Source organism: Lutjanus erythropterus, chromosome 6, assembly GCF_056507025.1.
Source record: "Lutjanus erythropterus isolate fLutEry1 chromosome 6, fLutEry1.hap2, whole genome shotgun sequence".
Taxonomy (NCBI): domain Eukaryota; kingdom Metazoa; phylum Chordata; class Actinopteri; order Lutjaniformes; family Lutjanidae; genus Lutjanus; species Lutjanus erythropterus.
Window position 1 is genome coordinate 41403150 of NC_139322.1, and position 132500 is coordinate 41535649.

The 132500-nt window shown below is 39.5% G+C and overlaps 5 protein-coding genes, 1 long non-coding RNA gene and 1 pseudogene across 7 annotated transcripts; all 7 read left to right on the forward strand.

Moving 5' to 3' along the window:
• The first annotated feature begins 4026 nt into the window (after positions 1–4026).
• Positions 4027–9330, forward strand: LOC146325777 (uncharacterized; annotated as a pseudogene).
• Positions 9331–16209: 6879 nt separating this feature from the next.
• On the forward strand, positions 16210–40332 carry LOC146325778 (voltage-gated potassium channel subunit beta-2-like). Its single transcript, XM_084721960.1, has 15 exons — positions 16210–16323; positions 19076–19407; positions 21878–21921; positions 22147–22184; positions 25498–25577; positions 25811–25855; positions 26731–26775; positions 27026–27069; positions 27203–27289; positions 29871–29956; positions 30246–30366; positions 33532–33626; positions 35710–35830; positions 36615–36703; positions 37881–40332. The coding sequence occupies exons 1-15, from the start codon at positions 16273–16275 to the stop codon at positions 37968–37970; spliced, it is 1368 nt and encodes a 455-aa protein (XP_084578086.1). The 5' UTR covers positions 16210–16272; the 3' UTR covers positions 37971–40332.
• Positions 40333–52159: 11827 nt separating this feature from the next.
• LOC146325779 (uncharacterized) lies at positions 52160–53942 on the forward strand. Its single transcript, XR_014770655.1, has 2 exons — positions 52160–52369; positions 52568–53942. It is a non-coding gene; the product is annotated as an uncharacterized LOC146325779 (long non-coding RNA).
• A 2628-nt stretch (positions 53943–56570) lies between these two features.
• LOC146325780 (THAP domain-containing protein 3-like) lies at positions 56571–60771 on the forward strand. The gene is given in 6 exon segments (XM_084719889.1): positions 56571–56650; positions 56866–57058; positions 57202–57309; positions 58925–59028; positions 59030–59066; positions 60652–60771. Coding segments are annotated over 6 exon segments (642 nt in total).
• A 1699-nt stretch (positions 60772–62470) lies between these two features.
• Positions 62471–79509, forward strand: LOC146325781 (uncharacterized). Its single transcript, XM_084719890.1, is given in 7 exon segments — positions 62471–62480; positions 62665–62675; positions 62757–62904; positions 62907–63047; positions 69581–69692; positions 77364–77539; positions 79427–79509. Coding segments are annotated over 7 exon segments (681 nt in total).
• Positions 79510–99269: 19760 nt separating this feature from the next.
• On the forward strand, positions 99270–105119 carry LOC146325782 (PWWP domain-containing DNA repair factor 3A-like). 2 transcript variants are annotated; one of them, XM_084720078.1, is made up of 14 exons: positions 99270–99373; positions 99465–99512; positions 99631–99711; positions 99801–99878; positions 100473–100533; positions 100680–100730; positions 100819–100863; positions 100973–101037; positions 101302–101506; positions 101702–101764; positions 104277–104402; positions 104560–104648; positions 104813–104878; positions 105004–105119. In XM_084720078.1, exons 4-14 carry the CDS (start codon positions 99853–99855, stop codon positions 105020–105022), a joined length of 816 nt encoding a protein of 271 aa, XP_084576204.1. In that variant the 5' UTR covers positions 99270–99373; positions 99465–99512; positions 99631–99711; positions 99801–99852; the 3' UTR covers positions 105023–105119. The 2 variants fall into 2 exon arrangements, with proteins under 2 accessions (XP_084576204.1, XP_084576205.1); XM_084720079.1 differs by lacking the exon at positions 99801–99878 and having other exon boundaries at positions 105004–105114.
• Positions 105120–115205: 10086 nt separating this feature from the next.
• On the forward strand, positions 115206–116717 carry LOC146325783 (uncharacterized). Its single transcript, XM_084720080.1, has 4 exons — positions 115206–115717; positions 115818–115883; positions 116201–116263; positions 116347–116717. Exons 1-4 carry the CDS (start codon positions 115378–115380, stop codon positions 116547–116549), a joined length of 672 nt encoding a protein of 223 aa, XP_084576206.1. The 5' UTR covers positions 115206–115377; the 3' UTR covers positions 116550–116717.
• The last annotated feature ends 15783 nt before the right edge of the window (positions 116718–132500 follow it).

The window sequence follows — 132500 nt, forward strand, 5'->3', positions numbered from 1 at the left end:
CTCAAAATATTTCATGTGGCCCAATCCTCTTCCGCATTGGAGTGTATGACAGGGCAGTGCCACACAAACTCTTTATGTACTAGCAAGCATTTCTACAAACATTCTACGTTAAAGAAGTTCAGTGACTTTTTAGAATGTAAGTCTGATGATGGTCAGTTTCATATTTTATGTCATTTTTTTTTAAAAGACAATGAAAGAGCTGAGACCTACTATATGTGGTGTAGATTTTATGCCATGTGAATGAAGCATTTATGATGTGGAAAAAAGGCATTTACATCCATCCTCTTCTTCAGTTCTTTTCTCATCACTGGAAGATGGTTCCTGTAACACTGCTTTATGTTTGACCCACAGATAAAGCCATGGTCTTATACTGTACAAGATCTCCAGGCCAGTAATAATGAAGCCAAATCAATTTCCTATCATATGCCATATTTTAAGCCAAGAGTATCTAAAGGCACTTATATTAATATAATGTTAACATAGTTTATTGGTCACACTACAGCAGCACAAATATATTTTCAATTAGAAAAGCACATGTGTATTTTTGATAGCTACTTGGACACATGTACAACAGAGTTATAACCAGTCATTGGCTTGTATTTAAAAGTAGAAACACAGAGAAGAAGAAAACCACAATGGGTTTGTGATCTACATGCAGTATATACAGACACTTTGGTTTGATTGCTCTGTTTGCCAGAGTTTAGTAGAAAGAGCTTTGATGCTTCTCTTCCATAGAAATCACATAGCTGCACTTTAAATGAAATCAACAACAGCACTGAGAAGCTTGGAAAGTGTGTGTTGACACAATAAGGGCCAGCTTACACCAGCATTTAAAATGGAAAGTTTTACTAACAAAATCAGTAATTTCCCATGAAATCACCACAATCAGGTTGTTCATGTTTTATAGAGGTTCCACATGGATCCCTTTTAGAGGATCCTGCCTAGAACCAAAAATACTAGAACCATCTTTGAAATATTGTGCCCAGAGCCCCCCACATGACCTCTGTTTGGTTCTGTTAAGAACCTATGGTGTAATGTGTAATTTTTTAAGATTATTTTTTGGGCTTTTTTGCCTTTATTGTGACAGTGACAGCTGAAGATATGACAGGAAAGGAGGTAGAGAGAGAGGGGATGACATGCAGCAAATGTTCTGCAGACAGGAATCAAACCGGCAGCCACTGCAGAGGACTGACAGCCTCAACTGAGCTATGGGGACATCCCATTATGGAACCTTTTCTAAAGGATTTAGAGGATTCTTCCTAGAACCCAACATACAGTGTTTTTGGTTTGAGAAGGTCATGACATCACTGACGAGGTTTTATGACAAACTTTCTTGACTTGAAAAAAATTCTTGTAAATTGACAAACGTGTGAATTGTGGGAAACTTTAAATGGGATGAAAAAATTATTTATCTCTCACTGTAGACTACAGTTCATATTTTTTCTGAAGGTAGGTCCCATGGTGGTCCACCGGAAGGGGCGTGACTTCACCTGTCTATAGTGTGACCTCTCCACAAACTCCGTTCTCAATGCTGGTGTAACTGTGCCTTTAAGAGGGATATGCTGGGAAGTACCTTGTAAACTGGAGCTGCCAAGGGCAACGCACAATTGGCATGACATGCAGTAAAACCAATCAGCATTGTTATCTGGACCTAATTATCACAGTACTGTAAGTCCACAAATGTGCCAAAGCAGCTTTGCCTAACAACTCTTGTATTTTATTTATCATCAGTCTTATTTATACAAATAATTTATTTCTAATATTTCAGCACTTATATATGTTTTCTGCATTCACTGTGCAAAGATAAAGGGAATGCTGCCACGGGTCTCCTCCTGTGGTCCTCTGTCCCCAAAGCGTCCTCCTCTTGTCTTTATATTTTATGTGAAAGTGAAACACGAGCTGATGACCTGCTGTATGTTCCCTGTGTTGTTCTCATGTACTTTGCTCATGTAATAAATGACCTGAACCCCCTTCTGATGATGATGGTGGTGATGATGAGGGGTTTGATCTCTATGTGAATGTGTAAATGCAGTCCTCCTCCTAGTTGTGCGTTTCAATCAGTCCCTGAGCTTTGACAAACCACTCTGTAAAATGATTTTTATTCTTTTTTATTTTGGTTTTGGTACTCTATGTTTTTTTAAAGGAAGCAGTGGACTTGAAATCAATGATCTTTTTATGGAATGATTCAAAGATGTCAAGTGTTTTCTAATTAAAAAAGCTTAACAGCCAATTCTTTTTTATGCCTTGAATCTTTTTTGGTTTGGTGGTATGGTAAGACATTACAAGACAAAAACTGCAGAAAACACATAAGACAACAGCTACATAACAAGACAACAAAGACATGGTAAGACAAAAATGGTGTATCAGGACAGAAAAGACATGACAAAAACCATGTAAAAGATGTAACAAGACAATAACCATGTAAAACAAGATAAAAATGATGTATCAAAATGAAAAAGATGTAATAAGAGAATAACTACATAACAAGACAACAAAGACAAGGCAAAAATGATGTAGCAAGACAAAGACGACATAACAAAATGAAACGGTCAAGACAAAAGCAGTGTAAAAGACATGATAAGACAAAAACATAAAAATGTTGAAAGACATAAGATAAAAACTATGTAACACACATAAGACAAAAATGACATAAAACAAAAAAGACAGCAAGACAAAAATGGCATAAGAAAATGAGAGACAAAACAAGACAAAATCATCTAAAACAAAAACCATTACAAGACAATAACTACATAACAAGAAAAATAATGACTTAAAAAAGACAAAAGAAGACAAAGATGACACAACAAAATGAAAGTGACCTAACAAGAAAAAAATGTTGTATGACGTAAATAAGACAAAAACTGCATAAAACACACAACAGGACAAAAACAACATTAAAGATCTAACAAGACGAAAACACTGAAAGATGTAACTCGACAATAAGTACATAACAACAAAAAAAGATGTAAGAAGACAAAAACAACATAAAAAGACAAAAAAGACATAACAAGCCAAAATGAACAAAGACAAAAAAAAAAAACATAGCAAGACAAAATGGCATAACAAAATGAAAAAGATGTAACAAGACCAAAACAACCTAAAAGAGGCAACAAGACATAAACAGTCTGTACTTTTTCACTTTCACTTGAGTAAAAAAGTTGAATCAATACTTCAGTCTTGTTACACAGTATCTGCACTTCTACTTGAGTTTAAAAGTGTGTACTTTTACCACCTCTGCATCTGAGACTAGAAGACCTAAGGCATGCATCGGCACTGATTATATCATTCTAGCTTGTTGGGAAATAATCTTCTAAAGCTACATTTGTCTGATAACACTCCATTTTCAAAGGGCTCACCTCAAGATATCTGAATGTAAATGGTTATATGGGCACCCAAGAGTCTCCCCTTTAAATAAAAAAAACAAACATCTTTTTTAAATGCAGCATAGATGTATTATTTTTGCCTTATTTTTAATTTTTGTTTTATTTCAGTTTATAAATCATCACATTGTATACATCCAAGTATTTTTTTAAGAATACCCCAAAGATTTGACATTATAGTCTCATACCATCATTTTCTTTTTCCAGCTTCTCAAATGTCATGTCATGTCATGTGTCCTTTTTCTTTCGGTTAACTAAGGTCAAGGTAACTAATTGGAGAAGCGCACAATAACGGAGATAGCCGACCAAAAGATATTTGAGGTAAGAATGCCCGTGAAAATGTTAGTGTGCATATAAGTCAATAATGTCCATATTATTTAGTCTGTACTGAATTTGGCGCTTTTAGCCAGGTTGGTCTCTCCTCTCCGGGATTAACAGTTCATCTCATCTCTCTCTCTGTTTGGTCGGATGAAAAAGTGACAGTGAATTCAAACCATGGAGGGGAATCAAATATAAGGGTACTACCTTGTATTTGACATATGGTTTAATCTGACAACAGTTCTTTTAACGGGGAGAAATCACATGGAAATTAAATGCTTTTTCTAGTGCTATAAAAATACAGTTATTGAAACATACAGACTCTACCATGGCCAGTATTCCAGTTTCACCTTTACCTTGCCTGTATGACAACTGTGTCTGTACGTTTAATTCACTGAAGGTATATTTGTCAAGAATACACACCCAGAAAAGAGTGGTAGATTGAAACAGTCATGATTTGACAAGTGATTGAGCCTGTCATTGCCCTGTGTGTGATTTTAAGCAGCGATTTGTTGAGAGGGACATGTTTATTCATCTAAGGGGGCATTTAAAATGGAAAGAAATAGTACCACATCTATTCAGTGCCTGCAAGTTTAAAGCAAATGTTTACTATACATAAAATGCACACAAATGCAGAGAGCATCTATATGCATCAGACTTTGATGTAGCACATGTAGTGTAATATGTCTCCAATATTTCTTAGGATAGCGACACTGAACCTGATCCAATGCAGTTTTCAGATTAAAATGAAACTGCCCCAGTAGCAGATGGTAGCAATATGGGACTAGCCTATCAGTGACACCATAATCTAGCTGCCCTCTTTTCTGTTTGCATAAAGGATGTAGCTGTGAATGCAGGAAAATGCAGCAGGACCAATCCAGAGGGTGCAGCATCCAGGACCATGTCAAAAGACCCCAAAGAGGGGAAGTGAACTTCTTTCCTAGTCATCCCATTGGAGAAACTAAAGTCATAGTAGAGACTGTGAGGCTTGAGATGGTGGAGGAATTCAGGAAGATATCCACAGAAAGAGACATGATTCTCATCCATCAATATATGCAGCACACCTTTGCACTCAGACATGAAGAAATAGTGAATTCAGCCGCACTTTTTTGTGAAGCCAGTGAGTAAAAACTTGAAAATGGAACTTTAAACTGTTGACAAAATACAACAACTGTCAATGTTATGATGACCTAAAAAAAGAGCTTGACTTGTTTAATATGGTATGTCTATTTGTCTGAAAATATCCTGTGCTGTGCTTTTGTTTTCTATTGAGCTCTATTGTGAATTCCACAGGATCCCCAGTCACAATCTGCCGTTTTCCTTCTTTGCTGCACTTGACAAATGTACACTTCAGCTGTTGAAGCTCTATACAAAAAGAGGAAGAGGAGAGGTTTTGGTGAGAAGATGGAAGAACTCCTGATGGCATATGAGGAACAGGTAAAAATATTTTTAATGTATTATAGCAGGGGTATTCAACTAAAATTCAAAGAGGTCCAGTTAGAGAAAATTTCCTAAAGCAAAGGTCCAGAACATCATAATGTCTAACTTGTGTTATGAGAGTGATATATACTGAAGTAGTGTAGTAGTTGTAGCAACATCTACATCAGGGGTGTCAAACTCATTTTGATTCAGGCGCCACATACAGACCAATTTGATCTCAAGTGGGCCTGACCAGTAAAATTAAAGCATAATCTATCGATTATTCTGGTGATTAATCGAGTAATCAGATAGATATTTCTATTACATTACTTTTGCTTTATTTCAAAACAAAAATACTCAGTGAAGTAACTTTACTTTTACTGTAGATTTACTTTTACTGTATTTACTTTACTTTTTACTTTTTTTTCCAAGTACAAAGGTAAAAGTAAAGGTAGTAATGTCTGCAGAAACCACAAACAGAAGAGTGAACTAACTCTTTTAACTGAAACAGTCACCAGAATGTTTTGTTAACATGTTAAAATCACAACATTTTTCTTCTGGAGCAGGACAGACAATCCCAGACCCCCAGAGGACAGAGGACAGGGGACTGGTTTACCAACATGACACCTTTTTCTCCTCTTATGAGTTTGCAGGTCTGGATTTAGTCATCAAAAAATAACGACAAGAATACCATTAAAGTACAACAACAGCAATAAAAATGTTGATTTTTCAAAAAAGGAAACAATAACATACAAGATTTTTAAATTGTAATTAGGTATTTTTACGTTGTGGTATTAGTGTTTTTACTTAAAGGACCAGTGTGTAATAATTACAGGAATGGATGTACATAAATGAGATACATTATATATAAGTATGTTATTTATTATTATCAATCAACGTAAACTCATAATCTATATGTTCCCGTTACTTTAGAAATAGCTATTTATAGTTACATACTGTCGGGTCGACTCACGGAGATCATCATCCTGCGCCGTCTACGGCAGCGCAGAGCGGACAAACTGCACTAACAGTGAGTCTTGGGAAGCCCATGGCGAACTTACGTAGACGCCGCATCGTAAACACGGAAGTAGACGGGGAGGATAGATGCGGGTGATTGCTGGCAGACCATTTAGCGTTGTGAACCTTGACTGGCACAGTTTTGACAAATGGAGGATCATACATACACTGTACCAGAACAAAAAGCAGCGGACAGTGAATCCCTGTCATCCAAGAAGCGGAGACGCGAAGAAAGTAAACGCAAGCATGACAGGAAACGGCAAAAACAGGAATCAACATCGGCATAGCGTTTACACGATGGAAATCGCTGATGGAGGACAAACGTTTTCACAGTGACGCCGAGGTTGCCTGTTTTCTGCTGGACAGGTAATTCATCCTACACACATAATTGTAGTTTGTTGTGAGATAGCTTTCGCTCGCCATTTTGTCCACTGACGGCCACTGTACTCTTGGTGAGAGACGGGCGGTGTCAGGGTTAATCCTCTTAGTTGCAGTCTAAGGTTTGAACACTAGATGCCACTGGAAATCACACACTTCTCCTTTAAATAAAGAATGTGAGTATTTTTTCCATCACAGCAGGTCAGTGATCAGTGTTTCAGTGACTCAGTGAGCTGCGCACCTTTTTCGGTCGTGTCTAGAAGGTAACTCTTTATTTGCACAACTCTCGCGAGATTTGTTTCCGTTATTTCTACTCAAATAATCAAACTTGCGTGATCTTTCGCGGGTCTGAGGTTCCCTTTTAGACACAACCCTCTCTGTCTCTCTGACAGCAGACTGTCTGTAAACAGCACGATGCACCCAGGTTTGGTTTGTCACCAACTTTGGCATTTTTATTTTTTTAATCAGTCCGAGAGGACGACGGTATCAGTGATTGATTAGTGATCAGTCTGTCCTCCTCTCCTCCCTCACCTGTTCACTCTGCTGTGAGAAGGTCTGAAAGTTTCTCACAGAGAAACACAGACTCTCCTGTTTTACGTATAGGCCTCTTTATACAGTTGTTTAATTTTATAAGTGCATCTGGTTGGTGTTGATGTCATTAACCATCACGTTAGTTTCTGTTATAATAAACTCGTCATTAACAACAGTCTCCTCCACACGCAGCTTCTCTGCAGTTGGTCTGTGTGTTTCCTGATCAAATAAACCAGCAGCGGAAAGACTAGAAAAACTGCGCCAGTTAAAATAGAAGCGTCCCGTCAAAATTTAAAATCTATTAATAATTTATTGGTTATAGGTCCGGGTCCATATAGGACAGCATCTGGGTCCGGACTCGGACTGCAGTCTGCCTGTTAGGGTATTATATTAATGTTAAATGTGAACAGCGGACTTTAACCTCCACCTCTGCATACCTTGGATTTGTTTGGACAACAGGAAAAGAATGACATCACTGCTGCTAGAACAACAGCCCTGGTTGGCCTACCACTGTACCAAAAGGAGGATTCATCAGAGGTCTTCAAGATTGCAAGGTATTTTTGTTTTCTCCAGTTCCCATATTCATAGCTCAATATCTTCATCTAACTTTATTTTGGAAAGAGAAAATTACAAATTGCCTTCTGCTGTATGTCTACTTTTTGCTGCCTTGAGAAGTTGTCTATGTTGGAAGCAGCAGGAGTACTGCTGAAGCCTACACAGGTGTCTTTTTTGATATTACTTTTACTTGCATGTAAAAATCCTGAAGCAATGATTTAATAATGATGTTTTAACTATATCATTAGCCATTTATTAGCTTGATGATTTGTACACTTACACTCACACACAATGAACATGTATTTCCTTTTCAGGATGAGTCAGAGGCAATGCAGGAGGGAGCAGTGGCTCTGATGGCAGTAGTGGATGAAGAGGAGGTGTCTTAGGGCTGGGCGATATATCGATATAAAAATTATATCGATATATTTTTAAATGTGATATGGAATTAGACTATATCGTATATATCGATATAGTTCAAATTTGCGCTGTGATCCTTGCTCTGCTGCGCTGATAACCCGGAGCTCTCTGCACTGCTCCGCACGCCCCTCCTCTTTCGTGCACAGAAGGGAGAGGGGCAGGGAGAGACACTCCGGCACTCTTCAACAAGCATGGAGGAAGCAACAACGGCTGCAGAGCGCGCGAAGGAGGAATTGGTTAGTAAACGAATAAGCAGTGGCTCAGTAATTTGGAGATGGTTTGGTTTTAAAGTATCAGATGAGCAACAAAATCACGTTATATGTAGGGAATGCGCTAAACAAGTTACAGCCAGGGGTGGAAGCACTACAAATCTTTTTCACCACCTAAAACAGTGGCAAAACTGCAGTACGAAGAGTGTGTGAAGCTGCGCGCTGCAGAAGCCCCAGCTGCAAGCCATCCACAACCCGAAAAAGCTCCAGCCCCGAAACAAAGCCCACTGCGAGCCTCATTTCCCGCAGTGTGCCTTATGAAAAGAAAAGTGACAAGTGGTGTACTATAACGAAAGCGGTGTCCTATCACATTGCAAAAGATATGGTCCCTGTTGCAACTGTGGAACAAGTCGGATTCAATTTCAATAAGCCATTTATTGTTGTCAAACTAAAAAAAATGTTTATTGTACTTTTCTCATGAATAGATTTATTTCAGAAAAAGATTGGCCTATTTTATTTTATAGGCTATTTTTATTTAAGATATATTTTTATTTAAATGTGCACGGAGCTTTAATTTCAAAAAAGGTACAGTATTTATGTTTAAATTTTATTATTTGAACAACTGAGCATTTTTTTTCATGAACCAGGTGAAGAAACCTGTTTATTATTTATTCATTTGATTTTGCCACTGTTCACTGAAATAGCCAGTTTCAATAAAACTACTTGTGACATGTCATATTTAGCTTTGACCTTGACTGAACATTTGCTCTCACTTTGCGGAAAAAATATCGGGATATATATCGTATATCGATATTCAGCCTAAATATATCGGGATATGACTTTTGGTCCATATCGCCCAGCCCTAAGGTGTCTGCAGGTGTTCCCTTGTCCCTCATCCTCGAGGATCAGATTGTCATGTCTAACAGATCTTGGCCAGATTCTCTGGTGATTTTGTTTGGACTGATCTATGATCTATCCATTTGAGCTACCCTGAGAAGCTAAGTGGCTTCTTTGAGTTCATCCAGGTTGTCCTCTTAAATTTTGATGATAGGAGAAAGCAGCAGGTTAAACAGCACTACAGTCCAGAGGAAAACATGTATTTTTGATTTTGGGGTGAATTTATAAACTGGTACTGTGCGAATCACTTGACAGGCATGCAGACGTCTCACTTGATTACATTGTTTTTTAGTTCTGCAGTTTTTCTGTGGTCTCTTCACACTTTATGCATTACCACATGGACAAGACATGTTTTCAGTTATTTTAGAGTTAATTATTTTCAGTCTTGCTGTCATAACTTTCTTCACACATAAAACATTTTTTATCCACCCGCTTCATTGTATAAAATTATGGACACTGTAAGTCAAAGATGCACAGAGTATCAAAACATTGAGGTTAATACAGTTTTCTAAATCTGGTAATATGAAGTGAAAACTGTTAGCTGAAAAATCTCCTTTCATTTTCTACATCATTATTTTGCAGATCACATATCTGCTTCAAGAAGGCTTCCTGTTGCATTGGCATCATTACTTTATTGTTGATAATGCAGCTTTTTAAATTTAAAATTAGTTTATGTAAGGCCATGTAACATAAAAAGTGTGCACATAAATATAATATTTGATAGATGTTTCTTGGAACTTGAATCAGCAGGTAGTTTAAGGGAAAATTTGGCACTTTTCACATGGATGTCCAGTCAGCGATGGTAATTGTGGTCAATTGGAATAATACATTTGTCCTTTCGTGTGTGCTTTAGAGACCAAGAATTAATTTCAAATGGTTGCATTTACCATCAAGACTGACTGGACAGTGCTGAATTTTCCCTTAAACACTGTCTAGCAGAGGTCACGGCTCATATTCTAAGAGTCCAAAATATTGACAAAGGAAGCTGGTGAGTCTGGGCTTCAGACATATTTGGGTTCCTGTTGAATCAATATCATTTGTTGTAATAGGCTGAAGAATCATGAAAGTAGAGAGGAGTAACTTTAAACATTGAAATGTTATATATTCAGCTGTGAATGTTCTGCATTCAAATAAATAAATTGTTTAAGTTGTTTAAGTTTAAGTCAGATGTGTATTTTGTATTGTGTTAACACAACTTAAACTGTTTAAGGCAATCGGTTTACTCTACTAAACTAAACTAACTAAAGTTTGAAGTTAACACAACTAGAATGTAATAATTTGCTTTAGTGGAAGAAAACTGAGTGAATCCAACTTGAATAGTACATTTGCATACTTTATTCAGATAAATTCCATTAACACATTTTAAATTAGTTTAGAGAAATGCTGCATATGAGTATAAAGCACTTAATACTTTTGAGGTCAATTAACTGAATGGAATTAGTAACAACTTTATTTATCAAGTTACCTGAACAATAAATACTTGAGTTATGTGTACTTAAACAATTTGAGCATGAAAAAATATTTCATTTGAGTTAATAAACTTAAATGGTTTCCTCAGACAATTTGAGTTGAACTAATTTGTCAGGTTTTACAGTGTATCCTGTTTTGAAACTTGACTTCACTGTATAAAATGACCTCTAGGAAAATCACAGCCTCATGAAACTTCACAACCACAAACTAGAGACCTGGAGCATTCTTTCCTGTGTATATTGACTAGAATGGGTGTTGAGCAGTCACCAGAACATAAGAGCTCGCCATCCAGTTGCTGAGAAGCACAAATTCTTATAGAAATCTCCTAATGTCAACATTTTTCATCCCAAGTCACTGCATGATTTGTTCTGTGGTGTTTCTCAAGCTCTTTCTGTCTTATAGTACTAATTTGAAGGGACTTTTAACCATTTGTATCAAATCTCCACTGGTCAAAATATTTTTACATTTTGCACCAAGTCTGTGTAATAAATGGAATCAACCCAAAAACTGTGGCAACCACTTAAAAGACATACTAAAGCATCATGGGCATGACTGGTATATACTTCCATCATAACGTTCTTAGCCCTTTTACACTCTAAACTTTTTAAACTCTGAAAGCAAATACAAAGTTTATTACAAGTTTAGGACTAGGGGGCACTACAAAGCAATTATGGTAGGGGCCAAAAATGGCCAGCAGTGGCCCTGTGTGTCTGTGCCTGTGATCTTCTTGAGAACAGAAAAGGGACAAATATCATGTGACATGATCCAGGAAAAACAACAAACAAAAGAAAATAGAAAAAGCGGCCAAGCATTGTTGAAGCCCAGAAAAACTTTTGGGTTCTTTCCTTCCTCCTTCCTCAAGATACAGCTACAGAACAAATAAACAAGATTGTCACAATTTTGGAAAAAGTTGTCATATCTGAAAAAAATCTGACTTCAAAAGGGTAACATTTGTTTATAAAACCTATTGAAACTAAATGCAGTAAGCTTGTCTATATATTTTACAGTCAGTCATTTTATCATTCCCTCTCCTGCACTGTTCTCTGGATCACTGCTGTCTAAACTGTCCACAGTATTGCCTTGTGCATCAGCAGCCCAACGCACTGTAAACTACACTAAAGCAGACTGGATGCAGAGGCTGGGTTTCCATGACTACTGTCAAATCACAACTCGTTAAGTTCCACCGTTGCTCCCTGGGTCCCTCGCTGACATGTTTTATGAAGCCTCACACACACAGGCCACTGAGCAGCACACACCATTAACTCTCTCTCTCTCTCACACACACACACACACACATACACACACACACACACACACACACTGTTACTGCAGCTCATCACAAATAGAGTCAATATTTGGTTTGAACACAGTGCGAACAGATGAGATGACAGAAGAACTCACTTTTGCAATAATATATAACAAATTGATTATAACAGGACATTTTTACACCTCTGTTATCAGCAGATAGCATTCGTTTTAGATTTTTTAAAAGACTTTATTTTTTTTTAAGTTGTGAATTCTTGTCTAAGTCAAGGTGTTTTCTGGCACAGAGCATGTTTACCGTTAACTGTTAACTGAAAGCAAACCAAATCATTTCATAAATTACATGTATTTAATTTATAGAAATCTTCAAAGAATACATTTTCACAAATAAAAATTGTAATTAGTGTCCTGGTATGTTTTTTATTTTTGAAGTTTACTTTGGTAGGACATGATTTGTCCCAGTTGTCAACAATGAGTGGAAGAATTATCCTCTGATATTTATGTAGTTTTTCATTCATCTCTCTCTCTGTCTCACTGGCAGCTCTCATACTTTAGGTGGCATTAAACCACCACTAAATGTAATGTCTGAGAAAGTGATTCCAGCAGAGGCCCTGAGAGTTCAACACACTGCAGCTAAATAATACATGTAATTAATAATCATAAAAATGACAACACGTGTAGACAGCCTGTAGCCTGCGTAACAATCATATAAGTGAAAATATTAGACTATAAATATCTTCTTTTTCTAGTGCAGCTACTTTTTGTGGGTCGCACACCAAAATGTTATTATTTATTTATTTCATTTATAATCAGTATTTCGGTTTGAACAGTTTTATGTTTCAGTTTTTCTAATAAATCTTATATAAATAGGTTTACATGTGTATATGTTAGCAAATCATTTCTATCTAATTGACTTAGATTGTGGTACTGTTTGTGTGTGTAAACACATGCACAAAAATGCTGTCTATATTAGTCATGATAATCATACATATGACAAACAGAAATCAGAAACTGATGCAGGTGATTATCAAGTACCAGAAGACAGTTTTGCATTATTGCCTGCAGTCTATAGACATTACTGATTTGATTTGTAAAAAGCAGTATAGCACTACAACTGGCAGTCCATCCATGATAGTTTGGGCTAAAAGTATTCCATTAAAATCCCCCGCTCCTCCCCTGCCCACTTTCCTTCTGCTCTCCAAGTGGCCTCACTGTGATGTGCTCTGTTACATAATACCAGGGGCTGAGGGGACGTGAATGAAAAGTGAAATGCAGTTACTCTAGCTGAGTCTAACCACGAGGTTTAAAGTAATTTATTATCATTATACAAAGAAAGCTGCAGTTCTTCATGCCACACACATAATAATAATGATAATATATCATATATATAATGTATTCTTGAGCTTGAGATGTGTGCCCGAACCCAATGGGACCTGACAGGCTTGGGTCGGGTCAGGCTGTATTTCTCAAATATTTCCTGTGTTGGGTTTAAACTCCCTAATTTTGTCTTCCCCAATTCAAATTCCCTTACTGCCAACTCTACTGTTTGGTACATAGAGGGAAGCTTGTTAAGAAAAATGTCAGGCTGTAATCGGTTTAGGCTGAAATATGCTAATGTGGGATGGGGTCGGGTTGGACAGAATTTTGTCGGGCTTGGGCCTTTTCGGGTTCAACTTGTCAGGCTCCATTAAAGTTCTAATACAGTACATTCAAAGCAGGTTAAGATAGGATAGGATAGGATAAAATATAAAACAAAATGAAGAAAAATACAATACAATTATTTACATACACACATAGTAATAATAATAATAATAATAATAACAATAATAAAAACTGCTCAAAGTGCTTTGACAGACAAAGTAAAAGAGCACAAGAGCAGGATACCATGGAAAAATAACAACAGAGGGCCAAACAGGAGTAAACTAAGACTGAAGTAAAACAAGACACAAGCAAAGACACTAAACAGGAACAGCTAGGAGTTCCCTGCCCGAGGATCTAAGGCTGCATACTGGCTCATAGGGAGTTAACATTTCGGCTATGTAGCTATGGGCCAGACCCAGGCGGGCTTTGAAAGTGATCAGTAAAATCTTAAAATCAATTCTAAAACATACAGGAAGCCAATGGAGGGAAGCCAGGATTGGGGTGATGTGATGTCGTCTGTTAAAACCAGTAAGAAGCCTAGCTGCTGCGTTCTGGACCGGTTGGAGGCAGGAGAGAGACTTTTGGTGAATACCACACAGGAGTGAATTACAGTAATCGAGTCTGGAGAATATGAATGAGTGGAGGACTGTTTCCAGGTCAGAGTGTGGGAGCAGTGGTTTGATTCTTGAAATGGTACATGGATGGAGAAAACAGGACTGGACAACTTTATTGATGTGTGTTTGGAAACTGAGATCTGAATCAAAAATTACTTAATTATTTTTATTACGAGATTTCTGGCAGAGAAAGTGAGATTTGTGGATAGGGGACCGAGGCTATTTGTGATGGGAATGATGGATTTGGTGGACTGAACAGTATTACTTCTGATTTGGAGTTGTTAAGATGAAGAAAGTTCTGGGCCATCCAACAGTTTATGTCATTGAGGCAGTCTGTCACAGCAGCTAGGCTTCTTGGGTCATCCAGTCTCAGGGGCAGGTATATCTGTGTGTCATCCCCATAACAATGGAAGTTACATTGTGGCGCTGAATAATCTGGCCGAGCGGGAGCATATAAATAGAAAATAAAATCGGACCTAAAATTGAACCTTGCGGTACACCACAGGCAATTTGGGTTTTGGAAGATGTGTAGTTGCCTATGGTGACTGCAAAGGTTCTATCTAAAAGGAAGGAATAAAACCAGCTAAGTGCAGTGTTCCTGATACCAACCCAGGTTCTAAGACGGTCAATTAGAATGGCGTGATCTATAGTGTCAAAGGCTGCACTTAGGTCTAAAAGAATTAAAACTGCGCTCTCTCCCCTGTCGGCTGCTAAAAGAAGGTCATTGGTTACTTTGAGGAGGGCTGTTTCTGTACTGTGTAAAGCTCTAAAACCTGTATACATGTATACACCCAGGAAATAATTCTGTTGGTAACTTTTGAATTTGTATAATAATGGATATAAACAGCAGCAACAAGATGTTGATAATAACATGATCAGCATCTTCACATTAAAAGGTCTATATTTGGGAAACACTGTCCATCAACTGTGACTGTGTTTAAACAGAGTCCTCCTCCCCTTGTCCTGCTGCAGTCCTGCGTGCTGCATCCTTTCAGCTCAGAACTGGTCCGCTTGTCAGTTGCAACAGCTTGATGTAAGATGTGGCACAGAAGACTCTGGTTTCCCAGTGCTTGTCTAGCCTGAGTCCCATTTGTCTGTTTCATTTGCCTGACTGGACATGAGTCAGGAGCAGTTCAAGTTGACTTAACATAGGTCTAAACATAGTTAACATAGCTTAACATAGCTCTTATCCCGACTCACTTCCTCTCATTCTGGGGAGCTCTGTGGTGCTGCATTCAGCTGGTTTCGGCTGGGTGGTTTAAAGATGCTGTATGCACATTGATGATTGTCTCAGGGTCAACCACTCTTTTATTCAAACTCCAAAATGTATTTCTGTTTCAGCAATACAGCCAAAAAGATAACATATTAAAAGACAAAGTAGCTGTGTTTGAATGTGCTAGGATTAGGGTTAGTAGTAGGAGTAGGACATGTTTCACCATCCTATGAGTGTATTTGCAGCCCATCCTCAGTGAGCACTTCTCCTTTGGCAAGAAAATCCAGCCACTTGATAGGTGTGTCCCATCAAGATACTGGTTAAACATGATGGTTGTTGCATAAGTGTATCTTGGACTGCTCACAATCAAAGGCCTCATGTTCAGTAGCCTAGTTTTTGCAAAAAAGAATACACCTGGCAACTCTGCATAGACTGTACTAGTTAACACTACAAAGAGTTAAAAAGACAACCATTTGGAATTGTTGGGACAATTCAGCCACCCCTTGGCAATGGTAGGGCCATGTCCCTACTACGCACACCCAAATGTACACCCATGGCACTCTCTTCCCCAGTAGTTGTAGTAGTGGTAGTGGGTATCCTTTTAATAAATACCCAGTTTGTCTGAAAAGAAATACATGAGTGTTGAAACAAGCAGAACGACAGGCTTTTAGAATGCTTTCTGCTGTTACAGACAATCACAAGCTTTTAGTGCAGATGCTAGTTTTAGTGCCAACATAAATAATTTACCTGTGAGATTATTTTCTGGCCTCTGCAGTAAAGACTGGGATGCTGATAGGGCTCTTTGTGTGCCGTGTGACCAAGTAGGAGGGAGTAGAAAGCCATATTAACTCCTCCACCAGCTACTTCTGAAGCAGTCCAGCAGCCGCTCTGCTCAGCTTCAGGCAGAGTGCAACACAACCTGCTTCATCTGGCCATCACCAAGCTCCATCATGAGCAGTGTAGTCCAGAATCCCTACATCGGCCGAACGCCAACCACTCGTGTGAGTAATTCACAGCGTTTAAGACAGATTGATTGATAATGGGGTAAAGGGATTGATGTTGCATGGATATGCTGCCCATGTCTGGAGTACTATATGTCTGGAGTACATCGTGCCTGAAGATAGTTGGGATCTCTAATGTCTTTTTGTCTTGTTCTTTTCTTTCTCCGTAGAAGTAGCTAGACGATAATCTTCCATTTCGTCATCAAGGATGTGGAAGGAGGTTCCTAAATTATTGAGTGCTTGGGGATTTTCTGATATATGCGCTGCAGCAGGTTAGGAAAGGGAGAGAGCAGAGATTGTAAGCTTGATTTATTTGTATGTGTTTGGACATCATAAAGTTTGGATTTCATGGAAAATTTGAGTATTTATTGCAGTGTTTCATTGCAATAAATCCCACTCGCTTTTAGGCTTCTGATGTTCTTTGTAAGAAAGACAAAAAATATGATTAAACACAGCAAATTTTTTGATCATTATCATGGAAAATAATATTTAGGTAATATTTCCTGCATCTCTGACCCCAGCACCCAATATGTTACTCTGATTCAGTCAGATAAGTTTTTCTCCGCAAACCTTGGAGTAAAAGTGAAGGCTTATTTGACCTCATCCAGCAGCAACGTTTTCGTAGTCTCACATAATGGGACACTGGAGGGGTGAAGAGAAAGGCTGTACATATTATTACGTAATGCTGCGCAAGTCATGGTTTTTGCATTTATTTGAGCTGACTAAGATCATTTACATCTAATATTTATTAACAGCATTTTACAGCAATTTAGAGTATTTTCATCATCCTTTTTTCCCTCATGTAGTGCTCTATGAATGCATGTTTGTCACATGACCACATAGCTGTTATGGTTACTGTGGAAATGGTCATGTTCAGACTGGTGGCAACTTGTATGCCCAAAGCAGAACAGAATCCTAAGTCTTGTTTCTGCACAGCTGGGATTGCATTTAAACAAACGACACAGGCTACACATCTTTCTGTGGGGAAAATTACAGCAAATTTTGTGTCATGGTGAAGCATTGAAATTCAACACAATGCCACAGACACGCCATTCGATGAAGATGTTGATTTCGCTGACCCAATTTGAAGTCACTCTTACTAATTCTCTGAGAGTTACAGAGTACAATGCCGGAAAATGGCAAAAACTGCGCAAAGATTGCACAGACTTTTTGTTTTAGGAGAAACTATGGTCTAATTCCAATCCAGCGCCTACACACTCCCACTTCATGACAGCTGTCAAGGGTCACTTAAATAAGGGGGAGGACATGAATAGACCGGCAATCTTTGGCCTGCCGTTACTGTTCTGGAAACAGAGGCATTCATCATGATGGATATTGTAATTAAATAAATGATAAATCAATAATCTTATGAACAGCATTGACAAAGATGTAAGTGGCAATGACATGGCAGACTCATTTCATCTATGACAGTTAGCTTGTGAAAAGGAAAAATGATTAAAAAATTTCGAATGTCTTTTTATTTCTGTTCTTACTGATCCTTTGGAAACAATCCCAACTCACACAAAACAAACGTGGCATTTCCTCCATTCTGGACACAAAAGAGGTGTTGCACCTGAGAGGAGTGTGTTGGTTTTTGAGCCTAATGATCCAGAGGGCATTATAACCCACTCACCCTTCAGGCTGACTGGTTTGGAATGACACTCAGTGTCCCTTCACTTCTCTTCTCTGAGTACACAGAGGGAAAGTGTGTAGGAGCCAGATTGGAATTGGGCCCTCCTATCCAGTATGCCTTATGGGAAAACCTGCCCCTACTCTGCTTCTCATTGGCTATACTCTTCAGGTGTCTGCTGAACACTAACATTTTCCTAGACATGATGCTAAGTGAACTAGACAGACCTGGCAAGAAAGCAACTCAGCCAGAGAAGCTCAAGTTTTTGTTCCCAGGTGTTGCAGCTCGTAGAAGTTCATGTGAAACATCGAAGTGAACTTGACCTATAGCTAAATTAATCAGTAATTTGTTGAGATTACACCACCAATGCTTAGTAAAATTAAGTTGTATTTATCCTATGAATGCTAATAAGATTCTTTACCTAACTCCAGCTCACCTAATAATATTTGTACAGTACCTAACCGTAAAATAACAGCCGATGAATTGTTCACTGTATGTGCATCACCTTACTTTTGAGGATGAACTATTTATTTAAACAGATAATTTAGGGACAGTTTAGTGTGTGAGCTGTTTGCTGATTGTATTTTCAATTCAACGCCATCAGCCTATATTCAGTGTGCTATCTTTTTGACTTCTTATATAATACTTATTAACAATTTAGCTGAGAATCTTAAGTTAATTGTGAGACAAAAAAGATCATCTTGTCTTTTAATTCTTCCCCCAGCCAACAGTGCTATGTCTCCACAAAGTGAATTATCCTCATGCATGCCACAATTCCACAGATGTCTACCCAGGCACCTAGTATGTGAGTATAGATCTTGCACTGTTTTAAACAATGTCGTGTGCATTTGTGCACATTCATACTTTCATCCACACAGACAAACAGCAAAGCACATCAGTCCTTCACATGCTTCACTTGTCCATAAATGATTCAGTGTTTGTCTCTGCTGTCTGCATTATTGAAGCACAGAGCAGAGACCGTGAAACACAGCTGTGATTATGTTACAAGGCATGATGCACATTGTCCTGACGATTGACCACCCCACTCAGATCAGCTGAGGAACATGTGGTGTTTATAGCCATGGACACTGTATGATTGTGACACCATATTTTGTTTTCTAGATGCCCAAGCCTGGGGGCGGTGGAGGGGTGCCCCCTGGGAGTCGAGAAAGTGGTGGGATATGTCGAAGCAGTAGCATCAGCAGTGGGTCTGGAGGCAAGATAATGTCCCTATCATCTATGAATGAGAGTGTGCACAGTGGCCTGAGCTGTTTCTTGTCAGAGCAAGCTCTGGAGCAGGAGGAAAGGCAGCAGCGAAGTAGCCAGTTAGCAGAGTTTCAGCGCCTGCGAGAGGTTCGTGCAGCAGCCCAGCTCAAAAACCTGGAGGATTTCCTTAGGATGAACCATGTTTCACTCAGGGACACCATGTCTTATGCCACTGGCATGATGTACAGGTACGATGAGCCCCTAAAACAGTTGCAGCAACCACTGCTGCAAACCATGCCATGAGCCTATGGAAATGAATTCCTTATAAAGAAAATTAATCTTTGTTTATCCTATGAACAGCTAAATAAGTAAAGCAATGGATCATCTACACTGATCAACCACAACATTAAAACCTCTGACTGGTAAAATGAACAACACTGATCATCTTTTTATGATGGCACCTATCAAGGCAGCAAGTGAACAGTCAGCTCTTGAAGTTGATATGTTGGAAGCAGGAAAAATGGATCTGAGTGACGTTGACAAGGGCCTAATAGTGATGGTTCAGAGCATCTCCAAAATGGCAGGTCTTTTGAGTTATTCAGTGGTTAGTACCCGATGTTGATGAGGTACTGACTCAAACTCTAAAGTCCCTAGGTCTCAATCCTATCAAGCATCTGTGGGATATACTGCAGTGATCCATGAAGGCCTTACCTCGCAACTTACAGGACTTAAAGAATCTGCTGCTAACGTCTGGGTGTCAGATACCACAGGAAACCTTGTGGAGTCCATGCCTCAATTGGTGATGGCAGTTTTGGCGGCATAAGAAGGCCCTACACAATATTTTAATGTTGTGGCTGATTGGTGTATTTCAGAGATGGCAACTGATCAATAAAAGCCTACTTAGCTGTTCCATTTTTCAGTAGTGAAACTACAGTGAGCACATTTTTGATCAAGGCATATCAGCTTTGATTTTAGCAGGAATCGTCTGATACAGGAGTTTTGCATTAAACACAAAAACATATTAATTACACTTTTGGTTGTGAATGACAATTTTAATTAAATGTGGACACTATATAGACATCAGCATGATGGTGCCATGGATGGCAGCCTCAATACTGAGTCTTTCATACTTGTTCTGTAATTGTTTATCTGTTACATTTCAGATCTCCTTTTTTGATCACATTCACAAGGGAAGAATTTTTAAACATCAGACAATCATGGAGGAGGAGGAGAGGGGGAGCAGCAGTACATTATCCCTCTTTTCCACTAAAGAAGCTCAGATTCTCGATCCTATGGAACTATTGATCTGGCCCAGGACAGAATCCATAGGAATTCCTACCATATTGGCCAAATTTGCACCTCAGGATTTCCGTCCAATGACAATTGAGCCTTCCTAAGTCCCGTCCCTTTTTGCTCTGTGCTCCAGTAACAGTTGAGCAGGTCTGATGCCCTGCAGAACCTCTGTCAACTTTTTCCTTTCCAATTTCCTGTATTTACATATGCTATGTGCTAGGTTAATCTGTACTGAAAAGAAAACCACATTTGGAAGATGATTTAAAGACGCATGTAATATTGGCTAACTAGTTGGCTAATGATCGATGTAGATTAGATAGCTAGTTAGCTAGCATTTGGCTAACATTATAAATAAAAATTTAGATGTAACTGTATTTATGATGCTTTTACAGGTTCCCAGCAACACATTTTAACCATCTTAGAAAATTTGGTTTTCTTATTAACAAACAGAAGCCTAGCACCTGGCATATCCAAATACATGAAACAAGAAAAGAGAACACTGATCTAAGTCCCAAAATGGGTGGAATTTTGGAACCTGAACACAATGTTTGCTTTTTTTATTAGTCCTGATCACAATTTTACGCCAACCATAATCATGTGTTTTAGCTGACTAACCATAAGCACACCATAGGTCTTTGCCATAACCTTGACTTCTCATGAAAGTAGATGAAAGGCGGAAATTCCTGTAGCTGGAAACTACAGTGACATAAAACTGCTAGCTGTCAGGTTGGTAGTAGTAAACTCCTGGTGTAGCAGCTCAAGCAGTTGTTACAGCATTAACATTCAGAACAGCATGTACATTGTTGAGCAAGTACTGATGTTTTCCTGGTGAGTGTCAGAACAAAAGCTAAAATAGTTGTTGGTGTGATAGCTGTGAAGATGTAAAATCCTGTGTCTGTGTATTATAAACTGCTGCAGTGTTTTGGAATTTGATAAGCATGGACTTTCTAGATAGAATATTATTGTCTCACCGGTGCCTTAAACAAGACGTCTCCACCAATCCAGCCTTCTGTGTTGTTTTAATGGAGGGGTGTTTTCTGAATGAATCACTGAATATAACAGATCCATCAATAATGTTAGTAGTAACACCTGTGCTTTTCCTGCTATGAAAAAGTCAAAATGAAAAACTTCTACTGTAGACAGTGTGGACTCCAGAGGCAAATGCATTTACTTCATCTTGATTGGCTGGCAATGTTATTTCAATGTGATGCTCAGCACAAGAGAGAGGCCTCTCTCTGCACTTAATTTTAGTACTAGGATATATTGATAATATGATATATCAGAAGTTTTCAAAGTGGGAGATGGGGGGCACCATTCTCCAAGCTTTGTCTGAAGGGAGGCCCACGGTGTCAGACTTGAAAATCCCTGTGACTTAAATCGTAAAATCTGATTGGTGAGTAACATGTTTTTCTTGGGGGTCAACAGAAATCTGGGCAAGTCTGGACTGAGGGTGTCCTGTCTTGGATTTGGTGAGTGTGGCATTTCCATGCAAGTCCATCTTTGATGACATTAAGATGTCTACAGAAGGCAAAGGAACTGAATAAGCACCAAACAAATTGAAGTCCTCTTAGTATGAAGGTCAACATTTATGAGTTATCTTGCATGCCAGCTTCATCGAATGCCTCCAGCTGCATCATATATTTTCTCTCAACATCTCAAAAATTTCAGTTTAATTTGTTGTTCTTTTTGTGCAGGCACATGGGTTACCTTTGGAGGGCAGATAACAGATGAGGTAAGAGAGAACACCTGTCCTACTATACAGTCTCATGTAATCCAAAGTCAAGTTGAACAGTGTGTAACAATGAAAGAAAAGTTTCACCAAGTAAAATAGATGGATTCATGTATCTGTACTGACAGGGAAGTGCTTTGATTCTTTGTCTTTACAGGCTTTATGAGCAGAGATGCAAAAAAAAAAAAAAAAGTTTTAGCTCAGCATATGTCCTAGATGTTTAAAGTACTCATCACTTTTAGCCACACTTACAGTGGCCACAACTTGGACCACACCAGAATATATCTACTTATCAATCTATTATTGGACAATTACCCCGTGTCTTGACTGCAAGCCAGTCAGATGCATTTTGATTCTGCTCCAGTTTGAAATCCTACAGACTCTCCCTTTGCTTTACCCAGCAACTTGCAGTATTTATTTGTGGCTAAACTGTACATTTACTGCCTCTTGACAATTTCACTGCTAAACTTTAGTGCCTCTGCTATGATTGGCAGCACCTGTCTGCTGTGAGTGCAAACATTGCATGTACACACATAAACACTACCACAATGACATGCATAGTGCTGATGGTTACATATATCTGGAATATTTAGTGAAGTGGAAACTGCAAACTGCACAGAAGTGTGGCTACTAATTTGCTGCTGGATGCTTTGAAAAGCATAGACATGTTTCAGTGTGGCATGAGCACTGTCATCACATGAGTGTGATGCTGACGTGACATTTGTAGCCAAGACAAGGGTTAGTAATGAAATTGGGTACAGACATTCATGGTCCTCACAGGATGGATTGTAATAACTTGTGATTGGTGATTCTCTGGCATCTTGTGCCATCTTATGATCAAAAGTATAAATTTTGTCCAATACTTTATGCTCCAATATCTGCTCTAACTTCTAATTGCAAGCTATTGTTAGAAAATCAGTAATCTCTCAACATAATGTTCTTTGTGACCGTAATGAGATTGAAAGTTTTCTCCACTGATTAACTTGTGAAACAATCACAACAAAGAAAGAGTTACATTTAAAGTTAAATTTGTCTTTTCTTCATTTTGTCAAGTCTTTAAGTCATCAGATTCATCACTCGAGTCCGACTCAAGTCCAAGTTATGTGACTTGAATCAACACCTTTACTGAGTCTATGAGAACTGCCAAAAATACATAATCAATTCATGCCTAGGTAGATCTCTGAGGTTTGAAGAGAGTTTTAATCTAACAGGATATACTCTGTTTAGGGGGCTTGATAGATAGATAGATAGATAGATAGATAGATAGATAGATAGATAGATAGATAGATAGATAGATAGATAGATAGATAGATAGACTTTATTAATTCCAAGGGAAACTATAGAAGATTTCCTGGATCATCTCCAATAACAAAAACAGGATGCTCAATGACTACAGGCCTGTGGTACTTCAAATATCATGAAGACCTTTGAGAGGTGGTGGAAAGTGCTATCATTGACACCAGGCCCTTTTGCACCTGGAGAAGAAGGGAAGCAATCTCACAGCCTTAAGGGAAGAAGCTGCTGTTCTGTCTGGTGGAATGGCAGTGGATACTTGTGTATCTTCTGCTTGATGGCAGTAGATCGAACGGGCTGTGGTGGATATTGTCTTTCAGTATCCTCTGGGGTCTGCACAGGCAATTTCTCTCCCTTCTGAGCCCCTAAAACTGTTCACCAGCTCCACCTGAGCTCCACTGATGTAGACAGAGGTGTGCATATTAGCCTCCTTTTTGCAGACATTGAGCAGTACGTTGTTTTCTGTGCACCACACGCAAAACTGTTGATTTCTTATTACTGTTTGAAATTCAGACAATTATGGTGATGTCATCTGCAAGCTTCATAAAAGAGTTCTCTCCGTGTTGGGATTCCAATCTTGGGTGTATAGTTTGAACAGGAGGGGGCTGAGCACACAGCCCTAGGAGGCTCCGGTGTTGAGCACTAGACCGCCTCCAACTTCTGGCAATGCAAATGCACCCCAACACTGTATCCTGGATCATGGACTCACTGTTGGTTACAGTATGCAAAGTGGATGGATGGAGTCTTAGAGAGCTATTGGGTTTATAAAGAACATGGGTCAGCTTTGTATGAAAAGTGTCCTGAGATAACTCAGCAGCACTGATGCACCTCAGGGAACTGTTCTGGTGCCATTCTTCTACACACTTTGCACCACAGATTTCCACTTAAACTCTTGTTCCTGCCACCTTCATAAGTTCTCTGACAACTCCTCCATTGTTGGATACATCAACAAAGACAATGAGGAGCAGCACAGAAGACTGATAGAGAATTCTGACGCATGCTGCAGCCACAATCACCTGAAGTGCAAAATCAGTGACATCCAGAAGTTGGTGGTGGGAGAAACTGGAAACCCCTTGTCTTGGTTATCATCCAGGGAGAGGAAATGGAGAAGGTGGACTCATACAAGTACCTTAGTGTTAAAATTAATCAAGTATTGTTCAATGCAGAGCTAAATTTGACCCAACCCAGCTCCACCTCTCTGGACCTAGTGAGGCGCCAATTGTGGAGAGAGTTTAGGTAGGTTTAGAGAAAGAATATTAGGATAAGCCAATCCCTGTTGTCAAACTGGCTTACTGTCTTATTGTTTCTCCTACATAATGATATATAGTGCTGTCAAGCTGTGGTTTACCATCTAGTCAGGGCGCTGTGTAAATCTTTTTCACAAAAATGTCACTGTCACTGAGATGCTGTGTTTTATTGATTGAAACACAAATACCTTGCTTGCATACATTAAGTAAAAAAAATCTGTTTGCAAAAATACTGTGAATCTTGCAAAGAGATAAAAAAAAATAAATACATACATACAAAAAATAAATTAGCTTAATTCATGTCTGTTAGTCATGTGTACCTGTTGCTATTAATTGGTTCAGTAGTTGTAGAACAGGAATTTGGGTGGCAATTCAGAGATCTGGAGGGCGTCTACAATGTCTTTGGAGACCTTAAGAACCTGTTTCATCATTCTTGGCATTTTAGCCAATATCACATTTAAAACCAAATATCTCCTCATCATGGTCCCCTGAGGAAAACTTCTTCATCTTCAGAGTCATCAGGACTCATCATATGGGAACCTTGAATACCTTTACAAAATGGCACAGATATGAAAATCCATCCAATAGATGTTGAGATCTGAAGTGGTGAACTAACCAAGCAACTAACTGACAATGCCATTCCTGCAGCAACGCCACCACTTAGCTTCAGTAGCTTATATAATCAGACATTCACAGAGGGCTTCTTAGAGTTCAGAGGGAGAGAAAATACAACAGTTTAACATTTTGTTCATCTGTATCATCTCTTGCTGTTGAAGGTGGCAGAGGAGCTGATGACTTTGGCATATGAGAATGGAATCAATCTGTTCGACACGGCAGAAGTGTATAATGCTGGGAAGTAAGTGTAGCTCTCTTTAAATTTCAATAAATTAATAGTATTGCCTATTCAGAAAATGAATAGACTTTTACTGTATTTACTGTTTTATCATATTCTATGGTCAACACATAGCTTGTATGTGTTGTGAAATGTACTACATTTTATTTAACAAATCATTTATTTTGATTTATTAAAAAAACATCAAAAGTCTCTCTCTCTCTCTCTCTCTCTCTCTCTCTCTCTCTCTCCGCCAGGGCTGAAGTTGTCTTGGGAAGCATCATAAAGAAGAAAGGATGGAGGTAGAGTTTTCAGATTGTGTGTCTTGTTTTTGTAGAACTGCAATTTTGTAGTAAGTTTTTTTTTTTTGTTGCTTATTACTGGTGTTCCTGGCCAAAGTTGGCCAGTCTCTGTAAGGGTTTTCATCTGAACAAATTGTACATGTTAGAAAATAGTTGCTTAAAACATACAAAAACACAGAGAACTGTGTGATACAGACTTTTTGGATTTAGACCATAAACTGTTGCTCACCATTTCTGTATTCAGGATTTTTTGGGTGGACCTGAAACATGGCTTAGTGACATGTTGGAGCCATGGTCCAACATGGACACTAAATAAGCTCCATGAACTGACACATGAAAGACACTGTCTCTCCCTCCCCTCACTCTCCCTAACAGTCAGTTATGAAGTGACTCTCTCAGTCCAAATCAGCCCAGCAGTTCACTTCAGCTCACTTCAGTTCCAACAACCTGACACAGAAGAAAAAAAATACCATCCTGTCACTGTCCTGCTCTGGTGGCTCAAATGTGTGTGGACATGTCCAGTGAAGCTGCTAGACAGAGCAACCATCTTTTAGATGGTTTTCAGATCATAGCAGTGTTTGATACTGAGACAGCAGAATGGACTACTACATGTCTTCTACGTCTCACTGCACTTGGGTCCTCACTGCATTTTACATGGTATTGACTGTCAACAGACATAACATGAGGCAATACTGAATCAATATCAAATCACTCCCACTCGATTTTATTTTTGATTGAATTAGGCAGTGTCGTTGATAATATGTTACAATGTTTTGTCTTTGTAATACAGTTGTACAGTGTTATCAGGTGACATTTTTAAAAGAAGTAAACTACCACAGTCTGATTTGTATGTTTATATATGCTCTCACATGCAGGCGTTCCAGTTTAGTCATCACCACCAAAATCTTCTGGGGTGGAAAGTATGTTTATTTATCTTTATGTTATCTTTTCTCTCTTCTATCTATATGTTTTTCCCCCTCTCTCTTTCCATGATTGCAATAAATAGGCTCTCTACTAGCCATAAACTGAGGTATGAGAATGAGGCACTTAAGTGGCGGTAACATTACATATAATATTGTGAAATACATTACAGGCCATTTTATTACTCTCAGGAGACTTGAAACTTCTGCACATAATGAATTCTGAAATGATTTTTATTTTGTTTTTCAGAGCAGAAATGGAAAGAGGATTGTCTCGAAAACATATAATTGAAGGTATGATTTTTAAATTTTAGTTACTATAAGGCTCATCATGACAAAAGTGCATTTATTCGTTTGAAAAAGAGCGCAGCCAAGTACAACAAATGTTTTTTCTACTCTATTCTATTCCATTATCTTTATGAAACAGGTCTACAGGCATCTCTAGAGAGACTTCAGCTGGAGTACATAGATGTGGTTTTTGCAAATCGACCAGATCCTAACACACCTATAGAAGGTAGATGTGTTTATCCTCCAACAGAATTGTGTTTCTTTGTTTTCTACAAAGGTAAATGATAAATGATACTGAGGCTTATTATCTTAACTTTGGCCCAGTCAACCAAGACTTGGGAATGCTGGTTGTCCAGACTACATATTAAGTTTTTGTAAGACATGAACACCTTTGATTTACACAAACTATGAAATATAATCAAGTATAGATACAGTATTAGCCAGGGGTGTAATGATTCACTCATGCGTCCGATGCATCAGACACTAAAATGTGATACGAGTGCATCAGTTCAGACGTGCTGTATCGGTAAAAAGCTGAACATGAATCGGAAACAAATTGATGCAGCACTAGTGTATCGATACATCTCATTAGGATGCGCATACATTTAATTTTGGGAACAGGGAGCTGCTACTGTTAACTTTACTCCATCTTCTCTCTCCCGCTGTCTCTGCCTGCACCGCTCTCACTGGATGCCTGCTGCCACAATCACAAAAACAAGCGCTCCCTCCTCCCTCTCCTGTGTCTCCTCTTCATTTGCTCAAAACAGACGGTGCTGAAAACAGTGACAGAAGTGACATTGTACCGCGTCGCACCACCAAACTCTCATAATGTGCAAGTGAAGAATAAGGTTTTATAAGAAAGATGAGAAACACTGCTGCAGATCATTTATGTAAAAAATGTCTTACAGCAGAGAACAGAGACACGAGTCTGACCCACAGAGACGTCATGTCACTGTGAGAGCAGGAAACACTTCACTGTTCCTCCACACTGATCAAAACCACAGCACTCTTCATATGAAACAGAGCAGCACATCATCTTACTGCAGAAATACTGATATTTTAAACTGTTTTAAAGTTTCTCATTTATCTCATCTCATTTACACATGAGACTCATAATAAGATATAAACACCACTGTAATGTCTCCTTCTCTCTGTCTCTATTGTTACTATATTTAGTAAAACTATCAGGATTTTTTTTTTTTTGCAACAAGCAGCACTCTATAAATGTGCATTTAATGAGTCCAAATGTAGACTGACACATTGCATTGTCTTGTATTGCATCATATTGTATTGTATTGTGACAGAGCTGAATTGTATCGACCCGAATTGTTGGCCATTTAAAGATTTAGAAGATATATCAGACTCAGTCAGTGAGATACACACCCCTAGTATTAGCATAGCCTGTAGTGTTGCTCCTCTCTGCTCTATCAGAGAATGTTAGCAGCCATCCCAGCCAAAACCCTCACCCAGCTGAAGCACAGAGGGTGCCATTTTCAAGAATCAAGGTGGGGAACATGATGCACATTTAAGTGTGCTATGCTCAGTGTTTGTGTCAGTGTGCTGACACAATTAGATTTTCAATTTTCTTTCATTGCCAGAGGCACATGGCACATCTGAGACAGAATTATATAGATATATCTAATTGGAGCTGGGATAATAGTGATGGGAATTCCGGCTCTTTTTAGCGAGCTGGTTCTTTTGGCTCGGCTCCCTAAAAAGAGCCGGCTCTTTCGGCTCCCAAGTGGCTCCTCAGATGTTTTGTTGGTCAAATTAATTTATTACCCAAAATAATGTAAAATGAATTACTAATGTAAAAAACATACATTATATCAAATGTTTATTATTTATAAGGCTTTATTTTGATACTCAATATACTCAACATGGAGGAGAGTACTACAATATTAAGCAGAGTGCTTAATTTCGACAACAAACACCACATATTATATTAATTACTAATTCTGTGTAACTGTAATATTTAACACTGGATATATTAGTCTTCTGTTGTGCAATGAAGTTTTAATCTGTCAACAAGCAGATATTTTGTCTGATAATAATAAAGATTATATATATGACTTATATATGACTTGGTTTTACAAGGCAGATAAAAGAACAGATGTTACATGTATCAGAAGGGGGATCTCTTCTATTTTAACTTCAATCAACGATCAAGAACGCACTTTATTTCTTCAGCTATGATCATGGCCTGCAGACTACAGGTAACCTACAGGTGGTCTCTTCCTCTGTTCTCTCTTAACTCTGTTGAAAACTGTCCAACTTGACTGTAGATTTTCGTCTCCACTTCCTGCAGCCGCCACCTGATCTCGTCTACTTTCCAGGCGAGGCGCAGTTTATCTCAAACGAGTGTATTTTCTCACCTTTCAAGCGTGTTGTCTCTGTCTGTAGCGTATGTTCTCTCTCGTCTCCCTCCCACTTGCTAATGTGCTCACTGTGTTGTGTGTCTATAACCCCTCCCCTCCCCTGTCTACTCAGTGTGGACACACACACACGCCACCAATCATGTGCGACTTCAACAGAAAAAAAGAGGAGAAAAAAACAAATCGGCTCCCAATCAAGAGCCGGTTCCCGTCGTTCACTTCAAAGAGCCGGCTCTAAGATCCGGATCGTTCGCGACCGACACATCACTATGGGATAAATCATACACAAACTTCATAAATAACATAGACCAATTTGAGCTGTTCCTTTTTTTCCCTTCCTTTTCTTCCTCTGACATATATTTCATCTGTCTTTTCTTGTCTTTCTGATCGCTGAAATTTTGTAACTTCTGCAAATTTTGGCTGTTTTGGTAGAGACTGTGAGGGCAATGACCCATGTGATCAACCAGGGGATGGCCATGTACTGGGGGACATCACGATGGACCTCCATGGAGATCATGGTGAGTTTACACAGTCTCACAGTCTCAAAGCAGTCTCTGAAAACATATCGATGGATCCGTTTGGTTCCTTGTAACTGAGATTCGACTCAGTGTTTGAGTTGGTCTGTTTGGTCAAAATACATTTTGGTTTTCTGATTTTTGTATTTTTTTATTTATTTTTTTTATTAATTTGTGTATATTGGGTTTGGGTAGGATTTTAATGACTCAATTTTTTTTTGATCGAATCAAAACCTTGACACAAAGACTTGGTGTACAACTGTTCAGTAATTGTCCCCTGTGCTTACTGTAGGAGGCATACTCAGTGGCACGACAGTTCAACCAGATCCCACCAATCTGTGAACAGGCAGAGTACCACATGTTTCAGAGGGAGAAGGTTGAAGTGCAACTCCCTGATCTCTACCACAAGATAGGTAAGCAGCTGCCATAAACTATGAGAAAATTGTCCCCAGCGATGATGTACTTACTCTCTTCACAAATATTTTGTATAACTGTCTTTGCCATTCTTTGGTAGGAAATTATTAAATGTTAAATCATTAATTAGATGGGAGGCCTTCAAGGCTTAAATCAGAGGGCAGATAATTAGCTATACCAGTTCTAAATCCAAATAATTTAAAAACAAAATGTTGGAAATTGAAAAAGAAATTAAGGCATTAGAAAATAAGATCATAATTAATAAGACTCTAGAACTTGAACATAAACTAACTTTACTAAGGGCCCACTATAATGAACAGTCAGCAAACAAGGTCCTAACAAATTTAAACAAACTAAAACAGTCATTTTACGACCAGGGGGAAAAAGCAGGTAAACTGCTTGCTTGGCGAATTAAACTCTACAGAATGAAAAAGTAATTCATGAGATGGAGAATTTGAAGGGTGTTATTACAACTGACCCAAAGAAAATAAATGAAACATTTAAAATATTTTATGAAAAACTTTATAAAGCAGATCTGCTCACGAACAAGAGCAAACAAAACAGTTTTCTTGACAGCCTTAAATTCCCCACTCTTTCTCCTAAAGACCAAGAAATACTAGATGGCCAATAGAACTTTCAGAGCTTTACGAGCCCCTTGCATGTATGAAGGGGGGGAAGGTGGCTGGCCCTGATGGGCTATCTATTGATATCTATAAGACCTTTAAAGATAAGCTGCTGCCCCCTTTCCAGAGCCCCTATTACGAATATCTTGAAGCCTGGTAAACCACCATATAAATGTGAATCATACCGTCCCATATCACTTTTAAATTCAGACACTAAGGTTATAGCTAAAGTCATCACCAGGAGGTTAGAACAATGCTTGCCAGAGCTTATACAAATAGATAAGAACGGATTTATCAGAGGCAGACAGGCATTTCAAAATTTGAGAAAAGTGCTTAATATTATACATGCTAAAAGGGAGAGCCTGGACCCGGCCATTCTATCCCTGGACGCCGAGAAGACCTTTGACAGGGTGGAATGGCCGTACACGTCAGGGGTGCCCGTTGTCACCGCTCTTATTTGTTCTTTCAATTGAACCCCTAGCAATGTCAGTTAGATCCCACCCCCTAATTATAGGAATAAAAATCGGAAACCATGAACATCGTATTGGCCTATACGCGGATGATATTGTACTTTTCTTAAAACATTTGGCTCAGTCCCTTCCCACACTCACAAATCTATTGGAATCTTACGGGAGTTTCTTGGGTTACAAGGTGAATAACACCGAATCAAATATACTTTACCTAAGACAGTCTGACAGAGACAGTCCACCAGTAGGGAACATATTTCATAACTCACCTTGTGGCTTTACATATCTGGGAATAAAAATCACTCCAGACATAAATGATCTTGTTCCAGAGAATTACAATCCAATTATAACATCAGTATCTGAATCCCTTAACAGATGGTCTAATCTCCTTATTTCGTTAATTGGCCGTATCAATATTGTCAAGATGAATGTCTTGCCAAAATTTTTATAGCTATCCCAATCCATACCTCTACAGCACCCATTTAATTTATTACCTAAATTGAAAGAAATGATAACAAATTTTATTTGGAATAATAAATGCTCCAGAGTCAGACTTAGTCTACTTTATCTACCATATGAAAGAGGGGGGCTCCAAGTTCCAAACCTACTCTGGTGTTACTGGGCAGCCCAGATTAGAGCGGCTATGCACTGGTTCTCAGATAATGCTGCAATACCCTGGGTCACAATAGAACGTGCCACTACATCTCCTTTACCCCTAAATCTATTCTTGTACTGACACATTGAAAAACTTGTTAAAAAAGACCCATAATCCATTTGTTAAGAATACAGTTCGAGTCTGGTATAGGGTACAAGCACACCTGAATAATGTGTCAGATTTATCATGTTTTACACCAATATGGGGAAACTGTAAATTTTCTCTAGGCAGATTAGCAAAGTTATGGATATGTATGATGACAATGACGTACTCTATAGTTTTAATGATTTGCAAAGAATCTATAACATCCCTCCAAAACATTTTTTTAAATACTTACAAATAAGAAGTTACATCTTAACAGCACTTAAACAGTCCTCTTGTAGACCTCCTATGTCCAGCCTTGAAAAAGCCATATTAGATCACCTTCAAGGCCGCGGCCAGGTTTCCCTTTTATATAATATGACTGTAGCTCAATCTAAAGAATCCTCAGATAAGAAGAGATTGGCATGGTCTAGTGACTTACAGGCAGAAATCTTTGAAGATGACAGGATGAGAGTCTGTCGAGATGCACAGAAACAAACAATCAACACCAGATTTAAGCTTATACAGTTTAAATGGATTATGCATACATATATTACTCCCTCCATGCTACATTGTTATGATAATAACAATCCAGATTCATGTATTAAATGCGGCCTAGAAGAAGGTACATTATTCCACTGCCTTTGGAGATGCCCCAAAATTCTAAAATTCTGGGAGGAGGTCATACAAAATATTTCGGGTATTATCTCTGTTAGGTTACCCGTCTGCCCTCAACCATGTATTCTTGAGCTACCTCCACCAATGTTAAAACTGTCAGGTGCTAAAAAAAACTCACTTCAGGCTAAACACTGTATTGCAACGGCCTGGAAGAGCACAGAATCACCTACAGCTGGACTCTGGCTTAAAGGGATTTCTAGCTGCTCAGCCACGGAAAAGCTGACTTATGCCACCAAAGGGAAAAGGAAAATACAGAAATTTTTTTTTAAATATGGGGACATTTATTAAATATCTTGAAAATCACCAACCAAGGTGTTCGCTGAGTACTTGATAATAAGGAAACCGCAATGAAATGTTAATTTAGTATATTTTTGATTTGGTGTGTTTGTCTTGTTTTGCTTTGTTGGAGTATGCATTTGTAAATCTCTAAGTTTACTTATTGTTTTTGTCTTAATTTTGGAAAAACTCAATAAATATAACTTTCAAAAAAGAAAAGGTAATCCATTTAAGTCATTAGATTCTTTGTTAAGTTATATTTTTTACTGTGTTAGTTTTTTTATTATGGTGCTAACCCTAACCTAGTAGTCCCCAAGTCATTGGACATTAGAAAGTAGCTGCATGTGATTTGATCCATTACAAGGCCTGTTTTGGTTTATGCAGGTATTGGGTCTATGACATGGTCTCCACTGGCCTGTGGGATCATATCAGGAAAATATAACAGTGGGATCCCACCTTGTTCACGAGCCTCGCTAAAGGTAATACTTTTACTTTTTCAACTTCTCATTATGCCATTCTATTGTGTCACTTCACTATGACCATTTATCCTGTCAGTGTTCATCTGATTAATTCTCATCTTCATCCATATTCTGTATTTTACCTACATCCCTTTTACCAATAATCCTATTAGCAATGGAGTGATGGTGCAGTGAGTCCTAAAACACATAAATGAGTTAGCACATTTGCATCTCCAGCTCCCTTGTCCTGAAGTCAATTTTTTGGATGGGTTGGTTAAATGCCTGAAACAAGATCTGTGGTTGAGATCTTAATGTTTTATTCTACAACATAAAATAAAGAATGGTAAGCCGAGGCCAATATTAGCTTAGTTAGTGAGCTAAGCATTAGCTTGCAGCCAAGTAACTTTTTAAATCAATGAGGCTGGAAATATTTGTTTGGGACTTGAAACCAAAAGGGGACTTGACATGGGACTTTTTTTTTTATTTCTCAGGAACAGTGCATATTAATTAACATTACTGTAAATATGCCAGAAGAGCCAAAAAGCTAGTTTTCATCAATAGTCCCTGGCCAGATGTAAAGATGGCAACCTAAAGTGAGTGAGTTTTTTTTAAAACTTGAGTGTGAAGATTTGAGACCTATTGTGACTGGCAAAAGAATGAATTGGTCTCACCTTTGGTTTGAACCAATTTTCAGTTTCAAACTTTGATACCCCAGTGAAAATAAGAGTTTCCAGAGTCTTCAAATTAGTTGTTGTAGTTATTTCTGGCACAAGAGCTGTTCATTGTAATTTTACAGGCAACAGTGTCCTCTTGTGACAAAAACAGTTGTGGCTAAGAAATAAATATACTGCCTGGCCAAAAAAAGTTACACTCTGTTTCTATGGACTGCCTTTAGCATTAATTACAGCACACATTTGCCATGGCATTGTTTCAATAAACTTATGCAATGCCACAACATTTATTTCTATCCAGAGTAATATTTTTCAAAGGTCTTGTATTGATGATGGGAGAGTCATATTGCTGTGTAAGCTCTTCTCCAGCACATCCCAAAGATTCTCAGTGGGGTTAAGGTCTGGATTCTGTGGTGGCTGATCCATGTGTGAAAATAATGTCTCACGCTCTTTCAACCACTCTCTGACTCCTGCCATTGTCATCTTGGAATATGCCCTTGCCATCAAGGAAGAAAAAAATCCATTGATGTAAAAACCTGATCATTCAGTATATTCAGGTAGTGAGCTGACCTTTTTTAGGAACATAACGTTTCTGAACCTGGACCTGAGCAACTGAAGCAACCCCAGATCATAACACTGCCCCCACAGGCTTGTACAGTAGACACTAGGCATGATGGGAGCATCACTTCATCCACCTGTCTTCTTACCCTGATGCCCCCATCACTCTGGAACAGGGTGAATCTGGACTCATCAGACCATATGACCTTTTTCCATTGATCCACAGTCCAATCTTTACACACTACACAGATGTTTAGTCCCAATCCCCCGAGTTCTCTTCACACTGTGTGGAAATGCTCTTACTTTCACCATTAAACATAACTGTGAGTTCTACTGTTGATTTTTTATGATTTGATTTCATCAAACTTTTAAGTGATCTCTGATCATGATCATTCAAGATTTTTTTTTCGATCACATTTCTTCCTGGAAGATGATGGTTCACCACTATCCTTCCAGGTTTTAATAATGTGTCGGACAGTTCTTAATACAGTTTTAGTAGTTTCATCAATCTCCTTAGTTGTTTTCTTTGCTTGATGCAATTTGCAATTGATGCAATTTGACCCTTCTGAAACAGAGTAACATATTTTCCAAGACCACAGGATGTGTCTTCTGACATGGTTGAAATGAGAAGCTGCTCACTGCATCAGTTAGAGTTCAATAACTTGGTACCAGCTGAAACATATTAATCACTGCAGTAATTATTCAATGGGAGGCTCTTACCTATTTGCTTAGTAAATACATGTGGTCACTTTTTTTGGCCAGGCAGTGTATATCTGTTCTTGCTGGTCAAACTTTGTTGTAGTCAGGATTGGGTGCATACCAGAATCCCTATCTCATCTTTAGCATTGAGCTCTGTATTGTGCTGTCATTTACAGGGTTATCAGTGGATGAAGGACAAGATCCTGAGTGAGGAGGGCCACCGTCAGCAGGTGAAGCTAAAAGAGTTGCAGGCAGTTGCTGAACGGCTAGGCTGCACTCTGCCCCAACTGGCTATTGGTAAAACAAAACAAATACTGTAATTTAAACTAATTGACTAACTAACTGTTTGTTGCACTGTCTTAGGTCCATTATATCCTACTATGTAGTATGTTTTTAGCTGTGACCAGCAGCTCTATAGGTTAGTTGGCTCCATCGGTTGGTTAGTCCACAAAAATCCCACACCCTTTGACGTCTATAGTTTTTGCCCTAGATGACTAAAATTTGGCATGGAGGTCAAATGTGTGTGTGTGTGTGTGTGTGTGTGTGTGTGTGTGTGTGTGTGTGTGTGTGTGTGTGTGTGTGTGTGAAGGTGTGTGTTTGTGTTTATGCCAATTGGTTGAAAGTGGTCATGATAATAGGAGTGGCTTATCACAAAAAATGTGTATGTGTATGTGAAAGGTCCATACGTACGTTTGCGATTGCTGGTCACAGCTAGTGCAAATTCATGGTTGTTTTTTCTACCGGAACACCTGACATTTCTGTCTCTCTAATGATAGCTTTATTAAATTTAGTTGTCACTTGTTTACATACAGGATAAGAGTGTATATCATCATCATATACATGGGTAATTTTATGCTCATTCTCCATAATGCCGTTTTTTATTCCCATGCATTGTGGTAATCTGCACTTGATAAGTTTTATAAATATTAAAAAAGTAAAGTCTCACCATGTTTTTTTTCATAAAACATGAATAAGAAAGAAAGAAAATGTTGTAGTCCAGATGATAGTCCAGATTGCCTCTACACAACAATAGCTGCTGAGAGGTTGTATTCATCTTTTCTTCCTGTACTGCCTCTCACAGCTTGGTGTCTGAGGAATGAAACGGTGAACTCTGTCCTGTTGGGAGCTTCCAGAACTGAGCAGCTGTTGGAGAATATCAGAGCAATACAGGTCAGAAACCATGCAGGTGGAACCACTTTAGTTCCATAACCATATAAGTCAGGTTGTCAACATACTTAGGGCCGTGACTAACCTAAATCCCAGAAGTACGTTCAAGCCCGATCAGTGTTGTCTTGGTCTAATTCTATCCCTTTTGTCACTCCAACACAGAAAAAAATCCTGCTCCTATTCCTTATTAAAAGCCTTGCTTGAAGGGGAGGTATTATAGAGGGTATGCACATAATGTCAAAGATTGTGCAGTCACCACGCTTACACCCTTTGAATGGGAAAAAGATGACCGTTCGTATACGTCTCTAGGATAAACACTTAAATTCTTCACAATAAATGACCCCTGTTATATATATTATGAAGCAGCAGAAACAGGAAATGTTTTCATTCAGAGGTTTCATCAGCAGTAACTTAACATGGCTCTGACACAACTGAAAGCAAATATGAAACGGTAAAATAATGCAGATACCTGAAAGTCCAAACAGTGACACAGGAGAGAAACTACATTTCAAGCCATAAAGATTCTGATAGAAGCTGCAGAAGTACTGAACATAAAGAAACTTTAAGAAACACCTTTCTCTCAGCTCTCCTGCATCCACATGAGCTCAGTATCACAACACTTGCTTCTCTGAGCGGAAGAAAGGAGGCTCATCACAGGTTGGCCATGGCTGGCGAGATATCACCACAGGCTGGTTGAGCTCGCTTTGGCCCCCTTCAGAGTAGGTCCATCTCGAGCGCAGCTCGGCGCAGTATGGTGCACTGAAAGCGATAATGGAAATGCAATTTGGCACTGTACAGCTTGGCTTGGTGTGGCCAAAAGTGCCAGTGGAAAAGGCTCGTATGCAGTAGCATCAGTGTTCAGTTTGTATACCACAAAAAAAAAGAGTTATTGTGTGACTGTACAACAACAAGAAGAGCTGGAGGGCTTTTCATGTGAAACATCTGTGCATGATTGTCTGTCTATACCAGCAGTGTATAGGAGTTTTTTTCATTTGACACACCAGTCACACATTGAGGTGAGCACTTTCAGTTTCTTGGTAACTGATCACTGCATGTGTCTACAGCTTTTAACTGTGGTTTCATACTGAAGCCCGTGGTCTGTAGGTGGTCAAATGACAGCTTTTACAACAGCAAAAATTTGAGAAATTACAGTAACCTTATCTCTCTTCTCATTCAACAGGTTCTTCCAAAGTTATCACTGTCCATTGTATCTGAGATAGAGAACCTCTTGGGAAACAAGCCCTATAGTAAAAAGGACTTCAGATCCTAGAAACACCTGTGATGAACTGTTATTCTTTCCTCTATTTTTTGAGAAAGATGCTTATGAATGAGAGACAGCAACACACATTGGACAACATGAGAGTGAATAATCTGGAAACCATTTCCAAATGACACAACAAGCCAAAACAAATATGCCATTACTCATTTCATCAAGTCAGTGCACTGTCAGTTTACATTTTTGATCACATTTGCACTTACTGCCACTAAATATCAAGTTCTACAATGTGCAATACTTGTTCTAGTAGTTTTAACATTCCATTCAATGAAAAAAAAACAAAACATAACAAAATTAAGCACTAAATCAGCTGATCCACTAAAGCACTAAAGAAATGATTTAATCGTTGAGTAAGGTGCAGCTTGGTGTTCCAAACCAGGCTTCTTCACTGTCTACAGATTGTTTCCTCAGCATGTTGCAGAGTGTGTAACAAAGGTTATGATGTTGTAACCCTTGTTGTATTAGCACAGACCTCTACTGGCCATTTTATGTAATAGCTCTTTCCAATCACATGCACATATTTGTCCACTCAAAATTTCCACATATGTAGCTGACCAATCAGGATGCAACTACTGATATGTGTTTCACACAGTATATAAGGAAGCATCCTCACTGCCCCTACATCCCACAACCTCTTCAGTGGATAGTGCTGAAGCAGCATCTGCCCTGCCTGTTGATGTGGGCCACTGTAGTCTGGTTGTCGGTCCTCACTGACATTTGTCTCCCATGTACCAGGGGCTTCAAATGTCAAAGTATGAGCAACACTGCCTTAAGTTTGGGAAGGCCTCTGGAGGCCACACCCCATCTATTGCCTTCTGTAGGAAGATAGCCTCTGACCCACCAGGAAAGCGTCTGTGAAAACTGCAATGTCTGATGTCACTCTGCCCGGCGGCATTCCCGACGACAGATGGAGTGGGGACTCCAAATAATGCAGATGTCTTGAGGTCGGACCGTCTGGCTGGATTCTGACAATTATGCATTCACCTTGGTCGAAATGAGCAGAACTCCCAGGCACTCTTCTTCCAGTTGTAAATCCCAACTTTGTGAGGTGCAGAATCAAGCAATGGACCAGTGTTTGGACCTGGCCATGACAATGGGGTCATCTAGGTAGAAAAAACCCACATGCCCTGGTTGTACAGGGCATGTGGTCACATTTATACATTTGCTGGGGGGAGCCAGGGAATCACCAAATGGTAGCCTGTTGCACTCATAGGCTATCCCCTTAACATGAAAGTACACATCTTTTAGGTTAATGGTGGTGAAACAATTGCTTGGCTGAACTAGCTCCATTAACCTCCTGATGGCACATATGGAATGTCTTGCTGCCAGTGCACCAGTTCCCGTTTTTGTCTGTCATGAGAGGGACCGAAAGGCACTGCTTGTTTCTGTTAACAGGTCTTGGACCTCTGTGGAGAGAAAAAGCTACCTTCTCCTGTGAGGATAGATTTATATCCTTGACACTCTTGAATAGAGGAAAGACATGGCAGAACTGGAGAGAATAACCCATCCATTCTGTCAATGCACAGCTGGGACTAAACAATGTCAGTTCCATGGGATGCTTTTGACGTGCAGCAATAAAGTTTTGTTAAAATTTTTAAAAATAATATAATGTCCCTATCCTGTGCCAGAAATGTGGGAGAGAGGGGGAGATAAAGGTGGGCTGGGCCAGGCAAGCCTGTCCATAAAAACCTTTACAGAGCTGGTTAACTGGCCAAGGTGGCATAGATAAACCATCCGCTTGCAGTGCCAGAAGTGGTCTGCCCACAGCTGGTGTCTGATTAGTGGGAGTGCTTGACAATCCACACAGGGCAATAGCTGTTCAACACTGTTCTCAAGCATGGTCCGACCAGCAAAGCAGTAGATAGGATGGGGGTGGCTTTGTCGGAATCACAATGGGTATAGATACGCTTCTCCATTCATAGAAAAAAGAAGATTAATGGACAAACCTGCCATTATTGAAAAAGGTTGAAGAGGCAGTGAGGATACTTCAGAAGCTACATCCTGACTGGCTGCGCACATGCAAATACTCAGTGGGTGAATGTGTGTATGATTTGGAGAGAGCTGTTAGCCATAGTGTCTAAAAAATAAAACTTACAAAATTAATTTGTTGCATTTGTGTGCAATCAAACACATGTTGCACAAGACCTGTAAACCAACTGAGCACAAAACTTAATGTGTGATGTATTGGCTGTTTTAGTGTAATAACAACAAGCATGCTTAAACACTATTAATACTAGTGTTGGGATTTGGACTTAGTTTTACCCATAGTCTCTTTTTCAAAGACCTGTAGTAGTTCTAGTCACAGCTTAGGCATTATCATTCTTTTTATAGTCCTGTTTTATTCAATGTATGTTTGATTTCCTGTTTGACTTTTATTAAAATCTTTACTGTGACTTTTTGTCAAATACTCTGTAATGGTGCCTTTTTTGTAAGGAAATTACAACAGTATCTTTAACCTGACAGACTTGTAATAGAATTCAAAAGTTGTTGTTTTTTTTATTTGTATGTTAGCCTGTTTAGCTGTTTTGATTTGGCCAATGTGGAAAAATCCCCATACATACAGCAATGTCATGATGTTAAATGCAATGATTGTCATCTAGATTTCATTACACCAATGATGCTGTCCTTCACAACCAATGGTGGAGAGTACAGAGAGGTTACCCCATGTTCTCTGGACCAGTCTGCACTGGCATTACAGAGCAAGATGGAAAGAAATGGTTCATAAGAAGCTTAAGATGCACGTGCAGCCCTGATGCAACACCTTAAATTTTTGATGACTCACTCATTTCTACATGCTTTACCATGTATGACACCTGCCAACTCTTACTTTTATATATCATGTACATTGCCAGCAACTCAAGTCAGTTTTATTTACATGGCACAGAATGGCAAAAATTACAAGTGGCTTCAAGGGGCTTTAAAATCTGTACAGCACATGACCTCTGACCCCTCTGTCCACAGACCCTTGCCCTTTAATGGGGAGAAAGAGGAAGAAACCTCAGAAAGAGCAACAGAGGAGGGATGCATGTTCCAGGACAGACAGACATGCAAAATATGTCATGTATACAGAATAGATCAACAAACATTTACAAAATTTATGGATGGAAAAATACAGATATAGATTGTAAAGCCATAATTGAAGAGTATGGATCCACAACAATGCAGCTTTGGGTGTCACCACATGATCTCACCTCAACCATGAAGACCTGGGAGGGGGAAAGGCCTCCTGTACCAGCCGGCATATTGTTTTCTGTCCCACTGCTTTTCCATGACATTCGAGATATGAAGATTTACACTGTGTCTGTTTCATGTTACTATAAAGCAGTGATTAAACAGTAAGTTTATGTTTGAAACATCAATATCATATCGAGATTGATTTGATTGGTTCTAATCTTATCTAATCTACAACTGGTAGAACATGAAACCAGTATCATTAGCCTGATGGCATGTATTCTTACTACCAAAAACTTAATTTTGTAAAACATGTCTTCCCTCAAAGCTATTCACACTGTGACAAAATAAGTGAAAAAATGTTTGGTAATGAATGTTTTCAGCTTTCTTAAAAAAAAAAACAAATAAAGGCAATAAAAAAGGCTAAGAGCTATATAAAATACTTAACTGCACCTCAACCAGGTCTAGCATGCATCTTACACATCAGTTCATCAGTAATAATATAGTATGATACCAGTCAGAGGCCATTTTCTGCATCATATTAGGTACATTTAGCTGATAATGCTTTGGTTTTAAACAGCATTGTGGATGCTGGATTATACTTGCAGTGGAGTATTTTTTTTTCATTAGTATTGCTTTTACTTAAGTAAAGGATCATAATACTAGGAAGAGTACTTATATTACTTAAATTCTCTGCTCGTGCCCAACTTTGGTGTTCTATTTAAGCTTAGTGGATATTATGGGTATTATTAAGCACACAAAAACCCAACATATCTATGTTGTATGATCTTTGATAAAGAAATACATGCCTCTAAAAATGGAAGAACACACTTAAAGGACCAGTGTGTAATAATTACAGAAATTTATTGACATAAATGGAATATATTATACATAAGGATGTTATTTATTATTATCAATGAACTTAAACTCATAATCTTTATGTTTGCCATCTTGCGCTGCCATATTTTCTGCGGCTGCACAGAGCAGATACATTACTTAAACTCCATCGTGTAAATATGGACAACGAAGAGGAGGACAGACAGTGGTGTTTACTGGCAAACTGTCTTGCTTTCTGAAGGCTGACAACCACAGTTTTGACCAGTAGATGATCATGTTATTATTTACCACAAGGAAAAGAAGCAGATTGTGAACTCTTGTTCTCAAAGAAGAGAAAACATGAACAAACCAAATGGAAGCGTGAGAGGAGGCGACAGAACAAGGACTAACATCAGTGTGGGGTTTACCACATGGAAATCACTGATGAGGGACTGTTTTCACAGCAACACCAAAGTAGCCTCTTTTCTGCTGGACAGGTAATTCATCCTACACATGTAATTGCACTTTATTATGAGATAGCTTTAGCTAATGATATAACATGGCCACGGGCATAACGCTAATTATTCACACAAGTTATGTGTTTGTCCTGTGTTTCTGTCGATAATATGTGTTTGTTACCATGATCATTATTTGAATGCTGTTTCAAAAATATGATCAGGAGCTGAAATATCTGGTAGTGTTACAGAGATTAGCTCACGGCTGCTCGAAGTTATTGTCTATAAACGTGTAGAGTCAATGTATCTAGTTGACTGCTGGTTTATGAGTTATAGCTATAATTTAGTGTGGTTATGTTTGTCCAGGTGAGCCATTCCTCTCTGCACCGTCGGATGTAACAGGATGTGTTACAGGTGTGTGTGACTGTGTCACGTAGCTCGTATTTTCTTTATGTTTCTGCAGTTATGACAAACGTCCTGTAACATCACCTCCTATGAAGAGAAAACCTTTTCACATCTCAGCTGCAGCTTTATCTACCATCGATGCTGCTTCTACTGGCACAGACAGGTTAGTCATCACAATGTAATAACAGTGTTGTCCTCACAGGTTTGATTATCAACCTAACGGAGCTGATTAATAGATTTTTCATCAATAGTTTATGTTTAATGTTATATCTCCATATGTGTCATGTATAGAAAATGCTGTGGTTAGTTTTTATTACTATATTACTTGTTATTGTTTTCCTATACATTCATTTTAATGATGTAAGATATAGTCATTAAGTGACTGTATCTTACATCAGGGGTATTTAATCATTGTTGGCTAAGAGTATGTAAGTTTTCATCAAAGCAAAATAAGAAAAAAAATGTTTTCACTAATTAGCTCCTCATATCTGGATGATGGCTGTTAATCAACTGAATCATCAGGTGTGGTTTTTTGTTTAGGATGAAAATCTGCATACTCTAACATATTCATGGAATATAGCTGAATACTCCTGTATGACATCACTATGTATATTTTGTTTCTCTCCTAATGGCAGCAAAGGTAGAAGGACAGTCTCTTGTCTTCAACTAGCTGAAAGACACTGTAAGTCATCTGGGATGCCTGGATGCTGGGATGGAGGAACCTTGGACCAGATGACCCCAGAAGGTTCAGTTTGGTGACCCTCATACATGGACCCACCACATCAGAACTGGTGCAGACACAAGTCAGGAGAGGTCTACGCAAGTGACACACATTTATTTGCCTTAATTGTGGAATATTAACCTGTAAATCATACTTTTGGTGAACTATTAGTATTTTGACCACATTGCATAAAAACAAAATAAAAAATATTCTAACTAAATGTATCTTGACACTGTCTTTAAAAGGACCAACACTCAGTACAGCTGCTGATTTTGAATGAATTAGACAGGAGGTCACCGTGTTTCATCCAACAACAAAGAGCTGAATCAGTGTGTTTCTCAGGAAGACAAATATCTCAACAGCTTCTTCTGTCTTTATCCAAGTCAACTCTGATGAGGACTGAATAAGTTGTCAAAATGTTTGTGTTTGTTCACTAAAAACCGTAGGTTATGATTGTACACCAACGTTTACAACACAAAGCAAAGTGTTCTTTTTTATATTCATCTTTTCATTCCAAACTGTGAGGTACAGCTGTCCTCTGTAAGGATAATACACATTGGTGTTACCTGTAGTAGTGAAAATTTACAGACACTGCAAGGAAACATTGTCATAATTATTTTATAATTGTAAGCATGTTTATATGTACATCACTGCAAAAAATAAATCATGTACATCTGATGATCAGCTTTTTTTTTATATAATTATTGTCCACATTTCAGTCATATAAATAATAGCCTAAGAATATCATCATATAAACTACAAATGTCATGTAATAGTAGCTGAATCAGAGTGATTCTCAGTCAGGACCATAGAATGATAACTCACAGCTTTTAGTCTTCAGTGTCTTCTGTCTTCAAAAGACAAATGCCTCATGAGCTTCTTCTGTCTTTATCAAAGCAACTCTGATGAAGACAGAGTAAACTGCAGAAATGTTTGTCTGTTTGAATGCTAAAAGCTCAAGTTTATGATTATCAGACAGCATTTCTCCTTGTATTGTCAAGATTGACAGTGATGACCAAAACAGTTTGTGGTTGCCTGCTGGCGGGTTGTATGTTGTTTGCTGCTCTGCTTGCTGCCCTGCTAGTTTTTGAACTTTTAACAAGCATTCTTAAAAACCCTTGCGACCACCTGAATTCTGTATTATCCAAAGGCAAGGCAATTTTATTTATATAGCACCATTCATACACAAGGCAATTCAAGGTGCTTTACAGAACTTGAAAATGCATTAAAATAGAAACATTAAAAGAACATTAAAATTGTGTTTGAGATAATTAAAAACAAAAGCTAAAAGCAGGACAATAAATAGTTTAAAACATTACAGAAATGCATATAAAGAAAGAAGCAAACATAAAACAAAAACAACAGCAGACAGATATAAAAACAATAGCTACAGATTATCCTAAAAATATGTAACGTATCCTCTTCACTGGTAGGCTGCAGTAAACAGTAATGTTTTAAGACCTGATTTAAATGAGCCGACAGTTTCAGCTGACCTCAGGTGTTCTGGAAGTTTGTTCCACAGGTGGGGAGCAGAGAAACTAAAGGCTGCTTCACCTTGTTTGGTTCTGATCCTGGGAACACTGAGTAAACCTGTTCCAGATGATCTGGACCCTCCTCCTCAGAGTTGGCGTTCGAGGTTCCTGTGGTGAAGCAAGAACAGGAAAATCTTTCAGCTAAGGAGATTGATCCTGGTTATGCTGCATTTGTGTCAGATGGTTATGTTTCACTGGTTTGAAGTGATAGGAAAGTACCCGTTAAGATACTAAGAGACTCAGGGGCACTGGACTCATTTATTGTGGACTTACTTACTTACTTACTTTTCTCTCCAGAGACTGAAAGTGGGTGGGTAATGGGTTTGACTGTCTTTTCAGCTCCTCAGCATAAACTGCCACTGTTTTCTGATCTGGTGCAAGGTAATGTGACCATGGGAGTGCGTCTCTCTTTGCCTATGGGAGGAATACAGGTCATCTTAGGGAATGACCTGGCTGGCGATCGAGTGTGGCCTGTTGCACCGATAGTGGTGGACACCCCAACGTCCCAGGTAGAAGGCTCTGGGTCTCCCAAAAATCCTCCTGTAGTACTACCTACCTGTGCAGTGACGTGTGCCATGAGTCGAGCTGATGGAAATTTATGTCCTGAAAATTCAGCTAAGAAAAGAGAGCCCGTGTTTCCTGTGCCCGTTTTTCCCCTTGCCCATTTTTTTCAGTGACCTTGTGAAAGAGCAAAAAGATGATCTCTCGCTACAGCCACTGTACAGCCGAATTCTACCACTCAATGAGGCAGAGAGTGCAGTTTGTGGTTACTTTCTCCAAGACGGTTTGCTGGTGAGAAAATGGGTTCCCCAGGGGGACTGTTTTTTAGGGAATGAGATTGTGCAAGTTGTTTTGCCTTCATTACGTTTGTCTGTCCTCCAGACGGCTCATGATGGTGTAGGTGGTCATTTAGGTGTGAGAAAAACCTATGATCGAGTTATGCAGCATTTTTACTGGCCACGTTTGAAAAGGGACATTTCAGCCTTTATCAGAACTTGCCACACATGTCAGTTGACTGGAAAACTAAATCGATTAAAGCGATTAAACCTGCCCTTTTGTATCCCATTCCAGTTGCTGAACACTCCTTTGAGCATCTGATTGTTGACTGCCTTGGCCCTGTGCCACATTCCAAAGCTGGTAGTAATTTTTTGCCAACTGTCATGTGTCAGGCTACACACTACCCTGCGGCCTATCCCCTTAAAAACATCACCACCAGGTCAGTTGTGAAAGTTCTGACACAGTTCTTGTCTATTTCTGGGATCCCAAAGGTTGTCCAGTCCGACCAGGGGTCTAATTTCTCATCAAAATTGTTTGCAGAAGTGTTAAAACAGCTAAATATTAAACATTCACAGTCCAGTGCCTACCACGCACAGAGCCAGGGAGCTCTTGAGAGGTTCCGTCAAACCTTGAAGTCTCTTCTCTGAGCATACTGTACTGAGTTAGATAGAGATTGGGAGGATGGTTTACCCTGGCTGATGTTAGCTGCCAGGGAGGTGTCCCAACAGAGTCTAGGTTTCAGCCCCAATGACCTGGTTTTCGGTCATAAGGTTCGAGGCCCTTTAGCATCCCTTCACAGTGACTGGCAAGCGAAAGAGGCGCCACAAAATTTAATAGACTATGTAAATGGTTTCAGACAGCGACTGTATCGAGCAAATAAATTGGCAAGAGAAAATCTGCAAGCAGCTCAAGATAAAATGAAAAGTCTCTGATCAGTGGGCAGAGCGCCATGAATACAGTCCTGGTGATCAAGTCTGGCCCTTTTGCCTCTGGTTGGTTCCCCTTTCCAGTTCTCTGGTCCCTATACTGTGACCCAAAAAGTGTCAGATCTGAATTATTTGATATCAACCCCTGACCGGAAGAAGGCTGTGCAGTTGTGTCATGTTAACTTGTTGAAACCTTATTTTGCTCGCTCTGCTGTACCAGGTCCAGTGCAGTGTTGTGCTAGTTACTGAAAACCAGTAACTAGTTACCGTTACTAGTTACTTTATTTCAAAAGTAACTCAGTTACTTTACTGATTACTTACACCAAAAGGTAACGCAGTACTGTGAAAAGTAACTTTTTAGTTAGTTACAATTTTGCGTATTCGTGCTCCAGGTACTTAGAAAAAGTCTTTCGTCCCATTTGCCATGTGACGCCCGGTATCATGCTAACTAGCTTCTGAAAGCAAGCAACTCCACAGTAGAAACTGGCTGCATGTCTTCTACAACATACCTCGCAATGGCTTTATCAACTTTTTCCTGGTTAGCAGGAGCAGTCAGTCCCTCGGTTCAAATCCAGCCGCTGTTGCTGAGGTGGTGGAGGTGAAGTGGCATCAGAGTCTGTGTCTGTACTCTTAGCTACTAGCTTCGTCGCAGCATGTTGTTTCTGTAGGTGTTTCAACAGGTTTGAATTGCTACTTTGGGCAGTAGATAAGATCTTTGTGAGAATATCTCCATATAAAGAAACTTGACTTGGGCTCTGCCGCCGACACCATGATGATACCAGTCTTGTAAACAGACACGCCCACACGGCGTGTCTTCTCCCATCTCCCTGCTGACACACACACACACACACACACACACACACACAGGAAGATTCAGGACTACACGGGTCTGGCTGCAGCTCAGTCTCTAGCTGAGACTACACAAAAAATAACGCAAAATAACAGAGTAATGCATCATGTAGTAACGTTAACTGAGTTACTGAATTTAAAAAATAATGTGCTAGATTACTAGTTACTGCAAAAAATAATGGCGTCACAGTAACACGTTACTTAGTAACGCGTTAGTCCCAACACTGGTCCAAGGTCATTGATTTCCTCTGTTGCTGCAGCGGCATCTGTCATTCATTCACCCCCACCTTTTGATCAGGCGACAGAAGTTGAGGAAGAGTTGTGTATGTCAGATGATGGAATTTTGAGAGGTCATCTGAAAAACTCAGAATCTCTTGCCAACCTCGAGGTAATGTTGAAGCATTTGCCTGAGCCAAAGCGAACAGAGTTGGTGCATCTGATTGAAGGTTATCCCTGCCTGTTCAGCGATACTCCTTCTCGTACTCATCTTATTGAGCATGACATTGATGTGGGAGAGGCCCAGCCAGTCAGACAGCTTTTTTACCGTATGTCTCCAGACAAGCGTGAGCAGTTAGAGGTAGAGGTCAGCTACATTGTCATGGTAGTAGGATTTTTGGTTTTGTCTGGCATGCTTTGTGTTTTCCCTGTCTCTGCTTCCCTCTCCTTTTTCTCTCCAGGGCAGTGTGTGTGTGCAATGGCGGCAGTGATTGGCTGGCTCTTCCCAATGAGGCACACCTGGTTCTCGTCTAGTCATTCCTCCTGCAATATAAGCCTGGTCATGACACCACTCCTGTGCCGGATTATACCATCTAAGTCAGCAACGTAGAGACAACTCTTCTCTTGTGCACCAGTGGACTTATTGTGTTTTTTGGGACTCTAAATCATCTGTTTTTTGTGCAGCTACCAGTGTGCCTTCCAGCCGTGTATGCTACCTCTCGTGCTCCAGAGCTGCCTCATGCTCTGCTTTTTCCAGCTCCTCCAGCAACGCCAGCCAGCCGTCCGCTGCCAACACCTGCCCTCTCCTTTTGTTATCTTTTTGTCCTGCATGGTGAAATAAACACCTTAAAACTTTCTCTCTCTCTGCATCCGGGGTCCAGGCCTTAGTCTACACGTAACATACATGTTAGAAAACAACATTGCTGAGCCTTGTGTGTCCAGCTGGTCTTCCCCATGCTTGCTAGTTAAAAAGTCAGATGGTACTTTGTCTTTGTCTTTGCCTTGTACTGATCTTAGGAAAGTGAATAAAGTACCAAGCCCGACTCTTTCCCACTCCCACGCATGGAGGATTGTGTGGATCAGGTTGGTTCTGTAAAGTTTGTTAGTAAGTTTGACTTACTTAAAGGTTACTGGGGGGTGCCTTTGACTCCTCGAGCTAGAGAGATTGCGGCATTTGTCACACCCAGTTTTTTGTATTCTTATACTGTGATGCCATTTGGTTTGCATAACGCTCCTGCCACCTCCTGCCTCATGAACAAGGTTGTGTCTGGTTTGGTGGGCTGCACTGTTTACTTGGATGATGTTGTGATTTACAGTAACTCTTGGGAAGATCATCTTCAGCGCATCAGGGCTCTGTTTGACCGTCTGGCCTGGGCATCTCTCACCATCCATCTGGCGAAATGTGAGTTTGCTAAGGCGACAGTCACCTACCTGGGTAAGGTAGTTGGCCAAAGGCAGGTGCGGCCTGTAAGGGCCAAGGTGTTAGCTGTAGATCAGTTTCCTAGTTAGGACCCCCATTTTAAGGGAGGGGTTGTGGCGACCCTGTTCAGTCTGCCTGCCTGTGTCTCACTGTGCTCTCTCTTGCAGTTACTGGGAGTTGGCTGGTAGGTGGGGCTGAGAGGGAGTGCCTGCTGGCACCTGCCCAGTTGGTAACACACAGTCTCTGCTAAAAAGTGTTTAGAGACATACTGAGTAAACAACGTCAGTATGAGGTGTTCTCATGTTATAGTATTGTCATGAATGAATCTGCATTGTTCTGATACAACAGCAATACTATTAACAATGACTTTATAATCATTTCACTTATGTAAATAGCCTGAAACAAGTCACAAGTCACTTTAATGAAAATCAACAGCTGATGAGCTTTCTAACCAGTGACAGCTACAAAACAGCCAAACGTGGCCAACTATACCTTTGTGGTAGATGTCCTGTGGAGATGGTACAGTAGTAGGTGTCGGTGATGTTTCCAAACCACACAGCGGTGGAGATCAGTGTTGACACCCAGGAATTTGTGTGTGTGTGTGTGTGTGTGTGTGTGTGTGTGTGTGTGTGTGTGTGTGTGTGTGTGTGTGTGTGTGTGTGTGTGTGTGTGTATGGACAGAAGGGGAAACTTTCTTTGACTGTGCAAGTGTTGTGTGACTACAAGTTCTGTTTCATGGATGTTGTCAATAATGGATTTGTTTTGATGCTTTAAACTTTGGTGGTTGATGATGGCTTTTTCCAGTCTCCTGTTATTGTGTTCATTTTATACATACACTGAAAAAAGTGACTTTTTGGTGTAGTAAATTCTATAAGAGTAACTGTCATAATTTCTACCAAGTATTTTTAAGATTCAATCAGAACTACAGTTTTTTAGGTAAAATTAAACATTGTATTAACATAATACATGAACTATGGGGGAAGAGTAAGTTTTACTTTTGTTTTCCTCATAATATTTAAATGTTTAATATTTTTATGTACATAAACCTAGAAATACTGCATAAACTTTACTCTTAAAAGTGTAGTTTTTTGAAAAGCATGCACGACGCATGCGCAGTTGTGCAACAGGACTGGCTCTGCCCATGGATGTTACAGGATCACAGAGCAAGGTGTAGCACAAAGGCCTACAACCACAGGTAAGTTATTACCGTTCTGTTTTAAATTTGTGATAATATATAGGTCCGCATGTATTTTGATAGTTTGGCGCAAGATATGTTACTGTTCACAAGTTAATTTAAAGTTAGCATAACACCACATTAGTCCGGGCTGGTCTGTACCTAAGTGGGAGGGCTGCAGTTTTTCCCGATAAAAATAACTAAAGTTTGGATATTAAATAAAGCACTAATGTAACGGTATAACGTTTATCAAGTGACGTCAACATAGTAGAACATGATTCTCTGTTAAACAAGAGTGAAAACTTAATTAACGTTGCCTTAGTGAATTAATGCTGTGCATTGAGAATGAGAGGGAGATACTGATGAATGTTTGAGAGAAACGCCCCAGAATAGGCTTTAAAAACACACGTTTATTGACAGAAGCGCCAGAGGTCTTCGAGAGCTCCAGCTTGCGAATACAAAGAGACTTCACTGGCAGTTTCCTTTCCTTTCTTTTTTTTTTTTTTTGTTTTTTTTGACCAGAAGCTAGCCTAGCATGGCATGCGGTGTGAATCACACAGCAACTTCGTGATGTGCGGACCGATACTTTCTATACCAAATGTGTCTGTTTAGTATCGAAACTCATAATAAATTGTCTAAATTGTCACCAGTCTGCACTGATTAGGGTTAGCAACTTTTTTCGTCACAGTAGACAGTTATTTCACTAGTTATAGGACCTATTTTCCGGTTGTCTGCTTCCAGTAACTGAGGCGACTAAAGTTGTATACATAAATGTGCACGTCCTGTGCATGTGCGCAACTGAATTCAAGTGACTGCCACTACTGCACGCTGCATGGCATCACTCTCTGTTGACCAATATTAATACACAAGTTACTATAGCAAACAGCAAAGCAGAAAATAGTAATAATTAAAATAAGCTCTCCCTTCAAATTAAATATCCCAATATATGAGTGTTATGTACTGGTCTTGCAACAGTGTTTACAGAACAGAATTTATAATCTATTTTTTAATAACTGTCATGCTACTTATGTCAGCTGTACCTTTTTAAAAGGTTATTTCTCAATCACATGTACACAGCATAGCTTACTGCAGGGATATTGTGTGTGTGTGTGGTGGTGGTGGTGGTGGTGGGGTATTATTTTACTCAGCGTTCATGTTTTTGTAGTTCAATGAAATGCTCGCAAGTAAATTTGTTGAAATGTCATGTGTTAATTGTTTTATTTAGCATAGACAAAACAAAAATCATTTATGTTTGTTCATGATGCAGTTTAATTGCCCCCCAATTTCCAGGAAATTCCCCCAAATTCATATACATTCCCATAACCCCTAATTAAAAAAAAAGTTATTAAAATATTTTTCTATCTATTAACAGAAAGCAAAGCAGAACAGAACATTATTCTCATCATTTAGGCAGGTAGGAAAAAAAAATGTATGCATGATATAATGTTTTGTTATTTTCCCTTATTCATCCATCATAACGTAATATTAAAATTGTGGCTGAATGTTTTAGACTATTGTTTTAATAACACAAATTGTGTCTCTTCATTTTCAGGGTGCCTTTTGGAGGAGCCAGTGGACTTTGTGGACAGTTGGAGTTGAGGTCTAGTGAGGAGAAGAAATTCATCAGGGAGAAAGAGTAGGCCCCTTGTGATATGAGATGGTCATGCAAGAAATGCAATTTTAGGTCATCAAAACATTTAGAGCTCATAAAACAACCCTGCACGTTCTGGGTCCATGCACTTAAAACACAATAGCAAACATATATGCACTTGTGTTTTCACTTGGCAGTTCATTGTGTATGTATAATGGTTATGTTCATGTTCTTAATCTGTTCACAGAAACAGACCATTGAGATGAGACGTGAAACCGTTATCCGCAGCCTTATACTGTACCTTGGCGAGAAGGATGAGGAACTTTTTGAAGACTGCTTGGTATAGCATGATTTTAATCATTTAAAAAAATTAATTTAATGAAACGGGCTAATTTAATGTTGAGAGGAAAGCAGACAAAGGAACAGACATATTCTTGTGTTCATTCTTCCCTGATAATGAAGTCACTTTGAATGATTCATGAATTCTAGTATTTGTTTCTCAATAACTTTCTTCTTTTTTGTTGTACGTTGTATGCAGGAGGACAGTCGGAGTGATGTCAGTAACTACATCCTCAAGATACTCGTCGTCCATGGTGCTGATGAGGATCCAGTCGATGTCTCCATCTTTGTCGAAGGCCATGAGATTTTGCCAGGGTGCAACAGTACTGCGAAAGCTTGCTCACTGCTCATGGGACTGATTTATGCCCTTAACTTGGCACACCCTCCCACTTTGCGCTACACTTTTGAGGTCTTCCAAAAACTCTTGCTGGAGCTGGATGGATTTAAACTGTCCCAAAAAGTAAACACCTTGAAGTTGAAGTTGCTTTCCTAAATGCATGTCATGACTTTGTCATCCTAGAGGAGAAAAATGTGGCATCATGCATGGACCCGTGTTGAGGATGTAGCATCATGCATGGACCAAAAATGCCAAGAATCAGCACTGAGTTCCAGTTAACCTTGGTTTACTAGTGGGAAGTTGCCTGTCATAAATGTTTTTTCATTTTTTGTCAAATAAGGTATCTGTTACAGTAAAGATTTTATTCTTCATGTATAATGGTTAGACACCTTAAGCTGGTCATTTTTAATCGATTCTGTTGATTTTATTTCATTAATGTTTTAAAAGTGCACTAGTCTAGAGGACTGGTTGAAATGTTGAAATTGCTGTTTCAGAGTGTAGGTTTGAAAGATTTTAATTGCATATTTGAGAAGTGACTATGTTACCAGATCTATGTTGGATGCGGTGTATAATGTGTAGTACTGTGTATTTGCTGTTTACCAGTCATACCAACCTTTAAGTAGTATGATACAAATTTAGATATTTTTCTTTAAAAAAATATACTTAGTCTTACTTTAAATACAGTACCTTTTGCTGAAGATAGATCTTTAATTTACTGTTACTGTTACAATATAATGCACTTTTACTATTAATGCAGTACTTGTACATTCTTTTTTTTCTCCATTTAAATCGGAGTATACATACAAGCTTAAGAGGCTGTTTCTATCCTGACCCTAGAAGTTGTTTTGAGCATGTTTGTGTGTTAAATGTTCTTGAATATCTGAGAATGTTGAAACTCTGTTTCAGAGGGTTGCAAGTTTTTCACTGCATATTTGAAAAGCACTATTCCAGATCTGTACTGTATGTACAAAAGTACTGGGACACCTGCAAAGTCTAATGCTATTGACAGTGACAGTGTCGACAGTGTTCCTAATATTTTGCCACAATAGTGTATATTGGATGTAGTGTATACTGTGTGATACTGTCTGTTTGTTCAGTTTATGTCAGTCATGCCAATGTTAAATTTATGGCTGCCCCATAAAAGATTGGGCAATTCAATCCACAATAGTAGTGGATTTACTTTGACGGTACTTGTTTGTTGAACTGTTTAACATGAAAAATAAACACTTTAATTGCATTGGAATTTAGTCTTGTGATATGTGATAAATATATATTAAATGCGTAGAGTAAATTTATTTGGTAACATTTATCAAAAGAAAACTGGCAATGATTACGTAATTTTAGTAAGTAATGTAACGTAATGCAAGCAAGTAAATTAAAATGTCAAGCACAAGAAAATAATTAAAATCTACTAAATTACCCCATAACAGCAAATACTACAGATATATAAAATTTACTCAAAATTTTGGGGAAAATTATGTTCCTGTCTATGAAAAACAAGTAGATTTTACTTAGTTTGTTTAAATAAATATAACTTAAAACTTGGATATAATTAAGTAAATGTTACTTAATATCGTCACAACTGTTATGTTTTATGTTAAGTACATTTTACTTGATACTGGCAAGTGAGTGTTACTTGATATTGCAGCATTAAATTTTACTTAAATCATTTGTGTGTAAATACTTACAATATATTTTTTAAGTAAATCTTATGAGTTATTTTTTTCAGTGTATTATTTAGCATTAGCACCAGCTAAACTACTTTCTTTTTGTTAGCATTTAGTGGTGCAACTTGATATAAATGTATTGTAAATTGTAGGGCTGTGCCCAATTAAAATTTTCCTTAGTTGAATCAGATTTGGCCATATTAAGGATTAATTTGTTTAATGTTTGTTTGTTTAATGTTTGAATTAAGCTGACAATGATGCAAATGCAGTCTGGTTAAACAAAATGTGTCTTACTCTTTAAAATAAGGTCTCTCACTGTTGTGGTCCTTTCCATAATGTTGTCAGACAGTAATAGTAACAATCTGAGCATGTCAGTGACAACAACAAGCACAAAGAAAAAGAAAAGAAACAAGCGTTACCTGCTCTGTGTGCTCTGCAGGTTTCTGCTTTTCATTCAGTAGATTGGTCTCCTCGTCTCCTCCACTCACTTCCTCTTCTTTTGTCTTAGGTCCACCCAGTGAGGACATGAAAGAGGGATGGCAAGGAGACGTGAGGACAGAGGAGACAAAACGCTGAAATGAAAAATCCTTGGTTCCTTTAAAAGCCAAAACGCACTGCAGGCTTCATTTGAAGCTTCTATAGTGCACTGCAGGCTTCAGAATAATGCAGCGAAGTGACAAAGGTTTCATGGTGGAGACGAGCGCCTGTCTGTTTAGACAGATATTTTAGTCGGGTACCTGTTCAGTACCATCAGGATTTATCATCAAAAAAGTTTTATATCAGTCGGCACTTCACACACAATCCCCCTCCCTCCCTCCTCTCTGCTGTCTCTCCCTCTCTAGATCTTAGATCTAGATTGTAGTTATGATTAATCAACGGGGAATAATTAAGTATTTAAAAGTACACAAATGGGACTTTGAGCAAAAAAAATAAAAAATACACACCACTGAAGTATACAGTAATATTATGTTTAATGATCATAAAAAGTTTTTATATCAACTCAGCGCATCTGTCCATATTCACACACTCTCACTCCCTCACTCTCTGCTGCAGGTAGATTTTTTTTTTTTAATCTGCTTTCAGGCGGAGCTAAAGCTCAATCAGCCCTCGCTCCTCATGCTCATGCCTTTTTTATTCCATGTAACTCTCCCCAAACACGAACTGCAGCTGCAGATAAAAAAGCCCTGGTCCTCATTTGATGTTCCAAAATCGAAATAAGTTTGAAGTGCGAGTGTCAAGTCAGTTTGACACATATCAAGATGTTTTCAGTGCGTGTTCTGCCATTTAGAACAATGGGTGAACTTCAAAACATGAGTGTCAGACGCCTTTAGTACTTTTTGGCCTTTAGCATCAATCTGAAGTGACATCACTTACTGATAATGAGCTGTAACAGCTGTATCAGCTGTCAAACTGACTGGTACAAACGTCCAAAGAAACACTTAAGAACAATTTCAGCACCTGACAGCATTTGATAAGATCTGTAAACTGTTTAAAATAAATTATTATTAGCAGTATTCTTCCCGATGTTGATTTTAATCATCATTTGATAATTTATAAATCATGTCAGCTATGGAACAGTGTTAGTTGTTTACTTAGACTATTTATCTGCCTGCATTATTGTTATCTGCACAATAATACACAAACCCCAGCCAGCACATGGCCGACCTTCAACGTTGAAATATGGTTGAAATTATGTCAGTTGTTGTTGCTAACACAACATTGAAACAACATTTAATTCTAATGGTTGTAAAACGTTTTAGAAAATTCTCATATTTTAAATTCTCGTCATTTTGAGCAATATTAACTTTTTGCAGATTAAGTATGTTCTACTTAAAATGAAATTATAACTTTACAGTTTCAACATTATTTATACTATTTTGACAGAATAAATTAATAGTGCATGTAATTAAGATACCATTATACTACTAGACAGAATAGGCAAAATAATAATAATAATCAATCATCATCATTATCATTATTATTATTAGTGTTATACATAAATATAACTGCTAATCAATAGTTTTCATGTTATATTGTTGACTATTAATTTAAATACCAACAAAATCGTGGGACCGGAAGTGTTTACATGCTCTTATTTTGAAACCACCATAGACATATATACGTAGACGCCGCATTGAGTGCTGAATCATACGTCGACGTTGCCACCATATTGGATGTGGCAAGAGCGAAAGGAGAAGATGCCTCATTCATGTGCTGCATGGAATTGTACCAACTGGTTTACAGTCCAAACCAGATCTCATGGGATTACCTTTCATAGGTAAGACTAAAAAAATACTTTTGATTGTATTTGGCCATTATAACATAATTTTGCAAACAGAATTTGTTGACTTTGTGGCTAATACTATGAAGTCCTGCACATAATACTGTGGATTCCCGCGGTGAAACCAGCCAAACAATGAAGAAGTATTTCCTATTTAACTAAATTGGCCCGAAGTTGTTAGTTGCTTAGCTAACTTTTCACACACTATGTAGGTTTCCCAAAGATAAAGAGCTGAGAAAGCAGTGAGGAACAGCTGTCAGACGGGAGGGGTTTTCTGCTAGTCTGTCATCCATGCTCTGCAGTGAGCACTTCAGACTGGAGGATTTTGACAGGACAAGTCAGACTGTCAGGATAAGAGATGGAGCTGTTCCTTCAGTATTCAGTTTCCCAGCTCACCTCCACAGGGTAGGTGTATAGGCTGTAAGGATTAGATAATTCAATGCCACATTATGCTGAAAATGTTTTTTCCCTTTCTGAATGTGAAGGAATCAGTGATGTATTTTGTTTTACACTGTGAGATAATTTCTATATTTCATCCTTCACTTTAGCCTGTGGCTACCAGGACGTCTCAGACCTCAAAGAAGGCACAGACGACCCTGTCACTGGACTGTTCCCAGCTTGTCCAAGAGACTGAACCCCTGCCTGTGCCCAGTGTTGTGAGTAATAAGTGCTAGCTATGCCTCAGGCAGCTGTAAGCATTAAAGCCCTGGTTATATTCAAACCTCTTGTCACCCCCCCCATGCCCTTACAACACCTCCCACTCTCAGTCACTCTTTCAGACAGACTCACATACACATATGCACATACATTGAAACATGTCAGTATTGAATCTGCATCCTTCACACACGCGCACACACACACACACACACACACACACACACACACACACAGTGCTGGCAGTACAACTGAGAAGTGATAAGATTAAGAATGTGTAAGAATGTGGCACAGCTGACAGCACATTGTACTAGTAAAGATGTGTCAGACTGTGACTGAGTGATGTAATATAACCGCGTCGTGGGGGCAGCAGTCTAAGCAGGGACGCCCAGACATCCCTCTCCCTGGACACTTCCCCAAGGTCTTCTGGGAGGATCCCAAGGTGTTCCCAGGCCAGCCAGGTGACATTGTCACTCCAGCGTGTCCTGGGTTTTCCCTGGGGCCTCCTCCCAGTGAGGCATGCCCGGAACACCTCCCCAGGGAGGCGCCCAGGAGACATCCGATATAGATGCCCGACCCACCTCAGCTGACTCTTCTTGACTCGGCTCTACTCTGAGCTCCTCCCGGGTGACAGAGCTCCTAACCCTATCTCTAAGGGAGCGCCCCACCACCCTACGGAGGAAACTCATTTCAGCCGCTTGTATCCGAGATCTTGTTCTTTTGGTCATGACCCAAAGTTCATGACCATAGGTGAGGGTAGGAACGCAGAATGACCGGAAAATCGAGAGCTTCTTTCTCATGAGAGACTGGTGCAACGACCGCAATACTGCTGCCACCAGCACTTTCCAGCCCCCTTCCCAAGGTCTCTACACTGCCATTCAGCCAATAGGCCAAAACAACAGTGAGGCACCTATCCCCGACCTGAAGGTGCAGGGCAGCAACCCTCTTGTTCACCGGGGAAAACCACCGCCTCTCACCATGGGCAACTCCAGAGTAGAAAAAAGTCCAGCCTCTCTCAAGGAGTTGGGTTCCAGAGCCCAGACTGTGTGTGGAGGTGAGCCCGACTATCTCTAGCCAGTACCGCTCAACCTTCCACACCAGCTCAGGTGAGGTGACATTCCATGTCCCCACAGTTAGTGTCCATGTCCCGGGATTGGGTTGTCGGGGCCCCCGCCCACAACTGCCACCCAAACCACATTGTATCGGCCCCTTCTGAATCCTTCCACGGGTGATGGGCCTACAGGAAGGCGGACCCATGTTGCTCTTTCGGGCTGAGCCCGGCCGGGACCCGTGGGCAGTGACCCAGCCACCAGGCGCTCGCCTACCAGTGCCAACCCTGGGCCTGGCTCCAGGATGGGGCCCCGGTAATGCCGATCCGGGCGACGTAGTCTTCCTTGGTCTTAAAACATCCATTGGGGGCGTTGGAACCGCTCTTAGTCTGACCCGTCACCTAGGACCTGTTTGCCTTGGGAGACCCTACCAGGGGCAACAAGCCCTGGACAACATAGCTCCTAAGATCATTCAGGTTGTCAAACCCCTCCACCATGATAAGGTGGTGGTTCAAGGAGGGGGTAATATAAACATGACTTATAATATTTTCATCCTTGTTTGTACTAGGACCATTCCTATGCTCTGCCTTCATTACATGAGGATCTGAGGGCCAGACTCAGAGAAGCCTTGGATAGGGTGGAGAGTCTGGAAAGAGAGAGGAGGGCAAAGAACACTGAGTGGTATTCTGGAGGATCTCAGGGTGAAGAAAGTAATAAATGAAGAGTTGAAAGAGCAGCATATAATACTTTCCCTTCTTTGTTAAGACTTCCTAGTGATTTAAATGGTACTTACTAATTTTCCTGTGCTAATTGAATTTCAGATCTTCCAATACACCTCCTGTTAAAACAGAGCCAAGACTACATCAAAGACCAGAGGGATTTTGCCATCACTTACATGGTCCGTAGGCGTACAGCTATCTGAGAGAGACTCTTAATATCAACCTCCCACATCCACATACGTTGCAAAGGTATTGTTCATGTTATTTGAAGCCTTTTTTCCATGTAAGCTGTGCATATTATTTTATCCTGTTATGACTGAACAGAGTGAAAGGCGGACATAGCTACACCTATCATTATTAACATTACCATGAATAAATAATGATAAACAATAAATAGAGGGCCTTAAACAGATCCCCCTCTCTGAGTTTAATTGTTTGCCAATGGGTATCTGCCAATACTGCTTCCAGTGATTAGTGATCAGCCAAAAAAATCCTGATCAGGGCTTCCATATTAAATGACTAATTTCCTGTCTTACCAAGGTGGATGAGCTCTGTGGATGCCAAGCCTGGCCTTAACATGATGATGCTAGACATGTTGAAGCGAAGACAAGAGGAAGACCCTAAATATGGTTGTGTGTGTCTCATGTTGGATGCCATGGCCATTAAAAAACATGTCTAGTACAACCCCCATACCCAGAAAATGCCTGGATTTATGGATATGGGGGATGGTTTGAATGAGTCAGATGTTGCCACTGAGGCTCTTGTTTTTATGGTGGTGGGCCTACAAGGCCATTGGAAGGTTCCAATTGCCTACTACCTTTTTTTTTTTTTTTTTTTTTTTTTTTATTGGTGATGAAACGCGTGGGAAAAGTGATAGATACATGACAAATAAGTACACAGACAAATACAGATAACATAGAACATATAGATACAGAGAACAGAAAAGTAATTGTTAAGTCTAGGGGTAACGATTAACTGTACTGTGTGTGTGTGTGTGTGTGTGTGTGTGTGAGTGTGTGTGTGTGTGTGTGTGTGTGTGTGTGTGTGTGAGAGAGAGAGAGAGTGGACCAGTGTTCCGTGAAATGACGCAGACATGGAGTATATGTGGGAACATAAAGAAATCAAACATTCAAAATTAATTATTAATGTTGCCATACAATCATAACTAACTAATAATAATACTAATGATGATGATAATAATGATATTAGTAATATTAATAATGATACTAATAATAACAATCTTGATAGCTGCAATATATGATCGAGAAAAAAAAAGATAGATAAGTAAATAAACAATAATAATAATAAATATATATACATATATATATACACACTTATACGTACCTACACACATTCCTATATATATATATGTACATACACATATATACATATACACATACATACGCCCAGAATTAATGATGCGGCGGTGGGGGGCGAGGGGGAGACTGCATGTGTATATCTTCCTTCCCCTTCTTTCTTTTCCCCTTTCTCCCCTTCTCTTTCCTCCCCCTCCCTCTTCCTCCCTTTTCTTACATTTACATTTAAGTTATTCATTCATATCATATGTTCATACCAGGGGGTTGTTGCTTTGGGCCGCACCCAGACCGGAGGGAGGATGCTGGCCCATTGCATGCCTTCCTCCTACCCTGAGCCACCCCCAGACCACTGGGGAGGGAGTCTGCCCACTGAGGAGTGACATTCCCCCTTTTTTTTTTTTTTTTTTTTTTTTTTTTTCCCTTTTTCCCTTGATTTTACATATTTACTACATAATTTATCCTCCACCCCAAATAACTGGGATAGGGAGTAGGGACGCCCAAAGACAGCCCCACCCTCCCCCTCTGGAACCAGCCATGCCACACAGGGCCTGGGGGGGGGGGGGGTCCACACCCCCTACACCCCACCACCGCTGTCTGTCAAACTGTATCTGACAACATAAGTGAAAGGAAAGTGAGATGGAAAATGAAAATGGAAATTCATAAATGATTAAATAAATAAATAAATAAGAAAATTGCTACCACTACCACCACCACCATCATAATAGCAACAACAACCACGATAAAATAAAATAAAAAAAAAAAGAAAAAAGGAATAGATAATATCATAATAATAATAATAATAGTGATGATGATGATGATGGTGATAATAATAATAATAAATTAATTAATTAAAAATAAATAAATAATAATAATAATAATAATAACAACAATAATAAAAAAATAATAATAATAATAGTGACAGTAATGGCAGTAGTAACTGAGTGGAGCAAAACTGTAAGTAAGGGAAATGATAATAGCAGTGGTTATAGTTTGTCACAGTATAGAAATAATGAAAGTAAGAGAAGAAATAATGGAAAAAACAGTGTAAGATAATTGCATGGAGTTGATCGATAAGAAGTAAAGAGAGAGACAGAGAGAGTGAGAGAGAAAAGAGAGGAAGGAAAAGAAAGAGAGAAGAAATAAAAAAAAAAAAGGGGGGGGGGCAAGGGTAGTGGATTGCATGGGTTCTGGTGTTGTGTAATATGGGATGCTAGAAATGTATGTTTGTTGTGGATGGTGGGCAGGCAAAAGAGAGATATGCATGTGTAGGAGCGTTAGCTGTTTATCATTCACTGGTGGCAGGCAAAAAGGGGTAGTGAGAGAAAATTGGTGTAGGAGTTACAAGGTTAAAGTGTTGCCTACTACCTGACCAAGTGCCTGTCTCTGCCTGGGCAGAGAGAGTAGAGTTCTTGTTGAGAGGCAGTGTTATGGTTTAACAAAGTGGAGGACCCAAATGCAGACGAAAGGAGGCGGAGAGGAGAGTTCAAAAGAAATTTATTCCACAAAAGGTCAACAAAAACTTACATGAAACAAGGCAGGTGAATCCAAAAAACCAGGCAGGAAGAAAAACCAAAAAACCATACACAAGAGAACACTAGGGAACACTGGTATGCACGGAGACAAGAGCGAGTGAATGAACCAACAAAGGAAAAAGGACAAGACACAGGATTAAATACATTAGGGAGGGGGAGAAAAACAAGACACAGGTGAGGGCAGTCAAAGACAGGTGAAACTAATTACTGAACACAAAAGGCGGGAAAACAGACAAAGACAGGAAGTAAAGACAGGACACACGAGGGAGGACCAGAAACTACCAAACTAAAACAGGAAATAAACCAACAAAATCCCGAACCATGACAGGCAGGGACTATTTGATGAGTTTGGGGATGAAAGATGGCACACCCCTTCACCAATTAAAGAGGTTTTAGGAAATAGTGAAGCTTTTGTTTGTATGAAGAGTTCATAAGTTTATGACATCAAGTTCATATGATGTTCTGTTCTAGGCTGGGCAATATGGATAAATTCAAATGTAATTTTGATCAAATACCTCTATATTGATATAGAGAGAATATTGAAGGGATGACTATTGGTACCTTAGAAGATATTGGTGCCTTACAAGATATTGATATATTGCCCAGTCCTATTCTGTTCTCTTGTTCCGTATGCTGCATCATAAGTTCAAATGATGCTTTGTTCTCTGGTTCCAATGTTTTTGCAATATCCTGTTTTGTTTCTGTTGGACTTCTATCTTATGTGTTTTTCATTCCTTAAAGGTATTATAATGGTACGTATGGCAGTGTTGATGTTTTCAAGCTTTCCCATTTCTGTTATAATATTGTTTGTTGTTGTGTTGGCTGGTTTGTAGTTACCAACCTGCTTCGGTAGTCTTGTGGTGTACATTTCAAGGTTTGTTGTACGCCAAATTCTGAAAAAGTTGTCCTGTGATGTGTGCCATGGTAGCTTGGTGACTGATACGTTACTCGCATCATTTGATCAAAGCTACCACTTGCTCACACTAAAAACAAAGGATGAGTGATGATTCCTTCTGTGGGCACAGTAAAGGTGGTCAGATTAGCTGAGTGGTTTATTTGCCAGTCAATATCAGGGCAAGCTGTCAAAGTGGCCTTGATCTGCCAGTTTGTCCGGGCTGAGATTGGTTCTGAGGATCTGTTTTTTCTGGGGGGGACATTCAAGATACACCCCAGCTGGCATTTTAATGTTTTTTCACCGTTGAATCAACGTCATGGACCATAGTTGAATCACCGTTGGATTATGTTTTGATTTTGAAAGATGAAACAACGTTGATTTTGCAACGTTGTTTCAACGTTGCAAAGTCAATGTTGTTTCAACGTTGACTTCACAACGTTGAAACAACATTGCCCCTTTCAACATAGGTGAATTTAGGTCTTGTGTCAACACTGAATTAACGTTGAATTATGTTTTGATTTTGAAAGATGAATCAACGTTGAAATTGCGACCTTTCTTCAACATCTCACAAATTTATTTACATATCACATTTCATACACAAGGGCAATTCAGTGCTTCAAACAGAACATCCATATAATAAATACAATTAACAAGTGGAGGAAATACAACAAATAGTAAATAAAAAGGGATCATCAAAGTTAATTATATAACATCATAGGACAGCATGAGATAGTGGCACCTTCATGAACAATACTTGGGAAAGCAGTTGTTACAATTTATTTTACAAAGATGGAAAGGCGTTCTGTCACAATGTATATATTTTGTTCAGTGAATGAAAATGTAACACATTTGTACAATAAAACTGCAACAACAGTGGCCTCTGCTCAGTATCTGCACTGTCAACAGCAACATTCCATCTGTTTTCCAATTCAGCCTGATTTTCAGCTGATCAATAATCAGTGTATTACCTGATGACAGCTGGCACACATCCAGTTTGGAGAATCATTGGAGGACAAAGGACCAAATTTAAGGGATCTACTGCTGCAGACAGGAACACTGTATATTTAGAATATTTATATATCAACTGTAGAACACATATTCTTCTGCATAAAGTGCACTTATACGTAAGATTACTGTCATTCTACGATTGAAATAATGTAGTTCTAAATGAAAGGGCTTTCTAGCAGCAGGACAAAATGGTGAAAATATTCTAAATATAGCATACTGCTACATTACTACTATTAGAATGCCACTTAAAAAAACAAACTCCAATTTTAACACCTAGGTATCTACAGCCCTCCAACAGCCTGCAAAAATGAAAAATGACAGTGTAGAACAGAATAAACCTGAACGAACCATTCAACAAACAGGAAAGGCAATTTGTATATATTTGTAAAGAGAACTATAGACATTAACTATAGACTGAAGACTGTTCTACAGCATCCAGTCCTCAAGGGCTATGTTTGTGAAATCAGGAAGAGGCACTGTCCCCCAGCATCCATACCTCAGGGTGTGTATGTGTCTGTGTGTGTGTGTCTGTGTGTGCGTGTCTGTGTGTGCATGTGAAATCAGGGAGAGGCGCTGTCCCCCAGCGTCCATACCTCAGGGTGTGTATGTGTGTATGTGTATGTGTGTGCGTGTGTGTGTGTGTGTGTGTGTCTGCATTTGAAATCAGGGAGAGGCGCTGTCCCCCAGCGTCCATACCTCAGGGTGTGTATGTGTGTGTGTGTGTGTATGTGTGTGTGCATGTGAAATCAGGGAGAGGCGCTGTCCCCCAGCGTCCATACCTCAGGGTGTGTATGTGTGTGTGTGTGTGTATGTGTGTGTGCATGTGAAATCAGGGAGAGGCGCTGTCCCCCAGCGTCCATACCTCAGGAGGTGTCTGTGTGTGTGTCTGTCTGTCTGCGTGTGAAATCAGGGAGAGGCGCTGTCCCCCAGCGCCCATACCTCTGGGTGTGTGCGTGTGTGTGTGCATGTGAAATCAGGGAGAGGCGCTGTCCCCCAGCGTCCATACCTCAGGGTGTGTGTATGTGAAATCAGGGAGAGGCGCTGTACCCCAGCGTCCATACCTCAGGAGGTGTCTGTGTGTGTGTCTGTCTGTCTGCGTGTGAAATCAGGGAGAGGCGCTGTCCCCCAGCGCCCATACCTCTGGGTGTGTGCGTGTGTGTGTGCATGTGAAATCAGGGAGAGGCGCTGTCCCCCAGCGTCCATACCTCATGGTGTGTGCATGTGTGTGTGTGCGCATGTGAAATCAGGGAGAGGCGCTGTTGCCCAGCGTCCATACCTCTGTGTGTGTGTGCATGTGAAATCAGGGAGAGGCGGTGTCCTGGTTAGTGGTCTGGGTTCTTTTTGCGGCCGCCACCACCCATCCTCTCTGGGGCATATATCAAATATTTGCTTATGGTGGCCATTACTTTTGTTTGTGTTGTACTGAATGTGGTGCAGGCAGCATCTAAAGTGGAAAAAACAAGCCACAGGTTAGATCATATTCAAAACTACAATTCTACATTAGCAAAAATATCCTTCCTGCTCAATTAATAACACATCATCCCCAATATTAGATGGAGGATAATTAGGCTATATATTAATCTTAAAGCTTCATACAATTTTAACAATGTGCAATAAACAATTTAATGGCAGTGCTCTAACATATACAAACAACAATAGTTTTATCATGATACCAAAATTTTGATTTTGATATCAGTACTGTTTAGTTATCACAATATTCAGGAGCCTATCCCAGCTGACACTGGGTGAGAGCCAGAGTACACCCTGGACAGTGCTAACCACTACACGACTGCACCGCCTGTTATATTTATTTGATTTACAGTGTTAATATGACGCTTCTGCAGACCAGCTAAAAAGATTTCAACTCACAAAAAGAAGAGATTTTACTCAGAGCTGAAAGAGACTTAATGTTGTGGAATGTGAGGGCAAAAAATGTTAACTAGTGGTAATTAATGAGCTTCGATATGTGCTTTGATACGGAGCATGTTCACATGTCCATGTTCATACGCTGCCTCTGTTCGTGCTAGTCCAACAACTGGTTGTGTACAGTGTTTCCCTTGATGTCAGAGTCTGAACAAAGACTGGTGTCCAAAACCAGTATTGCCAAGACAGAGGCATAAAGGAAAACCATGAAATCAGCCGCAGCAAACAGAATTTGTTTGTGGCCGAACTGAATGGGCATGGCCATTGTGATACTCCTGGCCTGATAAGCTCGTCTGCTGTGAAGAGCTTATAAAGAGCCACATTGCATCTAAAACACAAAACTCTGTCTCAGTGTGCTGCTGACCGTCACAGCTGTGTATGCTGTCAACATGCCATTGTTGATGACGTCAATGAGTTCCATCCCCCCACTGCTACAGAGCAGTTTATCTGAAATGTATTAATATCAAATGTGTCATGTGTCCAAATTACACTTAATTCACACTGCACTTAGATGGGTCCTCACTGACACACTTGCCAAATTTGAAGTAAATTAGATGAGCGGTTCTCAAAATATGTAACACAACTGGTCAGACTGACAGACAGTCTTTGCTTTTATAGAGGTCAGCCTAAATAAAAAAAAAAAAAAAAAAAAAAACACACAAACCCTTAGGATCTGTCACAAACTTACCACAAATAATCTGGCAAAGCAAAGACTGAGAAAATGGCAGCTTCCCACATTTTCCTTTTAAACTCATCTGAGCCATCATGGCATTTGAGAGAGTCCTGAAAAACACAAATATATACGTTTAAAATGTTGAATGTAATGGTTTGGTAAGAAAATAATAGGTGTAGCTAAATTACATTGACTTACAAAACATTTACTGTATGTAAACACAAATGTATATATGCAGTTATTTGCAAATGATTCAATTACTTAATCAGTGTACCACGTAATTTAGGAAATTACAGTTTTTAAAAATTGATTGACAGCCCTAGTTTTAAGATTTTTGGTCTGAACTTATTAATTGGCAACTTAACTGACAATTTGAAGAAAATCAGAAAAGACTGTCTGAATGACCTTCATCAGTATACCTGATGAGGGTCGTCCAGACCAAAACATCAGATTTTTAATAAATCAACAGAAAGCGAGACAGTGTGCGGGACTCTTTTCTGATTTTCTTCAAGTTGAATCTCCCTCCGATGCACCTGTCATACATTCAAGTGTGCAGAGACCTTTTTTAACATAACTGACAATGAAAATAGTTGCTTGATGCATCACCGTAGGAGATAGAGAGATAGACTGATGTGATTTCATGGCACTTACTATATTTCTGTTGAATAATGAAACAATGTGTGGGGAAAAAAAAATACTTACGCAGCCATTGACTTCTTTACCATGTCCACGTCATCTACACCACCAAGTCTTTTCAAATGTGCTTGCTGAAAAGGAGTAAAACAAAGAAATTCAACTGTCCTGTAAGATAAACAGAATAGCAGTGCCAGTTTCATGCAACTCTAGCATTATATAAAATTTGTTCATTGTAAAGTGAAGATATTGAAGTGGCCTAGAGTTTAACAAAAGATACTTCATTTCTGTTGCTGTCCAACTGGCTTGGTGCTTACCAGTGGAATGTCATTATACATTTTGGTCAGAAGGTGGTGCTTGAGGAAAAGTCATAAGTCATCAAAACTGAATTGTTCACCTACTGAGGAGGATATTAGCTCGGCTAATACTAAAATGAAACAAGCAAAGACCAAAGCTGTCTGTGTGCTGTCTCATCATTTCAAACCTACCAAGGCTGCACTCTCATTGGCATCCTTCAGACGACTCTCCAGTTCTTGGAATTCAGTTTGTGTAGTTGCTAGTTTTATTTGAATCGTTGTCCCATCAGTAGATCCAATAGCAATCTTTACTGAATCTCTTATTTCGATGAGCAGCTGAAGGACTTTCCTCTGAAATTCTAGGATAAAGGGAAAAGAGTACAGATGTTATATGGTAACACAAACGTAACTTAAATGTTTAACAGAACCACAGTTGTTATTGGGTTAAAAAAAAAAATCTTAACACCTATAGGTACCATGTAACTTAATACCATGAGGCCTGTTCTATGAAGTAGCATTTGGGGTTATGAACATGTTTGTAGCTGGATAAGAAAACCCAGAGTTAACTAAATCAGCTGACAACCAGCTTCTTAGTACAGGTTATCCAAGATGGCCAATGTTATGTTCAGTGAAAACACATAATGAACGGATAACCTGGGTATGCTGAGCTTGGTTCATAGTACAGGTCTCAGAGAAGTCAGTGAAGTGCAACATAAACACCACTGTCATGATTACAAATCAGTAGAGAGTCTACTTACTTTCCTCTGACAGAGGAAAGCTTGATGGCCTCAGTTTTGGAATTGAGGTTTGTGGGCACACTTGAGCAGGCTCTGATCTTTCCCTGGCCTCATTGGTTTGGTATGGCACACCCTGTCTTTTTCCCTCACTTGACAGTTTTGTAATCAAGGACCTTGCTCTCTTCTTGGTGGACTTGGGTGGGTGACTATTCAGATGCTGCCTCAGCCTTCTCTCTAAACTCCTTGTACTCTGGTCATAACTAATGAGATGAAAACAGCAATACATCAACAAAATGTTTTTCAATAGGTCATGGTCTACGAACTTAAAGCAGGTTGTCAAAAGGTTAACTGAATTAATGGATTAGATTGGGCTATTCAATGCTCTATAGTCAGACACTGTCTTACAAAACTGTCAACAAATCTATACTTAGACTTATGTTTGCAATAGAGATCCATACTTGCAAAAAAACAGGCAGCATTTCTAGTGACCAGCTCACCTCCTATGGCCCTTTCTGTATTCATCATGGGAGGCCACATTGGTGCGTCTGCTTTTGCTATGTGACTGGGAATCTGAGGAACTCATCTCTCTACCTGCAAGGGACTCTGAGGGACTCCAATTGCTGTGTGAGAGGGAATCCGAGGAACCACTTATATGGCGGCATGAGAGGGACTCAATGGGGCATCTCCTTTGGCTTTGTGAGAAGGACTCAATGGAGGTCCTCCTCCTCTTCCTACAGCTGCGCGACACAGACTCACTGGGGCTCCTCCTTCTCCTCCTGCTGTGCGAGAGGGGGCTCCTCCTTCTCCTCCTGCTGTGCAAGAGGGACTCACTGGGGCTCCTCCTCCTCCTGCTGTGTGAGAGGGACTCACTGGGGCTCCTCCTCCTCCTGCTGTGTGAGAGGGACTCACTGGGGCTCCTCCTCTGTCGGCTGTGCGAGAGGGACTCACTACACTGTAAAGAATTTCACTGTAAAATAACAGTAAAATACTGGCAGCAGGGACGCCAGTATTTTACTGTTATTTTACAATGCACCTACTGTAATTTATTTTAACAGTATAGTACTGTATTTTGAATTACAGTATATTACCATAGGATAACAGTGGGTGGTGTGGTAATTTTACAGCGCATGTACTGTTATTTATTTTAACAGTATACTACTGTATTTTGGATTACAGTACATGACAATAGGATAACTGTGTTATGGTAATTTTACAGTATACACCAGTTTATTCACAAAGGATATTAAATCTGCTATTTTGCATTTAATTTCTATAAATCCCCACAAATTAAAAAAGTAGCTTATAACATTATACAGGGCTTTGAAATTCTGGACTGAACAGCAAGTCAATCTGGACCCATGTCCATCCATACCTCATGTTTATCATGACAGCAGGTAACATCCACAAGTCCTACTATTAACACGCAAAACATGACTTTTCTTGTATTTTACTTAAATTGTGTACCTTCTTGTTCTTGTGCTTCTACCTTAAGCCTATCACAAACGCATCCAGCAACATGCATCCACCACTATTCGCCTGTCTGTGCCAACTGAAGAAAAGCAGCAGGTTAAGCAGGCGGAGGAGACGGAGGAGAGTAACACAGAGTGAACAACGCAACGACCACTCACTCTGATGCTGTTTTCAAGAATCAAGAACTGACAGAGTACAGAGCGCTCACACTAATGCCGTTTCCCAAAATAATCATAAGTGAACTGATTTAATGTTGATTAAATGTTATTGCCAATCATTCCTGAACTCTGAACTTGAATAAAAATCAGATCAGACCTTTAAGTAGCAAGTTTGAGAACCCCAGGTATAAAACACAAGAGTATATATATTCCATAACATTGCTGTACTTTAATACAAACCCTCAGCAGACTTTGTAATACTAATAACATTTAGAACATTTGTATTACAAAAAGACAAGGTATTCCATTACCTATTTGGAAGAAACTGTACATAATAATAAAATCCTTAATAACAGGCTTTACTAATAAGCATAACTTCAGACACTGCATTAAAATAGCATCAAGAGCAGTGAAACAGAACAGTCTAGCTTGTAAACAAGTCTTTTGCACATGTAGATGTGAACAATAACCGTGAAAGTGGAGAAAGAGAAGACAAAGGAGAAAGACAGAGTGAACAGTGAGAGTACTTGACTGCAGCATTTGGCTGGTATCCTCAATCACTGATGACTAGTGCCTGTAAAACAAACAGACAAACAAAAATTTAGCAACACAACGTCACTGGTAAAATATAAAAATGTGAAATGAAGAACAGTTCTACCTCACTCAGCAGTTGGTTTGCAAAACAAGGTAGACAGAGCTAACAGACTTTAAATTGCTGTGTGAAGGTGAGGCGGCCTGGCCTACTGTTTTTTTTCTGCAAGCACGAAATCACACAGGCAGCACCGTTTGGATCCTCAGGTCGAGTGAGGTCCAGAATTACTGTTTATCACCACAGGTGCCACCACAGAGAATGAAATGTAGATCTTCAAGATAGTTACCTGTACTGTCTATTTTTTAGCTGGCTTCAATTGAGTCAAAGGATACCCTGATGTTACCTTATTTACAGAACTATTTCATGAAAGGCTGAAAATCTGATGTCCTGTTAATAGGCTGGCCTATATTTGTAAGAACTTTTAAATGAAATTAAATGAGTAAGTGATAAGATGCTAACACACCTTACAAAGGTCAGAAACAACACCAGATTGCTAACGTTAGCTAACTGAGTTCAAGCTTGCTAAGTTACAGAGCTTGCTTTGCCAATTTTAGCAGCCTGACCAGGTGAAACAGACCTAATGAAATAGGCTATTATTTATAATGTCAACTGTTTAATAATCATGCAGACAGTTTTTGGAGATAAAAATAACTTTACCTCTTTGGCTGAAGTCCACATGGACTGCTTGGAATGATGAAGAAGCTGTGCTGTCCAAAGTCAGGTTCAGGAATATCCTGTCACATCTTGTCACTCAAAAATGACTTGAGTAATGTGAAAAGCTTGATTAATAATGAAGTGGTGTCATCAAAACAGAAACATAAGCCCACAATTATCAGTAAGATGCTGATGGATAGTGATAAGACTTGTGAAGGAATGTGGTGCCTATCTCCACCGCTTGACAGAAAATACTGTTTTATACTGTTAAATTACTGTTTGTTATTCTGAATATTTAACAGTATTTTACAATCATTATAAAAAACAGTAAGATACTGTTGTAAATTCACCGTAAATTTACAGAAATTTGTTACAGTGTAGGGTTCCTCCTCCGGCCATGTGAGAAGGACTCACTGGGGCTTCTCAACTGCCTGCACGAGAGGGACAAACTGGGGCTTCGCCTATGCCTGTGCAAGACAGACTCACTGGGGCTCTTCCTCCAGCTGTCTGAGAGACTCCTCAATGGGGTTACTCCTTTGGCTTGAAGGGATGTCAGTTGTACCTCCATATTCAGCTAATGAAAAGAATAGACCATATTAAGTACAGCAGAAGTTGTTAATCTGTCCACTGTTCTTCACATAAAAACAATTTATATGTTGCAGCATGCATCTCAAGTACCTACCTACTCAGTAGGTTTGGAGGTATTTTACATTTTGGAGCAACAATGGATTAATGAGGAAAAAATTAAAGACTAAATACCAACACCTTTTTTGCAAAATGTAAGTAAAAGAAAGTAAGCAAATCTGCACCAGCGTTCATGAACAACATTCTAACACTTAAACTTCAGTTAACAGCAGAATTTATCTCCCGTTTTAGCAAAAATAGACCACCACCTACCAGACTGCACCTTCTTTTGAACCTTTTTGGGTACACAGGGGAGAGGAGGGAGATCATCTATGATAGAACAGATAACAGCCATTATTAATTCACAAAATGTAACTTTAACAATAATAAATGCTTTTTTTTTTTTTTTTTTTTTACAAATGACAGTTGCCATTTAAACATAAAATTCTTAGCAGGTCATTGGGCCAACACTGCCCAAACAGCTTCAATACATCCTAGTATAGTTTTCTGAAGTTTCTGGGACTTTATTGGGGATGGAACACTTTACTGCCCCCCAAAACAACTTCGCTTTTTCAGCGACTTTACCAACAATTTAAGTTAGGTTTTCTCTTAAAGAAAGCACATCTCCCTATAGCCATATTATACAAAGCCTCCTCATATAGCATACTGTTTACACTAAAAAATGTTTTGTTTTGTTTTTTGAAATCCCTGTTACATACCTGTATTCTCACATGTTTGGAGGTCAGCATCAGCCACTCTATCCACATCGCTGGCAGGAAGATCATCTGCAATAAGTTATACAATATATATATATATATATATATATATATATATATATATATATATATATATATATATATATGAGCTATTAAAAAAATTCCAGTTAGAAGAGAGGGTTTGGGGTGTGGGGTCAGTGACTACATGCATATTCAGAAATCAATGAGAGAGGACTCAGGGGCCATTTTAAGTTTTCATATATCCAAACTTAATATCATGTTTGGACAGGGGTGAGTTTAAAGGTTTAACCAGTGGGACTTGACAGTGTTTTGCCTACCCATTTGGTAGTCAGGGTAGAGCTTTTTCTTTGGCTTCCTCTTTTCAGGAATCTTTAGCAGCTGCTCTTCTGAACAGCTCAGTTCAGCAGTGGTTGTGAAATCATATGTTTCACATTCTTTTTTGTTATCTGAAAGACATTATTATAAACAGGTATTATAGAATTTATGATAAAAATAAGATTAAGTAAGATTAACAGTACAGTAAGATTAAGTAAGTAAGTTAGATAACTATTTCATAAGACTGAGACAGTGTAGGATAACTTGCCCAGGAAGTCAAAAGTAAGCCAAAAGCAAACTGAAATCTGCTTGTCCCAAAAATGAGATGGATTCTGATTACAGGTGTGCAATTTACATCATGTAAACAAAAATTCTAATTACATACCTGATTGAATTTTTACTTTCATCACAGGAAATTTCATCCATCCATCTTCAGGACTTTTGCAGGTTTTCAAGGCCCTTTTCAATCTTTGATTTGGCCAAGATACCCAACCACTGTTAATCCAACAGGATGGTATGACTTCCTCCATCTCGGCATCACCTTCTCTCCATACAGCTCTTGCCCACATTGTTCTTGCACTAGTATAGTGGTTTTCCACTATACAACAGACACACAAAAAAATAGTGTGAAAGCTACCATCAAAATAAATATTGCTAATGTGTGGTAATGTGACATTTTCAGTATTGCACATTATATCCATATATTATAGCAGTAATAACAGGTAGAAATGAATATCACAAATTGTACTTAATAGAGCTGCAATGATTAATCAATTAATTGATTATTAATCACCAACTATTTTGATAATTGTTTCATCGTTTTGAATAATTTAAAATTGTAAATACAATACAATACAATTTTAAGAAAAAAGTCAAAGTTCTCCAATTTCAGCCACTTAAATGTGAACGTGTATAAATATTTTTCGGTTTCTTTACCCCTTAATGAGAGGAAAATTAGTATCTTTGGGTTGTGAGTAAAACAAAACATTTGGGAACGTCATCCTGGCAAACAGTGATTGAGATTTTTCAATTTTTTTGACATTTAAAAACAAACAAATATTAATTGCTTATTTGAGAAAATAATCGGCTGATTAATTGACTATGAAAATAATCATTAGTTGCAGCCCAAGTGATTATATTGTTAAGGATGTACACACACCTTGAGAGTATAAAAACTTCCACAGAGAGGGGTCTATGTTCAAAATGACTGTTTGTTTGTTATAGTCTAACACTAATACTTACACGTCATTGACCTGTCCCGCAATATCCATTCTGTGCCTGTGTGTGTGTCAGGGTGGGGGGTGGTGGCATGGGGATGACTGGGGCAAGGTGCTATCCAGTGTGGCACATCCAGTATCCACAGACAGTTCTTAATACCTTTCACTACCATGAAGCATTGGTATTAAGACATAGCCATTTTCATATGGAAGACATACAGCTTTCTTCCTCAAGTCCTTCTGCTCAATGAGCTTTCGTTTTCCTTTTTTTTTTTTCATCCCTCAGAAGGGCTATGTTGACAAGTTTAGAGTTGCACGGAGTGTCAAAGAAACTCTCTAAACAGTCAAGGTGGTACACATCACACACACACATTTGATCTGTCCTCTTTTCTTTTACAAAGGCATAGCCATCTCCAACAAAAAAACAGGAGTCCTTCTTTTTGGTTGACACCAATGTCTGCTGTGGTGCTGGTGTAGTGCCAACTTTGTCCATTGTCCATTTCAGCTATCCTCTTAGCAAGCTGTGAAATGGGGCTCTTTGCATTTCGAACACATTTCTTCAGTTTGTGCAAATGGTTCTCAAAGGGAAATGCACAGATCTCATTTAAAGAAGTTCCAAAATTCCTAACATCTTCTGCTAGGTGGGTAAGAGAGTGGACATTGTACGAAGGGAAGATGGGACTGTAGAGCTTAGTCGATGTTTTATAAAAATACATCAATAATTCTTCTGCATAGGCAATGTATGCCTTTCTTGTGTCGTCATCAGAGTCCAACAGTATGGACATGGCAACAGTCAGTGTCAGGAAGTGGTTGTAGAAGCTCTTAGGTAGCACAGCACGGAGAGCAACAGGTCCAGTGTACAGTAAAAACTGTCGAAATTCAGTTGCTTTCCATCTGTCCAAAACAGCAAGACTTCGTGGTTGTCTGGCAAATTCCCTTGGTAACTTCCCATTGAGAGAGACAAGTGTGGATGAGATTTCACCAATTTGTCTCTGGGACAGTTTACACTCTCTTGGACCCTGTTTGAGGAAGACCAGTATGCGTCTAACCACTCCTAGGCAGACCAGATGCATGTAGTCTAATACAAATGACTGTATGCACCGCAAGCCCACATCTACCAGGGGTGAGTGTCCACTCTGGTGAGAAGCATAGGACTGCCTGTTGAATTCCTCATCAGTCCTTGGGGAAATCACCTCTTGTGGTTGGTAATTGTACACAACCCTGTGGTTCACATATTGTCCTTCAACAGTGCATCGTTCACAACTAAAGTATGCATTGTGTCCCTTAATGCATTTCAAAAATGCTCTCGCTGGGGTATCACAAATGAAGGCATTAACTTTTACATTAAGCTTTCCACCTTGGAATGAAATTTTGTCTTGTTGCAGTCTAGTAAGTTCGTCAAGAAACTCTGACATGAAAGCACTTACAGAATTGGGTTTCTCATTGCCACAGTATATGGCTTCAATAAATGGCTGAAACCTTTTCACACTGCAAAGAATTGGCCAAATCTGGACATTCGATGACTTGAACAATGGTAACCCATCTATGCTGAAATTCAGCGCGACATCGCTTTCTCCAGGAAACTCATGTGGATACTGTGAACATATTTTCAAAAGTCCAGACTCAAGACCAAAATACAAATATTGACCGCCACATAGTTCCTGTACTTCTACTTGACGAGGAGTTTTTAACAGTGTTCTTGCATCTTTGGGCAGCCGATGTCCATGTTTTCTCAATACAGGGAGAAGTTCATCAACAGATGTGCGTGTTGCTTTATTCTTAACAGCCCATTTGGCCAAATCAGCAGTTAAATCGCTGGATTCATCTGATGAGGATGTCACCCTTTCTGAACCATCACTGTCACTATCAGACTGCTGGTCATCACACACAATATTTTCATCCTCAATGCCTGCATCATCCAACTCTTCTCCAAAATCTCGAGTGACTGCATCAACAGGAAAAGGTTCATCTTCCTCACTGCTCAGTGCCATTGCATGCAATTCAGCATTTCGCCGCCGCCATTTTTTCAGGTAGGCCATCTATTACATACAAGAAGTAAAAGGACATATAGGGGGAAGTGTTTACTGGGGTTGCAACTAACAGTTATTTTCTTGATTAATAGGAGCTTGTTTTAAAATGTCAGAAAATGATGAAAAATGTCTGTCAGTGTTTCCAAAAGTCCGAGATGACGTCCCAAGTGTTTGGTTTTACTCAAAACCTTAAGAAGCTAGAATCAGAGAATTTAGACTTGTATTCTTTAAAAAAATACACAAAATGATTATCAAAATAATCTAACTAAATGATGAAGGTACCTTTTAGGATGGCAATATTAATTTTCTTAAAAATTTACACAATAATTAGACATTGGTGGATAATGGGAAAGAGAAAACAAGGACCACCTGCGCCAAATTTAGGTGAAGTACTTGTAAAAATTAATTCACATCTGGTATTCGACATTTTCAGGAACAACGTTAATATTTATGATCCACACATCGTGACTATAACACATCGTGACCTCCGTGAATCCATGTAGGTGTGAGTATTTGGTCTCAGACCGCAGCATTGTTAACGGAGCTTTGTGTATTTTGCATAGACCATGGTTGTCAAAACGTTACATAAAAGGAGGTGAAAAAGTTGAAAATTGTGAACAGCTCACATTAATTTGCTCTCTAACTGGAGGGAGACTTGTTAACTTCGGCTACTTTGTTTATTGCTCCTGGTACACCTACTGAAACAGAAAACACCAAAGGCCGATGTGACCAGCTATCGTGAACGATAGACAGGACTAGCTAAACTACCAAAGCTAGCGCTAGCATGACTACGGTCGAGCCAGCGCTCGTCAGGTCTCACAATTAAACAAAAATAAACGGACCAAATATCACGGCATATGACACAGACACAATGGACAACGGGAGGTGGCATGTATGTATTGTTTACATTTACATTTTGACTATATGGATTTCTGCTTACCTTTTCTGTGTTCGCGCCACTTTTTACCGCTCCTCTTCTTCTTCGTTGGATTTCATAAACGTCTTGTCATCTCGTACTGTATTCTCGCGAGATATTCTTATTCTTCTCTTTTGTGTGTAGTGGCGGGTTGTTTTTAGGTGTATACCGCCACCTACCGGGAAATGGGGTCCACTCGCAATATATTCCCACAATGACATTTTACCATTTCAGTGACCATATAGCGTCATGTCAGTCGAAAAAAAATGAATTATAGAGTTTTCAAAGTGGTATTTAAAAATACTAATAGGATAATAATAATTTAAAATAATTTAATAATTTAAAAGGCTAAACTTCTTAAGTTCAATTATTAATTCTGTTACCTTTCATATGTTGTTTCAACGTTGTTTCAACGTTGAAACAAATCTTGTTCAAATTTCAGTGTTGATTCGAGATCATTTTGTTAACCTTTTTACAACCATCAGAGTTAAACGTTGTTTCAACAGCGTTTCAACGTTGAAACGACAACTGACATAATTTCAACCATATTTCAACGTTGAAGGTCGGTCGTGTGCCAGCTGGGACAGTTTGGGATTGACAACCGCCATTTTGTGCTGATGTCACCAGTTGTGTCTGTCTTCCACAAACTGAGGCTGCACCACATTGACAAACTGAACACTCTTCAGTTGCAGAGTGGCAACACATGGAAAAAGCTGTGCAGGACCATTCTTTTCCAAGGTTTTTAGCTTACACACACACACACACACACACACACACACAGACTGTAGTTGTATATTGTATAGATATATGTACGTATATATGTTCATCAATGCTCCCCCGTACAGATAGATGTATGTATATATGTTCATCAATGCTCCCCCGTACAGATAGATGTATGTATATATGTTCAGATATATGTATGTATATATGTTCATCAGTGCCCCCCCCCCCCGTACAGATAGATGTATGTATATATGTTCTTCAATGCCCCTCTGTACAGATAGATGTATATATATATGTTCATCAATGCCCCCTCTATACAGATAGATATATGTATATATGTTCATCAATGCCCCCCCCATACAGACAGATGTTTGTATATATGTTCTTCAATGCCCCTCTGTACAGATAGATGTATGTATATATGTTCATCAATGCCCCCCCATACAGACAGATGTATGTATATATGTTCTTTAATGCCCCCCCGTACAGATATATGTATGTATATATGTTCAGATATATGTATGTATACATGTTCATCAATGCCCCCTCTGTACAGATAGATATATGTATATATGCTCATCAATGCCCCCCCCATACAGACAGATGTATGTATATATGTTCTTCAATGCCCCTCTGTACAGATAAATGTATGTATATATGTTCATCAATGCCCCCCCATACAGACAGATGTATGTATATATGTTCATCAATGCCCCCCCGTACAGATATATGTATGTATATATGTTCAGATATATGTATGTATATATGTTCTTCAATGCCTCCTCGTACAGATAGATGTATGTATATGTTTAGATATGTTTGTCTATATGTTCATCAATCACTGAATATCAAAATGATTAATCAAAATCAGTTAAATGTAAACAATTGTGCTTTTTATTCAGAAAACCCGCCTGTCACATCTACATTTCAGGATCTGTTTATTATAAACACAATGTTTAATGTTAATATTTCAATTTTTATCATTACAATAATAGTGCTACATACATTGGTGATTGTAAAAACTCATAAAAACAGAAAAATACATATGTTGGTTTGGTCCTTACCTATGTCCTAAACATATAAGGAGTAAACATTTATAATCATCACATGAAAAGTTACATACGTTGTTTTTCATGCCTATTTGTTTCCCAAAGATATTAGTGTGTGTGTGAATGGGTGAATAAAAGGCATTAACTTAAATCACTTTGTAGTAAGGCACTGTATGAAGTTCAGTCCATTTCCTTGCATTAGTTTACGGGGCAGATCTGCCACATCCAATATGGTGGACATGCTGACGTATCGCAGCAACAGGCCAACCTGCTCAATGAGGCATCTACATTTATATGTCTATGGTACTAATGTCTTACCTACGCTGACAGCGTGAGAATTGCATCATCCTCTTCACAGTGGAGCAGGCCAGGCTGACCATCTGCTTGTGTCTTGAACTATCAACACTATTGGCATAACTGTAAGTAGTTGACACGAAACAAATACTTGTTTAAATATTTGTTCGGAAATTCAGTGTGTATACAGACTATATTAGTTACACAGCTAGCATTAGCAAGCTAACAAGCTATGTCAGCAGCTTGGCTAACCAATGTAGGAGACACTCTGGTAATGTTACATTAACATGACACCACGTCCTCTTTGTGGGCTTTGAAAAGTGAAATAAGCAATATTATCTGCAGCATTGATTAGCTCCCGGAGGTCAATTAGATGTGGATCGTAGATCGGTTAATGGCATCTGTTTCCTAACTAAGCTTATAATGTGTTTTCAATGGGGAGAAGTGTTTTATATCAAAATTCAAGTGTTCTTTTAATACTTTTGCTCGATCTTCATCTCTCGAGCTCAGGCTTTCAAGCTAATGCTGTTAAATGCCCTGAAACCTCTTTTAACTTCAGACCCTCTTTGGGGGGTCCGAAAGAGGGTGCTAAAGTACCCAAGAGCTGCTTTCGACATCAGGCTCACACGTGTAGTGGAGTGAAAGTCATAAGTTTCCAAGAAAACAAATACTCAAGTAAAGTACAGATACTCAAAAATGTACTTAAGTACAGTACTCAAATAAATGTACTTTGTTACTGTCCACCACTGAGTCTCACTGTACCGACCGTGTGTACTAAGACTTGCATGGTTTAATCTTTGAGATAAGCATATTCAACTGGTAGGATCAACGAGGTAGCCCTTGTCATAAAGCACTTCCATTCTTATTATGAGGCTGACAAACACATATGAATCATAAAGATGACAGTGGCAAAACAACATTTCACAACATATTGTAAATATGTGCAGCAGTTATAAAAGGCAAAACAGTACAAATACAGTGAATTTTGATACTTTCTGAAGGTGAAATGGGCATAAAAACGAGGAATAGAAGAAGTTAAATTTTAATACCTTTTATCCACATTCATATTAAATTTGATAATAACATCACGTGTGATGCACATACACCTCAAATTCATGAACAGGCAAAAAGAAAAGTACACTAATGCAGTGGATTTGGACATTTTTTGAAGATTAAAGGGACAGAAAGACACAAGAAAAGAATGTTACGTTTTAATCCCATCTATCCACATTGATATGATATTAATATGATAATATCAGCAAATGTGATGCACATACTCCTCAAACTATGAACAGGAAAAAACAAAAGTGTACTAATGCAGTGGATTTGGGCATTTTCTGAAGATCAAAGGTGCAGAAAGACGAAAGGAAAGAAAGTTACGTTTTAATCCTTTCTATCCACATTGAAATGATACCCGGTGCGAGATCCCCAACTGTCTGCACTTAGGGGGCACGGGAGAGCGCATCCAATTGATGTGAAAGCCACCCTCAGACAAGCGTAGCCCCGGGAGAAACCCCGGGCCGCAAGGTGTGTTCGAAGTGTTGGTGATCAATGTGTCCTGCAATTCACATTAGTTCTCGCAGGTAGTTGCGTTCTTCATCGATGCACGATCTGAGTGTTCCACTGCTAAGAGTGGTCAAGGTTTGGGTTTACCACTTGTCCCTCTAAAGAAGCTGGATGTGGGGCCACGTAACTAGTTAGCATGCCGGAGTCTCGTTCGTTATCGGAATTAAAGAGACAAATCGCTCCACCAACTAAGAGCAGCCATGCACCACCACACCCAGAATCGAGAAAGAGCTATATATCTGTCAATCCTTTCCGTGTCTGGGCCAGGTAAGGTTTCCCGTGTTGAGTCAAATTAAAGGCTTACGGCCCAGCCATGGAGCACTCGGGCGGAGGTGCTAAGCAGCGGCCCTTCTGGTGCGCAGTTCAAATGGCTCCACCACAGCCAGTGAGGACTGTTCCAGGTGGTGGGCTCGGGCAGCAAGGGGGTGGGGGTCATTGCTTTTCGGCCTTTTGGCTAAGACTGCGATCACTCCCAGCGTTGCAGGAAAACTTTTCCTGGCATTTTTGGGAGATATTCTTGTTTTTTGCTTGTTTTTGCTTGTTTTGAACGTTTGCTACATTTGCACAGTGTTCTTCTGGTAAGGTAGGTAAACTTTTAGTTTGTCTTTTTACCTGTATTCTATTTTTTCATTTATTGGTTTTAGTAGGTTTTATTGTTTTTTTAATGTATTTATTAATTGATTACAGCTTTTTTATTTTATCTTAGTGCCTCCAGCCATGCCGGCTGCCCGTGCAGGCATGCAGAGGCACCACAGCGTGCGCTTCCTTTTTAAAGAATGGATTTTAACAAAACTGAAAAATAAAGACTGACCTGAAAAACGGAGACCCGTGACTCTTTTAAATGTAGACTGCAAACTTTTTAGTAAACTTTTAGCGAGTCGCTTATCTTTGGTTTTAGGATTCAAGGTTGTGCCGTTCCGGGGAGGAAGATCACCAACAGCCTCGTACTGATCAGAGACACCATCTGTTACGCGAGAGACAGAAACATTTGGTTGGGTGATATTGCTATACCGGGGCATCACAAGCAGAATCCTTGTTAATGGGGAACTTACCAAAGCAGTGGATGTATGCTGCGGTGTCCATCAGGGTTGTCCGTTATCTCTCTCTCCTCTACGTCACCTCCGTGGAACCACTGGCGCAGATCTTGAGAAGGGACAAATGGATCAACGGGGTGGCAATACCAGGAGGTGGGGGCCCTTTATTAAGTGCCTTTTATATATGGATGATTTTAACCTTATTTGTACTGACCTTTTATTCACCTTTTATTCATCAACAGGATTCTTGACTTGATAGACTGGTTTGGGCGGGCCTCTGCATCAAAACTGAACAAGAACAAAACGCAAGCCCAATTTTATGGCCCATGGACAGCGACCGACATGACAGGACTTCCTCTGACTGTGACACAGACTGACCAGAAAATACTGGGGGTAAAATTCGACAGGGAGGGGGGTGGAAGTACAAATTGGCCAGATGTGGTAGGAAAAGCTAGGAAGCGACTAGGATTCTGGGGACTTACAGGACTGACTATGGAAGGCAAAGTTTTAATCATAAAAGCTGTGATTTTACCTGTGCTTTTACTTGTTAGCTCTGTTTTTAGACCTGGAACAAGCCATCTTTTATTTTTTGTGGGGATCCAAGTGGGAAAAAGTGCAACGGAAAATCATGAAGCGGCCAAAGGCGAAAGGAGGAAAAGGAGTGCCGGACCTATACCTGTTTTTAGGATCTCTATACAGCACCCTGCACTTTAAAGCTGCTACAGCCCCATCCAGAAACCCAAAGACAACAGCAATGACACGGTTCTGGATGGGACCTACCTGAGAAGGCTAAAGCTTTTACCCGCTGATCTTAAAGTTCCTGTGTCTTTTAACCTGCCACCAACATATGGTTTTATTTGCACATTCTTAAAGCATTTTAACTTGGAGCAGGAGGAGTTGCAGATTTTAACCAACCACCATTTGCTTTTATCTGTTGTGCACAAGTGGGAGCCAGTGAGTCCAGTGCGCGGGCTCACACTAGACGAGCCCTCCATGGTTTGGAGGAACGTGAACCACTCCGCTCTCCCAAACCGACTCCAGGACCTGTCGTGGATGGTGGCCCATGAGATCCTCCTGGTCAGGTCTGTAATGCACTCCAGAGGCATGGTGAAGAACGCAACCTGCCCCTGACCTGGATTTGGCGCGCCAGAGTCGGTGAGGCACCTGCAGCACTGCTGAGGACCTGTGGGCAATGGTCGGCTCCTTGCAATTCCCGTACTTGCCAGCAAGGGAGGTCCTTACAGCACAGCTTGTGCTGTATGGGGTGAGCCACGAAGACGCTCCACCACCCGTCTTCGCCAAGCAGTGGCTCACCCTCGCCGCCATTGTAGACAAACCTACATGGCCCTGCGTGAGAAAGTGATTGCCCCCTAAACCTAATAACTGGTTGGGCCACACTTAGCAGCAACAACTGCAATCAAGCGTTTGCGATAACTTGCAATGAGTCTCTTACAGCACTGTGGAGGAATTTTGGCCCACTCATCTTTGCAGAATTGTTGTAATTCAGCCACATTGGAGGGTTTTCGAGCATGAACCACCTTTTTAAGGTCATGCCACAGCATCTCAATAGGATTCAGGTCAGGACTTTGACTAGGCCACTCCAAAGTCTTCATTTTGTTTTTCTTCTGCCATTCAGAGGTGGACTTGCTGGTGTGTTTTGGATCATTGTCCTTCTGCAGAACCCAAGTTCGTTTTAGCTTGAGGTCACGAACAGATGGCTGGACATTCTCCTGCAGGATTTTTTGGTAGACAGCAGAATTCATGGTTCCATTTATCACAGGAAGTCTTCCAGGTCCTGAAGCAGCAAAACAGCCCCAGAGCATCACACTACCACCACCATATTTTACTGTTGGCATGATGTTCTTTTTCTGAAATGCAGTGTTACTTTTTTGCCAGATGTAATGGGACACACACCATTTTTGCCTAGTCTCTTTCTTATGGTAGAGTCATGAACACTGATCTTAACTGAGGCATTTGAGGCCTGCAGTTCTTTGGATGTTGTGGTGGGGTCTTTTGTGACCTCTTGGATGAGTCGTTGCTGCACTCTTCGGGTAATTTTGGTCGGCCGCCCAGTTCTGGGAAGGTTCACCACTGTTCCATGTTTTCGCCATTTGTGGATAATGGCTCTCACTGTGGTTCGCTGGAGTCCCAAAGCTTTAGAAATGGCTTTATAACTTTTTCCAGACTGATAGATCTCAATTACTTTCTTTCTCTTTTGTTCCTGAATTTCTTTAGATCTCAGCATGATGTCTAGCTTTTGAGGATCTTTTGGTCTACTTCACTTTCTTGATTGAGAACAGGTGTGGCAGTAATCAGGCCTGGGTGTGGCTAGAGAAATTGAACTCAGGTATGATAAACCACAGTTAAGTTATGTTTTAACGTGGGGGCAATCACTTTTTCACACAGGGCCATGTAGGTTTGGATTTTGTTTCTCCCTTAATAATAAAAAACTTCATTTAAAAACTGCATTTTGTGTTTACTTATGTTGTCTTTGACTAATATTTAAATTTGTTTGATGACGTGAAACATTTAAGTGTGACAGACATGCAAAAATATAAGAAATCAGGAAGGGGGCAAACACTTTTTCACACCACTGTATCAATGGACTTTTAAAACCACACACAAACACAAGCACTCTTTCAAACATGTCTTAACTGCAAACCATTTTGACAAGCCTCAAAAAACTCAACTTTTAAGAAATTACAGATAATGGACTAGTTTTAGACTGGTTTTTAGACATGTTTTTTGTACAATTTTACTGTGCTTGGAAAAAAATACATGGAAAATGAATGTCTTTTACTCACCTTTAAAATGAATGGAAAACAAAGAAATTGTGTGCAAAACAAAATGTCATCCTTTGATGAAGAAAAGAAAATGTAAAGCCATAAAATTTCAGGCTAAAAGAATGACGTTTAGGGTATTTACTGCTGTCAAATGTCAAAACAGGTCAAATTTGACCCAAACAGTATGTAAACTGTAATTTGAGTTAGGTAAAGTTGAAAAAAATACAACAGCATAATATTATATAGCCATGTGACAAAAGCCTTTGCCATATGCTTAAACAAAATATGATTATTTAATATAATCTGAAATTTCAGACTTTCCACAACACAGTTTAGATTACAAGCTTAGACTTGGCTTCTTGTTCATTTTAGGCCAGATGGTCTGTAAATAGTCCCTAATCCCTAAGGAACCTCACCTGCAGCCGTGCTATCTGTTTTAATCACCAGTAGCCCTAACTGGCATGTGAACGGCACATATCCCCCTGCTAAACTTGCATCTTTGTACCAAGGGCCAGTCCACAGAATCACTTGCTTACTGCTAATAGAATACTGCTAATAATCATTTATTTTAGCAAGTGATGCCTTCATCAACCTTGTTTTACAGAGCAGGCCAACATCATCAAATCTGGCCAGCTTTGAAAGGCCAGGATTAGTGGATCAGTCCCCCCCTCCCCCAAAGTCCGGAACATGAAAAGGCACAATTTGAGGTCACTGAGATCACTGATTCTCAACCTTTTGTGTATAAGACCCACAAATTGACACTCAGGATGCTGCATACTCCCAATTTATAAAACCTTGTCTCATGGTTATTGTTATGCCTTTGATCTAGGCATAACATGATGTGTGACTTCCCCATTCTTCCCACTCCAAAGAAAGATCAGCAACACAATGATGTTCAAAGTGGCAGTTTTTATTTCAGCTTTAGAGAGAGCACTGCCAAAAATAACAACAAACAAATCATAATTAACCCTAAACTTTTCTGAAATAACACAAATATATACATAAATGACAAGCAACTAAACTCCTAACTCAAGAAACAGAAGTAAAGAGGGTTAAAAATAAAATGCCTTCTTACTTCTACATCCATTACTTGAAAGGCTTTTTTTTTTTTTTTTAAAGTACTGGTTATATTTACACAGTGGAATTTACTGCTCAATATCACAAGTTCAAGTTCAACAGGTCTATCAAAATGACTCAGCACAGATCTAGTTACACTTCTCCTAGTAGGCTTGTAACTCTGTTTACAGACACCTCACAACACAAACTACATGCTGGCTCTTTGATGGAAATGGAAGACTGGAGGAAAAAGTGCTGTTAGCTGGAGGTTTAAAAAGACTCCTTTTGACCAATCCCTTGGCAGCAATCAAGTTGAGTGGACCAATCACAAGGCCGCACCTGTTCATCATTACACACACATACTGAGAGGAGTGAGAGAGAGAAAGATCACTCACACTTAGGGCCCTATCTTACGCCCGGCGCAAAGCCAATGCGCCGCCAGCGCAAGTGATTTTGCTATCTTCCGCCAGCGCAAGTGCCATTTTTGCCATGTGGGTAAGATAGCAAACGCACTTGCGCTGGGTCTGTGCCTCTGTGGGCGGGAGGTCTAAGCATGAAGGCAAAACAAAGGCGTGGCCGGGCGCGTTTGCTATCTTGTGCTCAGCGCATTGGAGTAAAACACGTTTGTGCCTTAGGGTCGTGTCTTGTGCTGATCGAAAGCAAGCGGGAGGCGCAATGGATTTAATTTATTCAAGGCGTGTCCAAATCCTCATTTGCTGTCTTGTGCCAGGGGCAGGAGTGATATTTTGCTCTGCCCCGCCCTTTGCGCCACCAGCGCAAAGCAGGATACACCTATCAGATGTGCCCATGTGCCCTCATTAATTCACAGGCGAGTTTAGGCCGAACATGCAATAAACCAATCAGAAAGTCAGCTCTCATCACCTTTTAAGAGGCAGGTGCCCAGCAGCACAAGCGGAGGCAGCATGACGGAGGATTTACCAGGAAGAAACAAAGAGAAAAGATTTTCAAAGCAAGAAGACAGATCTGGTTCGAGAAGAGAATGTGCAAGAGCACGCAATATATCACGCTGAAATAGTTTACAGTAACGCCTGCAAAAAACAATACAATAAATGAACCGCAAATGTCATGCAGATATGTAACTGGTAATGTTTTACACCGAAGCACCTTGAAATTGTGTTGTATTTTATAATTAATTATTAGTATCATCATCATTATTAATTTTACTGGCTGAGGAGCGGGGAGAGAGATGGTGCAGTAGAGAGGAGAGGCGAACAGATCCAGTCCAGCCGCGAAGCTTCCCGGTTCCGCTGGCCCACCTGAGCCAGGTGGAGGAGCAGATACGCGGCTGTCTGTGCTCCTCCTTCTTCTCCTCTCCCACCTAATCCTCATCTCCTCCTCTCATCCTCCCTCCTCTGTCCCGCTGCGAAACAAGTTGTTCTGTTCTGAACTTTGGAGTGCGCAAAATGACGCACAGATCTATCCAACCAGCTCTGATAGAAGCACACATAACTTTTTTCTCTGTTGGGCTGGAGTCCTGTGGTCAAATATAGTGTCTTGTATATGTTGTATGTTATAGATCATAACTGTTCAATCCTTGTTTTTCTGAATCATAACAGACAGGCAGACACAAACACTACAGCTGCTCCAGCTGTCATCTGATAAAGACGATCAGACAGGTGTGATCGCGGCCGTGCTCCCTTCGCAGGTCTATTTAGATTTATTAGGCTTTAAAATTATAATTATTTTCCTCTTTAGTGAGTTTATCTTTAAAGACACAAGCGCACACGGCTGTTTAACATTGATGAAAAGTGTTCTGTGATTGTGGAGACGTGTGTGCGCCTCAGCAAAGCGCGAGACACGCGAACGCTTTTAATTTCAATATTTTCATTTTATTGCTGATAAAAAAAATATGTTCGAATAACACTTAACTAATCCACACTCACGTGGGAGGAAGAGAATGACCATAAATGACTGTGTTTTGTGATTGTGAAGACGTGTGTGTGTTTCGGACAAGCCCACCGGGTGCTATCTTGTGCTGAAAGACCACAGACTTTGCGCTTCGACCAGGTTTTGGCTGGTCTAAAGCGCAAGCGCGTTTTACTCCAATGCGCTGAGCACAAGATAGCAAACGCGCCCGGCCACGCCTTCGTTTTGCCTTCATGCTTAGACCTCCCGCCCACAGCGGCACAGACCCAGCGCAAACGCGTTTGCTATCTTACCCACATGGCAAAAATGGTACTTGCGCTGGCGTAAGATAGCAAAATCACTTGCGCTGGCGGCGCAATGGCTCCACAATCACCAAACACCTTAATTTACATGAGTCTTTATTCTACACAGGAGTGTCGATTAGTGAAGTGTCCTTTGAACATATCCACCAGAAATAAAGTGTAAATATTGAAGTTAATAGTGCAGGTATGTGTGTGTCTTGCCCTTGGCTGAGGTGCGCACACTCATCTCTACAATCACCAAACACCTTTCATTTATGTTTAAAAGTCGTGCACGCGCGTGTGTCTTTGAAGTTAATCTCACTAATAAGTACAACAATACTATTATTATAATTATAAAGCCCAATAAATCTCAGCAGACCTGCAAACAGGATCACAGCTGATCGTCTTTATCAGATGAGTCAGCATGACAGGTGGAGCAGCTGTAGTGTTTATGTCTGCGTGTTTGTTATGATCCAGAAAAACAATGTTTAAACAATTATGATGTATAACATATAAAATATACAAGACACTATATTTGACCGCACGAGTCCGGCCCAACCTGAGAGAAAAAGTTATGTGTGCTTCTATCAGAGCTGGTTGAATATAACTGTGCGTAATTTTGCGCACTTCAAACTTAAGAAACTCTCTCTGATTATTCCGTAGCGGCTCAGAGGAGCGAGGATGGGAGGAGAGAGATGAGGATTAGGTGGGAGAGAAGAAGGAGGAGCACAGACAGCCGCGTATCTGCTCCTCCACCTGGCTCAGGTGGGCCAGCAGAACCAGGAAGCTTCGCGGCTGGACTGGATCTGTTCGCCTCCCCTCTCTACTGCACCATCTCTCTCCCCGCTCCTCAGCCAGCAGAGTTAATGATGATCATGATGAAAATAATTAATGATAAAATTCAGCATACTTTCAACGTGCTTCAAGGTTAAAATATAACCAGTTACATATCTGCATGACATTTGCAGTTCATTTATTGTATTGTTTTTTGCAGGCGTTAATATAAAATAAATTATTTACACGTGAAGCTGTTTTGGAGACATCCTGCTGTCTCCATATATCGCGTTTTCACTCCTCGAACCAGGAAATCTGTCTCCTCACTTTAAAAATCTTTTCTCTTTGTTTCTTCCTGGTAAATCCACCGTCATGCTGCCTCCGCTTGCGCTGCTGGCTCACCTCCCTCTCAAAGGTGATGAGAGCTGACTTTCTGATTGGTTTATTGCATGTTCGGCCTAAACTCGCCTGTGAATTAATGAGGGCACATGGGCACATCTGATAGGTGTATCCTGCTTTGCGCTGTAGGCGCAAAGGGCGGGGCAGAGCAAAATATCACTCCCGCCCCTGGCAAAGCTGGATTTGGACACGCCTTGAATAAATTAAATCCATTGCGCCTTGCGCTTTCCACTTGCGCTTTCGATCAGCGTAAGATAGGGCCCTTAGTGTCACAAAAAGCTCATGAAGAAATAACTGATTATAAGCATTATTAGTATTATTAGACTGCAAATTGTTGCACATTCTGAAAAATGACACAAACAAGATGAAAAGTCATCTGGTACAGCAATGATTCAGAGATTATTACTGTAGAATCACTGTCACACACTTTTAATGGATTGATCAGGGAAAATACCTATGGCAGTGTGCTTACTTTGTAGTGTCATGTACTGGGATCCACGGTTGATTAACCAAAACACAGTTACATACTGAGATGCGATATAATGCTCTGCTAACACTATAAGTTAATTTCACTGCAGAGAGTTGTGGTATCACATAAAACAGCAGTTTGTCTGTTTTTTGTTTTTTTTTTAATTTCACAATAAAATCGACACACATTCTTACACAGCTGTCCCAGCTGGCATTTTAATGTATTTTCACTGTTGAATCAACGTCATGGATCATAGTTGACTCACCGTTGGATTATGTTTTGATTTTGAAAGATGAATCAACGTTGATTTCATGACATTGTTTTAACGTAGGCGAATTCAACATAGGTGAATTTAGGTCTTGTGTCAACACTGAATTAACGTTGAATTATGTTTTGATTTTGAAAGATGAATCAACGTAAAATGAAAAAATTGCAACCCTTATTCAACATCTCAAAAATTTATTTACATAGCACATTTCATACACAGGGGCAATTCAGTGTGCTTCAAACAGAACATCCATATAATAAATACAATGAACAAGAAGGAGGAAATACATAAATTAGTAAATAAAAGGGGATCATTAAAGTTAAATATAAAAGACCTATAATGATATAATACTAATAACAAGACAACTGATAAAGCAACTGAAAGCATATGTACAATAACTATAGTAGTTGGACGTCGACACACCCCCAGTTTTGTAGAAGCATAGATGAGTACCAGCACAGAAGCACAGCATGTACTACTGAGTACAGAGTCAGCAACAACATATAACATATTGTAGACACTTACAAAAATCTGTATCAGTTTATATGTACGTTTAGAGATACATTTGGCTCGTATAACAGCTGTGTCCTATCGGAAAAGTCTGGCTGACAGAAAGGTAAAGCAGTGAAAATATTCTAAATATTGTATACAGTTAAATAGTTTTTTGTTGGGAGGAACACTTTTAAGTGGTTTTAATATGTTTTGCTGCTTACCCTGTATACAGCAGTACACTGTTTAGCTCTCCTACACCAGTACTCCTGCTTCTTCTCCAAACTCGAGGCATATCAACTGCCATCTACTGTGAGCAATACACTGACTATAGATAAGTATCTCATACAATCACACTTTATATAACATGAACCATCCCTTTAACAGTTATGAAGGTAGTGTGTGCCATCAGCCATAACCTGAAAAGTGGGTCCCTGCAAATATGAAATATGAAAATTTTTAAATTGTGTTCCTTGAGGACAATTTGTTTATTCAGTCATGAATTATTTATTCAGTCAGTCATGTATCAGTGAATATTCCTCTATTCTGATTCAAAATTCTTTCCCAAAACTACCTACCTACCTACCTAGTGCACCTTTCTAAACAAAATCTTAACACTACATATCTTTTTTATAATGGTTAATGCAAAATTATTATATAAATAAGTTCAAAGGCAGTGTGTACTGAAAGCCTGTAGACTGCAGTAGCAATTTCAACACAATGAGCTAAACAGTAGTCAACATGGATAATGACATATTTATGTTGTGGATCATGCTGTAACTGAGTGAGCCACTGAAGTCCACTATTCCTTTGCAGAATCCACAAAATCTGTTTAGATCTTGAGTTCTAAAGGTGTCATCAAGTCATTTTTGAGTCTGCAGCCTTGGTGACAGTTTTTGGTTCAGCTGGTGAGTCTTTTGGGGTAGCTGAGATGTTGTGCATCGATCTGGCTGCACATTACCAAGAAGGCATCAACAATGTGGGGAGGTTGATCACCTAGGATGACAGATTCTCACAGGGTGGTAATGGACCAGAGTGAGACTCATAGCATCGTTGCTAACAGTTGTACGGAGTCCCACTGATGCATCCCAAAGATCTGAATTGGGTGAGCACCCAATTCATCCTAAAAGAATGACAGAATGATCATTCACTAATCATATCCACTGAAAAACCAAGGAAACTAAGGGTGTGGTGAACACAGAATTTTGATTACGGTTGATTGTCATAAAAATGTTATAAGTTGAAAATTAGCCTGCTAACTGGTTGGCTAACATTGGCACATTTACAGAAATGTTGATTAAGTTGTCCTTAGAAATAAATGAAAATATGAATGTATTAATAAAGAATGGGCCTGATTTTTCTTACCACATGCTATAAAGACTTCTTCAAACAGATACACAGGAAGTGCAGGGAGAACAGTGGTACAACTTGTGTTGATATAATGAAGTTCCTATGAAGATAAAAAATAGTGTCAATTCTGTGAAAAGTTTATTCATGAAACGCGATGCCAAACCGTTCCAACCAACCATCCACTACAATATCTGAAATAAATTCACAAGTGATGTGCTGACTTATCTGGTGCAATCAGAGACAGAACATATACATGCAAAAACAGATTATGGAATGAAGCAATTGTGGAATTAAAGCTCATTTGAACGATTAAAATAAAGCATTACACAAAGATTTAACTTGTGAAATGCATAATCACCTGTTCATCGTGCATGCATGCATCGTGTTTTGGAAGCCTTCTGTCTGAATAAGGTCATCAGTTGAGGAGTGTTGCAATCAAGCTCAGTGTGTACAATGTGTTAAACTGGTTCTGGTAGATGTTTGAACTCTGCATACAGCTACATTTAAGAAAAGAAAAGTATAGTGAGTTCTAGGTTTGTCTATCATTAAATTATTGTTTTATTTAAAAAAAAAAATAATCAGAACAGGATTAGAATGTAATATTCTAACTAGAAAAATTGCATTTCCTGGTGAAAATGCAGTGGGAATGATTAATTCTGAAAAGAATTTGAAAAAAGTTGCTGAAAATGCTATTACTGTAGCACTAAGTACACAGTTTAAGTAGTAGTTTTTTAATAGCAGTAGTAATAATAGTTTTACAGTGAAGTAGTAGTAGTAGAAGTAGAAGTAGTAGTAGCAGTAGAAGCAGTAGTAGTTGTAGAAGTAGTAGTAGAAGTAGTAGTAGTAGCAGAAGTAATAGTAGTAGTAGTAGTAGTAGTAGAAGTAGTAGTAGAAGTAGTAGTAGTAGTAGTAGTAGCAAAAGTAGTAGTAGTAGCAGAAGTAGCAGTAGTAGTAGTAGTAGTAGCAGTAGTAGAAGTAGTAGTAATAATAGTAGAAGTAGTATTAATAGTAGTAGATGTAGTAGTAAAAGTAATAGTAGTAGTAGAAGTAGTGTTAGAAGAAGTAGAAGTAGTAGTAGTACTAGTAGTAGTAGTAGAAGTAGTAATAGAAGCAGAAGTAGTAGTAATAGTAGTAGAACTAGTAGTAGTAGTAGTGGTAGTAGTAGAAGTAGTAGTAGAAGTAGTAGTAATAGTAGTAGAAGTAGTGGTGTTGTGACAAAAAGTCTCAGAAAAATAGGCCATTGAGGCCTGGGCTTAAAAAAACCACTATTATTACTCTTCTGTCAAAGTTCAAACTATCATTAGAAGCATCAGGAAAAATCAGGAAGAGTCTGGAAGAATCACTGGAGGAGCAAAAAGTTCTGCCATACAAAGTTTATTGATTTCTCTGGTGTAGAAAAATCAACAAGCAAACCTGGGGTTAGACTGAGGAAGGAGGTTCAAAACACCCTATACCAGTTTGAAGGCTCTAAGAGCCTCCTCCCACTTTTAACATTTTGGCTTATGTTCAAACATATTCGTATATCAAATATTGTCTTATCAGGCCTTAATGTCATTCATATTCTACCAAATTGCTGCTTCCCTTAGATTCGCCTGATTCATTCTTGTGGGGTTTTTTTTTTTTTTTAATTAATTAAAAGAGAAAAAGATTTATTATTTCAACAGATAAGAGAGCTGACTTGAACGCGAGCCTGAATGGTGGCCAAATAGCTAGCCTGGATGCTGGAAGCTAGCCTAATTCCTGTACACGAGCCTGGTTGCTGTACACGAGCCTGGATGGTAGCCAGACAGCTAGCTCGAATGCTGGGAGCCAAGTGGTGGGAAAGCACCTAGGTGACCTAGGTGATAAATATTGCTGTCAAACCCTTCATTGCAACCACTCTGGAAAGCACCAAACAAAACACTGCAGCAATATTGAATGACATATGCTGGATGGACATCATGACAAAAATATACCACTACAGTAGTAGTAGTAGAAGTAGTGGTAGAAGTAGAAGAAGCAGGTTTGAGGATTTTTCCCATAGAGTTTCATTGTAAAAATTGGTTAAAAAAGGTTTTATAGTGTAAAAACTATAAAAGCTCAAAAGCTCAAAAGTAATAGCTGCAATGTCCTAAGAAAGCTGAACAGATTAGTAGTTGAATGGTTTTAATAGCATAAAGTATGAAGGAGTTGAAGCATGTCAAAAAAGGTACGGAAAATTAATAATAACTAGAAAAATTGCATTTCCTGGCGGAAATGCAGTGGGAATGCTTAATGCTGAAAAGCATTTGAAAAAAGTTGCTGAAAACGCTATTACTGTAGCACAAAGTATGCAGAAGCAGTACAAGTTCAAAGTTTAATACTGTAAAAAGTTGAAGACTGTAAAAAGAATAAAAGTTACAAAAGTTGAAGAGCAATTGTCTGAAAGTACTGAAAGAGCTTAACAGAATGATGTTTGAATGGTTTCTGTAGCACAAAGTATGCAGAAGCAGTGCAAGTTCAAAGTTGAGTACTGTAAAAAGTTGAAGACTGTAAAAAGAATAAAAGTTACAAAAGTTGAAGACTAATAGGCTAAAAGTGCTGAAAGAGCTGAGCAGAATGATGTTTGAATGGTTTCTGTAGCACGTATGCAGAAGTAGTGCAAGTTCAAAGTTGAGTAGGTTTTGAAAATTTCTCCCATAGACTTACATTGTAAAACTTAAAAAAAGTTTTACAGTGCAAAAACTATAAAAGTGAAAAAGCCAAAAAGTAATAGCAGCAATGTCCTAAAACGGCTGAACAGTATCTGTAGCACCAAGTATTTCAGTTTAAGTAGTAGTTTTTTAATAGCAGTAGTAATAATAGTTTTACAGTGTAGTAGTAGTAGTAGTAGTAGAAGTAGTAGTAGTAAGTAGAAGCAGAAGTAGTAGTACTAGTAGCAGAAGTAGCAGTAGCAAAAGTAGTAGTAGTAGCAAAGTAGTAGTACTAGTAGTAGCAAAAGTAGTAGTAGTAGTAGTAGCAGAAGCAGAAGTAGTAGAAGTAGTAGCAAAAGTAGTAGTAGCAGAAGTAGTAGTGGTAGTAGCAAAAGTAGTAGTAGTAGTAGCAGAAGTAGTAGTAGTAGTAGCAGTAGTAGTAGTAGTAGCAGTAGTAGTAGTAGTAGTAGCAAAAGTAGTTGTAGTAGTAGTAGCAAAAGTAGTAGTAGTAGTAGCAAAGGTAGTATTAGTAGTAGCAGAAGTAGTAGTAGTAGTAATAATAGTAGTAGTAGTAGCAGAAGTAGTAGTAGTAGTAGCAAAAGTAGTAGTATTAGTAGCAAAAGTAGTAGTAGTAGCAGTAGAAGCAGGTTTTGAAGATTTTCCCCATAGAGTTCCATTGTAAAAATTGGTTAAGAAAACAGATTAGTAGTTGATTGGTTTAAATAGCATAAAGTATGAAGGAGTTGAAACGTGTCAAAAAAGGTACAAAATAATAATAATAATAATAATAATAAGAAGAAGAATAGAACAACTAGAAAAATTGCATTTCCTGGCAAAAATGCAGTGGGAATGCTTAATGCTGAAAAATAATTTGAAAAATGCTGCTGAAAATGCATAAATCTCACATGAAATGCCTGAAACTTCTTAAGGAAAACTTCATCATACTGCAATGCTGAAAAACTTGCAAGCTGAAACATGTAAAACTGGCAGAAATGGAAGCAGGACCAACAGGAGTAGAAGAAAAAGCCATAGTAGTAACTACTGTGATAGCAGTAGTAGTGATAATAGTTAAAGTTAGAGTGAAATTGGCACAGACAGACAGACAGAAAGACAGAAAGAAAGAAAGAAAGAAAGAAAGAAAGAAAGAAAGAAAGAAAGAATTCAACCTAAAACAGCTCAAGGGATGAAATTATTAACCGTTAAAAGACTGCAGTCTGAAAAAATAGGAGACAGAAAGACAAGGACAGACAGACAGAGACACAGAAGGAGTTAAGCCTGAAAAAGGTTCAAGTTTGAAATTATTAACTGTTACAAGCTGAACTATGCAACAGTGGCAGAAATGCAAGTCAAGTAACAATAAAGGTAGTGGTAGTAGTAATATATGTAACAATAGCTGTAATATTTGTGGTAGCAGTATCACACAGACAGATAAGACAGATGGAGGTACAGAGATAAACTGTCAGAAACACAATAGAAAAATACTGCTGAAAATTAGTAGAAAAATGGAATGCCTGAAACAAATCTGTTGCATTTAAAAAGCTTATATGAATGTTACAGCACTTTTGGGAAGGTGAATAGATAATGACTGAATTTTCATTTTTGGGTGAACTATCATTTTACTAGAAAGTCACAAGCCCACCTGTGGCTGTCAGAGCTTTAAGTATGCACTATAAGACTTAAAACCTACCATATATACATATGCACTCATGCAATATACCATGGATTTCTCTTTAAGCGAACTATTTTATTTAGTCAAAACAGAAATTATTCAAAACATAAACAATATTGAAAGTGGAACAACAATTACAGAACAACAGTTATGGAACAATATACATTTATACATTTATATTTACAACTCTTTCATCTCTACGGCCTCTGCCTCAGTCACCTCCATTGCACGGCATTTCATTTTAATAAAAAATGGCAGTGTCACCATTCTTTCTGACAGGGGCTGCCAAATCTCTTCACTGATGTCAGATTCAGTGTGTTGGTCCTCGTGCTCCACGAGGAGTTTTAGCACCCCTGGCTTCTCTGGGTGCTTCGCCACCCCAAGGGCATTCACCACCAGTGATGATCCCTATTTGTTAAAACAGCATCATTCAAACCACAGATTCATGCAATACATTCACCATCTGGTACAAAGAGTACTGGCAACAATTCTGTGGCCACTGTGATTTAAACAGACATTTTTATATCACAAATTTTGATTGAAATAATTTAAAAAAACTTAAATGTCATTCTTGCATAAAAATTCTACGGAGCCCCTCTGGTGACATTGGATGAAAAAAAAAATAATGCGTGGCCACGCATTACTATCTCGTGGCCACGCATTATTATCTCGTGGCCACGAGATAGTAATGCGTGGCCACGCATTATTTTTTTTTTCATCCAATGTCACCATAGGGGCTCCGAGTCTCTCGTTAAGAATTACTCCATGCCTTGCCACAAGTGACTGAAGTATGTCATTGTAATTCATTCCTATATTAAAATAAAATGAAATTAAATCAAACTTGTCCATGATAAAACCAACAGTCTGCATGGAATGACTACAATAACTATCTCGCGACCACGCATTAATTATCTTGTGGCCACGCATTAACTATCTTGTGGCCACGCGTTATTATCTCGTGGCCACGAGATAGTAATGTGTGGCCACGCATCACTATCTCGTGGCCACGAGATACTAATACGTGGCCACGCATTATTATTTTTTTTTCATCCAATGTCACCAGAGGGGCTCCGTAAAATTCAACTAAAAGGGTCAATGTTTATTATGAGTATTTCATGACAAAATCATGATGAATGTATGATCTCCTCCCTGTGTAAGAATTTGGCTGTGTATGTGTGCACTTGTGTATATGTATGTGTGTGCGTCTGTGTGTGTGTGTGTGTGTGTGTGTGTGTGTGTGTGTGTGTCTGTGAGGGTCTATTTGAGTGTGTAATTCTGTTTGTCTTTCATGCGCTGAGGTGGGCTCAGCTAGAGGGAAGATACTCATATCAAAGGAAACTAGATTACATAAGACAGTGTTTCCCAACCCTGGTCCTCAGAGCTCACTGCCCTGAATGTTTTAGATGTTTCCCTGCTGCAACACACCTGATTCAAATGATCAAGGCCCTGTTTCCCATAGCCTTCATAGCGCTACGTGCGTCTTAAGATGTATTTTAAGGTCTCCCTTAAGGTTTCGGGCTGTTTCCCAGAGTTGGGCCAACCTTACCAGCAGGGGGCGATAATTTTCTCGATGCCTACGGACCCACGGGAAATATACAGATTATTCCCAGCCCCCTCTCTGTCAGGTAAGAAGACGATATATGGCTGATTTATTTATTTTTTATTTGTTAATGGCTTTTGTCTGAGATGTTTGAGGTTGACTGTGAGTTTTATCATGTTAATTACATTTCATTAGGTGGTAGAGCCGGTGGTCATCAGAAGAAGTAGCTAATGTTACCTTGTCTGGAGAAGTAATGTTGTCCAGTTAGCCTAGCTCTTTTAGCATTTATGCTAGCATTACAGCTAACGTCAGCTGAAAAAGTCTTCTCTTTTATAGCTTTATGTTAATCTTTGTTAAAGTAGAGTAAGTTAAAGCAACGCCTGGGTTACTGTTAAGTCTGAACATATTACAGGACGGTGCGTGGACGTGACGCGATCCAACCCACTAGAGTCCTGTCATCTTTTTATCAATTTAAGGTCCGGTCGGCCAAGGTCCATTTAAAAAGTCCTAATGTCGTTTTAACCTTTCTGTAACGTTATATGTGCGTGTGTGGGCTGTGGAGCAAGTAGGGTCTCCCTGCAGAACCGGAGGCAGCAGTTTCAGGACCGCACTTTCAGGACCGCAGTTGTAGGATCCTCTGGTTTTCACAACAGCGCCACGTTGCGAGTCAGATGACATCCTGCCTCCGGTTCTGTAGGGACACCGTAGTCATCGAGTATGACATCGAAAATGTGAGTACTAATGTGTCATTTGTTTAACGTTAAAAGTCAATTCTGCTGTCTTCAATTAGCAAAGGTAACGTTTATTAGTTGAAATGAATAGGTATATTTCATAGTAACTTAAATGCATTGGCAACAGCTAGCTATGTTTAGCATAGCAAGGTGTTGCAAAAGAAAGAATTTGTGCAGGTGTTGAATAAAACCGCCATTTAACGTCTAGCTAGTGTGTTTACTTGATGACCATGATAATTCTAGCCAGCATATTAATCAAACAGATAATGCATGATATGCATTTTTAAGAGTCCATTATTATGTAGACCTGGGTTTTCAAAGTCTGACCGTGGGTCTCCCCTCAGACAAAGCATGGAAAAAGGCACCCACTCATAGTTAGTAGTTGTATAGCTAGTTTTGCGCAGTTCCTGGGTGCCTATGAGATCGTGATTGTTATTTGACTATCTGATATTGCTGTTTACATTACTTGACTACATCAAATACATAAAAAGATCTGTCGGAAGGCATTTATTCTGACTCTGGGAAAGTGTGACAACAGTAAAATCCTCCCTTTATCCAAATCACACACACAGGCTCTTCTAGGTGATCTCTTTTTGATAAGTAATGTGCTATTTTCACTTCCATTCACTGAGCCTCCCCTGAAACTGTTTGCAGCCCCCCCTGGGGAGACCACTTTGAAAGCCTCTGCCATTGACCTGTCCTGCAGATTTCATGGGCAAAAATTAAGCTCAATTCAGGACAGCAGATTGACGATTTTTTATGCTGTATTGTACTCAAAGAAAAGTTATGTTTGTGAAATGATATCTAAATGTCCAGTTTTAACAAATACGCTCTGTTTTTGTTTTTCTTTTAAAGATGCATGTAACAATCCAAAAAGGCAAGTGTTTGCCTGACTTGAAAAGGTGCAGCACATGCTGCACAGCCTACCACTGCCCAATCTGTGGGCCTACTTTGTTTCATCCCACAAAGTTGAGCAAGGTCAGAGTTCATTAGGACTCACATTTCAACAGGGCAGTTTTTCATGCAGGTAAAGTTTGCAAACATTGTCTTTTAACATGTAATTTTGATTTTTATGTGCATTGGAACAGCCCGAATATAATCATCAGTTCCATTAGATCAATCAGTACTCTAATTTGATTGTGGTGACCTGATACTTGATTCAGATTTAGATTACTGATAAGTTATATTTCAGAGTTTATGACTATAAAATACTTATATGATAATTCTTATTATGTTTCTTATGTTCTTATATTTCAGGGTATACCATTCACAGATGTGGTTTGAACTGCAGACCACAATGCCATTACCACTGCATTTACTGCAAGGCAATGCTTTTGCGCAAAGCAGACTTCTGCAAACATGTGAGTATTTGTGAGGCAAGGCAACCTTCCCTTTTCCCCACCATCCCACCTCCAGCGACCATCCCACCTCCAGCCCACCTCCAGCCACCATCCCACAGGAATCGGCCTGCGACAGAAATCATTGTGAAAGAAGGGCCTATCTGTCTCACTCGGGAAGATTTCTCGAGTCTGGGTTTGCTAAGAGACATGGACTCTCAAGTGAGTAGCGTGTGATGGTAAACAAAAGGAGGGCAACACCATGATGAATTTGCTTTTGTTTGTTCATGATGAGTTTGATTTTTTCTTGCAGATTGGGAATGCCTGCCTGAAACTGATTCATGAAGCAGCTCAGCAACTTGTATGTAACATTTTTTCAACTAAGGCCTAAATTACACAGAAAAAAAACATTCTATATAGTTACAATGGATTTTGTTTTACTTTTATGTTCATGTTTTGTTTTGCTTTTTCCCCTATAGGGAAAAAACATTTATATAGAGGACATGTACATTGTTCCTACATGGAAGTATACAGAAAGCAACGTTGCTGCCAACTTTCCAGTGAGTGTAAATAACAAAATATATAAAATTGTATACATACAGTCACAAATATTTAGATCTGCATGAAGATTTTGTTTCATAAATGTTAGGAGGATGTGGACATGAAGGGCTGCTTAGTCTTTCCAGCATGGACCAACGCAAATGGACCTGAACACTTTGTTCTCTGTGTTACTAGATTCTACATTAAGTGCCTTTTGAGTTGTTCAATTCATGTATATTCATGTATATGCAGAGTGAACTCCAGTTCTGTCCTAATGACTTTTAAAATCTTGTGCATTTCTTTACCTATTATATTATATTATAGACCATGAAGCCACTCCTGAGAGAGATGATCCTTTTAGACTCTCAGTACTCAATGCATGAGTCTGGGTTTGGTGATGCTCAGTACAGAACCATATTTAGGTGCACAAATGAGACATACTGTGTGCCACGTTCATATAGCTTGTTATATTTTGGCTACGTTCCTATAGCCTGTACTTGAGGTGGTGGTTACCTTCCAGTTGCTGTATGTCTCAGTGGTTGTCACTTTCATCTTTTACAAATTACTTTTACTAATTTCTTCTGATGGGTGATATTCTCTGTGTTTAGGATCAATTTGAAATTTTCCTTCAGATTCCCTTTTGGTCAACCCCACTAAGAAGATCCCTTAATCTGTGAACTGAATTTGACACAAACATGTGGCAGCCACTATAGACTGTAATATCATAGAAATGTAACTTAATTCTCCAATATCTTTTTATTGTTTGAATTTTTCTCTCTAGAAATATTGCTCAGCACATTCATCATGGGAGCTGGACTGAGAAGACTGGGCATGATATTCCAGTAAATATAAATGCATAATTAACTCCACCAAAAAATGTAACTATTGCCTGTAGTGTGCACTTTAAGTACAAGAACCATGGGCAAAAAAGACAGCTTCTGTCAGTCATATTTCTATTCTTACCTTATTTCTTTTTGGTTGATTTTAGTGCTTGCCACGCCAGACCTGTGGAAATGACTGTGGGATTTTTATGCTTATGGTAAGGTCTCAGTTTATTGGGAAAGTATATGCAGGCCTCTGACAACATTGTGAATAAAATGCTTTTTTTTCTATCTTCTCTGTTCCAGTATACCCTTTCCATTGTTACAAGTGTGGGGTTTGAATTCCAGGAGGTTAGTTTATTATTGCCTACTTAAAATGTTGCTTATGTTGCAGCATCTTAAACAGGAAGGATACATTATAAAATACAAATTCTCCTCACCACTGTCAAAATTCTTTCAGATGGACATGCCTTTGATTCGGAAGTGGTGGTGTCTTCTTCTCATGCAGCGTTTCGAAATAGAAGGGTACGACAGCTCTAAACAATAAGTGTATATTAATTTCGGTAACACTTTTGGGGGTCACTTGATGATCAAAAACTCTTTATCGATCAGCAGCATGTCAATAGAATTTCTGTTGACTACATTAGAGTAGACCATCAGTAACAAGAGATGTAAAGACTCTTGATGGCAGTCTCTTTTGAGAGTATTTATGGATGTCAATTGTGCACCAATGCCTTAGCTTTTTCCTATGCGATACTTCAGATTAGTCGTGTTGCTATTGTTTGAAAGGCATGGCCAGAGGTTTTCCTTCTGGACTGATGAAGCCAGAAGCTTGCTCCAAGGAACCCTTCAGCCAGTGTACAGAGTGCCAAGACAGAGGGCCATTACTGAGGAAGTTCCAGTCCACATGCAGGCTGTCATTGACCGCACTGCAGAGGAAAAGAGACTGGTGGACTTCATTGTACAGTCACAGGGAACTGAGCAGCATTTGGTGGTACTTTGAGAATGTTCACATTTTGCCATTACAGACTAACTCACAGAAATATTCACCCAGGGCCTTTGTGTCGAATATCATCAACAGACAAATCATTTAACTATGCAGCTCATTTATTATATCTTTATCTTAAATGTATGCCTGAAGGTCAAATTCCCACAAAATAATTGTTTCTGTGCCTTGGTTTGCCAATAGGGTGTACTCAACGGGAAGCCTTCTAAGTGGTTTGATCAGAACCCCTCGTTCCAGGTGCCTGTCTACACTGCAAAAAAAGAAAAGTTGGGTCAACTCAAAATTTCAAGGCAACAAACTTCGATAAAATTTTAAGTTGGACAATTAAACTAAATATTTTAAGTTTTGCTTCTGAGTTTGCTCAACTCTGAATTTAGATTTTTTATCAACTCAACAGTAAGTTCTACTAACTTATAATTTTACATTGTAATAACTTTTAATCCTTACTTCAGCTAACTTTCCCCTAAGTTTGACTAACTTATAATTTTACATTGTAATAACTTTTAAATGTTACTTGTGCTTACTCTCTCCTAAATTCTAACTTAATATTTTACATTGTAATAACATTTAATCCTTACTTCTACTAACTGTCCTGTAAATTGTACTAACTTATAATTTTACATTGTAATGACTCTACTGTAAGTTAAGAATGCACTTTGATTGAGTTAAGTTAGTATATAGAAGAATAATTCAAGAGGAATTTAAACTTGCACACTGCAATAGTTTATAATGTAGCTCAAATGTGTAATTTAGAACCAATAATGTATAATCAAATGTATAAATAATTACAGATGCAACATATACATTCAAAACATTTGTTTTATTTAAACTGTACCAGCAAATGAATTAATACTTTCTTTTTACAGCAAATTACCTTGTATTCACACAACCAGCACTGAAATGTTAAGTTCTCTTGCCTTTGGACAGTCCTGTGCAATCTTGAAAGATGTGATTTCAAAGCACTAATGGTTCTAAAAGTGCAACAGCAGTCCCTGTGGATGCAAGGCCAGGTTGAACCTCTGTGATGCAGTCGATAGTGTTTCAGCAGAACAGCTTCAACGGCGCGGGTGAACTTGTACAACTTGCACTGCATTCATTTCAATCTGAAAAACAAAGATGACAATTTGCTGGGGATTAGTAAAGCAGTCAGTAAGAATTTTAAACATTTTATCAATTTAATGACAATCATGTAAACAGTAGACTAGAGACTATAGTTGACAAGACTAACAATATAATATTCTGTCCCATTTTTAATTTTTAATACATTTTGCTGTTGTGAAGATTTCAATTAACTTAGTAATTAGGGAGACTACTCAACCAACCAGGACAGTCACACAAGTCAGCAGTCAGTATAAAATTGAGCCAAATACATGCATTTCAACATTTTCAAACACAGTGATTCAGTATAACCAGGACGAGGAATGGAAATTAAAAATTAAAAATTTAACTTAAATGAAATTAAACTTTTTTGAATCCACAGATACACAGTAACTTATCTGTCTAGGTATAGTATGACCAACACAATAATTGATAGGCTACAGGTGAACTGGTCTTTTCTGCCACTACACTATTATGATGATATTAAATCTGATATAAATTACCCTACATCTTATTATTTTAATACTTAAATCACAGTGGCATGGTGATTTATTGAACTCAGTCTGATGTAACATTAAACATTAATAAGTAGGGATGTGCATTTCAAGCAAAAGTACTATTCAATAATCACAGGGCCCCCACCCTTGTGCCGTTTCTCTGCAGGCGCACCCCACATACACATGTGCGCACATACATACAAACGCGGGTGCATGGACAGGTGTGTTTGGCCAGTAAAAAACGGAAAATACGCTAAATCGCGCTAATTGTATATTGTTTGAATTGCCGCGAGTGCAAATGCTATGCTGCCCCGTGCGGAAGATTCTATTATTTATGTGTAGCCTATTTGAATAGAGAGGCACACAGTAAACTACGATAACCTAACTTACTGCAGCATGTGGCTGGTTCAGCTCTCTCTGTCCCTACTAACATAAAACAGCCTGCTCACCTGCTGCTGTCTGGGAGCAGAGACGAGCATGACTGTTATTACCCTGTGTAATAACACCTTCAACATTTATGAAAGATGGCTAAGGTTGCAACCACAATTTTGAGTTGAGCATGAATTAACACAATACCAACCAGTCAGAAGACAACATGCTGTCATATTTGAATAGGATTTGCCCAGACAAGCTAATGTTACTGGCTTACCTGCTGCAGCCCTGCTAGCATCAGTTAGCTGCTAACTGCTAAGGACTGAAAAGCCTTGTGTTTAAATGTTGAAAATGTGTAGGTCGCTTTCTCCATTATGACAAATAAAAATCAAAATAAAATTCCTGTATGATTTAACTTTAAAATAAATAAAATTAAAGGTTGTTTAAAACTTACCTGTGCAGACTTCAGCCCGAGGCAGCAGCACTCCAGCTCCTTGCAGCAGCACACAGCCACGAGACTTGAAGTGAAAAATGCCAACTCGGAAAGTTGGCTTTCCCGCATTTCACAACAAAGAAAAATGAGTTGGCAGAACTGTTGTCCCTTGTATTGAACCACAACATAAGGATTTAAGTATAAACAACTCACCAAATTATTTTGGAGCATACAACTGTCTTGCTTTGTTGTGTGAACTTAGATTATTGTCTTAAATGTCAATAATTTATATTTTCAAGTTTTACCAACATAAATTACTGTTTTAGGCCAAAAAATACAAGTTGGTTTTTTTGCAGTGTACCTTGACAGTGAGGAACAACAGGACACCCTTTTTGCCTTTCTGAAGGCAGTATTGCATAGAACACCAACACAACTGGGCTTCACGGATGAAGTGCAGTTCATCTTGGGTGTTCTGTTTCCAGAGGTAGGCCTAACCATGTAATGTATTTGTGTGTGTGTTCCTGTTCCTGCACTTTCAAAGCCTATATAAACAGCATGCCTACAATGGTGCTACTTGTGTATGGACCCGTGTGTAATGGCTTGCTGACCTGCTATAGTTTTTAACCGTTCTCTTTTGGAAGGCCATTATATATGGCCTGTCTGTGCTTCAGAATTTGTCCTTGCAGGAGGCTGAGCAGGTCCTCCTCACTGGTCCGCTTTATCATCAGAGGTAAGAATGTAATTTTTTTTTAACACAAATGTTTATCAACTATTTGCTAATATAAGTTAATACCCTTATTAAGCAGTAGTTATGTTAATTAATGTACCCTTTTTAAGTGTTTCCAATATTTCTGTTAACCCAGCAGTGATCATGTCGTCCATTTACTATTTCAGTGAAGTGGAGGAATTTAAAAGAGGAATAGATAAGCAATTGAGGAGAGAAGGGAAACAATTCTATTGGTATGTAGGGCTGTTACCTACTTCACAATCTGGGGGTTGAATATTGGAGGGTCAGGAAAACTCAAATGTCAATAACGTTATTTCTGCTCTGTTTTCTTGCATCCCTCTCTTTTTCTCTCTCTCAGGAGTCATGGGGGCCTTTAGGGGTTCTACTCCAAACAGATTTATGAGTCAGCCAGTCCCCTAGGCCCTGCTGTGCAGAGTTCAAGCTGCGCTTATGCACATTACATTGCAACTTTTTTGTTTGTTTTTCAATAAAAAGGATGTTCACAAAAAAGACGTCTTATGTTTCTGAACAAAATGTAAGATAAAATGATTCTGGTATGTTTTAGAGCCATTTTAAGAATTTTAGGCATATTTTGATGATATTTGGATAATATCAGGAATCACAATTGTTTTGGCATTTGGGTGGAATAAACCTTTAATAATGTAGGCATATTTTGATGATACTGGGATAATATGAAGTACAATTATTTTGGCATTTGGGTGGAATAAACCTCCAATATTATAGTTAGAAAGTACCTTTAATATTGTATTAAGTAGTATATGGGTGGAATAAAACTCCAATATTAAAACCTAGGGGCCTAGGTTTTAATATTGGAGAAATGCAGGTGTGAATCTGCATATTTTGATGATATTTGGATAATATCAGGAATCACAATTGTTTTGGCATTTGGGTGGAATAAACATTTAATAATGAATCACAATTAAAACTTTAATAGTGAATCACAATTATTTTGGCATTTGGGTAGAATAAACCTTCAATATTATCGTTAGACAGTCAATAATATTTTGCTGTCATCCAGTTCAATAGGTGGCGCTATCGCAGAAAATCTAAGGTCTTAGAAATGCGGTCCCAGAACTGTGGGTCTGAATCTGCAGCCTCCGGGTCTGCAGATGGATACTATTGTGTGGAGCTCGTTTTAAAGTTACCGTTAAGTTGCTGATAAATGCATTAATGGTATAGTAGTTTAATAAACAGTCGCTCCACAGGCTTCATATGTTACTATAGCAACGTGGAGTAGATAAATCCCACTGCCTTGTTGATGACGAAATGTGACGCAAAGATGAGCCTGTCTGTGTCCAGTGTCCTGTCTACTCTATTCTGAGGTGCAGGGTCTCCACTCCTCTCCTATTTTACACATTTCCATGCAACAAGCTAATAACAGTCCCTTCTTGCCCTGTGCTCTCTTTGCCTCTCTGCTGCTGTTTTTGCCATTGTGATATCTGAAAATATTGGAACATAAGATAGCAATGATGATTATTTTACATCAATATATAAAATTGAGTTATCTACATAGAAGTGTCACATCAGACATTCAACCCTGTCACAGTAATTCAACCCCGTTACAATGAAAAATGTGACGTGAAGTTTTTGGCTAATATTAGCCATATTTAGCTAGAACATTAGCACCACATGGCATTTAGGACATCAAAAATTGTAATATTTTACAGCACTACTGTTACTTTTTTCATAAACACCTGTTAACTATCATCAAGTCTCATAACAGAGCTGAATGGTTGAGCCTGACAATCTCAATTTGACAATAAAAACAATGAAATTTTGATAAGACATAGACACTTGCCTTTCTTTGCAGCATCTTCTCCAAAAGACTTGTGTGATGTCACTTCCTGAATGTTGATGTCACTTGGAATGATCTATTATTTTTATAGTGGGTAAACGGCATAGTGTGACGCTGTTGAAAACAAGTTGAGAGACGTGTATAAATATTGCAGTTTCATAGGTAATCCATTTATGTTTTCAGAAAAAAATATATGTTTAGTTAATGTAGACAAACAAATTATTACATTAGCATTAAAATTTTGGTTTTGATTTTATTATTTATCTGTTTCTAATTCAATGAAAATGTAAAGATGGTCAGTGAGGACATGCAAATATGTTTGTCATCTACTATATGACAGCCCATTATTTTATAATAACATTAAAAAAATCATTTTGTTTTGCATCATAGTACAAAAACACATATTTTTATTAATTGGTGGCTTAAAATGTCTTTTTTGTGGTTTCCTTTGATTGAAAATCTTTGAAGTAAGTCTGGGGGACCTAAAGGGCACCGGATTCAGAGAATCACCCTTCTAACACTAGGAAAAAATAATAAATTGTGTCATTGTTGGGAATGTGGTGACTTTTGCACCTGTTTATTTTGCTTTTTGTTCCTTTTGGTTTTTGGCTCATGGAATTAACCTGCATTAGGAAAGACAGAGCCTGAATGCATAATTGTTGTTGGAAAATATTGGTTATTGTACTCAAGACCACCTAAACTGAGAGCAAGTCATGACCAAGACTAGATCAGTGCAAGTCCCATTCTACATAATACATACATAATACACTCAATAAAATGTGGAGCATTCAAACCATAAGCACTTAAGGTTAGAGCTGCAACTATTAATTGATTGGTAATCAAATATGAAATTAATCTAGTCTTTTTTAATAAATAAAAAACATACAAATTCTGAATTCAGCTTCTTAAATGTGGATATTTTCTGTTTTCTTTACTCTCTCTGACAGTGAACTGAATGTCTTTGGGTTGTGAACAAAACCGGACATTTGAGGACGTCATCTTGTACTTTGGAAAATACTGATCAACATTTTTCACCATTTTATGAGATTTCATGGATCAACAAATGGTTGATTAATTGAGGAAATAATTGACAGATTAATCAGTAATGAAAACAATTGTTAGTTGCAACCCTACTTTATTTATCATATATAAGTGTGTTTAGAAATTGTTTTAAATTACAAAGGATTCAAGATATTGGTTGCATTTGAAACAGGAAGTTTTATATCAAATAATAGTAAATTTCAAACCTTTGAAAAATTGAATATATTGCCCAAACCTAATAGGCCACAACCCCTTACAAATGCACATACAGCCATCATGAAGACTTACAAAAATCAATGTCAAATCAAATGTATGGATTTACAAACAGTAAAACACACCTTTCCTTTTCCGTGTTCCGTCTGCTGGGGATCCTGTCAGGGCTGCATGTGGTCCTGCTGAGGCTGCCAAGATTCCAGTTTGGGCTGCTGGTGGGGTGGTCACTGGTGGCGTGGTGACTGGTGGCGTGGTGACTGGTGGGGTGGTCAGTGGTGGTCTGGTCACTGGAGGTCTGGTCACTAGTGACGTGGTCACTGGTGGCATGGTCAGTGGTGGAGTGGGCACTGCTGGCGTAGTCAGTGGTACGATGGTCGCTGGGGCCACTGAAGCTGCTGGGGGATCAAGGGCCACTGGTACTGGAGGGTCTGGTGAGGCCATTGATGGTCCAGCTGTGGGATCAACTGGGATTGATGAGGGTTCACCCAGTATGTGGGCATTCTGAAAGGAAAACATTAAATTCATAAAGCTTAATACTACATTAAACAAGCCTTTTCAGAATGATAAGAGGTTATTGAGATCACATGGTTTATACTCTGTTTTCTTTTTGTAGTTATTCTGGTACAGAATCTCTTAGCAATGCTGGTAAATTACTGTACTCAAAACATATAGGATAAATATATGGTGTGGTCACTGGGGCCGCTGAGGCCGCTGGGGGATCAAGGGCCACTGTTACCTGAGGGTCTGGTGAAGCCATTGGTGGTCCAGCAGGGGGATCAACTGGAGTTGATGAGGGTTCACCCAGTTGTCCTTTGGCGCCTTGTGGTAACCAGCCTCCATTGAAAAAGAAGTAAATTATATATCATTATAGGATTGTGTCATCTGTATTCACAGACAGGCAATAGGCCTATATATTTCTGCTTTAGAATGTAACAGCTGTGAACCAATTTTGAAAATAATGTTATGTTACTTTGATTCTCTTCACTTCTTCCAACTGAAGCTCGCTCACCTAAATTACAATTTATGTCTCTTTCAATCTCACTTGTTCGTTGAGCCAGGGAGGAGGGGAAAAGTTTGAATGGTGTCTTTACAAACGATGTTGCTGATTTTGACTAAAGTTTACTCAAAAAGAGCTTTTAGTCCAAAAACAAGTGGTTTATAAGCAATCACAATTATTATGAAATATTCTTTTATGTAAAAAGCATTAATTTCTTGATATCTGTAGATACCAGTTAAAAGCTGCCTCATCATATTGAACCCTGCCCTTCTCACTATATTCCAACTAAAGCAAATTCATGTAATTAAATAACATGTTTCAACTATGTCAATTCCAGCAAGTGCAGACTCCACAAAAATAATCCATTATATAACTAGCTAACCCATTAAAAATAATCGGCATGGTTGTATAGTCTGACTGACTGTTTTTGTTAGAACTTTCTATTGAAAATTATATGTACAAACGTAAATATTAACAGTAGTGTGATCTATTTATTACACTAGTACATTGGTAGAACAATCAATCAACTCCAGCCAGTAGACACATCCGTTTATATTAACGAGTTGTACACATTTCCAAACTACTTTTACAAAGTAGAAGTTATTTAAGAGGAGACTGTTCCCAAGATGGTGTCACATGATGAAGATGTGAAGATGAGATAGTCTACTACACTTCACCTTTTCTACCGAAACTGTATCATTAAAATACAGCATGGGTACTGGCATCAGAGTTCATTAAACTATGTTGCTAATGCAGTAGTAATATTCTGTCACATACATTCATATAATTCATTGTGTGCCAATACACTCCTAGCTGTGATGTCAGGGTTTATTACAGTTGTTTTCTACACAGTTAATGTCATACACATTTCTTTGTCATTTGTGATGTCAAAAACTCAGATTTAACATGCAGTCAAAAACTAAAAGTGTGTATCCTGCTCATACTTATAGAAGTGCACCATAAAGTGTCTCTTCTGCCATGCTGCAGTCAGCTGAACAGTCAATCACAGTGGACAGCAGTAGAGGAGGTTGTACCAAGTACCACTGCCTGGTTCAAAAGTGGTTCAGCCAATTTCACTGATGGCTGAAATACATGGGGCTTCGATGTGACGCATCACGTAGGAAGAGCAGAGCAGAGATTTTTACCAGCTACACAGACTGTCTCTGTTGTGTGCCGGTTGTGTTTTCTGAGGAGACTGTTATTATTGTTGCAATGACTTGATGTTGCGTTCTCTTACTATTGTTATTGCTGAAGCTGCTGTGTCTTGAATATGTTCTATTTTGTAATTGTGTTTCTTATATAACAGTGTCTTTTAGCAGAGAAATTATTCTGTTTCCTGCCCAGGGACTACAGATGAAAATTAGCTTACTGCCTACTCTGGTGCGGCTGCCCTGTCCCGGTCAGACAAACATACAAACAAATTTAAAGAGGGACAGGTGACAGATACTCGACTTTGTTGTGTGAATGTTGGGTTTTGACAGATGCAGCTGGTTATGTAGGGTTTGGAAGCATAGCTATATTAACTGGTACTGAATTAATTAACTCTAATTTTTTTAAAATTACAATCTATAACACCCACCAGATTGCTCTGCTGCGTTACATTGCCTCTGGTACAATGATGTATTTATTCAAACCATTTTCAAACAGGTTTTACTTGTTGTTTTTTCCAGAATTAAAAAATCAGTTTTTACTTGTTTGAGGGCGGCATAGCTGTGCAAGAGGAAAAAATGGACAAGCTATATGAAAAAATAAAGATGAGCCGTGCAATAGCTGCACAGGCACACATGTCTGCCATGTTCAGTGGAGCAGCTATAGTTAATTATAATGGCCGCTCTCTGCTGGAAACGTGGCTGAGGTGTTGTGCCACATTTGTGCCCCATGCAGCTCCTGCATTGCCCTGTGTACAATGATGCAGTTAAAAACAAGAGTATTAAGATTTGATTGACAAAAAAATTTGACTTGGTGTCTTCCTGACAAATAACTTGAATTACTGTTCTTTCGGGGGAACCTCCAGTCTTGCCTTTATAGTAATACTAATAATACTTTAAAGTACTCAATTACTCTCCTTAATTTTTCTTTGTACGTGATGATTTAAAGTAGCCTGGTAGTTAATTTTTCAAGCAGAATTAAATTTATTGTTGCATGAGGGAAACAAATCATACATAAATTTTAGGATTTGTTTTGATAAACATTAAACATGGTTCACAGTAATCTGTTTTGTTTTCTCATAATCCAATATACACATACACACAACACATTTTGCAACTGTATTTCATTTAATTCAGCCACTAATAGCATGGGACCAAGTACTGATTTAGGGTGTTGCCTTCAGTTCAATTCAAATGCACTGAGTGAGAGAAAAAGGTAGCCTATGTGCATGTGTTTGTAAAAAAAAAATTCACTTCCTAAATCCACATCAGAGTTCAAACTTGGTCCCTCTTTTAATAAATAAGACATTCTTACCTTGAATAACAATGTCATAAAGGCTCTTCATCCTCTCCAGACATGTGGTCGAGGTTTCTGAGAGCTGGCAACGGGGTGCCAAAACCTCTGAAACCCAAGAATCAGCTTTCCTCCCAGGCTTGGAGATAAACAAAACAGCCCTTACTCCAAGGGCCTGCAATTTTTCGAGCTACAAATGGCACACACACACCAACAACAATAAAAGATATTAATATAAAAAGCAACTTTTGGAAACTGCACAGAATTAAAACAATAAAAGGGATAACATACCAATATGTAACCTTTGTCGCAAATATGCGAGGTGGTCCTACTTTTCAGGTGGGTATTGACCCAGCTCTCCCGCTTCTTGTCAAATTTTTCTATTTTTTTTTTTTAGCCTCAACTTATGTGGCTGCTCAGCTCTGCATGTCTTGCAGGTTTTGCAAGCCACATTAAGCTGTACATGGCAGACCACACACTCTCTCAATGTCGATCCTTGGCCTGGCATTTCTATCAGGGATAGAGAGTATGTGTGTGAGACAAAGACTGACTCACATTTTCTGATAAACCATGTTCAGTGAGAGAGCAAGAATAATAACAGAAAAGCAAAACTTACTTGAAGACAGCGTATCCTTATAAAGAAGGTGCAGGTAGAGGGTAATGGGGTGGATCACACAAAGAATTGTTAGAAAAAAACAAACACATGGTTAATTCTCTTGCAGACAAAATAGATCTACTAAACTGAGCTGCATTAACTGAAATAAATTCAATTCACCATCTAAACAGCAGGACAATCCTCTTTTTACAGAAAGCTTGTTGCATGGAAATGTGTAAAATAGGAGAGGAGTGGAGACCCTGCACCACAGAATAGAGTAGACAGGACACTGGACACAGACAGGCTCATCTTTGCGTCACATTTCGTCATCAACAAGGCAGTGGGATTTATCTACTCCACGTTGCTATAGTAACATATGAAGCCTGTGGAGCGACTGTTTATTAAACTACTATACCATTAATGCATTTATCAGCAACTTAACGGTAACTTTAAAACGAGCTTCACAGCCCACACACGCACATATAACGTTACAGGAAGGTTAAAACGACATTAGGACTTTTTAAATGGACCTTGGCCGACCGGACCTTAAATTGATAAAAAGATGACAGGACTCTGGTGGGTTGGATCGTGTCACGTCCACGCACCGTCCTGTAATATGTTCAGACTTAACAGTAACCCAGGCGTTGCTTTAACTTACTCTACTTTAACAAACATTAACATAAAGCTATAAAAGAGAAGACTTTTTCAGCTGACATTAGCTGTAATGCTAGCATAAATGCTAAAAGAGCTAGGCTAACTGAACAACATTAGCGGAACTGTGTCCACAACCGGACACCGATTGCTACTATAGCCCATAACCGGACACTTCCGCCTGACGCACCTTCCGGTCATTTCGCGCCACTTTCGAAGCGAGATCGTTAACAAACCGTAAGTAGAAATACTTTATACTTGTTTAAGAGTCTACATGTCGAATTTCATACTTCTACATAAACATTTACATGTCTAATTATGATATGAAAGTAATGGTGATGAGAGACAGCAATAAGAACACTTAAATCGCGCTTGGGCGACGCTCCTCCCCTTTGAAAGTGTTAACATTTTTTTAGCTTACTGCTTAAACCCTGCATTTATATGGGTGCATGTCGTAGCTAGCTTTACACTGCTTCGTATAGCTAATGAAAATAGAGGATGATTTATGACAGTCTCTGTTGTCGAGTCGACAGGAGGCACAAATGTTGGCTGTCTATAAGAAAGAAACTTACCGCGCCGGGAAAGACGAACAGAGGAGCACAGAGAGAAATCCAGCTGTTTTTTAAGCTGTCTAAAACATGACTTTACACAAAAATTTCACACAAAATTGTCAAATTAGCTGTTCAGATGTCTTATATATTTGTTTATTAGCTATGCCAAATCAAATATATTTATGTACCCTGTTTTAATAAAAGATGAAAATAATTTTGGTGTGTGTGTGAGAGAGAGAGAGAGTGACAGAAGAAAGAGAGGCTGTGATTTGAAGGCCAATAGAGGATATGATGATGAGGATAGATTCATCTCCAATGTTGTATGCTATGTGTAAGTTTCACCAAAATTCAATGTTTTTGACACTAAACTTTGTTCTTGTGTGGTTTGTGTTGCTAACTGAAAAGAGAGAGCAGAGAAAGAAAGAGGAGAGGGCAAGAAAGAAACAGAGTGTAAGAAGGAGACAGAGAAGGGAAAGACGAGGGAGGAAAAAGACAGGAAGAAGACAGACAGAAGAGAATAGGGAGACTGAAGACCAAGGGTAGGTTGTGTGTGTGTGTGTGTGTGTGTGTGTGTGTGAGTGTGAGTGAGAGAGAGAGAGAGGATTTTTTATTTCCTTTGCAGGTGCATCAAGATGGTTACAGAAATGGTGGATATAGAAATTGTAATACTGCTTTGGTATAAGGTAAATATTTGTGTCTATGCATATAGTAAATATATTTTTGCCTATCATATAGTAAATATATTTTTGTCTATCATATAGTAAATATATTTTTGCCTATCATATAGTAAATATATTTTTGTCTATGCATGTGGCTGATGTAACATGAAATGTATCTAAACCAATATCTGAATTGATTTATGATAGAAGAAATTAATATGCATTTTCAGATGCCTAACATCCGGCAACTAAAGAAGAGGGAGAGGAAGACGAGGATGTGGACCCCAGAGGCCATGGAAGAGGCGGTCCAGGAGGTGGAAGCAGGCAGGCTCTCTCTTCGGCAGGCAGCTGTGAGGTTTGGGGTCCCCAAGTCCAGCCTGAGTGACAGAGTCAGTGGAAGGGTTGCCTCTGGTTGTGCTAATGTCCAGAGGCAACTTCTCACCCCTGAAGATGAGAATTCCCTGGTGGAGTACTGTTTGTACTCCGCCAGTCACAGGTTTCCACTGACGAAGCCTCAGGTCCTGGCCCACGCTCTGGCCATCTTTAACCACCGCCACCCGCATGCACAAAAGACCGTGCTTGGCCAAACGTGGTGGATAAACTTTAAGGAACGGCACCGTCATCGCCTCACCACACGGACCCCAGACATCATCGACCGTGGGGGGGCATCCTGCGCCAAGAGGGGGCCCACTGAAGAATACTTCAGGCTCCTCACCACCACCCTGGAGGAGCACGGGTTGAGGGAGAAACCCCAACAAATCTACAACTGCGACGAGACGGGGTTTCAGCTGGACTCGGCAAGGAGGCAGGTCATCGTGCCCCGGGGGACCAAACACGCCTACAGGCAGGCCCAGGGAACCAGGGACCACATCACCGTCCTGGCCTGCCTGAACACGGCTGGGGAGGATGTCCCCCCCTTCATCATCTATAAGGGGGGATATCCTGGGGGCCCCTACAACAAGGAGGGGGTCCCCAACGCCCTCTACGGGAAGTCGCCGGCAGGGTACATGGACAGTGAGCTGTTTAGGAAGTGGTTTGTCGGGCACTTCCTAAAATACGCCGTGCAGGAGCGCCCGCTGCTGCTGGTGATGGACGGCCACAAGTCCCACCTGGATCCAGAGCTGGTCCGGGCGGCACAGAGGGAGGGGGTCATTCTCCTGTGCCTGCCACCACACACGTCTCACATCCTTCAGCCTCTGGATGTGAGTTTCTTTGGACCCTTGAAGGCAGATTTCGCTGGTGTTACAGGGGATCTGTCGGCAGTAAGCCACTCCTTCTTGGTTTCCAAGAAGGAGTTTTCAAGGGTCCTAAGACATTCCTACCAGAGGATGAAGGATAGGAAAGTGGTGGTGGCTGGGTTCAGGAAGTGTGGCCTCTATCCTCTGGACCCGTCGGCCATTGACTGGTCACGGGTCATGCCGTCCGGGCCGCGGCGTGGGACCTCTTTCTGTCCTCCGCCAACCCCATCGGCATCTTCCTGGGCCAGGCCTGATGTTGCCCCCCCCGCCCCCCCAACATCCCCCATCCCCAGTTGCCCTACCCCAGTCCCTGAGCCCACCCTCTACTACTCCACCTCCCCAGAGCCCCCCCCGCCCCATCCCCCTCCCCGAGAATCCTCTCCCCAATCCCTACCTCACCCATCCCCTGGTAACATCAGGCCGGATCACAGCAGATCTGGCCCACCTCCTGGCTGAAATCAACTACGTAAGAACCACCAGCAGAGTCAGGAGGAACACCACCAAGGCCAGGTTGCTGACGGCTCAGGAGATGTCCGACGTCATCGAGGAGGCGGAGGATCGGGCTGCAAGGAGGGAGGCCCAAGCTCTGGCCAGAAGAGACCGGGAGCAGCAGCGGGCCGAAGACACCAGCCCGACAGCCACTTCCTCTACCCTGCCTGGTGGCTCCCGCCCCAGCCGCCGAAGAGGAATGCCCCTCGGGGCTGCTCCTGCCACCAGCTCCGGCCATTCCATCGCCGGTCCCTCAGCCCACTCGGCCCCCTCTGGTGTCTCCCACGGTCACCGGCTGCCTGCCCCCAGCGGCACACCATCCCCAGTGAGCCTGCCTGCCCAGCAACATCTTCCCCCATCTCCTGGTCCACACGGGAATGGTAAAACATCAATAAATATCAAAATGTAATCAGTGTGATGCTTACAAACCATTAATATATACATTGATACTGTCATAATAAAATATGATTGTTCTTTTAGAGCCTTCAACATCGGCAGCGGGTGGTGGCCTCTGTGGGTCCCAGACTCCTTCCTCTCCCTCCCAATGTAAATATTTTTTTATTACCTGTAAATACATAACACACCTCTACATGTTAGAGCAAGAAACGGCAACATTGGTGCATAATTTAGACCATTATCTCTACATGCACATATTCTTCTTGTTGTGAAAATTTGCACATTCCTGCACAAACTGTGTAGCTCCTTAATTTTAAGATATATTCTTTGTCATATTTCTTTCTGAACCAATATAGTGAAAAATTATAAATTATATTCTGATTCAGAAAACAAACAACAATTTAACATGCTAGTGACATCAGCCATCATAATGAGAAATGTCTAATCTTTCTCTCTTATTTTTACAGCTTCAGGCACTGCAGTTTTGTCCAGCTCCTCCTCCCTGCCCACTGGACCCACGACATCCACCGGTAAAGTACTTAATGTTTACAGTTGTTGCATGCCAACCCATCATAATCTGGACATTTTCTTACATAAATTTTTCTTTGACTAGGTCACACCGCTGGAGAGATGGAAGAGGAACAGACAGTTTGGCGGTGTGGCCGGTGCTGGAAACCAGACCCTCCAGATACTTTGGAGGGTCTGGTGTCGTGGGTCCAGTGTGACACTTGTAATCAGTGGTACCACACCACCTGTGTCGGCTGGGAGGAGGAGCTGGATGAAGATTTTTGTTGTTTTTGGTGTTTTGAAAATTAATTTTATTTCTTTATGTTTTGTTTTGTTTTTGTTTTTTATACCAATCAATGTTTTATATCAATCAATTGCTTTTTTTTTTTTTTTTAAATAAATTATTACATGAACTTTTAAATGATTTTCTCTGATCATTTGTCTTTTGTAAAAATGACCATTTTATGCAAGACTTGAGTTTATATTTACATATATGCAGTGTGAGTAATTGTTATATATAAATATGTGTGTATATAATTGTAAATTTAATGCATCAGCAGATATTTTGAGAAGAGAGTTTAACAAAACATCCAGCAGGTGGTGGTATAAACTCAAAATGGAAATTAAGCAGCTTTTACTGCATAATTTGGAGTTGCTGAAGCATGCCATTTTATTTTGAAGGAAGGAAGTACTGTGCCGGATGTGTTGACAGTAACGCTGTTAGTTTGGCCGACTGGAAAACAACACTAGATCACCATAAAAGCACTAATTCCCATTGTTTACAGTAAGAAAATACGGGTGTCCGAATGTGGACAAGGGTAGCGCACAGCTAAAACATCGGCGATAGCGCACTTTTAGCGACTTTGGTTAAAACAAGGCTAAAGTAAATCGTTAAAACGTTATACTGCTAGAAAGGTAAGAAGTTAGACTTTAACGGCATTATATTGGCTGAAAACATTACATGATCATTTATATTCGTAGTCAAAGGGAAATTTTAATAGAAGGTTAGCAAGAAGGTGTCCGGTTGTGGACACAGTTATGTTATCAGCAACTTAACGGTAACTTTAAAACGAGCTCCACAGCCCACACACGCACATATAACGTTACAGGAAGGTTAAAACAACATTAGGACTTTTTAAATGGACCTTGGCCGACCAGACCTTAAATTGATAAAAAGATGACAGGACTCTGGTGGGTTGGATCGTGTCACGTTCACGCACCGTCCTGTAATATGTTCAGACTTAACAGTAACCCAGGCGTTGCTTTAACTTACTCTACTTTAACAAAGATTAACATAAAGCTATAAAAGAGAAGACTTTTTCAGCTGACGTTATCTGTAATGCTAGCATAAATGCTAAAAGAGCTAGGCTAACTGGACAACATTACTTCTCCAGACAAGGTAACATTAGCTACTTCTTCTGACGGCCACTGGCTCTACCACCTAATGAAATGTAATTAACATGATAAAACTCACAGTCAACCTCAAACATCTCAGACAAAAGCCATTAACAAATAAAAAATAAATAAATCAGCCATATATCGTCTTCTTACCTGACAGAGAGGGGGCTGGGAATAATCTGTATATTTCCCGTGGGTCCGTAGGCATCGAAAAAATTATCGCCCCCTGCTGGTACCGCACTGTCAAGGAGGCGTGTCCTTTACACGGACAGGCGAGGTAAACCATGACCCCGACACGGAATCCCCTATGGACCGGTGGGTGTATTACACGCTTGGCCATGATACTGGGTTGTGTAAAACACTGTGTTTTTTGTTATATTTATTTGGTAGGGTGGACGGTCACCCTTAAGTACATAATTTTTAATTATGTACCCAATAATGTTATTTTTGTTACTGTTGTGCCATCCGTGATGGCAACAATCCATTTTTGTTATGGCCTCTCCTGCCTCTGAGAACTCCCACTGCATGGTTCGTTTTTGTTCTCTCATGCACAGCACTTGCACATGAATGGGTGGCAGTTTTTCATAAGGGGTGGTGGGCTTCATGCTCCTTACTTTGCTCAGGGACATTCTAGGTTAAAAAGACACAAAGAGAGTTATTTTTAATACAGATAGGCTACTATTTCTATTATAAATAATTGACAGTTGATGCCTAAAGGAAGATGGACAACAATTATGCATTCAGGCTCTGTCTTTCCAGGTTAATGCAGGTTAATTCCATGAGCCAAAAACCAAAAGGAACAGAAAGCAAAATAAACAGGTGCAAAAGTCACCACATTCCCAACAATGACACAATTTATTATTTTTTTCCTAGTATTAGAAATACTTTTTGTACTTGCCTGTGCCTTTTCGATCACTGACACCTGAACACCTGAAAGTAAAAAGAAAACAAACAAACATCAACAGAAAAACATGGCTAGACCAAGTGCCTCATGGACAAACACACAAACAAATAAAGGAGACAAAGGGAGCACATTAATCAATTTTATTTATTATGCATAGAGACTATTAACCATTCCCTTAAACAAGTGAGTTGTATAGATTACATAAGTGTATTAGCAGTATGCATTACTAACTTACTACTGTCCATAATATATATACAGTGTTTAAACAGGTGATCTGAGTGGAAAACACCTATGAATGTCATAATTACTTAAATCACATAACATGTTACTGTGCGTCAGGCATTTTGTGATGTTCTTAAACTACATGCAACCAACAATTGTTAGTCATATAACACGCAGTGCTCTGTAGCGACTGCGAGGGGCAGCACTGTGCAACATCTAACACTGTCTACAGAGGACGAAGAAGAAGAGGACGCCGAGAAAAACGTATTGCACATTCATGTGATGAGGGAAATATGGGAAAAAACAACTCTCGACTGGGAAAATCCACTTGAATTCCCCCTCAAGTCGTAACAACAACTGGAAAAGCCATAAACGAGCGGTTGTCAGTTGATGTTCATGTATGCAGCAATATGGTGGATAAGACTAAATGTTTGGTTGTTAATTTTGTAATGATTTTGCTCACATACAAGTTGTGATATGGTATGAAGATGCAACCCTTAGTTGCTGTCAACATGGAGGGACCCTGATTAAGTAGGAATGTTAGTTATTACCATTAACCCACATGAAAAGTCCCCTACTTTATTGCTTGTACCCTCTGTCCTAAGCAGCATTAAAGTCGGAATAACAACTTCCCTTCTCCTACACTGGGGCCATCCGAGGAGAACCTGAATATGCCTTAAAACCATGCCTGCAGCCATGCGTCCAACCTTCTGTTGCAGTCTGCGGCATCTGAGCGTGGTGGAAAGACGAGTTATTCCGTCTTTAAGTTTGCAGGTAAGTTAGTAATGCAAATTTTATTATGCACGTGTTTCATGTTGATATAATCATACGCTAGAGTAATTTATCTATATTGAGAATGTGTGGTACGGTCTACTAACATGGGTAGTGTTTGCTCTGTTAGCCAGCTGCTTCTGACTAGCTAGCATGAATAGCGTTAGCTATTTTAGCCAACTGCATCTGCCCAAATGAGGACAACCTGGCCCCGCTGCCCAGCCAACGGCAGCCTTGCCTCGAGTATAATAGTTATGGCTAGGCCCAAGGGCAGAATTTGAGGCAAGACAAGTATTATAACTCGCGAGGAACAACCGTAAGTCAAGTAATTAAGGTTCATCCGGCCAGATGGTGTGAATTTATCATGTGTAGCTAATTGAAAGTGTCAGTAATGCTATTATATATAAGCTAGCGTTGGATAGTTTGAGTTAACTGGAATTATCCATATATTATAGTTATTTAGTGTTCCTAGCATTCGCACTTGACTTATCACAGCAAATATGAATGGGCATACACTAACTCGATCAATGTAACGTGATGAAAGTATCATATTCGACGCTCAAGCTAACGGTAAGGCTAGTTAGCGCTTGAACATTGATTTAAATGGTTTGGTTGCGTAGTTGATATTGACCCTTTAACTTTATTCTTCGTAACATTTCTGTCAGAACCGCTCGTTTGATAATGGTAACATTAGTGTTGTCACCGTTTAATGGTTTCAATGTGTCAGTAAAAGTTATTACACTTTAACAATAATTGATAATTGAACCAAATTTACACGAAAACGTACTTATAATTTAATGCTTACAAATAAATACAGAATAAAAGCAATTATCCGCAGCTTGTTGACCTCAAAAATCAGTGCTTAATGCTCGTCAGTTTTATTAGGAGTTTTAAAAGTTGAATTTCCCACCGCTACACGCGCAGCCTGGCACGCGCAGTATTCTTCAACGACAAAGAGCTCATCTAAGTCTCATGCCAGCCTAAGGGGAAGACAATCCATGGCTCTCCATTGACTGGTAAACAACAGAAAAGTGTCTCAAACCTGCTTTGTGCTGGGAGACACTTCCAACAAGTTAAAGAACCCAGAACTAAGTTTTTATAGCTGCCAAGCCAAACAAAGAAAAAAAAAGAGTCTTCAAGAAAAGTGGACTCAGATGCGAGACATCAGTAGGATGAATGGTAAAACAGGATCCAGATGGTCATAATGTTATGCCTAGATTACAGTTGCTGTTATTTGTAAGGTTAAATGATAATCTTAGGCAGTGATGATCAAGTACTTATTCATTTTATATTTCACCTTTGGTTGTTCACTGGTATCATTTCTCACAGAAAAGTATGTTAAGTAAGTAAATACTTATAATAATAATAATACTAATGATAATAATAATAATAATAATAATAATAATAATAATAATAAACTTTATTTATATAGCACTTTTCTTAACAAGGATACAAAATGCTGTAGAGAAAAAAAAATATGAGCAGCAAGTAAAGCAACACACCATAAAAGCACAAGGAGGTAAAAATGCAGAAGGTGAAATCACATCACAAGTACAGAGATAAAAACTGGTTTAAAAAATATATATATATATAAATAAAAATAAATAAATAAATTTAACCAAGCCAGAGCAGTGTGGGAAAACCACATGACTTGGATTAGCAGTTTGCAAAAGCTTTCCTATAAAGGAAGGTTTTCAGCAAAGATTTAAAAGAAGCTAATGAAGTAGCCTGCCTAATTTCGATAGGGAGACTGTTCCAAAACTGTGGGGCTCTGACAGCAAATGCCCGGTCACCTTTGGACACGAGCCGGGATCTGGGGACAACCAGGAGAGCTGCATCCATAGACCTCAGTGACCGCTGAGGCACATAGTGGATCAAAAGTCCGTCAAATAATTCGGAGCAAGGCCGTTTAATGCTTTAAAAGTTAACAGAAGAATTTTAAAATCAATACGAAATAAAACTGGGAGACGGTGTAAGTTGGCAAGCACTGGAGTAATGTGTCCAAATTTCTTTGTGCCTGTTAAAATTCGAGCAGCAGCGTTTTGAACTAATTGGAGACAATGGATGGAGCTCAGGTTGATCCCAGCATAAAGTGCATTGCAGTAATCTAATCTAAAAAAAAATAAAACTGTGAATAATTTTGTGCAAATCAGTAGAGGACAAGAAAGATCTTATCTTTGAGATTTTTTTGAGCTGATAAAAGCAAGACTGGACCACACTTTTAACACGAGCCTAAAAACCAAGGTCTGCATCAAAAATCAAGCTAAGATTTTTTGCTGTCTGCTTAACATTTTGATTAAGAGAGCCAAGTTTGCTGAGAGGTGGGCTAGTGGGGTGTATTTGACCTACTATTAAGACCTCTGATTTATCATCATTAAGTTTTAAAAAATTTTGTGACATCCAGCATTTTATATCATTGAGGCAAGCATGAAGATTATCTAAAGCACTGGAGTTAGCGGATCGAAGGGGGACATATAACTGTGTGTCATCCGCATAACAGTGATGGGAGATTCCATAGTTTTCAATGATCTGGCTCAGAGGGAGCATGTAGATTGAAAACAGCAGAGGGCCAAGGATGGACCCTTGTGGAACACCACAGTTAATCTGAGTGACAGAGGAACATACATTTGATACCATGACTGAACTGGTTCTATTAGACAGATAAGAGTGCAGCAGTTGAAGGGCAGTTCCCTTAATACCAACCCAAGCTTCTAAACGGTGCAAAAGGATGGCGTGATCAATTGTATCGAATGCGGCACTCAAATCTAAGAGCACGAGGACAGAGCAGTCACCTCTGTCTGCTGTTAAAAGTATATCATTACAGACCTTCACCAAGGCTGTCTCTGTGCTGTGGCAAGCTCTAAAACCAGACTGAAAACTGCTAAAAATATTGTTGTTATGCACAAATGAGATTAATTGGATTGAGATAACTTTTTCCAGTACTTTCGATAGGAAAGGTAATTTAGAAATGGGTCTATACTAGTGGGTCCAGGCTTGTTTTTTTCAGTAGTGGTTGAATTATTGCATGTTTGAGACTGTTAGGAAAGTTGCCAGTGGTCAGAGAGCAGTTAATAATTTGTACAATAGGAGGAGCAAAGGTGGGGAGGACCTGCTTTAAAATTTAGTTGGTAAACAGTCTAAAACACAAGTGGAAGAGTTCATTTGGCTAATTATTTTACTGAGCTCAGTGATATCAGTAGAGTCAAACTGGGTGAGGGAGGCAGGATTATTGTAGGCGATGGCTAGATGCTGCGAAATTGGTACAATCTTGGACTGAATAGCTATTATCTTACCAGTGAAATGTGAAGCAAATTTCTCTACCCAAGCATTTCCAGGTTCAAAAATGGTTGGAAGATTTAGAACAGAATCAATAACTTTGAATAATATTTTGGGGTTATGAGAGTTTTTTGATATAATTTGAGAGAAATAAGCTGATCTTGCATCTTTCACTGCTTATCATGAGTTCTTTCAAGGTGGTAAGAATGACAGGTGATTTAGTTTGTTTCCATTTACGCTTATATTTTCTGCATTGTCGTTTTATAGAGCGGGTATGATCATTAAGCCAAGGGAGAGTTCTTGATTTTGGTTTTCTATTTTTCAGGGGAGCAGTGAGGTCCAAAATAGAGAGACAGTGGCTTTTAAACACAGATAACAGTTCATCTGAAGATTGTGCGAGAGTATTTGTACCCATGAATTTGAGAAAATGTCCCTAAATTTGTCAGCAGAATTAGCAGTAAAAATGCGTGATCGTGTTGAGGGTTGAGGTTTAGGAGACAACAAAGAGGGTAGAGGAGCATTAAAAATGACAGCTTTGTGGTCTGATATAAAAACTTCCACTACTTCCACGTTGTCAGGGCAAAAGCTGGAGGACAGTACCAGATCCAGGATATGACCTTTGGAATGGGTTGGCTTATCAACTGATTGCAACAGATTGAAAGATTCAATTAAATCTACAAAATCATGAGACATGGGCCGGGAGGGGCAACATACATGAATGTTAAAGTCACCCAGGATAAGCACTCTGTCATATTTAGAAAGAACAATAGATAGGAGTTCAGAGAATTCTGAAATTAAATTGTTATATCCTGGCAGTCTATAAATTAAGATACATACAAGAGGAGCAGGGCCAGTGATAATAAAACTTAGAACCTCAAAAGAAACAAAGTTCCCAAAAGAAACAAGAGGGCACTTAAAACAATTCTTATAAAAGACAGCTAATCCACCACCTCTCCCAGAGGGACGAGGGAGATGAAAATGCTTAAAATCTGGGGGAGTAGCCTCTATTACAGGAGCAGAGTCTGCTGGGGTTAGCCAGGTCTCAGTCACCAAAAAAGTCAAAATTGTTAGCAACAATCATATCATTGATTATGAAGGACTTATTACAAAGAGACCTTGCATTCAAGAGGCCAATTTTATTACTCAAAGAATCCAGCCTTGAGAGAGGAACAGATTTCCGGCTGAGTGGGCGGAGATTGGAGGTATTAGCTCCTCCCCGAGGTCTACCAGGGTAGTGAGGCCTGTTGCTGCAGATGACAGGAATTGTAACACATGGGTGAGGTCGATAGGGGGAGCATTGTGTCTGGGCACAAGGGGTGGCTATCAAGCCTGCACCTTGATAAGGTGAAGATGAGGGTGGGGCGTGGATAAAGTCGTCCTGACCGGAAGTGACCGGTGTCGCAGCAGAGCCCCTTTGTTCACATGAACTTGAAGCAGGACAGAGTCAGATAGCTGGAGCATTAAGAACTGAATGGAAAATGTTGTGTGTTAAAATACGGGCACCTAGCCTGCTAGGGTGCATGCAGTCCTTTAAATAGAAAGACTGACGGTTCCAGAAGAGGTTAAAATTGTCAATAAAAACCATGTTGTGCACTGTGCAAGCAGACTGGAGCCATGTGTGAAGACTAAGAATCCGGCTAAAACGACCGACACTTCGGCCAAACGGAGGTATGGGGCTGGAGATAAAAACACGCTTTCCACAGCCGTCCAGCAAGTGGAGCAGCTTGCTAAAATGTCGTTTTAATGTTTCAGAGGTTTGGTCAGAGACGTCATTGCAGCCGACATGGATAATTACATTCTTAGCACAGGTGTGCTTCGCTAAGAGGCTGGGAATCTTGCACATGATATCCACTACCTTAGCACCTGGGAAACAGTATGTCTCAGCTGACCTTCTTCTTACGTGCTTTATTATTGAATCGCCGATAAATAGCGTGTTGGGTGAAGCAGCCGGTGGAGTTGAAGATTTCGCCCTCGGTAAGGCAGCATAGGACGGGGGCTGGAGAGAGGAATTTGTGGGGTGACGGCCCCGCAGAGCTGGAGTGAAGTTCTGCATTGAACGGTGGGGCGTGGGGCAAGAGGCTTGCCTAGGTATGTTCACCGAGGGAGACAGAGAACCGCTGGGCCCGGATGATATGATGGGAGGAGGAAGAGACTGCTGGTTCCTGGGCAGAGGTGGAAAGTCATGCAGGTCGAGGACATCAAATCGGTTCTCTAGCTGGATGCCATTGGCAGCAGGGGTGCGAGAGGAGAGCCTCCCCTTTTTGCAGAAGCTGACAGCGACCCAGGGCTCCGGGTATGATGGCGTTGAGCTAACCGGGGCTTTGGGCTTTGCCCCGAGCCGAAGCCAGGGATCCTCTGGAACAGCCACTGAATCCAAAGAATCCAAAGCAGCGCCCAGAACGCCAGCAGCAGCAGGAGGAGTGGAGCTAGTGGCCGGCGTAGCATCAGTGTCAGCCAGCGGAGTGGAGCCAGCGGCCGGAGCAGCAGCCGCAGCAGCCGGCGGAGTGACGCCAGCGGCCTGGGCACCATCAGCAGCAGCCGGTGGAGTGAAGCCAGCGGATGGACCAGTGGCAGCAGATATAGTGGAGTCGAGGGGCCGAAAAGGCCCTGCGGCCGGAGCACCGAGGGCGTCGGGCAAATATGGAGCAGTAGCCTCCAGTTCTTCATTGTTGACCGAGCCTTGTGCGCGGCCAAAGAGGATAGTATCCAGGTGTCTCTCAGCTTCCTGGATTTTGTAAAGCGTGGATATCCTCTGCTCCAGCTCAAGGATCTTTTTGCGGTAGACACAGCTCTTGCAGCCGGATGGCGAGGTAAGTGGGGCCATGGCCACTTTAGCGTGTGTGTTCAGCTTGTGTCTCAGATAGCTTAAGATCCAGGTGTCCGATTTCTAAAATCCTTAACTCCGATATACTTAAAATCATCAAGGATGTTTAGAGTGTAACGTAAATATGGCTAAAACTAGATAAAAAGGGCAGTTTATGCCCGAGCTATACAGCAGAGAGATAAAACGCTGACAAAACGCCGACGCATGAGTGCCTCAGAGTTGACTGAAATGTGGCGTGTTGAAATGTTTGTCTTTTTTAGTTGGTAAATTTGTTTTCTCATCTACCACTCAGTTCCTCTCCTTGCATGTTAACTCCACCCAGTGAAGATATGGCAGAGAGATGTGAGGACAGACAAGACAAAGTTGTAAAATGAAAAATTACATTTTTGTCAGTTACTGATGAACTGATAAAAGCTAAATCACCTACCAGGTTGACTGTTACAAATCTCCACAGAAGCACTTATTTAAGAATGATTTCTACACCTCACAGCATTCAATCAGATCTGTAAACTATTTGAAATTGCTGATTATTACAGATATAACAATTAGGGATGTAACAATACATTCAATCCGATTTCTGATACTGGCTTCACAACACAATTTTCTCATGATTTCTTTAAACAGAATTGGCTTGCAGACAAATTTTGACCAAAAATATTCCTGTATTTATTTCTTACACAAAATAATAATAATAATACGAATAACGCTTCTAATCACATATTTCTTCATAAGCTCTTTGTGACACCAAAGGAAATAAATATTCACATCAGAATCATTAAGGTGCTGCAGAAACTTCTGTTATTCTTAATTCCCTGTGTGGGTCCTGATAATGCAGGATGACGGTTGCCAAAAGTGTCCAATCAGAACCAGCAGTATTTTAGGGAAAAATGTATATATACATTTTTTCTTTAGTATAGTATTGTTAATAATTATTTCTTTAATAAAATATTGTACTCTGAGACAAAAAATCCTAACCTTTATTCAGCTCAGTCTATATAATGACAAAACGGTGCATGATAGTCATGGTTTTGTATTGCATGTCACTCAATTTACAGAGAGCAGATAAGTGATAGATGATGATGATGATAAATTGGACTTGGAGTAAAAAGTGACACACCACAGAAGTTAACATTAATATTATGATTCATGATCATAAAAAGTTTTTATTTCAAGTTGCCACATCTGTCCATATTCACACACTTTCTCTCTGCTGTGGGTCAGCCTCATTTTTACTTATTCAGGTTGAGCTGCAGCTGGATCAGCGCTCACTCATCTCCCTCCTCCCATACTTCTGTTTCTCTTCACTGAGCCAGTTGCCAGACCAGCCTGTTTACATTGGTCGGTTGACAGAAGCTCACTTCTTTGCGACTGCAAGCTGATTTATTTTTTAATTGATTCAAACTATGGGTCAGACCAATATAACAGAATGTGCTTTAATCATATGTTCCAAAAAAATAGTGGCGTTGAAAGGCATTTGCTTTAATGCATTATTGTGGAACTTTAACAGCCCTCGTAAAAAAGTCAGTACTTTATCAAAACAGCTGATAAAAGAGCACAAACATAGTCATCAAGACAGCAGTATTTTAATCTGCTTTGGCTACTGTCTCTCACCCCCAACCATTGTTTTATGCAAGCACGGTATGTTAGCTGAGATAATGGTTAATTGAAATTAGTTAAAACCACAGTCTCTATGTTGCCTAATTATTTTATTTAGCTTGACATGTATGTCAACACACATCAAAATCTTGGCCACTCATCTCTTGCTCTCTCCTTAGACACAGCTGACCAGAATCTCCTGGAACTGAACCTGGACACACCCTGATGTCTATCAAGGATCTTCAGTTGATCCCCTCTCCCTTTTGAATTCAAAGATGGTCAGCAGTCTCCAGATCAAACTTAAGGATGTAACATTTTTTTCTTTGTCTTTACAAAATTATGTGTCTGTTTTTTCATTTTCATTGCAATTCTATGGTCTTCACTCTTTATTTCTTACCCCTACAGTGCTAAAGGAACTGACATGAATGAATTATGTCACAGCAAGCTTCACGTTTGGGAATATAGAATTGCATCATTTTATCCTGTTGCAGGATTGTGTGAAATGTACTGTACTAAAATAACTTTTTTTTTTCATATATTATGATTCTGAAGCGCTAATTACAAGCAGCATCAGACAAAATATTGAACTATCCCTCTGATCCATGGTGCATACACCAGGACTCTTTCAATCTGTCAAAGGTGCTCTGATGTTGAGTTTTGTTAACTCTAAAATGTATTCTGTCCTAGCTGCTTCAAGACAACACTGCCAGTTTTCTGGAGATGAAGCTGAAGACATCTGAATACACATCACCCAGAATTCCTGTCAGAACCATGCTGAATTGTTCAACACACTGATCTGTGCACAATGGCACCACATCTCTCCCTGAGTGGTGACACCTGAAGAACAACATGTTAATCTTCTGTCTAGTCTCTCTCTGTCTCTTTCTCCCTCCTCTTTCCTTCCTCTTTCCCTTCTCTCTTTCCTCTCTTTCTCTTTGTCCCCTCTTCCTCTTTTCTCACTTTCACATTCTCTCTCGCTTCTGTCCTACCTCTCTCCCACCTTATGCTCACTTTCTCTCCCTCTCCTCTCTCTTTTTATCTCTCTTCTGTCTTTTTCTCTTACCCCTTTCTTTTTCTCTGTCTTTCTTCTCGCTCTGTCCTCTCTCTTTCCCTCTGTCTCCTCTCTTTCTCTCTCCTTTCTCTTACTCTCTGTTACGGCCCCCTGTCAAACAAAGAATCACACGACTCAAGTAGGGGTAGGAGGCTGCAACATATGATTGAAGGACGCCACAACAAAATCAGGTCTAACCCACAAGCTTTATTCTTACCAAACAAATAAACAAACAAAAGGGGAAAACAAAAGGGACTGGAGCCCCCAGCCAAAATGAACAAAAGAGGGAAGACGCTGGGCCAACCACGCAATGGGCCGTCGCTCCCAGCGTCCTCCCCTAAACTGCCTAAAAGAACACTAACCTAAAATAAACAAAGACGAATAACAGAACTGCCGGTAGTCTCCAGCCCAAACTAACACAACAAACTAAAATAACAAACCCCAGCACCTAGGCATGCATGGGGGGGAAAAGAACCTGCTTGGGGAAGGAAAAATGCGATAAAGAAGGAAGGGGAAAAACTCCTTCCTATACCTGATTGAATGTGCGTCTTGTGCCGTGCCGAGTCCCCTCCTCTGTCTCTACGCTCCCTGTCCCTCTTATCCCCTCCTCCTCTCCCTACCTGAGTGCCAATTGCACTCAGGTGCGCAGCGGGCAGAGGGAGGAGGGAGACAAGCCGGGCAGAGAGAGAGAGAACAAGAGCAGGCTGCTGCACGTAACACTCTCCTCCCTGTCTTTCTCCCTTTGTCACACTCTCTCCTCTCCGGTTCTCTCTCCTCTCCTTCTCTTTTTATAGTCACAACACCACAGCGTAAACAATGAATTTTTAACTGACCTCCACCACCATGCCCTCTGCAACCCATCTACCTCCCTGACACACTAAAATGCAAATTTATTGTAAATTGTCTTGATGTAAAGTTAAAGAAAATCTGTGTGTGGTGAATACAGTGCTTTGCATCTGGTACCCGTAACTGGTTAGATGTCCTTTGAGGTGCGTCACTCTCACAGGCTGGCCTTTTTCAAGATGAACCAATGCAGCCTCCCTCCACATATTTATAGGCACCTGTGCTGTGTCCTTTATAAAAACAAAGAAAGAAAAATATATTATTTTAACCCTCCTATTATCCTCAAATATTACTAACAGATTTTACCATTGGGGTCAATCTGAACCCAGTGATATTTGCCTCTAGAAAATGATTTACAGAAAATTGTTGACCAAGTTTTGTGTCAGGCACTTTGTTTATTTGTTGAATACATAAATAACCCCTTGATAATGAAACCTTTACTTGTTCTCTAGCGCCACCATCAGGCCAAACTTTTAAATTAGAATTAATTTATCTTGAAAAGTTTTCATCCAGATCTTCTCAAATTTACTGACAACATTAATGACCACAAGAGTACGAACCCGTATTGGTTTTGGTGATGATATGACCTTTCCTGCAGCGCCACCATCAGGTCAAACTTTCAGTTTTAGAGTTAGTGTATCTTTAAAATCTTTCATCCAAATCTTTTCTAATTTGGGGTGCACATTCATGACCCTCACAGAATGAACCATATTGATTGATGTTGGTGACCCCCCATCTTCTCATAAACATATTTATTTACTTATTTTTATCTCTTTTTTTGTAACATATTTGTGGTTAGTCACTATAAAGTCTCAGTCTTTTGTTATCCTTTTTTTTTTGTTTTGTTTTTTTTGTTTTTTTTTTGTTTGGTTGGTTTTTTTTGGTTGTGTATGAGGGGGTTTACATGTTTGAAAATTCACCCATTTGTGAAACAGAAAATCATAATGAGAACATCAGTCAGATAGACAGAACATGGAACAGTTCTTTATTCCCACAGTCAAGCTTCCAGTCTGCACTACTTTACACAGGATGTGCAGAGAGTGTGTTCATGCTCCTTGCAGACATATTTCGTGCATAGTGAACAGGTCATGCTGGTCTTAGAATCATTTCGGATGGGACAAACCTGACACCTGCCAATATTGTTCCCCTCCCCCATGTCATGTATCAATTCAAAAGTATCAACTCTGCACCTGCAGGTGTGGGGATGTTAGGTCACACATGGGTCACACACAGACAGACAAGTTTTACACAGCTAAAACAGCTTGGGGTCAAATTGACCCCAGAGGAACACTGATGCATGTAATATGTGTTCAGCACGTTGAAAAAATATCATCATGATAATTTTATGCTTAATCAGTTGTACCCATCAAACTAGGAAAAGTCATGAAATATGAAGCAAAAAAAAAAAAAAATCAACTATTAATTGACCCCAAGGATAATAGGAGGGTCAATGTTGCATTGCTTTATAAAAAACATTTGTATGTGTTTGTGTCTTTTCTGTTCTTTCAGAATGGCTGACACAAACAAGAGAATGAAGCTGTTGGATGACATTAGTCCATCACTAAAAATGAAAGTGTTGGCAATTAAAGAAATTTGTGAAGTCTAACACTGGGAGATTTTTCCAGACTAGGCGAGACCCAACGTCGTACACAAGAACTACGGAGCGGCTGTATGCGATGAGGTGCAAACCTATATCTTCAAAAATTACAGCTTTGGAAAATTCGGCAGTGGCAACTCTATGCTGTGCACAAAAGACGCAAAAATTTATATAAGTGCACCACTAGTAGTGTCTGAGGACATGGAAGCCAAGGCCAAAAGCCTCCTCAGGCCACCATCCCCAAAATTGAATGTGAAAGCCATCAACAGACCATCTGACCAACTGGTCACAATTGAGGGATGTATTGCAGCTGTAAGTTTCTGGAGACTCACATAGTACCACACTGAAATTATACATTAGAATTAAAATGTGTGCATTCTGACTAAAACATATATATACATACATTGATAGTGTATACAAAATCTGTCTCCATCTTACCTTTAAAGGGACACTGCACATTCTTCCTCTTACCTGTAGTGCTGTTTATCCATCTAGACAGTTTTGGTGTGAGGTGCAGAGTTTGGAGATTGTCAGCCATAGACATATCTGTCTTTTCTCCAGTATAATGGAGCTAGAATGGCACTACAAGCTGAGTGTCATCTAGTTTCATTATGTTGGAGAGAAGGCAGACATCTGTACGTCCGACAATCTCCATAACTCTGCGACTCACACCAACTGTCTAGATGCCTACATACAGCAATACATTGATATTCTACACACAGTCTGTTTCCATCTTACCTTAGCTTGTATGTACAGTACACATTCTTCCTCTTACCTATAGTGCTTGTCGGCCATAGAGGTATCTGCCTTCTCTCTAATTTAAAGTTAGATGGGCCCCACATGCTGACTGTCATCTAGTTCCATTATGTTGGGGAGAAGGCAGACATCTTGACAGCAGAAATATCAATCTCGATAGCCTACACACACACAAGACACAAGATATTGAAAAAGTCTATTTTAAAATATGTTAATTACGTGATAACACTGTATTAAAGAACCTTTTTATTATTATTCATGTGTGTTAAACTGCATGCTATTTTTAATGTCTTTTCAATGTCTTTTGACAAAAATTTTGTGCACTTATTTTTATTTTGAATACACTGATGCATTTTTCAGAATTGAAGATCAAAACTTGAATTTTCAGTTTCAATTTTTATTTTTTCAAGTACAAAACTTTTGGTCCCAGTATAGCTCCATTAAGAAACAGCTCAAATTTCGAATTTTGAACAGTTAAAAAAGAAAGCAGTCTAAAATGTCCAAGGTGGACACAGAAAGACTCAGACAGACAGAGAGACACAGAAAGACAGGCAGAGCAACAGACAGATATAGACAGACAGTCTTTTTAAACTGTTAGTAATTTCAAACCTTGAGCTGCTTCAAGTGTAATTGTCTCTGCATGAGGTTTTAACTACTAAGAACTCAGGTCCTCTCAGTATTCAAATTTGAATGTTCTGTTCTCAGCAGTTAAAATATATAACTGCCTTGTCCTCTTTGAGTCCTGATAAGGCGTCCTCTGAAGAAAAAGAATCACTGTTGGAATTATCAAAATAAACTAGACAAACTGTATCAGTGTAAAGCTAAAGGGGCTTTTGTGAGGTCGAGGAGGCAATGGATGGAAAAAGGTGAACAGAATTCAGCATATTTCTTTAGACTAGAAAAATCTCAATCCAAGAATAATACCATTCATCATCTTAAAATAGAGAACACAATGTGTGATGATGCAAACTTTTGTTCCAACTTTTATAAAAATCTATATAGTCATCAATACTGTGATGATG

Bases quoted from the DNA above. Each gene is read 5' to 3' on its own strand.
- LOC146325778 (XM_084721960.1), top strand. From the start codon at position 16,273: ATGAGCAGTGTAGTCCAGAATCCCTACATCGGCCGAACGCCAACCACT. The intron at 21,922-22,146 runs GTGAGTGTGGCA...CTTTTTGTGCAG, and splicing joins GGTGTCCTGTCTTGGATTTG to GCACATGGGTTACCTTTGGA. The intron at 25,578-25,810 runs GTAAGTGTAGCT...TCTCTCCGCCAG, and splicing joins GAAGTGTATAATGCTGGGAA to GGCTGAAGTTGTCTTGGGAA.
- LOC146325782 (XM_084720078.1), top strand. From the start codon at position 99,853: ATGGACCTGAACACTTTGTTCTCTGT. The intron at 99,879-100,472 runs GTTACTAGATTC...TTTTCTCTCTAG, and splicing joins CTGAACACTTTGTTCTCTGT to AAATATTGCTCAGCACATTC. The intron at 104,649-104,812 runs GTAAGAATGTAA...TTACTATTTCAG, and splicing joins GGTCCGCTTTATCATCAGAG to TGAAGTGGAGGAATTTAAAA.
- LOC146325783 (XM_084720080.1), top strand. From the start codon at position 115,378: ATGTCCGACGTCATCGAGGAGGCGGAGGATCGGGCTGCAAGGAGGGAG. The intron at 115,718-115,817 runs GTAAAACATCAA...TTGTTCTTTTAG, and splicing joins TCCTGGTCCACACGGGAATG to AGCCTTCAACATCGGCAGCG. The intron at 115,884-116,200 runs GTAAATATTTTT...TTATTTTTACAG, and splicing joins TCCTTCCTCTCCCTCCCAAT to CTTCAGGCACTGCAGTTTTG.